Genomic DNA, 144,179 nt, shown 5'->3' on the forward strand with positions numbered 1-144,179 from the left:
TACAACAGATATGAAATGGAACAATAACGGAGCGAGAATACAAGACTGAAATGGTTTCTCATTTTAAAAGCTTTAGACGCACCCAGGATGTTTATAACTTATAAGAACATGTAACAACAATGTATTATCTATTATCTCTACATTTAGGCACTCCGTCATTGTAAGCGATCGTCCATTTCTTCATACCCCTTATTTTAACGCGCTGAAAGCTCTTTCAAGCTGGCAGCATTACCACCAGAGACGAAATATAGGTTTGAGTCCACTTTTTCTTATTTCCGTTTCAGACTTAAATGGTCTGAAATAACGGCAAGTAGCATAAGATACAAGAACCCCCCCCCCCCCCTCCACCATGATGTCACCCCCCTGGAGTGTCCTCAGCAGCATAATGTACTATCCTTGGTACACCCCAAGAGTCCTTAGCGGCCTGTATGTAGCCTAGTGTTCTCTCTCTCTCCTCTGGATGGACGGAGGGTATGTCTCCGGGGATTCTCCGACCCCGGTTTGAACAGTGCTGAGGCCGGAGAGACGGCCGTGGGGTCGTTTGTTTTATTGTGCATGTGTTATTGATCAAAGTATTCGCCACCAAAGAATCCTGTTTATATCGCCATCAAGATGTCGGTTGTTTGGCAGGCATGGGGTTAGCATGTTTGGTCCCACATGTTCATCTGTCTTCTTTTACCTGTGGATATCCATGGGGATTGTACCCCTCTCTTTTTTTTTCTCAGAGAGAAAGGGAGAGTCTCTCTCCCTCACTCTCTCTCTGTCGCTGGAGATCAATAGAATTGTGGGGATTTATAAAGTGGACGTCTCATTCATTACACCGCAGTGCACGCACGTACACACGAACACGTACGTACACGCACACGGACACACACACACACACGGACACACAGACACGTACACACGTACACACAGAAGCACACACGTGCACACACACACACACAGACACGCACACCAGAGTGAGACTCGGATCCCGGCACGGATCCTCGTCTACGAAGCATCTAATTGGTTAAGGAGATGCCTATCACTTTACTGAAATTAGAGCCGTGCTTTCAGATGGTGGGAACCATCTGTCGTGTGTGTGTGAGTGTGTGCGCATACCCGTCTTAATCCTGGTGTGTCGCATTTTAGTGATGAAGCTAATTTTACAGCCTCGATCTCAGCCCTCTCATGTCTCTCCCATTTTCCTCCCCTCTATTTCTCTCTCTGTGTGAGTGTGTCTCTCTCAACCCGCCCCCTCCCATTGCCTCTCAAACCCGTTCCCTCCCTCCCCTTCTAGCTCGCCATCCCGACCCTCCCACTTCCCTCCGTGATGGCGTGGTACTCTAATCAAACAGCAGGCAGGCTTTCCACTTGGTGGCTTAACTCTCTCTCTCTCTCTCTCTCTCGCTCTTTCTCTCTTTCTCTCTCTCTACCCTCTCTCTCTCTCTACCCTCTCTCTCTGCATTAGAGGAAATGTCTTTTTCATGGAAGATTGGCTGCAATTTCCAAGATGGCTGCAGTGGCTAATGGACAACTGTCTGGGTTCTAACAAATGACAACGTGTGGGAGGAGGGCAAGGGGAGGTGGATGGTGCGGAGTAGGGGACGACTGGATGGTGGAGGAGGCCGAAGTACAACGGGGGTTTTGTGGGTGGTGGTTGTGGTGTGAAAACGTTTAGTTTCATTACTGGGGAGGGAAGTGGGGTAGTAGATTATCACGCCTGTCAAGCCCTGGACATTACTCTTCTTTCAATGGGACTGTTTAGGATTCACCGCACAAACTGTGTGTGTGTGTGTGTGTGTGTGTGTGTGTGTGTGTGTGTGTGTGTGTGTGTGTGTGTGTGTGTGTGTGTGTGTGTGTGTGTGTGTGTGTGTGTGTGTGTGTGTGTGTGTGTGTGTGTGTGTGTGCGCGATCAGCAGGGTGCCGTCTCCCGGCCAGTAGGCTGCACAGTTTTCTGGATGAGATGTTAAATGTAAATGATAACAGCGTTATAATGAAGTGTCTATCCTCATTGATTTTCTCCAGACGTAAGAAAGCATGTCAGTTCGGTACAGACTCCAACAAATAACGCATCACAAATGTAATATTTCTTTCAGTGACACATGAAGGTTGCGATTGAAAGATAATTATTCCCAAATAATAGTGACTCGTATCGCAATTGCAAGAACTGTCCAAATGTCAATATTTATTTTATTATCAAATGTCTTAACCCTACAAGCCAGAGGGATTTTGAACCTATTTGAACTTTAAACAATTGTTAGAGGTGTGTGTGTGTGTGTGTGTGTGTGTGTGTGTGTGTGTGTGTGTGTGTGTGTGTGTGTGTGTGTGTGTGTGTGTGTGTGTGTGTGTGTGTGTGTGTGTGTGTGTGTGTGTGTGAATCCAATCAGATGACCTAGTGGTGGTTTACGTGTTGACGAACACCGACCTCCCCCCCCCCCTAAAGCCAGCTCCATCCTTCCCTCATCCGTCCACGACCGCCACGTCTCCATCCTTCTCCTCTTCCCCGTCACATTCCCATGCCCCCCCCCCCCGCCCCCCGTCTTCCCCGCGCACACACACCCAGGCGCACAGCCCCTCTTCACAGCCTATAGCCCCCCGGACCCTCCTCCTCCCCCTAACCCCAGCCCCTCTCCTCCAGTTTAGTCGAGGTTGGTATGGGGGGGGGGGGGGGAGACAGACTCAGGTTTCTGGGGCAGGATTGTGTCGCGCCGGGTTGCGTCGGTGCCCCCCCTTCCCTGACCCCGGCTGGAATGTTTGGGAATGAGAACACAGAGGGAGGGGGGGGGGGGGGGGGGGCATGCTAGGACCTGCTGGATCTTCCAGTGAGCCGTCGCTGCTTACATCCGCCTCAGCCCTGCTTATGCGGCTCGGGGTAATTCCTGGTTAGGGATAATCTTCCAGTGTGGGGGGGGGGGGGGGGGTTGTGAGATTATGCGAAAGCACCTCTTAGCATGATGCATGTTTTCACAGGGATAAGGATGATGATGATATTAATGATGTTTGATAACAATTTAAAAGATATGCAGTAGAATGAGTGGCTGAGTATTAGAAAGGGACACACACGCACAAGCACGCGTAGAATAAATCATATTAATTATCGTTTAGTGCTGCCCCTTTTGCACCTAAGTCCCCTACTGCTAAAGTGTAAACCATCTGAACCCACGACCTCCATCGGAAAAAGGCGCTTATCTCACCCTTAAACGCATGCCAATTAACCGTCAATATTCGCTTAACCCTGATGTAGTTCGGGTCGACTTAGAACGGGTCCGCCCTATTCCAACCAGAAGTGCCTCCTCGCTCAGCCCAGTAAGATGTGTGACCTCGGAGCATACCTCCGCCTGTAAAGGGCGAGGCATCCATCTCCATCTCCATCTCTATCGGTGTTGTGTTCTCGGTAGCTCCGGGCTACTGCTGACAGGTATCCACTGGAGCTACCCCACCAGGTCAGGCCCAGGTCAAGCTGACCCATCTCCAGGCCTTACCTGCCAGATCCTAGGCCAATCGTGTGTGCGCCCCCCCCACCCCCCTCCCCATAGCTTGACGAGGTCTTAGGGCAACACGCATCTAAACAGCTGAACAGATATGATTTTTTTATTACAACGCTTTCCAGAGTAAATTTATATCTAATTGATCCAATCCCTTTCATCAAAACAAATTGGGGTTGGCCTACAACGCTAAAGAAAGCATAATAGCTAGCTGGTACCTTGTTAATGACATGCTATTAGAAATGAAACGTATACAACCCATGTGAGTCTTTCAATTGACGTGGCCAAGCCGAGAATCCAACACGGTTGAGGTGGCTACAACAGCCCCCGGGTGTAGCCTTTGACCCTCCCAGGGTTGACAATAAAACTAAAATAATAATAAGATAATAATTTATCAATTGGATAATGAAGAGGAACGACACCGCGCTGAGCCTCTCCCCCAAGTTCTCCATTTGACCCCCCCCCCCCCCCCCCCCCCCCCCCTAGTGCTGCACTCTGCCTCTCCCCTGGTGCTTTACTAACCCCAGGTATTGATTAGCCATAATCGTCCAATGATCGGCGGTTTCCAGGTATCGACGGAGCAGCGATCCGTCGTCGTTAGCGACGGCTGTGTCCCTGACAGAAGACAAGAGGCGGGAGGGAACGCAGAGTGATGTGTTCCTTAATCATTACACGGCCTCTGCTCCTTCCCCGCCGTCGCTCCCTCGGCCCGGCTCCGCTGCTCGGCTATCAAATGTTGCCGTCCCACCCACACGACACAAATGCGCGCACGCACTCACACATTTATACACACGCACACACCCGTGCACGCATGTGCACCCGTGCGCTTCCAAGCTATTCCTCACGCCGGGGGAAAAACGGCGGTGCGGTAAATCATTAGCAGACATTTCTATGGCTGGTAATGAGTGGTGCTACGCTACAGCGCTGCCGCCAACAGGATTACTCCCTATTGATTAGCTTAGCATTAGCCGGGGCTAGCCAAAAAGCAAGCGGGCTGATTAGCAGGCCTTTCTGTGGTGGTTAATAAGTGGCGCTATGGAATGCGGCGGTGCGCTCGCCATGAGAATGGGATTACAGGCTATTAATCAGACAGGGGGTTAGCGGCTGTCATTAGCGCGGCCCTGGGCAAAGTCAGCGCCGGTTATGGCTGAGTAGCTTCTGCTTTCTGGAGGGAGTCTTTTCTTTCTTTCTTTCTTTCTTTCTTTCTTTCTTTCTTTCTTTCTTTCTTTCTTTCTTTCTTTTTTTTCCTTTCTTTCTTTCTTTCTTTCTTTCTTTCTTTCTTTTCCTTCTTTCCCCCCCCCATTGGCCTTGAGTCTCCTGGCGCCACGACAACCGCCGCCCGCGTCCCAAACCCCGTGGTCGTCATGTCTCCCTCCCGTCCTCCTCCCTTCATCGCGACTCCCTCTTCTTCTGAGATGGAGAAAGAGGGAGTGGGGGGAGGGCTGGGCTAGGCCTCCATTAATCTCTCTTTCTATTTCTCTCCGTCTGTCGTTCAACAGAGAGCAGAAGAGTTGCGACAGGAAGTGACCCCTCCCCTGTGGCAGTGTTCTCATTTAGTTTATTTACAAATAAACACATTCATCCCCCCCCCTCCTCCCAAGTATGCAGGCTCCCTCAATACATAACTTAGTTCATTAATGAATTGTGTGTGTGTGTGTGTGTGTGTGTGTGTGTGTGTGTGTGTGTGTGTGTGTGTGTGTGTGTGACATGATGAGGCATGTGAACGAATGGGAGGAGCTGACAGGCGTGTTAATTGAATTGTGTGAAAAATGCAAATCCCAGACTGCCTCTTTATATAAGTGGGAGGAGTCTACACACACACACACACACACACACACACACACACACACACACACACACACACACACACACACACACACACACACACACACACACACACACACACACACACACACACACACACAGGGCTGTTGTCACGACATTTATTTCCCACCAAGCTTCTCCATGTTAATGTTTGTTTATGACATTTATCTGTCAGGGACCATATACATAAATCATTAATCTCTCATGCGAGGGGAAGGGAGGCATTGTAGCAGAATTATCTCCTGGCTCGTTTCCATGCGGGTCAACACAAACACGAGTACAAGGAATACAAATGAATATTCAAAAACACAATGCTGAAATGCAGCATTACCATTCCATATTCAAATGTACGTTCATCCTCGGCATTCTGAGTATTGCGTCTGCGTGTAGAACACTAAACCAGAGCTGTAGATTATGTGGAGGAGGAGGAGGAGGAGGAGGAAGAGGAGATGAAGAAGCGAGAAAAAAACCTAAACAGCTCTCATATCTCCTTCGGCCTCGGTTGCTTTGCATATTGCGCCCGCGGCCGTGTGTGTGTGTGTGTGTGTCTGCGTGTGTGTGCGTGTGCGTGTATGAAAGCCGGGATCGCTTGTTTCCGTGCGGGTGACCTATGTTTACATGTCCGCCGTGTGTGTGTGTGTGTGTGTGTGTGTGTGTGTGTGTGTGTGTGTGTGTGTGTGTGTGTGTGTGTGTGTGTGTGTGTGTGTGTGTGTGTGTGTGTGTGTGTGTGTGTGTGTGTTGTGTTGCTTCCCGATGGAGCAAGAGAGAAAACGTGTCGCTGTGGGCTACAATTCTACTTAACGTCCTCTCCCGCTCCCCACCGCCAGACCGACACACACGCACGCACGCGCACGCACACACCCGCAGGCTCTACGAGTTCCTCCGTAAAGTGACCTGGTTAAACCCGGGTTAAAGACATACGTCCCCTCGTGTGGAGGGCGGGGGGTTGATGGTGGGGTGTCATATCTTCGGCCTTTCGCCGATAGCAAGCTACGCTAACCCACTACGCTAGCGTGCTGCCTTGCACTCTCTTTAGCCCCGCTGTCGGTTCGAACCGGTTCATACTAATCTTAGCCCTCCCTCCTCATCCCCCACAGTGGATTCGTTATGTCCGTCTGTCCGACGGTCCGTCAGAACCTTCTGCTGATGTGCCCCAACCGCCCCCCCCCGCCCTCCTCACTCCTCACGCTCGACCGCACACACAAACACCCACGCACACGCGCATATTCGGACATGACACTCCGAGTGAGCAGTCAGCTTCCTCCAGAGAGAGGAAGTGGTGCTTCAGGAAGTGCTTTTATCTCGGTGATCTGATCTGATGTGAGGGAAGATGATAATTGCACAGAAGCCTTTCTCCACCCCCCCCCCCCCACCCCCACCCATCACTCTTTCTCCCCAAGTGTTGCCCACTCTCACTCTCTCTCTTCCTATATTTCTTACACTCTCTCTCTCATCTCTCTCTCTGCCGTTGCAGCCCCCCCCCCCCCCACTCGCCCTCTACGGCTGTCTCTCTTTTCCCCCAGATTGCCTGTTCTCCCCCACTGTTTCCCAGATCTCTCCCCCACTTTCAGTCCCTCCCTCTAACTCTCTCTCTCTCTCACTCTCTCACTCTTCCTTCCCCCACACTCTCCTCCTCATTCTCCGGCTCCTACTCTGCTGTTCTATATATATGTTTATATGGTCTGCAGTGTTTCCCACAGACATTTTGGAGACTATGGGGGGGGGGGGGGCATTCAACTGGACTAATAATTTTGCACTGATTAACTAATAGTAAACTAACACTAACAAAGAACTAATTCCTTGGTATTGATTATGGACTTTGTGTTTGTTGAGTTGTGGTGCACTATTGTTGCAGCTCACGTTGCATTCAGATGAAATAATAAATGATGGAATTATCTTTAGCCGTTCTTGGCGTATATTTCTGCAGATATACATTCTATACAACAGATGGCCAATCTCCTTTTTTCAGTGTACGCCTATTTAAACACAATGGCGTGGCCTAAATGTCACCTTCTCAATCGTTTCATAGGCTATACATTTGTATAAACCCCCCGTTTACACAATGGGAAAACACATGTTTTCATACGTTTTGCCCTTTCATTTAGGCTACACGAAAACTGAGTTTTTATCATGGGAAACGATCATTTATAAAAACTCTGAAACTCCGTTTTTATGTTTGCGTGTGCACTAGGTCAAACAGAGTTCTATGTTCTCAAACAGTATGCATCTAAAAATGCATCACCTCTGTGAGCATCGTATGTTTACAGTTAGTTAACTTACTGATCTTGGATGCTGTTAAGGTAGTGCTCATACGTTAATGCAAAATTCCGAATGTCGCGCTCTCTCTATTTTTTAGACAACTCAAGACCCTCTGCAACGTAAGCACACGCACGCTAAACTGATTGGCTTTCATCACGATTCGCCAGACTCTCATTTAAATAAAGTTCAAGGATTGCCAACTTGGATTCGGCTGCAGAAGGCTATTCGGCACAGTCGCAGGCAGACAGCCGAACTTCGTGCTCTCATGCAATCCCAATGAGAGCGACACGAACTTCGTCTGAGCAAAAAAAAAAAAATAATAATAAATAAAAATAAAACTTCATGTGCACGCAGAGACTATGTCGGCCGAAATTAGACTGTGGCGGGGCGCCATAATCTCGTCAATGTGTGGGAAACACTGGTCTGCGTGTGTGTAGCATCTAGTACGGCACCACTCTGCTGCTGGTGGCAGCATTACCTGGGCAGTGCCATTGATGCATTATAAGTTGCTCAAGTTCATTATAATCCGAGGGAAATGGGCTATTGCCCTAGCCTGTGTTCTACATGGTGATGTATAGCTCTGGTATCTTGGGCGTGTACAGACACACCATAACAATTACTATGAGAACTTAAGCCCTGAGCAAATCTTGGGCTCTAGCAGTGTCGATGAATCATCTGCAGAGAGAAGTTTGGAAAACAAAAATGACTCAGTTACACTATTGACTTGCGTACTACATATGGAAGCACCTTAGAGGTGTGTGTGTGTCACACAAACCGGCCTGTGTCTGTGTGTACCACTCCCAAGCAGAGAGGAGGGAAGTAGAATTGAAGCAGTCGTACATTTGTGTATAATCTCTCCATGGTGTTGTTGTGAGGCACAAGGCCTGTGTGTGTGTGTGTGTGTGTGTGTGTCCTGCTGCTTTCTTTGCACATGCTTCTCACTGCCATGCAAACACTCCAAAGCTCAAAGCAGGGGCTGCAAAACATGCACTCTCTCTTACCCGCTCAGTCTGTCTCTTTCTGCCTCTCCCTGCCCCCTCCCCCACCTCCCTCCCCTGGCTCCCCTGTCAGCTTCTGGTGACACGCTGTTGTAAAATGACATTCTTCTTCTTGTGTTTGGAGTGCAACCCTCCCATTCCTCTCCACTCTCGGCCTTCCTTCCTCTCCCTCTCTCTTCCTTCCTCTCTCTATCTCCCTTGCTCTCTCTCTCCCTCTCTCTCTGTCGGCCTGTGTCTCTCCCTCTCTCACTCTGGGAGTCTCTTCTTTCTCTCTCTCGCGCTCTCGCTCTGTGTCTGCCATCTTTTGTTGCGGGTCCGTTCACGCTTGACCGGCCTGCAGTGACTCTTGACTTCAAAGAGCCACTTCATTCATCAGTCACTCATCGGGCAGAGAGGGAGAGGGGGAGAGAGGGAGAGAGAGGGAGGATGCGTATTCAGTGAGGGATGGGAAGGGAGGAGGAGGAGAGTATATCAAAAGAGGCGGATGAGTGTATGAAAGGAGGGGAGCAAGGGGGAGAAAAGGGTCGCTCTTGACCGCAGGAGACCTCGAAGTCACAAAAGCACAACCCCCCCCCTCACCCCGTTCTCCAAAAAAATACTTATTGTGACACAATTTGGACACACACACACATTCCACCACACGCACACATCGGACACGCACATCGTTAACATCACACACACACACCATATGCACACACGCAAACATACCATACCGCACACACACGCGCGCACACACAAAAGCAGTGAGGCCTGTGTGTGTGAGCCGGGGCTCTGTTGTTCGGTCAGCGAGGTGTGAGGATGGGTTGTGGTTCTGATTCGCCGCCGCAGCAGTAGAAGGCAGAACTGGGAGCTGTGGTCGGCCCACGGACGCTTGGATTTCATTGGAGAAGTTGTGTGGTTGTGTAGATCAAATGGTATGTTTGCGTATGTGCACATGGTGTGTGTGTGTGTGTGTGTGATGTTTACGATGTGTGTGTGTGTCAATGTGTGTGCGTTCATGTGTTCCAACCTGGGGACGTCCGGCCCTTCAGCTTTCAGTACGTGCTCACTTTGGGACAACGGGTACAATCCTGTTGTCGTTGCTTAAGGTTTTTATCAGTTTCTTTCGTCGTATTATGTTCAATAACAGCCATATTTGAGCTGCAGTGAGGGGGGTCGGAGGTGTACTTTGTAAAGCATTGCCCATGTATCTCACTCTCTTTAGCTTGTTGTGTGTGTGTCTGCCTGCCTGCCTTCCCTTGTGTTCAGTGACATTCTCTCCCTCTCATTACGTCCCTCTTTGTTTTGGGTGGCCGGCGTGTTTTCAGGTCAGTGGGTGCTGTGGCTCTCAGCAGGGACTCCCACACGCGCACGCGTGCGCACGCACGCACACACACACACGCAACCTTTCCTCAGCCTCCTTAGGGAGGCTGTGGGGGATCAAGTCACCGTGAAGACGGGCACTCTCTTAATGCAAGGACACAAGGACTGTGTGTGTGTGTGCGCACCTGGCCCCTGATCACTAGGCTGTCTGTTCCCTCCTACTCCTCCAGTTGTACCCTACTCTGTGTTCCTCCCGGGAATCTCTCTGCAGTTGTTCGGCTTTACCCAGAATCCCCAGCGGCCAAGGAGCAGTCGTCCAGACCAACAGCTGAGTCATTTAGCAAGATGCCCAGCCCCTAGTTCCTTCCTCTTACTCCGAATCCCGTACTTCATATAGCCCCCTAACCCCTATTATCTCACCTCCTACTTCCTAACATCATACTTCCTAACCCCCTACTCCCTGACTAGCTTACCCCCTACACCCTAACCCCCTACTCCGTATCCTCCTTACCCCCTTACCCCCTAACCCCCTGCTCCCTACTCCCTATCCCCTCACCCCCTAACTCCTTACCCCCATTACTTTCATTAACACTCTCGACATAAGCATTATGAACATCCATGGCCTGATGGTGGAGGTGCCCAGGCTGCTGTGCTCTCAGCTCAGCCTGTCCCAGGCCTCTCTCCGGGGGACGTGTGAGGGCAGGGCGGGGGGCCGGGGCCACCGGTCGCCCCACCTGAAGGGGGGGCTTTGTTCAGGGCCTTCGGTGAAGAGCGACGGCGGGGGCGTTAACGCAGCACCTGGCTGCTGTTGTTCTACCTGGGAAGAAAGACGAGCTCTGCCGTTCCTCGTCTGTGACGGGACACGGATCAATTCTCTCTTTGAGCGGGACGGCTCCACCCTGGGTGTGTGTTTTGTGGAGCTGTGTTTACCTACGAGTCCAACAAACCTCACAGAGATGATGGGCGTCACCCCGCAGTATCAGGAAAAGTCTGAATGCAGTCAATGGAGCGATCTGTCAGCGTGGATCCAGAACACTGGCTTAGCAAATCCAGAGTGCCTACGCAACCGCACACAAACACACTTTCATAATGTGTGTTATGTTTGTGGTCCGTCTTGTCGAGGCCTGTGTGTGTTTGTGTGAAATACGCTATGACTCAGAGGAGTTCAGTGCCGGCCTCAACATGTCTTGACACACGCAACACAATTATGTTTGTCTCAGGAGAGTGGAGGGAAACAGAGACGTGTGTAGAGCAAGGAAACTGAAAGGGTGGGAGGGGGGGAATTGAGCTAAAGTACAACGTACAAGCAACAAAGGGAGATGAGGCCTAAAAAAAAAATTTGTTTGGTTCCGGTTTCCGACCGACCCTGTCAATTTATGTGCGACCCAAATTATTTTATGAGCTTTATAAAAAAAAAATAATAATAATAATAATATTTTTTTTTGATGCAAACTATAATTACGTTTTGGTACAGCACCTCTTCATTCTGTACAAGGATGGGCGAATTTTCTCGTTTTTAAATGAAAACAACCTACCTATCATTCGCTGCCGCTGGAAAAAATAAAATAAAAAAATAAAATAAATTCCCTACCTACCCATAACCTCAACTGACCACCAACAGGAACCAAACTTTTTTTTTTTTTTAGGCCTGAAGGCCAAGCAGTAGGTGATGGATGGATGGATAGAGAGAGAGGAAGGAAGGAAGGGGTTGGGGAAGACGGAGAGAATGACCACTGCACAGTGAACAGTGGTGAAGGGAGACTCTCCCCCCCCCCCCCCCCCCCCCTGCTCTGGAATGTTAATCAGTGCAAAGAGGTCAGCAAACCTTTTGATTGTGTATGCATAGTGTGTGTATGCATAGGGTGTGGGAGTGTGTGTGTGTGTACATTGTGTGTGTGTGTGTGTGTGTGTGTCTGGGGTCGAGAGGTCCTGTCTGCCCTAGAGCGTCTCCTTGAGTCCATTAACACAGTTTAAACATTAAATCCCATTAAGGGGGGGCTACAGAAGCTCTGGGCCAGACAGCCAATGGGGAGAGAGCTCACATTCACCTTCCCCTGGCTCGCTGCTACGCAGCCAATGGGGAGAGAGCTCACCATGACCCTCCCCCGGCCCGCTGAAAAAGTCCTCCTCTTAAGCTGAATCTGAGTGTGTGTTCAGCAGTGACCTCAACATGTTGAGTGTGCGTTCAGCGCTGACCTCAACATGTTGATTCCCTTGGGGAAGGACGTACGGGAAACATCCTGTTGGGGTCGTTTGATTCCTCTTACCGATGACGGTGGAACTTTTATTTCTCATCCGATGGCCGTACATGAGTCGCCTGCAGCTGAGCCCAAAAAACAACGCAAGAAGCGCATTTCATATTGTATGCGTGTATTTATCTGTGTGTGTTTCTTCAGTCTGTTATACTGCATATTACATTTGCGCATAATTGGGCTGAATTTATGACACATTGTAAAAATCTATTATTAAAATAAAGATGGCAATAAGAAGGCGATAACGATTTGTTATTTTAGGAACGGACTAGTTCAGCTCGGTGCCAAAAGGATCTCATGGCTCCTGCCGAAAGACCTGACCCCACTGAGAGGAATAACAAGTCAGACATTCGGTTGGGACGGATCGTAGCCAATGAAAGTCGCAATACAAGAGCAAACATTCTCAACTGAAACCTCAATAAAAAAAAACAACCCATAAAAGCGACGTGGTAGAGGATAGTGTCACCGGACCACATCGACGTCCCCTTGTAAGGCACGGCTGGTTAACACGGCGTTAAACGAGCACTCAGTGGTCCACCCCCCACCCCCCCCCCCCACCCTGCCCCAGGCCGGCAGTCTGAAGGTCATGACCACCGCAGTCCACAAACCACAGTCGTTATCTAGACGCGGTCAGGTCGATTACAGCCTCCACGTGTTACGCCCCCCTAGCCCTGGCTAGTCATTCAGAGGACCGCTGCTGCATAAAGAGCCCAGTCGTTACGCTACACCAGGGGGAGGGGGTTAACGCATGGTGGGTAACGCACACACGGACGCCACGCGCGCACACAGTCTCTATAGCACACACACACACACACAGGCCTCTGAGTGCTGTGTTGGGCCGTCCTGTACGGGGGCTTCAATCAGAACTTGGTTTCATTATGGAAGTCCAACCGCTGACAAAACATGCGAGGTGCCTTGAATACTAAAGAGTGCCGGGGCAAGAGAATACAATGTGGTTTTACACCCTGCTCGTGGACCGAGCAACAGCCTGCTTGTGCATCCTCTGATCTTTCTCTGCCACACGTGTCAGCTGTCCGCCAGATTCATTAGCCTTTTGATTAATTGAAGCTGGGGGCAGGCTCTCGGAGTCTACAGACCGCAGCAGCCAAGAGCACGCACGCACGCACACACACACACACACACACACACACACACACACACACACACACACACACACACACACACACACACACACACACACACACACACACACACACACACACACACACACACACACACACACACACACACACACCCAGAGTTTGGGATGTGGTCCCTGCAGAATGAGAGATGTTATCTCTTCTCGTTTATCTCCCTCTCTCTCCCCCTCTCTATCGACCAGCCTATATCGTTCTGTGCCCCCCCCCCTCTTGATCTCGCTCTTTATAATGTCCTCGCCCGTCCCCTCCTCATTCAATCTGTCGATATCAACACGTCTCTCCCTTTCTCCTCTTTCTGCCGCGACCTTGTGTGTGTGTGTGTGTGTGTGTGTGTGTGTGTGTGTGCGTGTCAGCTTCCATCAGGCCTGTTTCTGACACACACACACACACACACACACACACACACACACACACACACACACACACACACACACACACACACACACACACACACACACACACACACACACACACACACACACACACACACACACACACACACAGGGTACATTCACCGGCGAGACAAGCAAGCGAGAAAAAAACTGCAGCTGGAGATGGAGAAAGTGACGTGTGTGTGCCGGTGCTGGCGTGTGTTCTGATGCCTGCGTTTCATCGGGGGGGGGGGTGATGTGATGGCGGTGGATTGCCCTGGATTTCCCCCAGCATGTCCCCCGGTGGTTTCACCTGTCTGTCATCTTGTCTGTACGCCTTCTATCCATATTCTGTATTTTTTCATCTCTGTCTGTATGTCTGTCCTTCTCCGGCCAGTGTTGTAGCTGTGATGTCGGGACATGCAGTGCCAATGTAACTCATTATTGACCCTGTCTCTTTCTCTCTTTCTCATCCATGACCTTCCTGTCTCCTGTGCCGTGCTGAAACAGGTAAGACCTTGGTTTGGTTGTCTGAGAGCCTTGACTATGCCTCAAAGGCAAGAGCAAATTGTTTGATTAACGAACCTCAACCACTTTACTCACTCACTCACTCACTCACTCACTCACTCACTCACTCACTGCTGTGTGTTGTGTTACTGTTGTCACGTGCAATGTGTGATGCTGGATGACATCACAGTCGCCAGGTGAACATTAACTCCCAGCGGCTTTCCTCCCTCTTTAAGTGTGTGTGTGTGTGTGTGTGTTTCTTCTGGTCTCCCTGATGGGATTGGTTGGTTCTTCCCTCTTTCCCCACTTAACTCTTACAGGGTGTGTGTGTGTGTGTGTGTGTGTGTGTGTGTGTGTGTGTGTGTGTGTGTGTGTGTGTGTGTGTGTGTGTGTGTGTGTGTGTGTGTGTGTGTGTGTGTGTGTGTGTGTGTGTGCTTTCACCTGCAGGATGTTGTTTTCTCTAAGTTGTCTCCTGTGATCTACCCTCCAATTTTCCATCCGTCTCTGTTCGTTCCCTCCCTCCTCCCTCCCTTCCTTCCTTCCTTCCTCCCTCCCTCACCTTCTCCTGACTCTGTATCTGCCCTTTGAAAGTGGAGTTGCACCAAGAACGTGTGTGAGAGCTCCAGTCTGCAAAGGTCTCCCCTTACACTGCTCACTGCCCACTCGCTCGGTCCTCATATTCATTTAGAATACATACGTACGTGCTAGAGCCCTCAGTGTTCTGTGGCCCCTCTCGCTCTCTCTGTCTCACTTTTGCTCTATCTCCTGTGTGTGTGTGTGTGTGTGTGTGTGTGTGTGTTGTGTGTTGTGTGTTGTGTGTTTTAAAGTGCTGTTCCATCTCCCAGCTCAGAGCCTCTCAATCTTCTCAGAGTGTTTGCAGGTGCACCGGGATGTACCCTCCCTTACATACAGGACTACAAGCTAAAGCGTGCCTGTGAGCGTGCACACGTACAGGCACACACACACCATCTCTCTTCTCCGCCGTCTCCTCCTCCCCTCCAGGGCTTCCATCAGCATAGCAACGCGTTGTCTTTTCAATACACTGACTGGTTAAGACACACACACACACACACACACACAAACACACACACACACACACACACACACACACACACACACACACACACACACACGCACAGACACGCACACAGACACGCACACAGACACATTCAGGAAGGCTGTCTAGTCTTGGTATTAACTCCCCTTCCTATGGTTCTGTTTATTTGAGTTTGCTCTTGTGCTGGTGGCCCTATGCTGTGTTGGTTCTCCCCGCTCTCTCTGGTGCAGCATAACCCCCCCCCTCTTAGCTACAGACGCAGAGTGCAGCTTCCTGTATTCACCCCCAAAGCGCCGCTCGGCTGTTCTGCCCTTCAAACCGTGCACAAAAAAAACGCAGATTGCTCTGCGTTTGTGTACATTTCCGTGTAGGTTTTCGTGTGTGTGTGTGTGTGTGTGTGTGTGTGTGTGTGTACACTAGTGGGCAAAATTACCGTCGGCCAATGGCCAGCCTCTCAGCCTTAGTTTGATACATAGATGTAGATATTATCCACTTGGAGTTCTCATCCCAGCTCTCTGACCTCTGAAACACGGCTTTAGTCCACTCTCTGAGTCTGGAGGGGCCTGTGCTGTTGTGGAGCCGGATGTCTGTGTGTTGTGGTCGGTGTAGGGGAGGGTGTCTGCCTATTGTTCCACACTCAGTTTCAGAACACTTTAAGAACCACACAGTGGTTCCGATAATATGATTGATCACATGAGGCATTCCCCTTCAAACACTCTTGTCTGACCACACCCGAACCGAACCAGAAGATTGCGCGCACACAAGCAAACGTTATGGAGATGGCCTGTGGGACACCTATGACAACAGAAACACACACGTACACACACACGTACACACACACGCACACACACGTACACACACGTACACACACGTACACACACAGAAACACGTACACACACAGAAACACGTACACACACATAAACAGAAACACACATAAACAGAAACAAACACACAGAACCAAAAACCCACGCACCGAAACAAACACACACAAACACACCGAAACAAACACATGCATGCAAATACATACATAAATACACACACAAACACAGAAACACGTACACACACAGAAACACGTACACACACACACCACACCACACCACACCACACACACACACACACACACACAGAATTCCTTGCAATGCACGACCTCCTTTGTGTAATCAAAAGCCATCAGTGATTCATGCCCAAACATTGGATCACTCGGCACATGTTTTACCCATAACACCAAATAAACGATGAAGTGGAGAGAATCAAAAGCAGATTACAGTTCCCGTTGTGGACAAAAGGCATTCAATAACATCTGGTACGACAGACTCGAGCAATAACCAACGTAGTATATGACGTTATTGGTGTTGTATTTCAATAAAGCACAATGCTGTAAAATCATTGTGTCGCAACCCACAGATTTACCAACACATTAAAAACGTCAGCAAGCAAAGGCTTCCAAGGAAGTTGAGAGAGGATTGTAAGAGAACAGTTCGTTTTAGTATTCGTTTTATGAGTACAGCCAACATCGACGAGTCACTGCAGGACACAGATGTTAGAGATCTGCTGAAGGCCAGCAACTGGCCCCCTGTCTCAAAGCATTCACACATCTTCTGTCGATGCAGTGAAACAGGGCAGTCACAAGTAGGGCTGTGCGATTAATCAAATTTGATCGCACTTTCAGTTTTTGCGTCAATCAAAAAACTAATATAATCGAGTTTAAACTTTTTTTTTTTTTTTAACATCTTTTTTATTTATTAAATATGTTATAGACATGCAGAACAGCTGGATGCCAATTTTTATTTTACATTATTTTCGATCACAATATTTTCTATTTTGAACATTCTGTTAAATAGGACGAGTTCTAAGTTGCAAAGTGTAGAAAAATGCTAAAAAAATTGCAACCTGTTTTCAAACTCAAAAGTAATCGTTTGAATAATCGTGATTTCAGTATTTACCAAAATCATTGTGATTATAATTTTTCTTTCCATAATCGAGCAGGCCTAGTCACAAGGTTTACCTGTTTAAAACAGAGGCATACAAAAGACTGAGGATGGTAGGGGGAACCCACCTGCAACTCTTCAGGGAAGGTGTACGATGAAACCTGTGTTAGCTCGTTAGCGCTGCGCTGCATTCATAGATTAGCACTACAGACGGAGATGGCTCCCTACTACATCAAAAGGAGAAGTCCTATTGACCGCGATCCAGATTCTAAATCCAGTAACGCACACTTTACTACTCGGCAGTATCAAACAGGGACTTTCAAGCTGTGTGGAAAGAAAATAGAGTAAAATGGCCTATCTGAAGTCAGAACTGCAGCTGTTTTCCACTGATGCATAAAATTACTAACCTCTTAAAATGCAAAACGAGGATATAAAATACCCGAATATTCCCACCCCCCAAACCCATGCACCGCAGTTTCACACGCCAAGAGATGAACAAACACCACCGACCGTTCACCAACGAGCTAACACAATGACACACAGGAAAACTAAACCAAAGGGAAACGAGGACATAAAACGGCTTCCAAATCAGAACCTCCAAGAACGCTACCAGGGCTCTGAACATACGGACGACGGGACCATGCGGCCGACGGGACCACCCGACCGCCGCTCAGGGGGGGGAGAGGGGCGTATTGTTTATTGTGTATTGATCATCCTGCACCCCGCTAGCAGGGAGATCTCCTAGGGACCGGGGACAAAGAACAGACGAGGGAGGGAACGTAAAGAGAAAACATTTGAAGGAGGAAAGGCGGAGAAAGAGAGAAGTGTGCTCTGATTCCAATTTATCTTCTCCTTCTCCCCCTCAGCCACAATCTCTTCCTTTTTAACATTTCTATATATTTTTTTTTCTTCCTCATGGTCTCCTCTCTCCTGTTGCCTTTTAATGTAACCAGAGGCGTGAAGGAGAAAGACTCAGGCAGGAAGATGTCATGCAGGGAGGGAGGTGTGTGTGTGTGTGTGTGTGTGTGTGTGTGTGTGTGTGTGTGTGTGTGTGTGTGTGTGTGTGTGTGTGTGTGTGTGTGTGTGTGTGTGTGTGTGTGTGTGTGTGTGTGTGTGTGTGTGTGTCCTCTGTCTGACGGTGCATGTTCAAAGAGGGAAGCTCATGTGCTGTTATTAACTCATCTGGGCACACACACACACGCACGCACGCACACACACGCACACACGTGTTGACAGCTCCCCAGGCTCCCATCACGGTAAGGGTAGACAGGAGAGCAGCAATGCATGCTGGGAGAGTTGAAGTCCTGGGCACTTTTCTCTGCGTCCCCCAGCTCAGTTAATTCTTAATGTACGAACACACACACACACACACACACACACACACACACACACACACACACACACACACACACACACACACACACACACACACACACACACACACACACACACACACACACCATATCACACACACACACACACACACACACACCATGGAACACACCATGGAACACACACACACACACACACACACCATGGAGCACACACACACACACCATGGAGCACACACACACACACCATGGAGCACACACACACACCATGGAACACACACACAGAGAGACCATGAAACACACACATTACCGGACATTCACGCATACTCAGTGGCAGTATGTGCACACAAACAGACACTCTTATATATTTATATTTGCACAAAGAGCACATACATCTCACATGATGTGACAAGGGATACATTCAGAAAGGGGGGAGGGGGCACACACACACACACACACACGCCCTTGATATTAAAGATTCACGAGTCCTTGAAATAAAGATGAACATTGATGGAATAATACCTGTTAATGAAATGAAGTCTTCGTTGGTAGAGCAACAGACACCAAGGCACACACAAACACTGCATCAATACTGGTTAGGAAGGACACACACACACACACACACGCACAACCTGTGCTCATGCTGATCAGTTTGTGTGTGCCCTGGGGTTCAAGGGCCCCTGTTTCTTTATTCACTGACGACTCCCAGAGGACGTCTCTGCACACGTGCACAAAACACACACATCCATACGGCCGCCAGACGTATGTTGAATGGACTCTGGAACCGGACAGCTGGACCTGGTGTTTACACACACACACACACACACACACACACACACACACACACACACACACACACCGCTGTATACGCTCCCTGTAAAACCCTAGCAACAATCCCGGGATGCCGGAATCAACCAATTCAATCTGTAAAACTTTTTTCCTTGGAATCTCTTGAATTATTTTCGATACCCATTATCAAACATTCTACTTTGTTTAATAATTTTTTTCTGAATGGTCAGAAAACAGGGGTAGAGGATGAAGGGGGGAGATAAGTGTGTGGGGGAGGGGGGAGGGAGAGCGGTTCAAAATGAGGTCTTGATGAAAGCTGCCCGAGTGAAAAGGGCAGTTTTGTGTGTGTGTGTGTGTGTGTGTGTGTGTGTGTGTGTGTGTACCGGTGTGTGCCCTTGGGGAAGTGTTGATACATACGGTCGACATGAGCTGTGTCGGGCCGTGACAACCCCACAATCTGCAAGTGGCCAAAAGTGCACATTGTGCACAATTTATTTCCACTAGAGTCAGCACTCTGACGCGGAAATGAAATTGTTCCATTTTAAAAGGCGTCCTCCCTGTAATAATAATTGCCATCAGTTTGCTTCTATCTTGGCGCAACTAAAGTCTCACTTGGCTCCATTAGCCGAACCGTTTTCAGCGATTCACGGCGCAGATTGGACAATTAATAAATAATAACAATGATAATGAGAGCAACACGCTGCTGAACTCAGTCACTTTTCATATCAATATGCATCTCAATGATTAATTTATTACACATCTCCATGGAATGACGTCCGCTGGAAATGTGATTGGCGAAGTTGAATTGTTTTTCCCGATTGTGAAAGACGACGGGGAGAGAAGTAACCGTGTAACCATAGTGGGCTTATATCAGGCAACATACTCAAGTCAGTACAGCCATGGGTGCTGAGGTAGTGATTTAAAAGATGACACCAATTTTGGCAGCGTAAGCTTCTCGGGGACAGTGTCCAAAAATCCAGAAACTTAAAAGCAAATCCTTAGACACTTAATTTTTTCAGGGGTCTTTTACTTTGAAATATGGGTTTAAAAAGCATTTCTTAAATCTGGTTGGGCTTGAGTTAACGTTGGAATAGACCCACGCTGTGACGGCCAGTGAAAGGCACACGTACAAAGCAGTATGACTCACTCCCTGTACCCGGCACGCAATCACACAGAGGTGTGTGTGTGTGTGTGTGTGTGTGTGTGTGTGTGTGTGTGTGTGTGTGTGTGTGTGTGTGTGTGTGTGTGTGTGTGTGTGTGTGTGTGTGTGTGTGTGTGTTACCTGCATCTTGGCAGATTGGGGAGTCTGTTCTTCTGTGTGTTGCGCCGTATGCTAATCCCCCCTCCCTCTCGTGTCACAGCTTTAAGCTCCCCCTCCCTGGAGCCTTGCTGTCAGCCAGGGGTTCCACCTAGGATGTTCCTCCTCCCCTCCCCCATACTGTCAGGGCCTCGTCAGGTCCCCACCATGTTCTGCTTGTCTGGGTGCTTGGCCTGAACGGAAAAATATTGCAATTATTCTGACGGATATTGCAAAATGCGATATGACTCACTATGAGAGGGAATGATGATTTTTGCATCAAAATGTTCACTCTCTTCCCCCCCCCCCCCCCCCCCCACACACTCACCTCCCCCCTCTAAAAATAACTTTTAGAATCCTGATATGACATTTGAAGGCCAAGGCGTTTCTCCAGAACTCGGTGCTTGATTTTTAATGGGGTTCTAAATCTAAATTTCAAATCTTACCCTTATCAAAAAATGTGCCGCTCCCGCGGTTTGGATATTGCTCTCGGCCATATTGGCATTTCGATGATGTTTCGATGAACTGTTCAGCCCCATCGGGGGCAACCTGCAATCGGCCCTGTGGACATCACAGATACGTTTGATATATTTAGACGGAGTTCCCTTATTCACAAAACACTGCATGCTCCCTAGCTAGCAGTGCTAATTAGCGTGCTACTTAGAGTGCTATTTCGTGTTGCACTTTAAGGGTGAGTTGTAAGTTGTTTAGTGGTTCTGATAACTAGCATTGAGCTAGTCAAGGTGAAGCCAGAGATGTAACCTGAGCGGTCCGCCGACGTGGTCGAGCGACCCGTCGCAACGCTTTGTCCCGGGGACAGACGAAACCGCCAAACCGGAACAGGGGAGAATGGCGCGGCTGTAATCGGCTCCTCCTTCGACCAGCACAGCTGAATAGAGGAAAACATTCACTTTGATATCTAAATACTCCCAGATGTGTGCGAGTGCGTGTTGTTGTCGTGTTCTTTTGGAAAAAGTCTGCCGAGTCACTTTAACTCACTTTATTTGGTAAAGTTTTGGACTAGTCTCTATTAAGCAGAAGGAGGGGAATTGTGTAGGCACGCGTGGAGATACACTTGGTAGGGCATCTGAAGGATGCGTTACCTGGAGCGTTCTAGCCCCCTGGGCTATGTGTTGTGACTTTAATACGGGGCAGGCGTGGACTCAGTTATGTGCTCTGATTGGCTAAGCATGGTGCTGAACTCCCGCCCCCATGATACCCGTATGTGTCTTGATGCTGTCCATTTGTGGCTATGTGTTGGCATTGCAACTTTGTTTGTGGCTACGTGCGGGAATTACACTTGTTCTTGTGGCCTTGAGCCTCTGGGTCTCTCGAACATCTTGACCGCTCGTATCTCTAGAATTGACACATGATGAATGGCCTCCTTTATGAGCTGACTGCCTCCCTAGGCTCCGGATCCCTCCCTAGCGTGAGAAAGAAGCCTCTTTAATTGGCAAGGGCATATGTGGCCGGTTGGTCTTTTTTATTTAAAACCTCTCGCCAAAGGTTTACAGCGACACCGGCACAACGCCAACCCCGCCGCAGTGCCTTTGAGCAACCGACAGGAAAGACGATGAGAAGGACAACGCAGACCTCAGTGGTCTGACCGTAGGCGGCCTGATGGGACTGGTGTGACTGGTTAGCTGCTGTTAATGGGGTGACTGGTTAGCTGCTATTGCTGGGGTGACTGGTTGCTTACTGTTACTGATGTGACTGGTTAGCTGCTGTTACTGGTGTGACTGGTTAGCTGCTGTTACTGGTGTGACTGGTTGCCTGCTGTTACTGGTGTGACCGTTGCCTACTGCTACTGATGTGACTGGTTGCCTATTGTTACTGGTGTGACTGGTTGGCTACTGTCACTGATGTGACTGGTTGCCTGCTGCTACTGATGTAACCGGTTGCCTACTGTTACTGATGTGACTGGTGAGCCGCGATTGTGTGTTTGGTGCAATATCATTGCGCGTGTCATAGTGCGATAGATACACTGGCTGGTCAATATAACATATTACTACTGTAGAGGCAAACGGACACACTCACACGGATATGCAAGGTTACGGTCGTTACCCCACCACTACCCCCCCCCTCCCCCCTCTCCCCCCCCCCCCCCCCCCCCCCCCCCCCCCCCTGTTCCCGGGCAGCCGCCAGCACTTCCTTCAACAGTAATCCCTAATCATTATCTTCATCCTCCTCATCATCACCGGGGGGCGGGGGGGGGGGGGCCTCTGGTCCCTTGTCCCAGACGCTTTTTGCTGCAGGCCTTTTCCAGTCTGCCAGCTATGGATTGGTGGCTGCGGTGGTCAATAGTGTGAATACGTCCCCCCCGAGCTCTCTCGCTCTGACCCCTGTGGTTGCATCGTCCGACAGCCCGTGTCTCTGGGCCGGCCCGAGGCTGCGCCAAAGGGTGGGGGGGGGGGGGGGGGGATCGATCCAATCACGGCACTTTTGTCCTGCTGATTGTTGTTTAGCTTTGTTTTTGCATCGCAAAGGTGTGTGTGTGTGTGTGTGTGTGTGTGTGTGTGTGTGTGTGTGTGTGTGTGTGTGTGTGTGTGTGTGTGTGTGTGTGTGTGTGTGTGTGTGTGTGTGTGTGTGTGTCAGCATAAGTGCTTGTGTGAGGGTGCGTCCTGGGATAGGAATTAGGATTCTGATCGTTGCGTTGTTGCTGTAGAACAGCGGTGACTCCGTACGTACACTGGAGAGGGACTGACCCGGGATAGGGGACCAAGGGGAACGGGACCCCGGGTGTTGGACCTGGGACTGGGATGAATGCGTCGGGATGAGGAGGAGGTGGAGGGGGAGGTGGGGGATTGGGGGGTAAGCAGGGGGGTGCTACAATAAAGCCTTTTGTGTCTCCGCTGCGATCGAGCGGCTCTCTGCAAAGCCCCCATTATTCTGGCTTTGATTCGGCCGTCTCTGAGGCGGGCGGGTTATTGTCTTTCCCGTCAGCAAGGGAGATATCGGCAGAGTGCCTTTCCTTCCTCCCACCTCATCAGGCCAGAAAATCCCACCCAACCCCTCCCTGTACTGTCGCCCCCCGTGTGTGTGTGTGTGTGTGTGTGTGTGTGTGTGTGTGTGTGTTTGAGAGAAGTGGTGTCCCGGAGAGAGTTTGTCAAGATGGACTCTGCCGGAGTGTTCCGAGAATGTGGTTGGAATGTCTTCGGAGGGGGAGAAGGGGTGGGGGGGGGGGTCTTTCTCGGTGGGAGAAGGTCCGCTAAACCAAGACAGATGTTCCTCCGAGGGGGAAAACCACTGGATGGCCCCCTCAACCCCTCCACGCCCCCCCCCAAGGTAGCTGTTAAATAGGAATGCTGTTTGTATTCTTTTATTGTGTGTGTGTGTGTGGAGTTGCGTACGTGATGAATATGAACAGATCACTCAACATAATACGGGAGAAGGGTGTGTGTAACGTTTGGGCGGGTGTTAGGACATCGTGAACCAGAATCCAAACAAAAGACGGCCGCTTAAAATTAAAGAGGAAAAAAAAAAGAAGCTAAACAAAGCAAAAACAGGTTTGTTTTCCAGGATTCAGTCAGACCATTAGCCACGCCCCTGTTCTGTCACATGACTAACGACAATCCACCGCCACCAGTGCAGAAGGAAGCTGTGGGCGCCTTTTGGGATCACTTCACGTTGGGTTTCACTCCCCGCGAGTGTGTGTTTGTGTTGGGCAGGGTGTGTGTGTGTGTGTGTGTGTGTGTGTTGGACAGGGTGCGTGTGTGCGTGTGTGTTGGACAGGGTGTGTGTTGAAAGTCGTTTTTATTTAAATATTGAATGGGTACTGGTTTTAACAGGCGTGGGCGGATGCTTTAAAAATGGGCAGCTGAAACACGCACACACACACACACACTAACACACACACACACACACACACACACACACACACACACACACACACACACACACACACACACACACACACAGCACTGTGGCCTGGTGTTGGCCGGCATGCTAACTGTAGCTGGAGGTTCAGTCCGCTCCTATTCTGTCCTGATCAGGAGAGTGCTCTTCTCCTCTGCTTCTCTCCACTGCTAATCGCCTCTGCTCTGCTCCTCTCCACTCTCTGCTCCTATCCCTCTCTCCGCCTCTCCTCCTCCGCTAAGGTGTGGAGGTATTGAAGGACAGTTGATTTCAGGGCTTTGTGGATTTTGCATAAAAAAGAGAAGAAAAATTCCCGGACTGGCCAACCTTTGCTTTTCTTGATTTGCATGGACAATGTTTCCTCCCCGCCCCCTGGGAGTCTATCTCTTTATTCTACGCACGCACACACGCACGCACGCGCCCACACTCCAACCGTTGCGTCTGATCTCATTATTTGAATATGAATCTTTGGTATTCATTGTCAATACATATCATGCATAGACACCTTTTCTTGCTGACTTGTTTCTATATCATTCTATTAAATACATCAGGGCTAAAAGCAATATTATTAACACTTTTTTCATTTAAAACTGGATTTGTATTTAAAGTTTGTATTTGTTTTTATTTTAAATTATTTTTACTTCATGTATTTCACCTTTTCTTGTTTCATTTTCTTTGATTGTTCTGGATTTTTTGATGTTAATCCTTCCTTCGTAAAGCACTATCGATGGCCTTATGTATGTTGCTTACCCTTGCAACAAGAAGTGGCCCTAGAGCTCATGGGAAATGTAGTCCATGGCCTGTTCTCAGGCCAATCTATCAAAGCCGTGGTTATTATTGGTCAGTTCTTCTAAATCAAGGAACCACATGGCAATGCTTTCTGGACCACGGCTCTTGTTGAAAGTGACTTCAATCAGATGTAAATATGGCGGCTTGGCTACAGGCTATACCTGTGTGTGTGTGTGTGTGTGTGTGTGTGTGTGTGTGTGTGTGCGTGTGCGCTGCTATATACGTTTCCACCCTGGCCTGGTTGTCGAGGAGCGTTGCCAGGCCGACAGCTGCTAGGGCCCGACATTCCAGAGCATGTGATCCTGAATTGTAGGCACAGTAACCGCCTGGGACACACACACACACACACACAGACACACACAGACACACACAGACACACACACAGAGAGACAGAGGCATCCATGCATACATGCATCTCACGCAGATTAAAGACACACTCACAAACGGGGCCGCCTACACAAGTGTCACTCTGTATTACACACACACAAAGTGAGCGAGGTTTTGCTCGGGAGATAGACGTCGGGTGGCGGGGTGAGGACGGGGGAGTGGAAGGGTGAAGATGGGGAAGAAGGGGTGCGGGCGGGCGGGCCCCACAATGGAGGGATGCCCTCTTAAGCACCCTCAACATGACGTGCAGAAAATCCAACTGTCATATCAATGACCTGAACTCTCTCTTTCTCGCTCGCTCTCCCTCGAACATCCCTCTGCGCTCTCTGTGCTTCTCCAAAAGCCAGACCTCTGTTCCCCCCTCCTCCTCCTCTTCCTCCTCCTCCTCCTCCTCGCACACTTGAAGAAGAAGGAAGCTTTATTTATTAAGTTTTTGTTCAAGCCTCTCCGATTCTTTCCGGTGTCATTCCGAGGTCTGTGACGATAAGGCGGAGAAGACAAGGGCCTCGGAGGGAGAGGAGGAGCACACAGAGCGAGAGACAGAAGCTTAGGATGGGTAACCATGGCGATGTCAGGGATGGGCTGAAATTCAGGGTAGCCATTCAAGTAGAGCTGTACCTCCTTTGTCTTGTGTTTCTGTACCCTGTTTGTGACTTGACTCGGTCTTCTTCTCCCTGCGAGCGGCTTCATCTCCAGCAGGTGCCTCTCCAGACCCTCCTCTCTGTTCCTCGCCGTTCTTCTCTGTTCCTCTATGTTCATCTGTTCCTCTCCGTTCATCTGTTCGTCTCTGTTCATCTGTTCATCTCTGTTCCCCTCCTTAACGTTCTCCCTCGTGTTCTCGTGACGCCAGACGCAGGCCGCCTCACTCTCCCTCGCATCTCGTTCTCCGTTGTTGTGGAGAAGGTTCACCTTGTCACTCTGATAGCACCCCCCCCCCCCCCCCCCCCTTACTGGGCTCCATCCCCTCAGCCCCCATGCTGATGGTCTCCAGCGTGGCCGTACAGGCCGCTCTGAAGCGCTGACTGCATCGTCAAGATGGCCATAGCAGATGGCCTGAGCCGCCGCTGCGCTTTTACTCTCTCTCTCTCCCTCCTCTTCCTCCAGCGCGGCTCCACGCCTGGACTCTTCCTCTCCGGCAGCCAATCGCGTGCTGCTCATTGTACCAACGCTGCCTGCGTTGTGGGTTCTACTGGCTTTGCTCTCTCTCTCTCTCTCTCTCTCTCTCTCTCTCTCTAAGCCGTGCTCTCTCTCTCTCTGTCCCTCTCTTTCTGTCTCTCGCTCTCACTCTCGCTCTCTATCAGTCTCTTTCTCTGTCGCTGTCTGTCTCTCGCTCTCTCTCTCTCTCTGTCTCTGTCTCTGTCTCTCGCTCTCACTCAGTCTCTCTCTGTCTTTCTCTGTCGCTGTCTGTCTCTCGCTCTCTCTTTCTCTCTGGCTCTGGCTCTCGCTCTCTAACTCATGCTCTCTAACTCTCGCTCTGTCACAGATGTAGCTTGAAATCTCGTCTGTCACACTGGCCTTAATCTCAGGGTTAGCAGCTGCCAGTGGTGTGCGTGCGTGCATGCCTTTGTGTGTGTGTGCGCGCGTGTGTGTTTGTTGCAGGGATAAATGGCGAGTTTGAAAAAGAGAGAGATAGACACATTGTAAGTGAGAAAGAGAGAGAGTTTGGGGTGAGTTTGAGTCAAACAGAGAGACAGACAGACAGACATGTTAACCTGAGTGTGTAAATGTTGATTGAGGGAGGTTTTTAAGACACGGGTGTCAAACTAAAGGACCTGGGACCATGACCAGGCCCTCGACCAGACTATAATCTCCCCACTCATTCATTTGACTGTGGGCTGAATGTCAACTCACTCACGGCAGAGGGGACCAGCGGTCTGAGGCGTGTTCAGCCACTCAGGTTTGTTTTCGCCAATCAACTGATAAAAAGAAAAAAAAAGCCTGTTCGAGAAGAAACTGAGCCAGAGTCCCAATGTTGAATCAGTGTTACACGCACGCTAACTGCATTCCGGGAACTGTTCCTTTACCTCAACCTTTTTCATAGCACATAGTGTGTGTGTGTGTGTGTGTGTGTGTGTGTGTGTGTGTGTGTGTGTGTGTGTGTGTGTGTGTGTGTGTGTGTGTGTGTGTGTGTGTGTGTGTGTGTGTGTGTGTGTTTGTCTGGCCCGTGACATATATGATTGCAGACGACAACAGCGGTTGATTAGGTCTGTGAAATCGCTCTGGAGACATTTGATCTCCCCTAGGAGGGAGAGGGGGAGAAAGGGAGAGAGCGTGAATGAGACAACTGAGATTGAGGAATCGTTGGATTTCCCGGAATTTGCTCGTCCTGGACTCCCAACTCTGTCCCTCCCTTGCGCTCGCTTTCGCTCATTCTTTTTGCCTCGCTCTCTCTCTTTGTATCTCTCTCTCGCTCTCTCGATCTTTCGCTCTCTCTCTCTCATACTGCCTCTCTCTTTTTGTCTCATTAATACTGCCTCTCTCTTTTCTTTCTGTCTCATTAATACTGCCTCTCTCTCTCTCTCCCCCACTCTCGATCGTGCTCTCTCTGTTTTTGTCTATCCTTTGTTTATACAACTCTCTTTGTGTGTGTGTGTTTGTCTTCATCATCATCATCATCATCATATAGTGAATGCCCCCCAGGCGCTGCTCATTAGCCCTCTTGGTCTCTCCTGGCAGGTGGGGCATGTTTGTCACACCCTCCCCGACACACGCACTGTTGGGCTTAATTGGGCTTACAGGACCCCACACACACACACACACGCATGTCAATCACACAGGCCCAGTTCCGCACCCTTTTCCACCCTCACCCTCCCTATTCCTGAAAGGGTGGTGGTCCCCCTCCCTCTCTCCAGGGAGCGGTTACGGCTTCTGGGCCAGAGAATGTAAATCCAGCACCAGGCCTGTCTTTAGGTCTTGAGGGTTTTGTCTCTTTTTCCATCCACTGTCGCCCCCACACACATGCATACACAAAGACATACACGCACACGCACAGACATCTTTTCCAAATGTTGTACGATGCTTCTGGGACCGCGTTCTTTCCCTCTCAGTCTCTGTCTCACTCTGTGTTCTGCGAGACGGTGTCTCACTCTGTGTTGGGTGAGGTCTGTGTCTCACTCTGGGCAGGGTGAGGTGTGTGTCTCACTCTGTGTTGGGTGAGGTGTGTGTCCCACTCTGTGTTGGCTGAGGCGGTGTCTCACTCTTTTTTGGGTGAGGCGTGTCTAGGTGGCTCATTCAGACACGTTGTTCTACATTCAGCCTTGACGGAAAAAAATAAAATAAAAAGAGACACTTAACCTCGGCTGACTGATTACCACACGCACGCACGCATGCACGCACGCACGCACACGCAGAGAGCAGGTCCGGGAAGGCTGAGATGGTTGAATATTAACCACCTCATCACTCCAATTTCACACCATCATCTCCAGGAGGACACGCGCACGCTCAGACGCACGCTCTCTCTCACACACACACACACTCGCACACCATGCACTTTCTTGCTTGGAGTCTAACGTCTGAATCTAATCTTAGCCAAAGGGGAGTGATTTTGTGTGTGTGTGTGTGTCTCTACTCGTGTGTGTGTGTGTGTCTCTACTCGTGTGTGTGTGTGACACTCCTACAGTATGGGGGTGCCATCTGTCTCGTTAGTCTCGTTAACCAGCCTTTTAATTAGCTCCAAATTGTCCTTCTCCTCCTCCTATTCTGCTGAGCCCATGTCAACTTCAGGGACTGCCGATGAGGACGTCTGTGTGTGTGTGTGTGTGTGTGTGTGTGTGTGTGTGTGTGTGTGTCGATTAGGTGTGGTTCCATGAGGCCAGCGTGGCCATATGTCAGTGTGTTAGTCAAATGATTGCTTTGACCCCCAACTATCGGGGGGCACATTAACGCAAACAGTCCAGAAAGTAATCTCGCACACACACATACGGACACACTCTCAATCACCCACTTAGGCGACGGCGACCATGACTGGCGTGGCTGTTAGGGTGTATTCGTCTGCAAGCTGTTCCCTGGTCCAAACTGCTTCGTCAACTCACCTCCATCTCCCCTCCACCATCCTCCCTCAGTTTATTTTCTCTACCTGCTTCGCCCTTTCGCTCTTTTCGACTCTTTATCCTCTACTGCTGCCCTTAGACAATGACACTGTCTGTCTGTATGCCTCTCTTTCTGACACAGTGTGTCTCTTTCTCTGTCTGTGTCTCGGTTTTCGGTCTCTGTCTCTCTGTCTCTGTCTGTGTGTCTCTCTGTCTTTGTGTGTGTGTGTGTCTCTCTCTCTGTGTGTCTGTCTCTCACTCTCTCACTCTCACTTTGTGTGTGTTTTGTAGTCAGGGTTAGTACCAGCTAGGGTGGATGTGGGCTTGCCGGTTCACAAGAGTGAACCTCACTCTGACGAGTCTGCCTAAAATCCCCCTGTAACCTCCTCACACACTCGCACTCTGGCTTCCTCTTTGCTCTTCCTCTCTCTCTCTGTGTCTCTCCCCCCTTCGTCCGCTCCGGCAGCTGATTCTCCGTAATGTTTGCTGATCGCAAAACGATGCAGTTTCAGGGGAGGGGGGGGGGGGGTTGAGAGAAAAACAGCAAGCAATTTTTTTTTTGGTATTTTTAGCAACTTGATTATGGTAACAGAAAAAATGCTTGTCGGCGGCACTTCTGTCCTTCAAAGAGTCCTTCGGCGAGACCGGCCCGCTGGCCACGTCACCGAGCCCGCCACTTCCTGAGTCCCATTAAAAACCATTCAAAGAGAAAGGGACGGTACGGGCTGCTGAGTCCGGAATGTTTCCCCGGCTGTGACCAACGGGAGGATGGCATGGACGGGACCTCCACTCATGCCATCGCTGGAGCCCCGCGTTTGGGTTCAACTGGGGTGTGGGCGGTCCTCCCGGGAGCCCCGCTGTCCAGGTTCGTCGCACGCAGCCATCCGGGCTAGGGTTAGGTTAGTGTTAGGTTAGGGCTAACCCTAACCCTAACCCTTACCTTAACCCTAGCCTACAGAGAGGGTTAGCCTCAGGTTAGGGCTAACCCTAACCCAATATAGAGGCTTAGCGTTGGGTTGGGGCTAACCCTAGGGTTAGGGTTAACCCCAACCCTACATAGCCCTCGCCATAGCCCTTAGCTTAGTGTTAGCACTAACTCTCCAGTGAGGCTCGTTGCGGTTAGCCTTGGCCCTACAGAGACTGCAGGAGAAGGAGAGTCACGGCACTTCCCCCAACTTTCACTCCTTCTCTTCCTCTGTGCTGTGAGGAGAACAATGAACCCCCTACCAGTAGATGAACCCCCTACCAGTAGATGAACCCCCTACAAGTAGATGAACCCCCACAGTCCCCCCGGACCCCTCGGGGTGTCTTCGGGCTGGAGCCAGACAAAGAGAAACGCTCGCTCGCTCACACACACGCACCCGCACGCACACACCCCCACACACATGCACACTCGCACGCACACATGCGCGCAGGCACAGTCAACAGCTGTCGTGATCCCTGTCTCTCTCTGGATCCCTACTCCGCTATCTGTGTATCTATAGATATAGATATGTCTGTGTCTATGTGTGCACTCTGTTGCACTAACCTTCTCTGTGGTGTTTAAAGTCTAGAGCACTGATGCAGTCTGTCTCCTCAGGGCTGGTATTGATTGAGATGGAGAGAGCGATGGGGGGTGAGAGAGAGGGGGAGGGGGAGGGAGATGGAGGGTGGGGGGCCTCGGTTAGCGAAAGGGCGTGCAAGTGAAGATGCCTGTAAAGCACGTCTGAAGCGAAGGGGGTCTATATTTACCGTCTTGCTGGCGGCACACACACACACGCACGCACACGCACAGGGTGAAGACGGGGTTTCCCGGGCATGTGAGGTTTGGTTAAGGGGCTTGGTGGCCATTGGACCAATCAAAGCACTAAGATGTTTGAGAAGGGGGTCGACACAAATGGAACAATCGCAGTTTGTTTTGTCACGGCAACACTAGTGTCTATTGTTTTAGGCTGGGTTTGGGGTTTTGTGTGTGTGTGTGTGTGTGTGTGTGTATCTGTCTTTACGTGTGTGTGTAGACAACAGGAAAGCCTCTGTGGAACAGGATTATTGAACTTCCAAATCCTGCGTACATGTTTCACCTCAGGCTCAACACACACACACACACAGTTAATCCCCTCCCACCCAAAGCAAAGTACGCCACACAAGAAAAACACAAAGGCTTACTTAACGTGTGTGTGTGTGTGTGTGTGTGTGTGTGTGTGTGTGTGTGTGTGTGTGTGTGTGTGTGTGTGTGTGTGTGTGTGTGTGTGTGTGTGTGTGTGTGTGTGTGTGTGTGTGTGTGTGCTCCACCATCACTCCAACACATGGCTCTATCTTTTTAACTTGTTTTTAAGTAGGCATTAATATTCTCAATCTGAAGCTCATCGTTCCTCTGCTGTCCTTTCGCTCCTCGCTGCACACGCTTCTCTACAAGACTGTCACTTCTTCACTGCCTCACTCTGTCAAACTCAATTAAAACAAGAACCCGACGTCTCTCGCTGTCCCAAAATGCTGTGTCGTTTGGTAAAGGTAAAAAGTAATTGCAATAAATTATGTTTTAGGATGTGCGGGGATTGGGTTGTCGGGATTGGGTGTTGCCGTTGAGACCGTCTTTTTTATTAGACCTCTTGCTCTTCTTGGCGTGTGTGCGTCTCTCGCGGCATGCCGGAAATATGTGTGATACAACAGACCTCTAATCACACACACCACTGTTAATTTCTGTTCAATTTGACACAAAGCTCTTTGTGGGGTGATTCTTTTAACAATACAATAACGACATTGCATTGTATTGACATACATAACTGCAATGTCAGTGACAAGAATAGCAGTAACAATGCTGTCAAACTACAATTGTGCGTACTACACACAAACACCCCTCCCCCTCTGATTGCTCGGTCCAGGGCCATGTTAGTACAAGCAGATATGAGATAGGAGGAAGATGAGATTAGAGAGCAGTGATTGGGTCTGGAGTGGCCTGTCCATCTGAATCCATCCCTATTTCATTCAATATAAAGGGACTCTACTGGAAGAAATACTTATATCAGAGATATATATGTCATAACATTTAAGATGGATTAAATTAAATGTGTTAACAGAACTGTGTAACATGAACGTTGATACCAAATATATAAGAGTATGTAAAATGTACTTGAAAGCAGAAAAACATTTTTGTTTTTGTAAAGAATAAATAGAACCATTTGGAAATCTCTCCGTCAATGTCTCTGTCTCTCTCTGTTTCTCTGTCTCTCTCTGTTTCTCTGTCTGTGTCTCTCTGTCTGTGTCTCTGTGTCTCTCTCTCCTTCGTCCTTTCTGCACAACATTTTATCCTTCGTTCACAGCCAGCCCTCTTAAACCCCCTTACTGTGACAGCTACAGGAAGGAAGGAGTCGAGAGAGAGAGAGAGAGGCAGACACACAGTCCTCCGTTCCGTCTGAAGTGCAGACAATAGTTAGTGGAGCTCTCTCCGCCCAGCTTCCCTTTGCATCTCCTTCGTCTCCCTCGTGTTCTTTTTCACGTTTCGATCCGCGTCCCGTAAACATCAGCCATTTGGATGAATATATCAGACCCCCCCCCCCCCACATACACACACCCCCTGATCAGTACAGCCGTTGGGGGTGCGCCTGATAAATTGAGGTTTCTAGGGTCTGTCTGTTAGAGATAGCTGTGTGTGTGTGTGTGTGTGTGTGTGTGTGTGTGTGTGTGTGTGTGTGTGTGTGTGTGTGTGTGTGTGTGTGTGTGTGTGTGTGTGTGTGTGTGTGTGTGTGTGTGTGTGTGTGTGTGTGTGTGTGTGGGACTAATCACAAATCGCTCTGCACATAAACACAGTGTCTGCAGGAAGGTCAGCTCAGACCGCGCTGCGCTAGGTGGTCCAGGCTTGGGGCTTGGGCAGGGTGGGTCAGGGCTTGGGGTTTTGGCAGGGTGGGGGACACACAATGAGCGACTGATCCTAGAATGCGGTTTTCTCCTACAGCCTTAATGTTGGCCCTGCCATCCACCCTGAACTGTAGGAAATTATGTTTACTTAATCTGCTAAACGCTGTGGTCCTCTTTGTCTGTGTTGTGGTCTTCATCCGACCACAGTAGTGGGTACACTTGCGTATGTGTAATGTGGTCTGGCAGTGTCTGTGTGTGTGTGTGTGTGTGCGCGCAGACACACACACAAAGCCATGGTGTGTATTTGTGTTTGCAGGACCGCCTCTGTGTGGGTAATAATGTATGTGTGTTTGTTTGTGTGTGTGCGTGTTATTTATCTTGCTGCTAATACACCGAAGCCTTCATTATGAGCAGTCATAACTTTGATATATCACTCAGGCTGCCCTGACTGCTTTCACAGCATTAGAAAACTAATTGAAAATTCCCCTCCGTCTCCCTCTCCCTCTCCCTCTCTCTCTCTCCTCACTTCTCTCTCTCTCTCCTCTCTCTCCTCTCTCTCTCTCTCTCTCCTCTCTCTCTCTCTCTCTCTCTCCTCTCTCTCCCTTCTCTCTCTCACTGTGCGTCAGCCAGTGTAGGCCAGTGTGTTTTCGCTGGGGATGCAAGCCAAGAGGGGGAAATGTCACCACTGATTTAATGCACACACATTTTGACGGGCACATATATACACATCAACTTCAAACTATATATTGACACACAGACATACAGACAAACAAACACACACGGACAAACTCGTAAACACACATACACAAACACACACACGCACACACACACACAGATAGCCATGTAAACACACGCACATAACATGCACAAACACACGCGGTCGGCATTGTAAAAGTTGTTTCTGGTGTCCCTCTTCCCCGGAGGTGTGTTTGTTTTGTAGGCTGGGACGCCCCCTTCAGAGAGAAGGGGTCCGGGCGGTGGGGGTTGGGGGGGGGGGGGCAGGAATGTTGTTTGGATTACACTGCGTTCCCCAGTGGACCCTCTGTGTCGCTGCCGCTGGGCTGTTTGTTGGTTTTGACCAGGGTGCGCTTGTTTTCCCCGTTGCCGCGCCTCCCGCTCCTCCGACGCCGCTGTGTTCAGGGGGTTAGACCCTTTGGTTTAAGGTTTCCCAAACACAGCTACTGTCTGTGGCACCGGAAGATTTTCACCGGGGTCTGGTGTCTACCTGAGCACACCTCCTCTCTCTCACACTGTCAACCCCTACTTCTCTTCCCTCTCACTCCTCCCTCCCTCTCGCTCTCTCTCTCTTCGCTCACTCTCACTCCTCTCCCCTCCCTCCCTCCCTCCCTCCCTCCCTCCCTCCCTCCCCTCCCTCCCTCACTCTCACTCCCCTCTCCTCTCTCCCCCTCTCCCTTTTTTTTCCAGCTGCATGGGAGCTTTGTACTGGACCGCCACAACTTGAGGTGTGTGTTTGGCCGGCCTATCTGCAGAGGGCTGTCAGCACACACATTTCTCTGAAAACATTCCTGTGATATGATGCAAGCCCCTTGTGTGTCTGTGTGGGTCTTTGTGTGTGTGTGTGTGGTTGGTTGGTTGGTTGGTTGGTTGGTTGGTTGGTTGGTTGGTTGGTTGGTTGGTTGGTTGGTTGGTTGGTTGGTTGGTTGGTTGGTTGGTTGGTTGGTTGGTTGGTTGGTTGGTTGGTTGGTTGGTTGGTTGGTTGGTTGGTTGGTTGGTTGGTTGGTTGGTTGGTTGGTTGGTTGGTTGGTTGGTTGGTTGGTTGGTTGGTTGGTTGGTTGGTTGGTTGGTTGGTTGGTTGGTTGGTTGGTTGGTTGGTTGGTTGGTTGGTTGGTTGGTTGGTTGGTTGGTTGGTTGGTTGGTTGGTTGGTTGGTTGGTTGGTTGGTTGGTTGGTTGGTTGGTTGGTTGGTTGGTTGGTTGGTTGGTTGGTTGGTTGGTTGGTTGGTTGTGTGAATAGTGTACGATTTTGTACTTGGATCTGAAGCATGTAAAATGCATTCATTTCTTTAAATGTTTTACTTGCTTCCTCGACACACGCGCGAGTGTCGCTGGCTCACACTGCTAGGGGTCCGCCCTCACAGGTGGGGTGCGTGTGGGGAGGCGGTTGGGCTGGGGGGGTCATTAGCTGGGGGGGGTCATTAGCTGGGGGGGTCATTAGCTGGGGGGGTCATTAGCTGGGGGTCTCTCGCTCGTAGCCATGTGTCGTCCCTCTGGGGAGTCACTCAGCATTACATCACACACGCACTCATGCAAACACACACGCACATATACGCACGCACACAAATGCACATCTAGGTCTCATCTGAATCTCACATGCAGCATGACTCATCTCTCTCTCTCTGTGTGTGTGTGTGTGTGTGTGTGTGTGTGTGTGTGTGTGTGTGTGTGTGTGTGTGTGTGTGTGTGTGTGTGTGTGTGTGTGTGTGTGTGTGTGTGTGTGTGGGGGGGGGGGGGGGGATGTGTGTGTGGGAATGTTTGTGCCAGCAGTTTTCTTCTCTGCACTTTGGCCCGAGTATTGACCCTCAACCTCCCTCTCTCAAATCTCTCTCTCTCTATCTCTCTGTCTCTGTCTGTCTCTCTGTCTCTGTTATGACAGTCTCCGGGCTATCTCTTCTTAATCCTGGCATATTAGCAGCCTGACTCTATTTCATGTAAATATTGCAATAAGCCCCACCACAGCCACTCAGGGCTGTTTCCATTAGTCCAGTGCAGAGCCACACTCGATCCCTTCAACGGCAAAGGAGAAACAGAGCCACCCCCTGGTCAAGTGCAGTGCTACACCTTCACTCCTCTCCGCGAGGCTCCTGTAAAACTCCAACCTGCTCCTCTCGTTTGTCCTCTTCGCTCTTTATTATCATTCAGACCTCCAATCCATTACACGGTTCTCATTTTCCCTTCCCCCTCCTGACCCTATAAGCCTCTCCTTTCTCCTATTGTTTCCATGGCGTCTCTCTCCCCTCCCCCAGCCACCACCACCTCTCAGACCTCCACCCGCCACCACCTCTCAGACCTCCACCTCCTTTCTCCATAAGGCCTCCGTTAATCCATAACGCGCTTCCTCGTCCTCCACCTACAGGGTCCCCAATGAATTGCGTCCTCCCTGACTATTTACGTACTTTATTGTAACACAGAGTGCTGTTCATATTTTATATCCAAATGGTCAAATAAAATCAATCAATCAAAACGCAACCCCTGGGCCCGCCTCTGACGTCCACCTCACTTCCTGTTCCCCAACAGGAAGTTCTACTACATCACGCTGCTGCGGGACCCGGTGTCGCGCTACCTCAGCGAGTGGCGGCACGTCCAGCGCGGCGCCACCTGGAAGACGTCTCTGCACATGTGCGACGGCCGCACGCCCACGCCGGAGGAGCTGCCCACCTGCTACGACGGCTCTGATTGGTCGGGGTGCACGCTGCAGCAGTTCATGGACTGTCCCTACAACCTGGCCAACAACAGACAGGTGTGTGCACGGCGCGCACAAACATACACACAGGGCAGACCCTAGCTCTCACACACACACGCACACACACACACACACACACACACACACACACACACACACACACACACACACACACACAGGCGCATACATATATGGATAGCTATTGCTGCTTGTTAAGGAACACACGCGCACACACGCTTAAACAAACACATATTTGAAAAATGAAAGGAATGCACACACCTAGCAGATGTAGCTCACAGACAGATACATAGCACACACACACACACACACACACACACACACACACACACACACACACACACACTTGTGTCGATGTGAGTCCTTGCTCAGAGAGGCGGGGCCTGCGTGTCCTGCTGCCGGTCCTCATTCACACCTTCCCCGTCTATCGCCTGGCTCCCAGCGTCTCTTCAACCAGCAGGGTGCTGTGAGCCAGGGTGTTGGGACTTATCGCTGTTGAACATTCACTCCCTCACGCACGCACAAACTCACAGGCACGCACTATCCACATGCAAATGAGTTTATTATGCTTTAGAACAGAACAGAAAAACGGAACTCGGAATTTCTTTCTCGTGAACAGGACGTTCAGAGGTTGGTCGCATCCACCATTTATTTAGTATAAAGCTCCAATGTCTGACTTCCTCTTTCTGCTTGTTCCCTTCGTCATCTTCCTGATACTCGCCCCCCCCCCCCCCCCCCTCCTCCTCCTAACCCTCCTCTACATCATATCACCCTCCTCTTCCTCCTCCTCTTCCCTCAATCCTCCCCCTCTACTCACCTCCTCTTCCTCCTTCTCCTCCCCCCACTTCATCCCCCACTCCTCCTCATCTCCCTCTAACCTCCCCCACTCCCTCCCTTCCTCCTCCTCCTCCTCCTCCCTCTCATCTCCCCCCCTACTTTTCCTCACCTTCCTCCCTCTCTCACTGGCACTCTCCTCCTCTTCCTCTTCCTCCTCCTCCTCCTCCTCCTCCTCCTCCTTGCTCCATGGCGGTCTCCTCTTCCCCTCCTCCTCCTCCTCCTCCCCCTCCTCCTCCCCCTCCTGCTTTAGGTGCGCATGCTGGCCGACCTGAGTCTGGTGGGCTGCTACAACATGTCCACGGTGCCGGAGAAGAAGCGGGCTCAGCTGCTGCTGGACTCGGCCAAAAAGAACCTGCGCGACATGGCCTTCTTCGGCCTGACGGAGTACCAGAGAAAGACCCAGTTCCTGTTCGAGAGAACCTTCCGGCTGCGCTTCATCCACCCCTTCATGCAGTACAACAGCACGCGGGCCGCCGGCGTGGACCTGGACAACACCACGGTACGAGGCCCCGCCCCCTCGAGCTGTGTAAAGGCCTGATTATGGTTCCCCGTCGACGCAGCACAATGACCACGCAGTCGTGACCCTGTTTAGGTCCTGCGTCGGGTTTAAGGGAGCGGACCAATCACAGCCCTTGCTTCTGCGTCGCCTCGACGCAAGGGAAACATTTTTGGGAGGCAGGGCCTTGTGGTGGATGTGAGCAGGGTCCGCAAGGACGTGATTGGTCCGTAAACCCCCTTGCATTGTGTCGATGTGGAACTATAACTAAGCCTTCAAGTGAGCAACCTTAGTGAGGGGTCAATGAGATGCTGTCCCTTTTAAGAGCTCTCATTTGAGTTTAATTTGATGGAAGCAACAAAGCTATCTGCGAGCCTGAGAGTGAGACTACACATCTCAACCCAATCGTCCCCTCTGTCTCTGCTCCCTCTCTCGCTACATTTCTCCACCATTGAGAATTGTAGCATTTTATGCACCTATGATTGTCGGTCGAGATGGATTCGGCGAACCAGAGCAGACGGAGTTTCTCTCCCTAAAAGCTGTCTTGTTTCTGACAAATTAAAGCTATTAAAGCTATTGATTTAGGAGGTAATATCTCTTAAACCTTGCCTCCAGCCCGTTTTGAAGGACAGACCCACGTTAACAACTCAACCGACCCCACCCCCCACCCCCCATGGTGCTTTTTCGTTTCACTTTAGTCTCTCCTTCGTCAAAGAAAAAACGCAGACAAAGGCGAGGCCCCCTGCTGCAGTTTAATACGAACACGGCCCGAATCTGTCCCGACCTGCGTAGGAAACCAGCTCCCACTTGATGACACCCTGGCAAGTCCTCCGGCTGTTTCCCTCTCCAGGCAGAGTGGTTTAGAGACACCGAGGGAGAGATGAGAGTGAGAGGGATCCCATGTAAGGGATATTCCACCTGGAACAAGGAACAGAGAGGGGGGGGGGGGGGGCTTGGTGTTCCTCACACGGCTCTGACATGAGTTGAGTTTGTGATGTGCTGTCCTATCACTGTCACTACAAACCGCCGCTTCAATGGCGCCGTCTAAACAGCTGTTAGGACGTATCCACAACAAAGAAAGGAGGGGGCGGAAACAAGAAGTGGTCGGCTATACAGTACGCTGTACCTGCAAACCATCAAAGCAGCAGTCAGAGAATTAAATGCTTTGGGATGTAGCAGCCCCTGTCACTCATAAAGACCCCTGTCACTATTACCGTTAAGAGGAATGTCTGTCATCGGGGAGAGGACCTGCCCTCTGATTGAGCTGCGTTGGGGAGTAACCAAACGCTTTAATAAAGTCACTTTAACCATCAGTAGCCCCCAAGCAAACGCAAGACGGAGGTGACAATGCCTCCATCATCAAACGGCGTTTATACAAAGACTTCCCCGTATCTCGCGCTTAACGAGTCTTAAATCTTTCTAGCTGTGGTTGGAGCCTGCAAACTGCTGTGGGTTGTCATTCACCCATTCGTCTTCAGGAAGCGGACGTGTGCGTGTCAAACACGTTGTCATGCCACGGCTCACACGCCGCTGACGCATTGCGGCGGACAATTAAAAGATCCAGAAGCAGAGAGACGGGCTTCTTGGTCATCGCCTCGCGCACACTAATGACATCCATCGCCACGTCACTATTTTCAAAGGCTTAATTAAAACCCTCCCCCTCGTTAAACACATCCCCGCCGCGCTGCAGCTTGCGCTAGCGCGCCACGGCGCGCTAGCCAGACATCAGAAAGATGTCGCTTATCTCGGTGGGCATATTGTGCGCTACCTCCTTCGTCTGCTTTGGGTTTCTTCGCCTGTGCCAAACAACAACTTATCCGGCTCGCTTTCAGACCACATGGTCCGGGCTTGTTCTTGTTTGCACTCCTTTGTAGCTCTTCTTCTTTTCTCTTCTCTGCCTCCCACACTGCCAGGTGGGCATTTCAACCTTCAACTCTTGAACACGCATTCCCAAACAAGCGATCTCGTCTCTCTCTCTCTCTCTCTCTCTCTCTCTCTCTCTCTCTCTCTCTCTCTCTCTCTCTCTCTCTCTCTCTCTCTCTCTCTCTCTCTCTCTCTCTCTCTCTCTCTCTCTCTCTCTCTCTCTCTCTCTCTCTCTCTCTCTCTCTTTTTTCCTTCCCACCCTCACCATCTCCCTCTCCCCCCTCAGATCCAGCGCATCGAGGAGCTGAACGAGCTGGACATGGAGCTGTATGACTACGCCCGGGACCTCTTCCAGCAGCGCTACCAGTTCACCCGGCAGCGCGAGCGCCGCCAGCAGCGGCTGAAGACGCGCCTGCAGCCGGGGCACCGCGGCCTGGGGCTGGGGGTCGGCCTCTGGCCCTCCCGGGGCCGGCCGGGGGGCCAGCTCTTGCCGGGGCCCGACGCGGACAGGGACGGAGACGGCGACGAGGAGGGAGCTGGAGGCGTGAGCGTGGGAGGCGGAGCAGGGGGAAGGACGGAGGAGGTGGGGGGGAACCGACCCCCCACCGAGGACTACATCAACCAGATCAACCGCTGGTAGCGGGGGGGTGGGGGGTGGGCGGAGGTCCGGCCCACACACACACACACACCGCTGCCATGCTCACACTCTCATGCAGTCAAACATGCATATGCAAGCACTGAGCGACGCACACACTGACACACACACTGACACACACACACTGACAGACCAACTGACACACACACACACTAACATACACTGACACAAACTGAAACACACACTGAGACACACTGGTACACACACACACACACACACACACACACACACACACACACACACACACACACACACACACACACTGACAGACCAACTGACACACACACACTAACATACACTGACACAAACTGAAACACACACTGAGACACACTGGTACACACACACACACACACCCTGACACACACACATACCAGTGGTATAGTGGGGGAGTGGGTGGTGAGTCAGTGGGTGGGGGGGGGGGGCGCTACATCAAGGTGTTGTCGTGGCGACGGAGGGACGGACAACCTGGCATTAAAGGAACACTAAGGTCCGGGCAGCCGGGCGGTTGCTATGGCGACCCAGGGCTCGCCGGCGACCGCGTAACATAAGAGTTTACCGGGTCTAGTTTTTTTTTTTTGCGTTTTTTCTTTCTGCTTTGCCCAGTAATCAGCATTCCCTCGATCACCTGACCTCACGATACTCCCCCACTATACTCCCCCTCGCCCCCCCCCCCCCCCCCCCCCCCCCAGCACTACTTCTACACCGTCATCATCGTCACCTGAAGAGGAGGAGGAGGAGGAGAAGAGTAGAGAGGATTTAAACTGTTTCTGACAAACAGTTTTCTAAGACTCATTTTATTGAGCTCTGGTTCTTCACAGTCACACACACAGTCACACAGACACACACACACACACACACACAGGCACACAGACACACGCAGACACACAAACACTCACATACACACACACACAGTCTCTCTTCTCTATGACCTTGTGGAGGAGAACTGATGACAAGTCTGTGAATTCCTTTACCTGTCCTTGAGGACCGGTGTACTTCCTGGATGTGAACTTTTCTAAGTAAAAGCGCAGAGGGGGTGAGAGCGTTTCCTCCACCCTTTCTGGAAGGCTTCCGATCAGCTGAGTGGAACAAACGCAAAAGGATTGCGACTGTACAGAAAAAAGACTGTGAAAAAAAATCAAAGAGCCAGACATAGTTATGTTATAAAAAAGAAAAAAGCTTTTGCTTTGAAAAAAATAATCTGCCTCCATTTTAAACCATGAACATGATTCTGTCATATACAGTTAGGATGTTGTTTGCATTTTAGGATCAATGAAACTGTTGTTTTTTTTAATGCTTCCTTTTATTTGTTTTAAGCTACATTGTAATGACACTGAGACCAATATTGCTGCCTACAGAAAAAAAGTGATTCCTTTATTTTAGATTTGTATTTTGTTTTATAAAATCAAAGGTAATGGATTGGACAGATGTACAATGGACCATAGCCATTACTAAAGCCTTGTGTGTGAGTGTGATTGTATGTGTGTGGTGTGAACATTCGTTCACATATTTGTGTGTGTGTGTGTGTGTGTGTGTGTGTGTGTGTGTGTGTGTCCATGCCTTCACAAGTGTATGTTTGTCTGTACATGCCTCCGCATGTGTATGTGGTCTAGGATGGTAACATGTCTGTTTAAGATGTCCCAATGCATTTTTATTTCTCCTTCAGCTTCAGTCAAACAAACAAAAATGTCTGACCGTTCCACCCACACAAATATGTAGACCGACCCAGAGAGGCAGACGTATAAAAGGCAGCTTCTTCTATTGGTTTGAGAGGTGAGCATTGAGAGCTGCAAAATACAAAGGTTGCCATTAAAGCTGGTTCTGTAACTGTCCATCACCATGGCGATGTGAACCACTTAAAGTGACGGTTGGCATTTTGGCTTCCTCTCTCCGGGAAAAGGAGAAGGCCCGCCCACCTCTGTGGCTCCATGGCGACCTCTAGGCTATCCAGTGGGTGTTGGCCAGAGATGGATTCAAGGCGGTGGTTGTTAGTCCCAATTTCGGTGTAACCTGTTTTGCTCATTATAACTATTAACGGTTAACATGTCAGCATTATATTAGTGATTTATCTGACGTGTGTGTGTGTGTGTGTGTGTGTGTGTGTGTGTGTGTGTGTGTGTAAATACAATGTACAGTATACCTTTTTGTTTGGCTTGTGTGTATGCGGCTGTAAATAGTGTGGCCGCGAGAGAGAATGCCTCGTGTGCTTATGAGTGCGTGACCAGTTTCATGACCAAGACCTTGCCGTTTTTATTTTAATTTTCGGATCGGTTTATGAACCCCCCACCCCCCCCCCCGCCAATGCCGTTTGACTATTCAAGCGTTCCAAACCAACATCTGACCCTTCCTCCTTCCTTCTCTCCTTTGTCTTCTACTCCGTTATACCAAGGGAAATGTTTCCTCCGAAAACATCTGCGCGCAGATATAAAAAAAATAGGCAAGAATGTGTTTCTGGAGATCCCACTGGGGGAGAGTGGCTGATGGAGGTTTTGTCCCTTTTCATGATAGAAAAAGCTTTCTTTTGAAGAAAAGAAAACAATTTAGCAATTTGAATCCTCCACGCGTCACCTGAGTGCCGCCCGTGTCAGGTGAGACGTGATGAATGGGACTGAGGCGAGAGAAAGAGGGAGCGAGGGGACAATGATAAGTGTTGGGACGCATCCCCTGGCTGCGTCCCAACACTTCTCATTGTCCCCCTCTCATTGGCCCCTTTTGTGTCGTCTTCAAGATAAGCGCAAAAGGGGATGGTGAAAGAGGACACCAAACGCTAAGCTCTTTTGTTGCTCTCCTCGGCTATCGTGTTCGAGACGTCGAAGAAGCCATGAGGGAGAGAGGGAAAAGGAACCCGGGCCAAAACATTCTGGTTCCAGACTCCGATAAAACCTTCACCAAACCATAATGGGGGCTGGTTTGTAGACATTTCCCATTCAGTGTTCACCTTGCTATCCAACCCTACCGTCCAGAACGCCTACCATCATGTAGGAGCTGTGTTTTGTTCCTTGTCGTGTTTCCAGGGCATGAGATCTAGGAGCGGTGATTATGCGTAAAGTGGGCCCCGTCGACCTCTCCAAATGGTCCCATCTGACTGTAACATAGCCTATAGCCCACCTGAAGCTCTTGTGGAGAAAGGGCCCCCCGTTTGTGAAGCAGATATCCGTCAAGGTCTCTGCCAATGCCGCTTCTCAGCCTGACGCCACAGTACATCTGAACTAAGCAACCAATCCCTTTTTATTTTTTTGTTTTCTTGTTTTTTTATTTCTTTTTGACTCGAATGATTCCAGAATTTGAAGCGTCGACACTATGATGGAAACCAGGCAGTTGTTGTTTTTTTGGTTTGGGTTTTTGCGTCGCCACACTATGTATCTAATGTCTTAATACCGCCTCGTCAACATGGACTGCAGAGGTGATGTAGGTGAGGAGTGAATGTAATAGGCTCATGTTAGACCGCTGAGGGCGGCTCTGTCCTCTGTATGCAACCTTCTCCTGTTCCTTTTATTCTTATCGCAAGGTTGAATCATCAAGCCACCGATTAAAAATGATTTCATTTTTATAGCCCCTGACTGCGTTGTGGTTTGTCTTATTTGGAGAATGTCTGCTTTTATTTGCTCCGTCTTCCACTTATATTATTAGTGGTATTATGCACACACTTATTTCTAGCATCCTAATAGATAACAACAAAAAACTCCAAAGCCTTAATCAGAGGTTGAGATCTTCTTGTTTTGGTCTTTCCTGGTTCTCCTGAAACGAGGCCTGCTTAGGAACACATTCGGGGTGCGCCCCGGTACCCCACCGGGTAGAGCGTGGACCATATAAGCTCAGTCCTGAACGCAGCAACCCAGGTTTAAGTGCTGCCCGTGGTCATTTGCTGAATGTCCTCCCCTCTATCTCCCATACCTTCCACTCTACTTCACTCTATAATAAAGCATAACATTTCGAAAAAATACATCTTTAAAGGAACACTTTAAAGTCATTCCCTCCGTTAACGCACATCAAGACGGCTCAGAGTCGGGCCACCTCCACCGCAGTAAGGCTGCTGCTAATGGTCGTCTCCACCACTCACACACACCCCGGCCACAGGACCATGACCCCATAAAGCATCCCCCCCCCCCTCCTCCCTCCCAACAACAGCCTCAGTCCTGTCAGACGTGATCTACAACCTAATTCAATTTGCAGACACTAAAGCTACGGTTAAGGTACACACACACACACACACACACACACACACACACAAACTTACTTCCTCCTATACTTTGGTTGGTCGGGTTGAACTTCAGGAATAAATAACATTCCATGCCCTTGGCGGGGGGTTGGGGGGGTTGCTGCAGAGCATTGACCTTTGCCCTCCCATCTCATCGCCGGCCCGGTAAGCTCTCAACTCCGGCCTCTCCTGTGACGAGGGGCAGTGAAATAATTTCCCCGGACGACGGGAAGGACGAAAGCAATCTGGCCGGAGGAAACATGGAGCAACGGAACACAAGGACAGAGAGAGAGACACCCCTGGGGCCTTGGAGGAGAGTGAGACAGGAGGAGAGGTAGAGAGCAGTGAGACAGGAGGAGAGGTAGAGAGAGACACTGCACCCCAGGGGCCTGGGAGGAGAGTGAGACAGGAGGAGAGGTAGAGAGCAGTGAGACAGGAGGAGAGGTAGAGAGAGACACTGCACCCCAGGGGCCTGGGAGGAGAGTGAGACAGGAGGAGAGGTAGAGAGCAGTGAGATAGGAGGAGAGGTAGAGAGTGAGACAGGGAAGAGGTAGAGAGCAGTGAGACAGGAGGAGAGCTAGAGAGTGAGACATTAGAGGTAGAGAGTGAGACAGGAGAGGTAGAGAGTGAGTCTGGAGGAGAGCAGTGAGACAGGCGGAGAGGTAGAGCGTGAGACAGGAGAGGAAGGGAGTGAGACTGGAGGAGAGGTAGAGAGCAGTGAGACAGGAGGAGAGGTAGAGCCTAGAGTCGGGGACCTGGAAGAGGAGAGGAGCTGTCTGTGGGGGGGGGGGAGAGGAGGAGGAGGAGATGTGCTGTCTGTGTGGGGGGGGGGGGGGGGGGACAGGCATCGCTGGGCTCTCTCCACCAGCTGGTCTGCGTCGCTCTGCAGCGCTGTAATCCTCCTCACCGCTCGGGTCAGCGTCCGTCGAAGAGAAAACAAACAGGACCGGCCTGGCTACTGCAGGGAGCTGTGTGTGTCTGAGCGTGAACGTGTGTGTGTGTGTGTGTGTGTGTGTGTGTGTGTGTGTGTGTGTGTGTGTGTGTGTGTGTGTGTGTGTGTGTGTGTGTGTGTGTGTGTGTGTGTGTGTGTGTGTGTGTGTGTGTACGTTTGCATGTGACGGTGTCTGTGTGTGTATGAGTGTCTGAGCCTGTGTGTGTCTGAGCGTACGTGTGTGTGTGTGTGTGTGTGTGTGCATGTGTGTGTGGAGCTCCCTCTCCAGGCCGCGAGCCATGCACAGTGTTGAGTGATTGTACTCCTCTGGCTGCAGTCCATTAATAGACGCTCACTCCGGCCAGAGCTCCTCATCCTGAGCTTCCATTCCATCCCCCCCCTCCCTTCCTCTCTCTTTCCAAGCAAACAAAGAGGCTTTGGCCTTAATATCACTACTTCTCTGCTTCTCTTCTGGGCAGATGGGTTCATACACTCTGCATCCCTTCCCGTCACCCCGGACTATTGCAAAGTTGGAGGAGTGGTCTGTAGGTGGGACCGGGGGCCTGTTGACGGGACTGTGCGCGCGTGTGTGCGTGCGTGCGTGCGTGTAAACTATCGGAACTCTAAAGGCTGGTCCAGGGGAGCGGCCGACACACACCCCACAACACTCGGACCGGCTGCGCGCCAGATCTGGTGTTTACAGTTTTACTAAAGCCAGCCGGCGCGATACAATAAGGACGTAAGCACCAACACATGGCATTGAACCAAACAAACAAAGGAACGGAGAGATTTACATGCTAATACTAATAGCACTGCACCTATCAGGTTGAATAAATACGGGCTGATGGCTGGAGGCCCAGACTGTTGATGTACTTGGGGCCAGCGATTTGTTTGGCGGCGGCCATGTTGTGAATTAGCTTTATGTCGGTGACCCCAACTGACCCCCATTATACCGCCAGGGACACATTTAATTAGCGGGAACTCACGTGAAACGCCAAAGTGTATTAATATTAATGGAGGTTTAATTGAGGTCGTTTTGGTTCCCCTGCCGAGGCGTCTAACCTCCAAAATGGCTGACGTGTGACAGTCCGGGGGGAGGGGGAGGGGCCAACACCTGAGGTTAGCTATTTTGTTTTTGACCCCGTGGAGGAAGACATTCACCTGCCATAACTCATCTCAAGATGTCCCTTCTTGACAGACAAACAGGCCCAGTGTGTGTGTGTGTGTGTGTGTGTGTGTGTGTGTGTGTGCATGCATGAGAGAAAACGTGTGTACGTGCATGCGTGTGCACGTACACATCCTGTGTGTTTGCGTGTCTGTGTGTGCCAGCGTGTGTGTGTGTGCTTTAGTGAGTGATTGAGTGCGTGTCTGTGTGATTGAGTGCGTGTGCGTGTGTGTGTGTGTGTGTGTGTGTGTAGGCTTGTGTGCGTTTACATGTAGGCCTACAAACCAGACGGTCCATGCTTTATCGTGAAGGTCAGATCAAACAGGATAATTACTAGCATGGGTTTTTTATATCGCCTGTATATAATATATATATATATATATATAATGTTAAATCAAACCATGAAACTGCTCTCAGGAGGATCCTCTGACCACCAATTTAATTTAGGCTGCAGAGCGAGTCAATGAAAAGCCAAGAGCCATATCCTTCGGCCCTGGGAATAGGGGTCCCTTCGTCCTCAACCCAACCACAGGTAGGCAGCCTCACCAGTCTGCAACCTCACAACACTTCATCTACTGCAGAGGTTGTGAAAGTATACCATATCTAACTCAATTAAAAGATCATTCATGTGTTAACTGTCGATAATGTTTAGGCTGCATTTTGTTTCTTATTATTTAACTACATTCCGAATATATATATATATATATATATATATATATATATATATATATATATATATATATATATATATATATATACACACATGTATAATGCTTGTTTATAAGATAAACAAAGCGATCCCATTTAATTTTAACTACATTCCAGTGTATGTATATATATATTTATAATGATGAATATATTTATTCATCATTAGCTTATGTTTATAAGGTAACCAAAACGATCCCAGTCTATTTTAATGATAGTTTGGCATCAACTAACAGCAGACTGTAGGGGATATGTTTTGCATAACTTGAATCAAACGACACAACTGCGGAAATATCGTTTTTGGTCAAGCCTATTTTTGTTGAGCTATTTCGTTTATATATTTCATTTCCAGCCAATTCCCATCCATTCTCACGAGTATCTAGCCTATTCAAAATGAACCTGTTCAAAATGCACCATCTAGTGACGAAAGATGGTGCATTTTGAGCAGGCAACGTGACGCATACCCTAACCCAGCGAGAGGACCCTCCCACTCGGCTTGGATCATGGCTGCAGCAGGACTCCGCCAAGCCGGCTTTGGTAAGCTTTTATGTTCGCTTCCTTACCAATGTGTTGCACTTTGAGGAATCAGTCGCCTTTCGTCTAAATTAATATATTGGTGTGCGTGATGTTGCGTTTACCAAAGACAGAACCCGAGCCAAATGATTAGCGTGTGTGCAGCTAGCTGCAGTGTTTCATTGCCTAACATGAGCACCTCATCGCTCGATTTCAGCCTCCGAGTTAATTATGTCGTATGTGGTGACCGCCACCGATCCGTAAGAAGAGTGACCTATTAAACTCCTTACGAATGACATTGACAGTGTGTATAACAGTCTTTATGACTAGCATGACAGCTCTGTGTGAATTGTACCCGGAACTATCTGTACTGAAAGCTGACTGGACGGTGGAGCCACGCTGAAAGCTCCCATTGGACGGAGCTTATGCTGCTTTCTTTTTAATAACAAGACCCGCCTAGACAAACCACTTGCAACCAAAACGAGTCTCTAAACGTACAACGAAGCTGTCATATGACTTGTGCCTTTCGTTAAAGATCATATGTCCCATTTTTTATTTTCTACATTATGGTAAACAGCCATACAATATTAGCTTTGTTACCCATCTAAAAGGGTATCCACTCGTTTGCCATTCGTTCATTATTCTTTTGGGCCCTTTAGAGATTGTAACTGCGATTAACAGTCATCCACTTGACTTGACTCCTTCGCGCACAGGTACACGTCTAAGAATGTGGTTGCTGTGGGTGTCCCTGCTGTCCATGCTGTCATTGGTGTCTGGCAGTGCAGATTCAAAGGCTGTGACCACCACCCTCACCACTAAGTGGACAGCCACTCCGCTGCTTATGGAAGCCAGGTACCCCCATGCACCCCCAGGCAGACCCTGCACCCTGTCCTCTCCTCTCTGTCCTCACTGGGCACATCCCCATGATGACATAACTTATGACATAACCTAGGGTCAGCATAGTCTAGGGGTCAGGGTGTAAGACTCCCAATTTAGTTCACTTCAACACTTTTGTCTAATGGTGAATTTGGTTCATAATGTATAGTTTAAAGTATGTGTCAAATACTTGCAATAACGTCGACCTCAACTGTCTTTGTCTAAATCAAATCGTTATTTATTTTTTCATGAATGGTTTATTTATATATTGTGTTCCGTCTTGTGCACTGTCTTGTACTTTATACTGTTGGACCCTAATTTCCGGTGTACTCAATGAAATATGCCTTATCTTATCTTTGATCTTTAGATCAGGTCATTTAATATTCTTAACAAACCAACTAACATGGTCGGACCTGAAGCATTGTTATTCGTGTTCAACACATCACAAACCTCAGTATCTGATGGCTGCTCTTCTTCGTCCTCCTCTTCCTCAGTGAGTTCCTGGCTGAAGAAAGCCAGGAGAAGTTCTGGGACTTTGTGGAGGCCAATCAGAACACAGAAGGAGAACATGATGGTAAAACCTCCCTATGACACGCTGAACTCTGTTGTCTCACTTTCCACTGGTTCCAGGGTTGCTGTGATCAGCTGTGATTCTGCTGATTCCGATGTTCCTGGCCCAGAGAACACTAGAGACACTAAAACATATGGTTAGCCTAGGGATCTCTATCTTTTCGCTCTGTTTCTGACCCCAGCTATTTCCATCTTGCTGCATCTGCTTCTACACACAAATCGTTTTAACCTGATCAACATTTGCTCGTAATAGTAGTTATAGCAGTGTCCCAGTGTCCATATGTGTTTTTTGTTAAGTAATTAGCGTTCATTTGCTTGTGACAACCGATCATTTGAGTCTTTGTATGTTTTTAAAGAAACACTTTTTCAGATGGAATTGAAAAAAAAACAAAAAAACATTTTGGCCGGTTGTTATCCCTGAGGTCACGACCCACGCCAATCTTTGATACCTTTTTAGTACCGTCGATGTCTAACCGTTTATAAGTATTATAATAAGCGCTGTGTTCTGTATGAAATGCACCACACACCGTAGCGTATTTCTGAAGGTGTCCCGAGAAGCTTAACCCTCAGTCGGACGCGGATATTAAATAAAACGCTGCTCAGACGGCGCTTCACCATCCACACACGCGTGTCTGAAATGCCCCATTTTCTCGCACACACCCTAGTCCACTGCTGTCCAGACAGAGCTCCACACAAACCACGCCGCCACTGCCCCTTGGTCGTGGCGTCAGACCACCCCGGTAAAGCTAGTCCGACGTCACCGAAAGAACACAAACCTGCAGTCGCAGCAGTGTGTGTCGTTCGCATCGTGCTCTGGGTCTAAGCTCATCTCCCAGTCATGCTGTGTGTGGGACCTCCTTCCAGACACAGAGCAGGCCTACTATCAGATGATCCTGAAGAGGGCGGGTGCCCTCCTGAGCTCCGTCCACCTCAACATGCTGAAGTTCGCCCTCTCTCTCCGGGCCTACTCGGCTACTGTGCACTCCTTCCAGCAGGTAGGTGTGTGTGTGTGTGTGTGTGTGTGTGTACGCGTGTGTGTTCGCGTGCGGCGTTTCTGAACTCGTATATCATGTCTGCATGTCTTTATAGACGGGTATAATAATGTCTGTGTGTATGTCGATTTATGGCCTTTAGCAGACGCTTTTCACAATAAGTACATTTGTCAGCAAAAGGAGAAGCAACATATCGCCCTAACAATCTCTAGGTTAAGCCATTCCCCTTATACAACAAAGGCAGCTACGATAGTATGCTACACAATGCTAAGTAAAACATAACTAAGTGCAAGGATGTACAACTTACAATAAGTGCGTACATAAATACAATACATCTATGTGTTACTATGTTTCGCATTATGTGTGTGTGTGTGTGTGTGTGTGTGTGTGTGTGAACTACTGCTCTTTTGGCCCCCCCCTCCAGATCGCATCCAACGAGCCCCCGCCTCCCGGCTGCGCGGCGTTCTTCAGCGTTCACGGGCTCAAGGCGTGCGACGCCCAAGACCTGGAGGGGCTCTTGGAAACAGCCCCCACCAGGTGAGACACGGGGGGACACCGAGGTCACCCCCATCAAGCACCTCAGGGCCTGGGGGGCGGGGGGGGTCCAGAGATGTAGAGAGAGACCAAGAACTTAACTTAATCAACCAGATAGAGTCTCCTATCCTTATCCTAACCAGATAAGGACCGCTGAGATGGATTCCCTGAGCCAATCAGAGGAGAGATGCCCTTATTGGTCAGAAAGGAGGCGGAACTGTTGTAGAATATAAAGGGCTCATACAGAGAACATGTCACTCAATTAGTGCTGGAAGATGGTTAAGACGTTTATTACTAATAGCACTCAATACAAAAAATGTAATATATATATAACGTGTTATATTATTAATAATATAATAATAATAGCTCTTAATTTCAACCCCTTTTTAACTATATTGGTGCAATTAAAATATATTATGTCTACATTTAATAGTTTATTATATTATAAATGGCTCTTAAATCTTAACTCCAGCCCTGTTTAACAACATCAGTGCAATAAAAGCCCGTCTGGTTGATTGACTGAGGTCTCCACTTCCTCCTGTCCCTTCCAGGCCGAAGCCGTTCCTCTTCAAGGGCGACCACAGGTTCCCCGGGTCCAACCCGGACGCCCCAGTGGTCATCCTGTACGCCGAGGTCGGCTCGCCAGCGTTCAGCAGCCTCCACCGGGCGGCCCAGGCCCAGGCCCAGGACGGACGGGCGCTGTACGTCCTCCGCCATTACCTGGCTGTAAGTGACCCTGACCCTAACCCATGACCTGGCTGTGAGTGACCCTGACCCTAACCCATTACCTGGCTGTGAGTGACCCTGACCCTAACCCATGACCTGGCTGTGAGTGACCCTGACCCTAACCCATGACCTGGCTGTAAGTGACCCTGACCCTAACCCATTACCTGGCTGTAAGTGACCCTGACCCTAACCCATTACCTGGCTGTAAGTGACCCTGACCCTAACCCATTACCTGGCTGTAAGTGACCCTGACCCTAACCCATTACCTGGCTGTGAGTGACCCTGACCCTAACCCATGACCTGGCTGTGAGTGACCCTGACCCTAACCCATTACCTGGCTGTGAGTGACCCTGACCCTAACCCATGACCTGGCTGTGAGTGACCCTGACCCTAACCCATTACCTGGCTGTGAGTGACCCTGACCCTAACCCATGACCTGGCTGTGAGTGATCCTGACCCTAACCCATTACCTGGCTGTGAGTGACCCTGACCCTAACCCATTACCTGGCTGTAAGTGACCCTGACCCTAACCCATGACCTGGCTGTAAGTGACCCTGACCCTAACCCATTACCTGGCTGTGAGTGACCCTGACCCTAACCCATGACCTGGCTGTGAGTGACCCTGACCCTAACCCATGACCTGGCTGTGAGTGACCCTGACCCTAACCCATGACCTGGCTGTGAGTGACCCTGACCCTAACCCATGACCTGGCTGTAAGTGACACTGACCCTAACCCATTACCTGGCTGTGAGTGACCCTGACCCTAACCCATGACCTGGCTGTGAGTGACCCTGACCCTAACCCATTACCTGGCTCGGATGAACCTAACCCATGACCTGACTGTGAGTGATCCTAACCCATTACCAGGCTGTGAGTGACCCTGCATCCTAGAGGACTTCAGCTGTAGTCCAACATGGCTGACAACATCTTATTCTGAATTTCATTACTGATGCAGAAGTGCAGTTCATTATTTATTGGTTAGCGATGTGAAGAAAAAATTAAATCAATTTCATTCTCTGATTTTTCTTCATATTCCAAAGGAGGCTCAACTCTCCAGCAACAAAAAAAATTGGCATCGGTATTTAAAAAGAAATCTGTATTATTACGAATAACATTTATCTGAACGAGGGTTAAACGAAATGAAGCAATTTGTCACGGTGAGGAATAAAAATGGATAATGTAGACGACAAAAGGTTTATAGAGGGGCCACCTTTTCAAAACCTGACCCCAACAGGAATATCTGCCCCTCTCGTAATTCATAGACGCCGTTATCCAAAGTGACAGTAAGTGAGTAAAACCTGCTATTGTTAAGTAAGTGGTGGTTAGGCTCACGGGGGCTGGAGGCCGCAGACACCGTGGTGCAGAGACCCTGTTCTTCTTCTCTGGAAGCCCAACACAGCCCGCCGCTCCCGCAACGACATCCAAGCTCACGCACGATCAGTTCCTCATTTAATTATGATAAATATTCCTCCCCATCTGTCTGGTTTCCCGGGCAGGCCATGGGTGACACCCTGTCCCCCCCGCCCTCCGTCCACACGGGGGGGGGGGGGGGGGGAGTCATTAGGCTCCATTAGCGTTCTTTTCCATTAGCCTGCAACAGCTGGTCCTCCCTGACTTGTAACCTGTAGGATAGGTGCTCTCTGTTTAGGCATCTAACATCCTTGCACTTCAAAATAGCACTTGGCATTGTGTAGAATCCTATGCTAGGTGTCTTCGTTGTATACGGGGAAGGGGTTAACCTAGCGGTTGTTAGTGCTTGGCAATAGGTTCTATGAACAACCTGACTACCGACAGTGATATAGTCTTACTCCTTCTTTTGACAAATGTACTCATTGCCAGTCGCTTTGGATAAAAGCGTCTGCTCAATACCCTAAATGTTAATGTGAAAGTAGGACTGGCTGTCGAGAGAGGAGAACAGCGTATCAAATGTCAAGCTACTGGACTCAGCTGTTGTTGTCAGGGTGGCGTCCACATGGGTCTGATGGGCAACCTTGAGCGAGACGCCATGACTCACGCCTGCTGCCTCATGGCGTTTACCTATTCACGCTTCAAGTCGTTTTGGATGTGAGCGTCTGCTGAAGACTAAATATCATCAATTTATGATGAAAGAGAACACATCTCTTTCTCAATCAATATATATTTCAAAAAAAGTGCAATACCTGTACATTTTCAATGCCTAATACAGCCTTAACTGAAATGAGGGTTTTTGGTTAAAATAATGTGTAGGATGGATGTAATCCTTTCAGAAACTGATCCATCTAGCTGAGTGGACTCCAGCTGGGACTTTCCTTTTTTCTGGCTGCTGGTTGTTAAGTAGTGATGTTGGCCCCCCTCCCACAGAAACCCAGCCCTAACAAGGTGTTCCTCTCTGGGTACGGCGTGGAGCTGGCCATCAAGAGCCAGGAGTACAAGGCAAAGGACGACACCCAGGTCCAAGGTACATGCACGTAGAGTTGTTCCGATGCCGATACCAGTATCGGAAATTCCTCCTATACAGCCTAAAATGCAGTATTGGATATTGGCGATTGCGCAAGTCCGTACAGCGATCCGATACCATCACAGGACTAGCTCCTTTACTTCCCAGGCAGAGAACGTCTGAAACACGGCGGTGTAATGCTGCGTTCGTCAGCGGTCGCCGGAGGTTGAAAGTTGGAATGGGAAGCGTGTAATCTCCGACCGACGTGCGTTCGAGCTACCTAGTCGGAAAAAACATGGATGCTCACGCTAAACTACAAGAATGCAAATGTATTCTTCTAATTCCAGATTATAAATGTAAATGTTCTAGCTCTGAAAAAAATATTTTCTCGACAGGAAGTGAACCGACTTGTGCATTTGGTAGTAACAATGCTAGAAGCTGTATCGGCATATTCTCGGGATCGCCTTACTGGTGGTATCGGAACATCTCTCGCACGCACAGAGAGGGGGACGGTGTGTTCTGGGGTTTGCCTCGGGGTGTGTTTCAAATTGATCTGTGGTCTCCAGGGGCGGAGGTGAACGCCACCATGATCGAGAACGACCCAGTGGACGAGGTCCAGGGGTTCCTCTTTGGAAAGCTCAAGTGAGTTGTGAACCCCCCACCCCCCCCCCCCACCCAGTCACCATGAATAATCAGCAGCTGAACCCCTTCCAACTAACTGCACTCGTCCTGTGTGGGCGGTAGTCTCCGTCTGTCTGTCTCTCTTTGTCTGTCTGTCCCTCTTTCTCATAACATCATGCAGTCATTTTCGTCCTTATTTGCTCTTTCTCTCTCTCTCACTTTGTCTCCGTCTCGATCACATTCAGTCTTTTTCCCCCCCTTATTCGCTCTCACTCTCTAAGTCTCTCTCTCTCTGTCACTCTCTCTAGCTTTATCTGTTTCTGTCACTCTCCGGCTCGCTCTGTCTGTCACCCTCTGTCTGACTCTGTCTCTCTCTATCTGTGTCTGTCAGTCTCTCTCTCTCGCTCACTCTCCGTCTGTCTGTAATCACATCATGTAGCCGTTTCCTCCCCCTGTTCTGCCCTCTGTGGGTTAGGGTTGGGTTGGGGTTAGGCTAACCCTTCCGGCAGCAACTGTTTCCTTATCTGTTTAGGAATTGATATCCAGTCATTTATTCTAGTTACAGTGATCCATCAATCTGAGGCAACAATGTCTCCTGCTGTTTTTATTACCAATGTTTCTTTAGTGTTTGTCTGTCTCTCCGTTTCTCCATCATGCTTTGTCCTTCTTAATTTCCTTACTGCCCGTCCCATCTTTTAAACCTCTTTATTCTGTCTCTTCTGTCTCTCTCGCCTCTCGTCTGTCTGGTCCTATTTCCTTATTCATTTGTCTCCTCTGTCTCCATCTTCCCCTCTCTCTACCTCTCCCTCTCCCTGCTCCTCCTTTCTTTCGCCCTTCCCTTTGGTTTCATCCTTACACTCACGCCTATCTCTTTTTCTCTTTTTGTTTTCCGCTTACATCCATGTATCTCTCTCGCTGTCATTGTGGCCATGGCCTTCTCCCTCTCTCGCTCTCTGTCTCTGTCTCATCCGTTTCCCGCTGTGTCTCTCTGTCTCCAGGACGCTGTATCCAGAGATCAAGGAGCAGCTGAAGGAGCTGAGGAAACACCTGGTGGAGAGCACCAATGAGATGGCTCCCCTCAAAGTCTGGCAGATGCAAGGTTGGCCTTTCGTCCATCTTCTGTCTCCGCTTCTTTTTTGATACTCTTCTTTTCCCATCTTCTCCTTTCATCTGTTTCTTATTGCGTCTCCCTCATCAGTGAGGTGGAGGGGGGGGGGTATATTTCCTCTAAAAGAAGAACAAGTAACTTCACTTAAAGCACCTGTAATAAGAAAGATGTGTTTGCCTTGCCTCCCGAATATAACTTCAGCTTACTGTCACACGATTTATTGCTATGATTGGTTGTAGGTCCCATTGCTGTGATTGGTTGTAGGTATTATCGCTGTGATTGGCTGTAGGTCTCAATGCTGTGATTGACTGTAGGTCTTATTGCTGTGATTGGCTGTAGGTCTCAATGCTGTGATTGACTGTAGGTCTTATTGCTGTGATTGGCTGTAGGTCTCAATGCTGTGATTGGCGGCAGGTATTATCGTTGTGTTTCGCTGTAGGTCTCATTGCTGTGATTGGCTTTAGGTCTTATGGTTGTGATTGGCTGTAGGTCTCATTGCTGTGATTGGCTGTAGGTCTCATTGCTGTGATAGGCTGTAGGTCTCATTGGCTGTAGGTCTCTTATAAGAGGCCCTTGTTTCTATGGACCTTTCCTATCTAACTGCTTGTCTCGGTCCACCAAAGTGCCACACAAACGTTTTTCTGCAAAATATGAAATACCTCATAATTTTCAGACTCTGGTTGACACCGCTAGCCAACTTGTTCAGTGTATAGTGTTGTGCATCAAACGCTGAAGGAGCGATGACTCTTTGGTTCGTCTTGTCAAAGACAAACAGAAATTCCAATCACAATCCATTTGACGAGACAAAATCGAAGATTAAAAAAAATTATACATTTGATTTCCTACATCAATAATGCAGGATTACAGACATTTAACCATTGTTTTTCCTTCATAAAACATTTTTAAAAAATCTATGTTTTAAATAAATACAGTTTAGCACATAATCAATAAATATAAAAATATCTATATACATATCTCTGTAGACGGTGATAGATGTTGGTTGAATCAAGTCACATAAGCATTGTAGAAGTGGTAGGCCTCTAAACAGAAGAGATAGAGATAGAATAGTTTAATCCAGTTGCTGACCATTGCACCAGTGTTTGGCCTCTAAACAGAAGAGATAAGCGGTAGACGTTTGGTGGGGGGAAGGAAGCCCACTGTCATGGCTGCCGTCGTTATCTCCAAACCCACTGGGTCTCATTAGCTCAGGCTGTTTACAGAGACGCTGGAGCCAGTGCCTGGCCCCCAGGGGCCAGCCATCACTGCCGCTACAGCACTGCTTAGATAGTCCTGCTGCATAGTCCTGAATACAACTTCTGCTCCTCTCTCCTCTCTCCTCTGTTCGCATCCTCCTCTCCTTGCCTACTTCTCAACTCGCATCCTCTTCTCCTACACTCTCTTCCTCTTCTCGTCTTTACCTCCTTAACCCTCCTCCTCCTCCCCCTCCTCTCCTCCTAACCCCAACTCCTCTTAGGGCTGAACGATTTCGAAATAATACAACTTAACCCTATTTTTTACCAATATTGGGATTGCGATTTAATATGCAGTTTTTATTTTAATTTATTAAGTTCCTTATGTTCTGTGTTATTCACTAAACAAGCAATAAATCATGCTTTAGTAGGACCAACACTACATGGGAAGCAGTCGACATATGAACTGCTCTTTCCTTTAGCTCAGGCCGATGTGCTGACATGAATTGATATTATAACTTCTTTATTTATTTAAAATGAAGCCTTTGCGATTTGCATATCGTGTTCCATTAGATTGTGATTTCGATTTGAATCCGATCAATCGTTCAGCCCCACCTCCTCTCCTCCTCCTCCTCCTCCGTCACCTCCTTGCCTCCTCTCCTCCTCCTCCTCCGTCACCTCCTTGCCTCCCCTTCTCTCCTCCTCTGTTCCTCCTTGCTGCAAATAATAACACATGTGAACAGCTCCTTCCCCCCAAGCTCCTCTGGATTGTTTTTTGATTATATTTCCCCCCCCTGTGCCCCGACCAGCCTTTCTCATATGTTCTGTGAACTTTACGAGGGGATGATGTGTTCCTCGCGGCAGAGTTTCATCCTTTTTTAAGGGTTCTTTTTATATTCCCCACATTGCCGCCTACGCCTACTGCCGATATTGCACTCTGCACTTTGCAATAACCTTTTCTTTCCTCTTCTCGTCTAGCCATGGTGCTACTGTTTTTCCCTGAAAAGCTTCCTCTTTGAAGCCCCGAGTTGACTAACGTACTCCTTCTCTCGTCCCTCTCTGTCTGTCTCTCTGTCTGTCTGTCTGCCTGTCTGTCTGTCTGTCTCTCCCTCTCCCTCCCCCTCTCTCCCCCTCTCTCCCAGATCTGAGTTTCCAGACGGCTGCTCGTATCCTCTCAGCCCCGGCTGCAGAAGCCCTGAATGTGATGAGAGACCTGAGTCAGAACTTCCCCACCAAGGCGAGGTACACATATTAAACTACGCTTCACTTTGTGTGCTCTGCTTCACAGTCAAAAGATGTATTAGGTAGTTGTAGCGGAGTCAAATGAACAATTACTACTGCTTGGCCATCACATCAATAAAGTCACGATTTGCACTTCTATCGGTGGCTAGCATTTACTCAGCAGAATGTAAAAAAACTTTAACGCTCCCTCTTGAGGCGGTTGCCAACATCAATCCTTAACAACCAACAGACAAAGGAAAACGTTCTGGAGTGCTCACTCAGCTGGGACTATCCACCAATAGGAATCCTAGTACCTGTTCCCCTCTTTAGTCCACACTCAGCTGGGACTATCCACCAATAGGAATCCTAGTACCTGTGCCCCTCTTTAGTCATAGCATGCTAGCATGTAGCTAGCATCAGCAGAGCATGTGGCTTAGCACAGCCACAGCATGTAGCTAGCAGCGCCAGAGCGTGTAGCTTAGCATCGCCAGCGCATGAGGCTAGCAGTGCCAGAGCATGTAGCTAGCACCGCCAGAGTGGTACTAGCTAAAATATAATATGAGGTTTAGGAGGGAAATTTATGTTGCGTTTTGTTGCTAGCTAGATAATTGTACAAAAACTTGTCTATTTATATAAATATGCAAATGTTCAAACAGCACCTCAAAATTCCTTTTCACCAAGACCCTTTTTGTAAAGCAACCTTGGGTGCTATGAAAGGCGCTATATAAATCCAAGTAATTATTATATATTTCAGCAAGTCGTACACGTTGTCACTTTAACCTCAGCCATTTATCCGATCATACCGTGACTCGTTGTATTCACTTTACCACCGCCGCCACCACCCTCTCATGTGGTGACTTCCCTTGGCGCCCGTCTTCCTGGTGGATGCTAACGGTTCTGGCGCCTCTCCTCAGGTCCATCACCAAGACGGTGGTCAGCGCCGAGGTCCGCAAAGAGATCGAGGAGAACCAGAAGGTAACTCTTGGCCGCCTCCTCCCACACAACGTTCACTGCATTGTTGCCTCCACCCTCCTTCTGTCTCTCCTCCACCCATCCTCTGCGTCTCTTCTCCCCCTACCACTTCCATCTCTTCATCCATCTCTACCTCCCCCATCTGTCCCTCCCTCCCTCCCTCCCTCCCTCCCTCCCTCCCTCCGTCTTCCATCCAACACTCCCTCTATCCCGCAGCGGTCTCTTCATCTCCCCCCCCGTCCCTCTCTATCCATCAGTCTCTCGCTCTCCATCAGCCCACTCACTCCATCCATTATCTCTCCCTTCATCCACCCACTCCACCCATTAATCCTTCCCTGGCTCAGTGTCCGCTACTGTCCAGAGAAGTGCCCGCTGTGGGTGTGTCTCCCGATCATCTAGATGGATCTCTCTCTCTCTCTCTGTCTCTCTCTGCGTCTCTCTCTCTCTCTCTCTCTCTCTCTCTCTGTCTCTCTGTCTCTCTCTCTCTGTCTCTCTGCGTCTCTCTCTGCGTCTTTCCTCTCTCTCTCTCTCTCTCTGCGTCTCTCTCTCTCTGCGTCTCTCTCTCTCTCTCTCTGCGTCTCTCTCTCTCTCTCTGCGTCTGTCTCTCTCTCGTCTTTCTCTCAGTGTGCCTGTCTCTCTCTCTGTGTGTGCGTCTTTCTCTCTCTGCCTGTCTCTCTCTCCCAATGCTCTGGATGGACCTCTCTGTCTCTGTTTGTGTGTTTAAATGGCTGCCCTCCTTTCTGGCTCCTTGCTCTTGTTCCAACTCTTTATTGAGCGTTCCGGCAGCTTTCCCCGGCTGCTGACGGGGCTGTCTTTAATTGTAGGTTACAATAAAGGATTAAGGAGGCGCGCTCCCTAATATAATCCACTGGTGGAGCAGGGAGGGGGGATGGATGGTGTAATTATACCCCGACGCCGCTGTGTCCCCGTTAGCCGTTGGCCCGCCATCAGCACAAAGCAATATCGGTAGGAGAGAGCTCGCTCTCCTTTTGGGGGCCATTTAGTTTTTATTTGTTTTTAACTTTACCTCTGTTCATCAACGGGCCGCAGAACTTCACCTCTCGCTTTGTTCGTTTAACTTCGTTTGCTTTCGGTTTTGTGCGACTCCGACGGTGTGAAGAATTGCAACACAACACCTTCGATGAAAATGAGTTTAGGTTGCCAACACTTGATGTGCCTAACCCACCCCTTCTCTCTCTCTCTCGGCCTCTCTCTCTGTGTCTCTCTCTCTCTGTGTCTCTCTCTCTCTGTGTCTCTCTCTCTCTCTCTCTCTCTCTGTCTCTCCGCCTCTCTGTCTCTCCGTCTCGGCCTCTCTCTCGGTCTCTCTGTGTCTCTCTCGTGGTTTCTCCCTTGGCCTCTCCCTCTCTCTCGGCCTCTCTATCTCTCTCACTCTCTCTCCCGCTCACTCTCTCTGCCTCCATCTCTCTCGGCTTCTCTCCCCCTCTCCCCTCCGTCTCTCTCTCTCTCTCTCTGTGTTCCTCTCAATCTCAGTGTTTATTTCTCACCTCTCGTCCCTTCCTCCCCCTCGGGTTGCAAACAACAGCAGCAGTGTGGTAATTAGAGGGAGCCTTTGTGCGTTCCACAGGAAGCCATTATTACATCAGTTTTTTTTATATTGTTGTTTTCTCTTTCGCTAGTTTGGCTGTGCAGCCGACACACAAACCCAGACGCACGCTTGCTCCAGATAGAATTGCGCCTTAGAATCCTCATGTTTTTTTTGTTCCCCTCCCTTTCCCATACTCTCACTCTCAATCTTACCTGCCTCTAATTCCCCCCTCATTCCCTCCCTCTCTCTCCGAGCCTCCTGCAGTGTTTCAACAGGATGAATGATATTTGTGATAACCATGTCTGGTTGTGATTGTGGCGTCGGCAGAAATGATTAATCGGACGTCTTTGTTTCTCTGTAATGGGATTTGACTGTGCCAAATGACTCTGAGCTTTCCTGTCCGTGTACGCAGGCACACACACACACACACGCACACGCACACGCACACACACGCACACTGAAGGCTTCCCAAAGGCACTTTCTCTCACTTCATAGACACACGTTTCTCTGATAATTAGACTGGTGTAAACCGTGAGTCTGATTGCTCTATACAGAGCTGTCAGTGTCAGCGGCCCTGACTGCGTGCTGCTCTCCCTGACCTCCAGGAGACACCGTCTGTCAGGGGGCCAAGCCCCGCCTGGCAACAGCCTCTCACGGCTCTGTCGCTCGTGGCTCGTCCAGGTCCAACCCGGACACGGCAGCAGAACATGACCTGGAGGCTGTCGGAATGCCTTGACTAATACATATTCCTCTATCTCTCCCTCCCTCCCTCCCTCCCCCCTCCATAGTTATTTAAGGGCTCTCTGGGTCTGCAGCCGGGGGACTCGGCCCTGTTCATCAACGGGCTGCACATCGACCTGGACACACAAGACATCTTCAGGTAGAACCCGACTGCAGTCCAGTCAACACCGCGGCCCATCTATGCCATCCTGCTAAATACACAGGCCGCACTACCTACCGCCGCGGCCGGGGGGTGGGGGAGAACTCACGCACTACGCTTCGCGCTACATCTTTTGACGTCTCCCTCCCCCAGTGTGTTCGAGGTGCTCCGCAGCGAGACCACCGTGATGGAGGGCCTGCGCTCGCTGCACGTGGACACGCCCCACATCCACGACGTCCTGAAGCTCAACGTGCAGCCGTCGGACTCGGACTACGCCGTCGACATCCGCCACCCCGCCATCAACGTGAGGACCCCGGGTTGTTCTTCGTACTCATCATAGCCCTGATACTCGTTCTACCCCCTGATAATCATCCTACCCCCTGATACTCATCATGCTCTTCATACCTCCTGATAGGTGATTATACTGAAACACCTTCTCTTTTGCATTTCTGTCTGTCTGTCTCTCCAATCCGTCTGTCTGTCTTTCTGTCCTGTCTCCCTATCTGTCTGTCTCCCTCCCTCTCTGTCTGTCTGTCTTTGTCTGTCTGTCTGTCTGTCTCTCCGTCTGTCTGTCTCTCTGTCTGTCTGTCTGTCTGTCTCTCCATCTGTCTGTCTTTCTTTCTGTCCTGTCTCCCTATCTGTCTATCTGTCTGTCCGTCCATCCGTCTGTCTGTCCATCTGTCTGTCTGTGCGCCGCCCTGGTCAGTGGATCAACAACCTGGAGACGGACCACCGCTACAGCTCCTGGCCTTACAACGTCCAGGAGCTGCTGAGGCCCACCTTCCCCGGGGTCATCCGACAGATCCGCAAGAACTTCCACAACCTGGTGAGGCGTCGTCACCCCCCCCCCCCCCCCCCCCCACCCTCCTGTCACCCAGGAGGGTGGGGGGTCCCAGGTCACCCCTCAGCAAGCGTGTTGTGCTGTCATGTGGTGACAAACAGGAAGCAAAGGTTTCAGTGATGTCAGAAGAGAAAAACGTGTGTGTGTGTGTGTGTCAGGTTATATGCAACGCTGGAAGCCTTTCCTGTAACTTTTTTCTGTGTGTGTGCGTTCTTGTGTGTGTTCCAGGTTATTGTTCTGGACCCAACTCAGGAAAACGCTGCAGAACTTCTTAATGTCGCTGAGATGTTCTACACAAACAACATCCCACTGAGGTACGTGTGTGCGTGTCTGTGTCTTTGTGCTCATGCTGTGCGTGTGCATGTTTGCTTTTTCAAAAATGTGTTGGTTTTGTGGTTGGGATGGTAATCACCCGGAATTAGGAATCGCACTAATACCGTTCTTGTTTACATCTTGTTTACCTTCTTGTTTACCTTCGCTTGAGCACGGGTACGCGTCCTTGTGAGCCTTTCAGAAACGTTGCAGTGTTTTAATTAAGATCCATTTGTGAAACACAAAATACTCCCTCACGTTTTCCAAATGAAAGTCTGAAGGCAGGAAGCTGCGATAATCTGCCGTGTGAACGCTCTGTCATTCAGGGATCTCTCTGCCTCCTTTGTGACGCAATGCATCTTGGGAGGTTTGTTTGCACACTGATTATGCGCCGCTCAGATTCTGAACCGTCGCGTCTCACCCCACGAGCAATCCTCAAAGTGAGAACAAATGAAAACATTTTTAGAGTTATATTTTTGCATTGACTGTGGTGCCTTCATGGATGAACAGAGAAAGGTCAAAGTTCGCCATCGAACCTGGGTCGCTGCACGGCGTAGCCCCGGCCTACATGGTTGATCGAGTTGATCTGCCTTTATGCAACACATTTCATCCAGTTGATCCGTATTTGTGTTTAGGTGTCCCTGAGCACCTCACCCTTACTGCTTCCGACGAGCCGGCTGTCGCCTTGCGTGGTTGTCACCGCCGTCGGTGTGTGAATGTGTGCATGAATAAGAAAATGTTAGGCAACATTGTCGAGAGCTTTGAGTGGCCACTGCCACGAGAAGCGCGGTATCAATACATTCCATTTAGCATTTACTATTTTACAATCTCAGATTTCCTTCCGCTGAAACAGGGCGTTTGCGGTCCCTTTCAAAGTATTTTATAGTTCACACGGGAAGCCGCCCCTCCCGACAGCCTGATGTCCCCAGGCCTGGGGTTGGTGGTGTCAACCCCAGGATAGGCCTGGTGTCAGACAGACAGCCTGTGGTCCTGTGTGTGTGTGTGTGTGTGTGTGTGTGTGTGTGTGTGTGTGTGTGTGTGTGTGTGTGTGTGTGTACCTCAGACCAACTGCCTGTGGTCCTGTGTGTGTGTGTGTGTGTTTTTGTGTCCCTCAGACCAACAGCCTGTGTGTGTGTGTGTGTGTGTGTGTGTGTGTGTGTGTGTGTGTGTACGTGTGTACGTGTGTCCCTCAGACCAACAGCCTGTGGTCCTGTGTGTGTGTGTGTGTGTGTGTCCCTCAGACCAACAGCCTGTGGTCCTGTGTATGTGTGTCCCCAGGATAGGCCTGGTGTTCGTGGTGTCGGACGAGGACGACGTGGACGGGATGGAGGACGCGGGTGTGGCGCTGGTCCGGGCCTACCACTACATGTGCCACGAGGTGGACAGCCAGAGCGCCTTCGAGGCCGTCATATCCGTGAGTTCAGAGAGTGTGTGTGTGTGAGGAGGATAGTGTTGTGGTTGGGGTTGTTGCTAACGGGTTGAATGTATTTGGATACAGTCGCCCATACAGTTAAAAGGCTATAAAACTGTTGTACATGTGTAGAATTTCCTCGTTTTTCCTCATATGATCACCTCATCCGTCTCTTTGATGTCTCCTGCTCTGTATTGCTACAAATCTATCTTTTTACTCGTTCAGTTCATCACCGACCATCTTGTCGTCAGTGTTCATGCCTTTCCCCCAGTCTTTCTGCGTCTTTCTCCTCTTCCTCTCTCTTTCTCTTCCTCCTCGCTCGCACCCATCTGGTCCTGTCTTACTTAGTTTTGTTTCTTTTGCATCTAAGGATCTCTCTCGCGCGCGCTCACTCGCTCTCGTTCTGTCTCAACTGTGACCCAAATGTCGAGCCCTAACCCCCCTCTGTCCCTCCCTCCCTCCCTCCCTCCCTCCCTCCATCCCCACCAGATGTTCAACCAGGTGGTGCCGGGGGGGCGGCTGAGCGTGGGTGACGTGGTGAAGGTGCTGGAGAAGAGGTACCCCTACGTAGAGGTCAGCAGCATCCTGGGAGCCGACTCCAGCTACGAGGCCAACAGGAAGGTGAGTCTCTCTCTCTCTCTCTCTCTCTCTCTCTCTCTCTCTCTCTCTCTCTCTCTCTCTCTCTCTCTCTCTCTCTCTCTCTCTCTCTCTCTCTCTCTCTCTCTCTCTCTTTCTCGCTCTCGCTCTCGCTCTCTGTCTCTCGGAGCCCACGCCGGGAATTCGGTGCAATGCGTTGTAACATGAAGAAGATACAAAATGAAGAACATAAAGTATCCATAAATGATGTTGATGGGCACAGTCAGAGTAAAAATGTAGATGCATTTTGTGGACAGTAAGTGAACCCACTTTACATCACCGTCATTGCAAGAGAACCTTTACAAGGCTAGAGGCTGTATCGCTATATACTCCAGATCGGGCGATAGGTATAAGTTCAGGTGTCGGGAAGGAAAGAATGGTATCGGAACATCTCTCGTTTTGAAACGTAGCATTGAATATTAGCTACGTAAAGCATGTTGGCCGAAAGCTAACCCAACGCCGCTGTGTCCGGCCGCGGTCCCCCAGGAGGGGCGGGGCTACTACTCGCAGACGGGGCTGGGGCCGCTGCCCGTGGTGATGTACAACGGGATGCCCTTCCAGCGCGAGCAGCTGGACCCCGACGAGCTGGAGACCGTCACCATGCACAAGATCCTCGAGACCACCACCTTCTTCCAGAGGGCCGTCTACCTGGTACGCACGCGCGCACACACGTACACGTGCGCACACATGTATGCACGCATGTTCGTACACACACGTGTACACGCGCGTACACACACGTGTACACACGTGCATACACGTGCACATACACACACACGCACGCGCACACACACACACACACGCGGTGGACTTGCAAGTGCACGCACACACTGTTACAAAGGAATACATTTTCAGGAAAACACAAGCTCACTCTGCTTGTAGCTCATTTGTTGTCGAAAAATCGAATTCATGTTCAATGCGGTCAAGGGTGCACGCACCCTTCTGTGTTCTTCATGAGTGGTTCAGCACTGCCTGGCCCGCAGTAGAGCCGCCTTGCTAATCCCTGCTGTTCCCTGGCTGGCCTGTAGGGGGAGCTGGCCACCGACCACGACGTGGTGGACTTCATGATGAACCAGCCCAACGTGGTGCCGCGCATCAACCCCCGAGTCCTGGACACCAGCAGGACCTACCTGGACCTGTCCGACACCAGTGAGGATACACGCACGCACGTGCACGCACACACGCGCACAAAGACACACACCTGCACAAAAACACACGCACACCCACAAAAACACACACACATGCACGAAAACACACTCACATGCACGAAAACACACACATGCACAAAAACACACGTACAAAAACCCACACACACGCACAAAAACACACGCACACGCCCCTTTCTTCTGCTTGATTCCAGTCAATCCATTTCTCGGTGTGCCTCCCTCTCTCTCGTAGACAACTTCTTCGTGGACGACTATGCCCGCTTCTCGACCCTGGATACCAAACAAAGGAGTACGGCCGTGGCCAACAGCATGAACTACATGACCAAGAAAGGTACCGCTGCTCGTGTTCCAAGGGTTTCCTTCAGTGAGAGGAAAGGGGGTTTGGACGGGGCGAGTCAAACGGGGATAATGTCTTTGTTCTATCTATTCTCTCCACCTTCTCTCCGTCTTATGATCCGTCTGCCTCCCCCCTCCTCCCTCCTCCCTCCTGCCCCCTCCTCTCTGAATCAGGGATGACTGCCAACAGTAAGCAAACTTTCCCTTTCTTCTCCCTTTTCCTGCTATTTCTTCTTTAAACCTTAAACCTGCACTATGAACGTTATCCAAACAGCAGCCTCTAGTGGCTCAAGTTTGAGCTGCGGTTATAGCTTCATCATTTCCAGACTACCAGGGGGGAAAAGTGGACTGGAATCAAAGGATTCAAAGAAAGAACGTCGACAACAACGAGGGGGAAAAGTACGGACCAGAATAAATGGATTCAGAGAAAAGGATGTCCCCGATGGGACTGATGCTCGGATGAGGGTGTTTATTCTCGGAAATCATTCTACTTCAGAGATCTTGCACTGGAGTAGAAATGTGAGGCAGAGTGCAGGTTTAATCTTTTTGAACTGCTCGTGCCTGCGTCAACGTCTAACTTCTACCTTCCAACCCCTTTGTGCTTCAGTGTCTTTCTGTCCCACATCCCTCCTTCACCTGCGTTTGCCCTCTGAAGTCCCCCCTGTGTAACCCACTTGCATCGCTCCCTAACCCCACTCTTCACATTCTTATGAAGCCTATATATATATATATATATATAGGCAGTTCGCGCGGCCCTCATTTAACTTCCAGCTTCTTTTTAGTTTTGGTTTGTTCCACCTGCACGAGCGTAGCATTGTTACGGGGCGTGGGCGTGAGGTCTGATTCGTTGTGTGGGTGAGAGGAGGCAGCGCTGTACCACGGCTGTAAGACTCCTCACCCGGCACACGCCTCCATCCTCCGCACCCCAGTATGGGCCTCTGGTCCTCCGCCTCAGTCCTCTGTAGACCCGCCCTTTCCCCCATGGAGGCCCTCCCCCATGCCCCGCCTCTCCTCATGCCCCGCCCTCCCCCCTCATGCCCCGCCCTCCACCCTCATGCCCCGCCCTCTCCCCTCATGCCCCGCCCTCTCCCCTCATGCCCCACCCGCTCCCCTCATGCCACTCCCTCTCCCCTCATGCCCCGCCTCTGATTGGTCCCGTTGTGGCCATGACTTCATCCACTGTCTTCCTTTCTTGTTTTTGTTGTTGTTGTTGTTGACAGATGACGGCTTCGTCCGTCCCGTCACCTTCTGGGTGGTGGGAGACTTCGACCAGCCGTCCGGACGCCAGCTGCTCTACGACGCCATCAAACACATGGTGACACGCCCACACATACGCACGCACACACATGTGTGCACGCAAGCAAGCACGCACACACATACACAAGCAAGCAAGCAAGCACGCACATACTTACATACGCACCCACACTCGCACAGATGCACATACACACACACATAATGACACGCATGTACGCACACACACCAGCAAAGGTATTTCAGAAAGTGAGGAAAAACAAGATTCTCTAAAATCAAATCCATTGAGCCCTAGATAAAATAGCAGGCCACTGTCCGCCAGGAAGATGGAATATTAAAACGCATGTAACACAGCCAAGCTGCTACTAGGGGGACGAGCAGGCAGAGTGCTGTGCTGCTGTTTATATTCCCCCGTGTTGGTGGTAATGGTATCACAACACAGAGCACACCTAGCTTCACGGCGTCGGCCTATCGATCAACGGCGACTAGAACCTCGGCCTGGGCAGGTTCATGGCACTACGAAAGCCGTCCGCGCTGTGAACATGCGCCCTCCTCCTCCCCCCCCCCGACAGAAAAGCAGCAACAACGTGCGTCTGGGGATGATCAACAACCCGTCGGCGGCGGTCACGCCCGAGGGCAGCCGCGTGGCGCGCGCCGTCTGGGCGGCCATGCAGACGCAGACCGCCAACAACGCCAAGAACTTCATCACCAAGATGGCCAAGGAGGACACGGCCAGGGCGCTGGAGGCCGGCGCAGACATACGCAGCTTCGCCGTCGGGGTGAGGGGGTGGGGGCCGTGTGACTGTGTGAGTGTGTGTGTGTGTGTGTGTGGGTGGGTATGTGTTCGCAGGAGTGCGTTTGTGTGGGCATGTGTTCCCAGGAGTGTGTATCCGTGCTTGCTTGTGCGTGTGTGTGTGGGCATGTGTTCGCAGGAGTGGTGTGTGTGTGTGTGTGTGTGTGTGTGTGCGTGAATCTTTGCGGGTGCATGCATTTGTGTGTCACAATTGAAAACGTCACACACATAGAACCCGCATTGTCCGTGTGTCCAGGCTCTAACCCCGGCCTCCATGTTTTCTTCACCCCCCCCCCCCCCCCCCCCCCCCCAGGGGATGGACATGGACCTGTTCCAGAGCGCGTACGACGGGCCCAAGCTGGACTTCCTGCTGTCACACAGCGTCTACTGCAGCCACGCCCTGAAGCTGAGGAGAGGCCAGAGGGCCGTGGTCAGCAACGGAAGAGTACGCACGCACACACACGCACGCATGCACACTTGCATGCACGCACGCACACACCTTCACACACTTGCAATCACACAATTACACACAACCGCATGCACACACTATCACACACTTACACACACTTACAAACGCACACTCTTACACAAACACACTTGTACACGCACTCGTACAACCACATGCAAACTTCTTACTCTTAACTACATGCTAATCTACACAGTCGCTCACTCGCCCCCCCTCGCTCACTCGCACCAACGTTAACTCTTGCCGCCTCTCTCCGTACCTGCAGGTCATTGGTCCGCTGGGAGAGGAGGAGGTCTTTAACCAGGATGACTTCCTGCTATTGGAGAGCATCATCCTCAAGACCTCCGGAGAGCCAATCAAAACCAAGGTCTTGCAGTTTGGAATCGAGGAGGACCGGTAAGCACCTCTCCTCTCTCACACCACCACCACCACCACTCTACAGCACCTCCACCCATCATCACCACAAGCACCACCAACACCATAACCACCATAGCCACCACCCCCACCAACACCCTAACCACCACCACCTCAACCCCCAACCCTCTCTTCCACGTCACCACCATCGCTTCCCCCATTAACTTTTTCACACACACGTTGGGGAGTTGGTGTGTGTTGCTGCGATGACCTTCTCACCGGGCGGTGAGAAGGGAGGCCCTTGGTTAATTCGGCCCTTGGGGGGGGGGGGCCCGCTGAGTCAGCAGTCCCCCAGCCTCGAGGTCACCTCGGTCACGGTGAAGCGCGGGTCGAGGTAAAGTCGCTGACTCGCGCTATAGCTATTTGATGACGGCCTCAGTTTCGATCAAACTGAAAAATGTGAGCAGACTTGTGGCTAATGATCTGTGGCCACGAGCAAACGACTGCTACTGCGGTTCCCTGACTGTCGTTCAGACATTACCTTCCCTGGGTAGTGGACATCGCTTCACTGGGTAGTGGACATCGCTTCACTGGGTAGTGGACATCACTTCACTGGGTAGTGGACATCACTTCACTGGGTAGTGGACATCACTTCACTGGGTAGTGGACATCAGCTCACTGGGTAGTGGACATCACTTCACTGGGTAGTGGACATCACTTCACTGGGTAGTGGACATCACTTCACTGGGTAGTGGACATCACTTCACTGGATAGTGGACATCACTTCACTGGGTAGTGGACATCAGCTCACTGGGTAGTGGACATCAGCTCACTGGGTAGTGGACATCACTTCACTGGGTAGTGGACATCGCTTCACTGGGTAGTGGACATCACTTCACTGGGTAGTGGACATCAGCTCACTGGGTCTGGAGTCTCATTTTGTGTGTGTGTGTGTGTGTGTGTGTGTGTGTGTGTGTGTGTGTGTGTGTGTGTGTGTGTGTGTGTGTGTGTGTGTGTGTGTGTGTGTGTGTGTGGAGTAGGGCCAGTGACTTGGTGATGAAGGTGGACGCTCTGCTCTCCGCTCAGCCCAAGGGAGAAGCCCGGGTGGAGTACGGCTTCGCTGACGACCGCTTCAGGTAAGCTAAACCCGGGTGTGTACAAATATATATACTGTATATATTTATACATGCCTATGTTGTTTCTTTCTTTTTCATATTTTTGGTACTTGGAACTTTTCTCATGCATCCTCCTTTGACTGACTTTGGGTGTAAAATAATCACATATCAAACTGAAGTTTTCCTTCGACACAATTAAACCTTTTTTCAGAGCGTATCAAAGCGAACGTCTAACTCAATATTCTCCGCACACCAAATGCACCCAGCCTCCATCTGGCTGCCCTGCTAATTGGCTGTTGTTGATGATGTTGTCGTCGTTGTTGTTGTTGTTGTGGTGTTCTCAGTGCTGTGAAGATCCGGCCCAGAGAGGGAGAGGTCTACTTTGATGTGGTTGCCGTGGTGGATCCTGTAACCAGGGACGCCCAGAAAGTAGCTCCACTGCTGCTGGTACGTTCACACGCGGTCCAGTCCCGTCCTGACCGGTCCTGACCGGTCCGGTCGTGGCAAGAGTTTTAGTTTTTAAAGATCTTCTCTGATCAATCAAGGCAAAGTTTGACCCTCATTTTGACCATGCAGGAAGCCCTTGGCTTGTAAAATATCCTTGCCTGAATCAACATTAATAGATGTATTTATGTATTTTTATTTTTTTTTATATCTGTGCTGCTTAATCCTCTCAAAACTACTTGAGAGGAGTTGTTGCCAACGGCCAGTGATGAAGATGAAGCAACAGGCTAGGTCGCTGTGAGTGATCCAAACCTAACTAGGCCCTCTTTCTTTCCTTCCTCCTCCCGGCCCGGTCGACCTTTGACCCCTAGGTTCTGAAGCAGCTGGTGAACATCAATCTGAGGGTCTTCATGAACTGTCAATCCAAACTGTCTGACCTGCCTCTCAAGAGGTGAGCTCACCTCCACCTGTTTATAAAGTCACCTCCACCTCCAGATTCTAACATCACCTCCACCTCCCGTTTACAAAGTCACCTCCACCTCAAGATTACAAAGTCACCTCCACCTGTTGTAACATAATTCACACATTCATACCAACAGGCCACATATGTCCTCGGTGACTAGAGAGGCTTCTTTCCCATCCTAGGGAGGCGTCCGGCCCCTACAAGCAGCCATTCATTCATGTACCAATTCTAGAGATACGAGCGCCCAGGTGTTCGAGAGACCCAGAAGCTCAAGGCCACAAGAACAAGTGTAATTCCCGCACATAGCCACAAAACAAGCTGCAATGCCAACACATAGCCGCAAGGGACAGCATCAAGACACATACGGGTATCCAGGGGGCGGGAGTTCAGCACCATGCTTAGCCAATCAGTAAGTCCACGCCTGCCCCGTATTAAAGTCACAACACATAGCCCAGGGGGCTAGAACGCTCCAGGTAACGCATCCTTCAGATGCCCTACTAAGTGTATCTCCACGCGTGCCTACACAATTCCCCTCCTTTTGCTTCATAGAGACTAGACTAAACCTTTACCAAACAAAGTGAGTTAAAAGCGATCCTGATTCAAGTACCTTTCCAAAGACCACGACACTGTTTATAATGTCACCTCCACCACCACCTCATGCTGATGAAGCCACCATCATTAAGGTGCACTTCTCTCTGTGCGAGCTGTGTCATTCTCACCTCTGGTACACCCCTTAGGATGTCAGGAAGTGTTTATCTGTTTACCTCAACGCCAAGCCCAGAGGAGAACGCGTGCCCTTGTAAAACACTCTGATGAGCCCATTTCCAATATATTCACAGTTATTGATTTCATAATCTCAAAGATTAACGTCACCCACAATACCAAACCGACAGCAGCGTTGGCATTTTAAAGACGTTCTGAGTTGTGGGCTACATAATTGAAAATATAAAATATGATAACGTATCATTTCAATAATGTAGCACACGGCGTCGATACAGTCGACCTCCACTGCAGGTCCTTTGTCACAGTCGATCGTCTGTCATCGATCTGCCCTCGTTTTCAGTCTACTCTTTGGAGTCCACTTCTCACTTTTTCTGGCGTTTGGACCACCGTCCCGTACTCTCCCTGGAACCCCCCTCCCTCATCCCCGTCCTGTACCCCCTCTTCCCCGTCCTGGGGCCCCTCCCCCCCCCCCACTCCTGGTACCCCCTCTTCCCCTCTCCCTCTCTCCTCCTCTCCTCCCGTCCTGCGTCTCTGAACCCCCCTCCTCTCGGCCCCCCCTGCGTCTCCTAGCTTCTACCGCTACGTGCTGGAGCCGGAGGTGGGGTTCCAGGCGGACGGCAGTGTCTCGGCGGGGCCCCTAGCCCGCTTCCTGGACATGCCCCAGACGCCCCTCTTCACCCTGAACCTCAACACGCCCGAGAGCTGGATGGTGGAGTCGGTGGGCACGCGCTACGACCTGGACAACATCTACCTGGAGGAGGTACGGGGCTGCGGTCGGGCTTCAGGGGCTCCCTCTAGGGGTGAACACGAGCTATTGTTGCAGAGGGCTCCCTCTAGGGGTGAACACATGCTATTGTTGCAGAGGGCTCCCTCTAGGGGTGAACACGAGCTATTGTTGCAGAGGGCTCCCTCTAGGGGTGAACACGAGCTATTGTTGCAGAGGGCTCCCTCTAGGGGTGAACACATGCTATTGTTGCAGAGGGCTCCCTCTAGGGGTGAACACGTGCTATTGTTGCAGAGGGCTCCCTCTAGGGGTGAACACATGCTATTGTTGCAGAGGGCTCCCTCTAGGGGTGAACACATGCTATTGTTGCAGAGGGCTCCCTCTAGGGGTGAACACGAGCTATTGTTGCAGAGGGCTCCCTCTAGGGGTGAACACATGCTATTGTTGCAGAGGGCTCCCTCTAGGGGTGAACACATGCTATTGTTGCAGAGGGCTCCCTCTAAGGGTGAACACGAGCTATTGTTGCAGAGTGCTCCCTCTAGGGGTGAACACGAGCTATTGTTGCAGAGGGCTCCCTCTAAGGGTGAACACGTGCTGTTGCACGCACAGCCAGGCCTTAACTCTCTTTATAGCACTAAGTATGCCTATAAAACCATTTAGTTTATCCTATCACCAGTATCTTAAAACATATCTGATACTCTTTTAAAGTCTCCAATTTACATTTGTAAACACATTTGTGGTCTTTTCTTTCTAGTACTCCTCCCTCCCCTCGCTTACTGCCGTTGACATGCAGTCCTCTTTCTGTTTGAGTGTGAGTCAGGAGAGCAGGCGTGCACCTAACACTGTGTCGTCGTCCCCCCCCCAGGTGGACAGCATCGTGGCGGCCCAGTACGAGCTGGAGCACCTCCTCCTGGAGGGCCACTGCTTCGACGTGAGCACGGGACAGCCCCCCCGCGGGCTGCAGTTCACCCTGGGGACCGCCTCCGAGCCCGTCATCGTGGACACCATCGTCATGGCGAACCTGGTGAGTGACGGCCCCCCCCCCCCCCTACTAAAATAACATTTAAAGGAGGAGTAGAAGTAGGTGTGTTTTGTGCGCCCTCTCAGTGCTCCGATGTTACCGGTGTGTACTGTGAGAGGCATATTGTGTGGGGTTCTGATTGGGTGTGGAGGTGAGAGGCGGGTCGTAAGGGGTTCTGATTGGGTGTGGAGGTGCGAGGCGGGTCGCAAGGGTTTCTGATTGGGTGGGGAGGTGAGAGGCGGGTCGTAAGGGGTTCTGATTGGGTGGGGAGGTGAGAGGCGCGTCATAAGGGGTTCTGATTGGCTCTCTGCAGGGATACTTCCAGCTGAAGGCCAACCCCGGAGCCTGGACCCTGAAGCTGAGGAAAGGACGCTCAGACGACATCTACAAGATCTACAGGTGAGCGGGGAGGGGGGAGAGGTGAGGATGGGACAGGTGAGGGGGGAGGGGGTGAGGGTGAGGGAGCGTACGGGTGAGAAGGGGGGGGGAAGACAGGTGAGGGCCCCAGCATTGTCGACCGTCGAGATGGTCCACAACACGGGTTCGGCTGCGGGCCTTGCACCTTTGTACCTTTTTTGTGCTCGATCTAACTTGTAGTATTTCTATGTTTCTTCATTGAAGCCATGACGGTACAGACTCCCCGGCAGACTCCGATGACATCACCGTGGTGTTGAACAACTTCAAGACCAGGGTCATCAAAGTCAAGGTCGGTTGGCCAGCAGTCCGCAAAGTATTGTGTGTGTGTGTGGAGAGAGAGAGAGAGAGAGTGTGTCTGTGTGTGTGTGTGTGTGTGTGTGTGTGTGTGTGTGTGTGTGTGTGTGGGGAGAGTGAGAGGGAGAGTGTGTGTGTGTGTGTGTGTGTGTGTGTGTGTGTGTGTGTGTGTGTGTGTGTGTGTGTGTGTGTGTGTGTGTGTGTGTGTGTGTGTGTGTGTGTGTGTGTGTGTGTGTGTGTGTGTGTACTGTCGACATGACATGTCATGGTTCTGGTCTCAGGTGCAAAAGAAGGCGGACAAGATGAGCGAGGAGCTGCTGAGCGACGGCACCCCGGAGAACGACTCGGGCTTCTGGGAGTCGCTGACCAGGTACGGCCCCCCCTCACCACTCACCCTCACCCCGTCTACACTGGGACCCCCGGGTACGGCCCCCCGCACCACTCACCCTCACCCAGTCTACACTGGGACCCCCGGGTACCCGGTCTGCATTTAGGAGACTCTTTTATCCAAAGCGACTTACAATCTACATTTGTCAGAAGAAGAGAAACAACAATATATTGCTGTCGGTACAGTCAGGATGTTCATAGAACCATGTGACAAGCACTCACAACCGCTAGGTTAACCCCTTCCCCGTATACAACAAAGAGAGCTAGGATCAATCGCTACAAAATGCTAATAACGATTTTTAAGTGCCAGGACGTACAAACATACAACAAATCTTCTCCGACCAGGTATAATGTCACTGGAGATCTCGTGTTCACTGGAGATCTGTGTTCACTGGAGATCTGTGTTCACTGGAGATCTGTGTTCACTGGAGATCTCGTGTTCACTGGAGATCTCGTGTTCACTGGAGATCTGTGTTCACTGGAGATCTGTGTACACTGGAGATCTGTGTTAACTTGCCATCTGAGATCCGTGTTGACCTGAGATCTGTGTTGACCTGAGATCTGTGTTGACCTGAGATCTGTGTTTAGGGAACAGATTCAAACGTCCTTGCTCTTGTTTTTAATATCTCCCTCCTTCCTTCCTCCAGAGGGTTCACAGGCGGGGTGAAGACAGAGGAGCCCAAGCAGGAGAAGGACGACGTCATCAACATCTTCTCTGTGGCATCGGGTCACCTGTACGAAAGATTCCTCAGGTGAGTGATGGGTCACCTGTATAGGGGATCCTCAGGTGAGTGATGGGTCACCTGTATAGAGGATCCTCAGGTGAGTGATGGGTCACCTGTATAGATGATAGTCAGGTTCCTTTTTCAATAATTATAGTATTTCTTTCTGGTTGCTATTCTCATTCAAAAACAAGTCGATATTTTCTTATCGTATTTACTCTTTATTGTAAATGCAGATGTACAGTATTTTCTATATAGATTATTCTTGATTCAGATTGTATTCATTTTAAAAAGATGTTTAGAAGAATTTCCTCATCTTAAACTCTCTGTCTGAGTCTCTGTTCTCTGGTTCCCCTCTCAGGATCATGATGCTGTCGGTTCTGAAGAACACTCAGACTCCCGTCAAGTTCTGGTTCCTCAAGAACTTCCTGTCACCGGCCTTCAAGGTCTGCCCGCTCCCTCTCCAAACCACATTAGAACGTTACACTTACCTTTTTTACAGCTAGATTCACACATTGCTCCACATTTGTTTGGATTCCACAAACATTGTCTCGTGCAAAAATAATGAAACTTTCTCAAAGTAAAGAAATTAAAATTCTCGACACATCCAGTTAAAACACTCTCATTTTGTAATTGTATATGAAATATATATATATATATTATATTTAATAATATCATTTATTTTATATTTAATAATGTCATTTATTTTATATTTAATAGTATGTTTCTGTGAATATTGTAATATGTCTATACATTTTATATCAAAACGTATTTAGTCATGTTTATTTCAATATTTTCATATTCCTATTTTACATGGATATTGTATTTTTTTAATATATTCCAGGTAGTCATGCATATTTATGTTTTTTTTTAAATATTTTTCTGCACATCCTAACATTGTGTGTGCGTGCGTGTGTGTGTGTGTGTGCAGGAGTCCATCCCCCACATGGCGCTGGAGTACGGGTTCCAATACGAGCTGGTCCAGTACAAGTGGCCCCGCTGGCTGCACCAGCAGAGGGAGAAGCAGCGGATCATCTGGGGCTACAAGATCCTCTTCCTGGACGTGCTCTTCCCGCTGGCCGTCGACAAGTTCCTGTTTGTGGACGCCGACCAGGTCAGCGCCCCACAGGTCACAGGGGCCTTATGGCCCGGCGGCCATTCTGGTTCTAAACGTTAGCTAACGTTGGTTAAGGTTTTAGAACACGTATTAGAGCAGGTGAGCAGCCTATCCTAAGTAGCTGCTGCCCCCCGGATACCACCATAAACATACCAATATACTGTATCTATATATCGATGTATATATATATATATATATTAGTGCTGTCAAGCGATTAAAATATTTACTCACGATTAATCGCGAGCAATTGCGATTAATCGAGAATTCTTTTTTCTATGCTAAATATCCCTTGATTTCTTTGTCCCATTAATTTTTCTAATTTTAATGCTCTTATCAACATGGAGAAGTGCATCGGCTTGCCTTGTGCAAATGTTTTTTATCGATAACAACATTGGCATATACTGATCAAAACAGGACTATACAAAAATAAAAGCCTATAGTGCAATTAAACGATGAACATACAAAGATACTGCCTTGAACATAGCAGTCAGGCTACTGCTTCTTTGTTTTGAGTCAAAGAAAAAAAATAAAAGAATTGCGTTAATCGCTCGATAAAAAAATGAACGCCGTTAAAATTGGTTTGCTTTAACGCCGTTAATAACGCGTTTAACTGACAGCACTAATATATATATATATATATGTATACATATATACGCCTTACCCTAATCGTTAGGGTTAGGCGTATATCTATATATTGATGGGTTAGGGTTTTTATCTATATATGTTGCTATAGAGATGGTGAAATTGATTGATAAGAAATTGGTGTGTTTTTTTTATTGTGCGTTATGTTTACATATTTCTATGAGCGTCAGGGCATCTTTTTGTTCAAAATTATAAAGTTGAGTCAATTCTTGTATTATTAATATTCATTGTATTATTAATATTCAGACAAAGTGCATTTGCAGCACAATATTCAACAAGCTCGCATTCCAACGCTTTCTTATGCTTTCTCTCATCTATCGTTCGAGATTTGTCTTCTTCAGTTATTCAAAACAATCGTTAGTGTCGGGAGAGAAGAGGAGTAAGTAAACGTGACTCCTGGGTCTTCCAAGGTCGCCCCCATCCTCTCTCTGAGGCCGGGCGATTTGTTTCTTATTCTTTGCCGTTAATCCTTTTGGTCGACTTTGTAAACGTGGTGATTAATGAGGACCTGGCGGCCATATATCCCCGTGGCGGCGAAGACGATCGCTTTGACCAACTCTGGGCTCTGTGGAACAAAATGTCACTTCAAAGTTGCTCCCCAATCCATGCAATAAATCACTCGGCTCCTCTCGCACTGTCCTGACCGAAACCTCCTTATTCTCCCCTTCTCATCCATTCATCATTCTCCTCTTCCTCCTGACCTCCTCTTCCTCTCCCCCCTCCTCCTCGCCTTCCCCACTCCTGATCCTGATCCTGATCCTCCTCCCCCCTTCCTCCTCGCCCCTCCTCCTCCTCCCCCTCCTCCTCCTCCTCCTCCTCCTCAGATCGTACGTACGGACCTGAAGGAGTTGCGTGACTTTGACCTGGAGGGCGCCCCCTATGGCTACACGCCGTTCTGCGAGAGCCGGCGGGAGATGGACGGATATCGCTTCTGGAAGTCTGGCTACTGGGCCAGTCACCTGGCGGGCCGGAAGTACCACATCAGGTAGAAGACGCTCTTTAAACTGGGCCGTTTATTGGTCTCTAAAGGGTTACCTCAATGTAAAATATCTGAATTGATTGGACGATTCCAGCGCGTATGTGTACTTGCTTGTGCATCTCAATGCTCTCCCAATTATTTTCACGGCGTGTTCTGAATCGCGGGGAGTTTAACAAAATGCTTCGAGTCGTATTCTTGTAATTCTTGATTTTTGTCGGCATCTTCCAAAGTTGCTCCTTCAGTGCGTCTAACAAGCGTGTGTGTGTGTGTGTGTCTGTCTGTCTGTCTGTCTGTCTGTCTGTCTGTCTGTCTGTCTGTCTGTCTGTCTGTCTGTCTGTCTGTCTGTCTGTCTGTCTGTCTGTCTGTCTCAGTGCTCTCTACGTGGTGGACCTGAAGAAGTTCCGTAAGATCGCTGCCGGAGACCGACTCAGGGGGCAGTACCAGGGCCTCAGCCAGGACCCCAACAGCCTCTCCAACCTCGACCAGGTCTGTCTCTCTGACCTCGACCAGGTCTGTCTCTCTGACCTCGACCAGGTCTGTCTCTCTGACCTGGACCAGGTCTGTCTCTCTGACCTCGACCAGGTCTGTCTCTCTGACCTGGACCAGGTCTGTCTCTCTGACCTGGACCAGGTCTGTCTCTCTGACCTCGAAAAGGTCTGTCTCTCTACCCTTGACCAGGTCTGTCTCTCTACCCTGGACCAGGTCTGTCTTTCTGCTTGCCTGTCTGTCTCTCTGCCTGCCTGTCTGTCTCCCTAGCCTGGACCAGGGATGTCTCTCTACCTCACCAGGACGTGATGTGTGTATTGATGCTGTAACCCCCCCCCCCAGGACCTTCCCAACAACATGATCCACCAGGTGCCCATCAAGTCCCTCCCTCAGGAGTGGCTGTGGTGCGAGACCTGGTGCGACGACAGCTCCAAGAAGAAGGCCAAGACCATCGACCTGGTAGGACCACCGAGCTCTCTACCTCACCTGACCTCGTCTACCCTCACCTGACCTCGTCTACCCTCACCTGGCCTAGTGTACCCTTACCTGAACCAGTCTACCCTAACCTGACCTAGTCTACCCTCACCTGACCTAGTCTACCTCTCACCTGAACTAGTCTACCTCTCAAAAACAAGTCTGACCCGGGTTGACGGGGTCAAGATAAAAACAGACCTTTTTCGTGTTAAAGTTTAGAGGCCGTCACCTGCTCCCTACCCTACCCTCACCTGACCTGAGAGGTCATCACCTGCTCCCTACTTCCTACACCTGGCTTAGTTCACATCCATTTAGAACGAAAAACCAAGCTCTGCAATACTGGTGTTTCCCAGGAGATGGTGCTGTTTCCGCCAAAGTGATCAGTGTTTAGTTTTGTTGTCTCCTACATTGTTTTTATGCTATCATGCGTAATAATACAAATTATATTTATCCTATTGTCGTTATTCACTAAAGGTCGTTATGATATTAATATAACGTTGTTGTACACATTTTACACCACTACCACTATACTACTGTTGAACCATAGAAATTGCTACGCTAAGCTAAACTAAGCTAAAATCCGCTAAATTAAACTAAGCTGAACTAAGCTAAACTTAAATAAGCTAAGCTAAGTTAGCTCCCTGTGCGTCCCGCCCGCTCCAGTGCAACAACCCTCGGACCAAGGAGCCCAAGTTGCACGCGGCGGTCCGCATCGTCCCGGAGTGGGCCGACTACGACCAGGAGGTCAAACGGCTCCTCAGCAGGGTCCAGGAGAGACAGCACACAGACCCCCAGACCCCCACCGGGACACAGCCCAGCGGCACAGGTAACGCACACAGAAACACACGCACACGCACGGAGACACACACACATACACAGATGGGGAGATGCATACATATTATCTCTGCATGAAGTAATCAAACGCTCTCTCTCCCCCCTCTCCTTTTTTGCTTCTTCCTTCCTCAGATCCCCACATAGAGTTGTAGTGTCCTGGGACGGCCAGGGCAGAGGTGGTGGGTTGGACTCTGTTTAAAGAGTCCCCTACTCTCTCCTCCTCCTCCACCCCCTCTCTGCTCCTCTTCTCCTCCTTGGGAGCAGCCTGCTGATAGACAGGCCGCAAGCCGCTCCTAAATGATGGACCCCTTGTTCTGATGATTAATTTCGCCCTTTTTTTATACAGTGTAGTCTGGAACTATTTGTGTGTTTGTGCCTGTGTTTGAGCGTGTGTGCGGGTGCGTGACCGGGTGTATGTGTGTATGTGCGTGGGTAAGTGTGTGCCCATGGGGGTTATCGAGAGTGTAGCGCATCACGTAGCACGGTGGCTGACGTGTTGCTGTGCGTTCGGTCGTGAGGAACGCTGCTCTGTTTCTTGGTGTTTGTTTTGTTTGTTTGTTTCCGGCTGTATGGGGAAAAAGTTGTACCGTTCCCTAGCCGGTGAAATATTTTGAAATATCGAAGATAGAAATGCTAAACTAGATAACAGATCACCATCCAATAGCGCAAACACTCTGGACCAGACTCATGTTTTGATGTTCCTTAGTCTTCGGTGAGTCTTAAGGGGATTTCTCTTTTTTTTTTTTATAATGGCTGTTTCTTAGATGGTGGTACGATGATTACCGTACGACGAAGCCTCGACCAGAAGTACTTGAGAAAGTTGCAATACATTGCGACAGTACATTTTATATAAACTTTCCCAAAGCCGTAGAGAATGGCCGTCCAGAATCGAATAGCATTCTCATAAGTTATCTTTAACCAAGACATCTAGTACCCATCATCTCTTACTGTAATTTGAGTCCATCTCTCTCCCGTGAACAGGGACACCTGATGTGCTCCTGTAAGTCCTGTGGTCCTAAACGACCCACCCCCAGACAATAAAGACTCAGCCAACATCATCTGGGGTCTTGTGCTTTGTGTCTGGAGCGAAATGCACTGGGGCGTTGTGAACTGAAGCAGAGTTTGACACTCTTTCGTAACACAAGTTCAGATATTATTAATAGCACAACTTAATATTTCCCCTAGCTTAAAATGTCTTGTATAAATGTTTTGTCGATTTACATCATGAAAGTGATATAAATGATTTGCTCAATAAAATCACATCCTTTAACTGATAGGTGTAAATAAAAAAGTGCTGTCCCTCACGTTTACAAGAAACCATGACCCGACTGAAGGTATCAGACTTTTTATTGTGATCCATTTGAAAAAAGGTTTTACAAAAAAAGTAACATTCGAATTTTACACAAGTTCTTAAAAAAAATCACTTAAAATAAAAGATTGATACAACAGATTTAGTTGACCAAATAATGGCTTCTATAAACAATGTGACGTAAGAATATACATGTAAATGAACGCTACAAATGTGGACAGAGAAAAAAAAAAAAGATTACATTGATATAAAAAGAAAACGAAAATCTTGAATATAATGGCATGGCTGCTTCATTATCGACTGGGCATCGTCCGGACAGAATCGCTAGCGGATTGGCTGTTGGAAGAGAAATGTTATAACTTGTTTAATCCGGTACCCAATTGGAATGTGAAAAAAAATAAGTATGCTAAAGAAATAAATTCAAAAACACGAGTTTGGTGGTTTGTTGCATACAGTTCTTGGTGTTGGCATGGCAACAACAATGCACCCCCCCCCCCTCCCCAGACACATAAGGCTTGATCTTTGACCAAAAAAAATCAAATAAGTAATGGCAAGAAACATAGAAAGAGGAAAAAAAATATAACTCAATGAGTACAATTAAATTAATTTGCCGCCAAACAATCTTTCATAACGGGAGGGGAGGTGGGGGTGATGGTGAAAGAGGAGGGGGGGGGGAGGGGGAGGGGGTACAGGTATGACTCGGGCCAGTGGACGGGGGTCTGTGTTCAGGTCAGAGGTCACAGATGCTCAGTTCACACTGGACCTTGAAGAGGCAGATGGAGGCGTGTCGTCAGCCGATCTCTCAAATCGGGAAAAAAAAAACACGAAACAACAGGGCGGAGCTTCAGGTGAGAAGTACAAACCCAGGAGGACCGCCTTCCTGGAGGAAGCGTCAGAATCAAACACACCCTAATCTGCCGCCCGTCAAACCGGACCGCTGTCCCTTTCAGTCAAGATATTTAGTATTCATTGTGATTTCAAATTCAGAAACCACCAACGGCTGTATTACATTATTTGTTACTAAAATCAACACAATGAAATTCACATTCATTTCCTTCCCGGGTTTGGGGAACTCTTGAGCCTTTTGGGGGTCTACCATCACTGTACTGAATGGGGTATCGGAGCCTTAGGGTGTACCCCCTCGGAGCGCGGCCCAGCTGAGAGACCGTTCAGGTGGGGGTGCGGGACGCTGCCTCCAAGAACCGCCGTCCCGGACATAAGAGACACTCCTTGAGTCCTCTAGACGGGATGATTAAAAACATTTCTCCTTCGGCGCATTCATTGATCTTTGTCCAAAGACCGCCCCCCCCCCCACAGGTCATTAAACAAACATTTATTCCCAGAACATTAACATCAAAGCTTAAAAAACACATGCATCTCCAGCATTTTATACAAGAGTATGATACAAAATAAGGCATTTCACTGTGTTGAGTATTCAGGTTGAGTGTCTATGCATGGTTTCCTTTGTGTGTGTGTGTGTGTGTGTGTGTGTGTGTGTGTGTGTGCGACAATGTGTGTGCATGTCTGTATTTGCGCGTGTGTACATTGCAACCACATATTTTATGTATATCTTGCCCGCCTATAAAAAGACTGCAAAAGAATCACGGTCATAACTCTTAAAATATATATATTTTTCATATATATTTACGTATATATTCATATGTAAAAAAAGACAAAAAATAAAGTAAGGAAAAAAACAATAAAAAGAGGTCCCTGTAATTGGCCAGTTCGCAAAAATAAACCCCGCCCCCAACCGCCCCAACCCCTCCCTCATTCCATGACCTCGCCGGGCGCCACAGCGACCAGATGCAGCGGGATCTCCTGGTTGCCGACCAGCTCGTGGTGGCCGGTGGTCTGGACGATGAGGGTGGTCCCGCCCGCCGTGATGATGGTGTCGTTGGAGACGGAGGGCGAGGCGCCGGCCGAGGCGGCGCCCTTCTTGTTCAGGTGAGTCTTTATGTGCTTGGCCAGGTGGTCGCTGCGCATGAACCGCTTGGAGCACTCCATGCACACAAACTTCTTCTCTCCTGCGGCGGGACGGGCGCACACACACGCACACACACACACACACACACACACACACACACACACACACACACACACACACACACACACACACACACACACACACACACACACACACACACACACACACACACACACACACACGAGAAAGAAAGAGAAAGAGAGATCAGATTGTGGATCCTGTTCTAAAGAACGAATTCTGCATTCCCTTGGTTTGATCTCCAGCGTCCCCCTCCTGCCTTGTTTCAGTTACTGCTCTACTCTAGAGTGGACAATATTCAACTAATGTGCAGACAAGAAAAGGAAAAAATATGGGTCTTCGGCTGTGTGCTTGTGTGTCCGTCCTGTGTGTGTCCGTGTCGCACATTTGTTTGTATCTTTCCTGTGTGCTTGTGCGTGTCTGTCCTGTGTGCGTACGTGTACATATGCGTGTTTCACCTGCGTGCGCGTATGTTTCCAGTGTGCCTGTGTCACCCGTACGCACGCGTCACCCGTACGCACGCGTCACCCGTACGCACGCGTCACCCGTACGCACGCGTCACCTGTGTGTGTCATCAGTGTGTCTCAAACTGTGTGTGTCAGTGTGCGTGTGTCCCACCTGTGTGTGTCATCAGTGTGCGTGTGTCCCACCTGTGTGTGTCATCAGTGTGTCCCCCGTGTGCGTCATCAGTGTGTCTCACCTGTGTGTGTCACCAGTGTGCGCGTGTCTCACCTGTGTGTGTCATCAGTGTGCGTGTGTCCCACCTGTGTGTGTCATCAGTGTGCGTGTGTCCCACCTGTGTGTGTCACCAGTGTGCGCGTGTCTCACCTGTGTGTGTCATCAGTGTGCGTGTGTCCCACCTGTGTGTGTCATCAGTGTGTGTCCCCCGTGTGCGTCATCAGTGTGTCTCACCTGTGTGTGTCACCAGTGTGCGCGTGTCTCACCTGTGTGTGTCATCAGTGTGTCCCCCGTCCCCCGTGTGCGTCCCCAGTGTGCGCGTGTCTCACCTGTGTGCGTCCGCCGGTGTCTCTGCAGCTCGTCGCTCCGTGTGAACCTCTTGCCGCAGAACATCCAGTTGCAGACGAAGGGCCGCTCCCCGCTGTGCCAGCGCAGGTGCGCCCGCAGGTGGGACGTCTTGCCGTACACCTTGCCGCAGCCCGGGATGTGGCAGATGTGCTGCTTCTTCTTGCCCGTACCCGAGCCCCTGCAGCCCAGGGAGGGGGGGGGGGGGAGAGAGAGACGGTGTTAGAATAAAACGAAGGCAGACTCCACCAGAGCTGGGCTGTGAGCTGGAGCTGATATCCGGGGTCTTCTGGACCAAAGCATGTTTATTACTATCATCGACACGACTTGTGTTTATCTTTAATTCAATATCCAATTCATATTCAAAGCTAAATTGTGAGTGAGTGAGTGCCTGTGTTGGCCGTTTGTTTATATATATATATGTGTGTGTGTGTGTGTGTCACTGTGTCTGTCTGTGTGTTGGCCACGTGTGTGTGTGTGTGTGTGTGTGTGTGTGTGTGTGTGTGTGTGTGTGTGTGTGTGTGTGTGTGTGTGTGTGTGTGTGTGTGTGTGTGTGTGTGTGTGTGTGTGTGTGTGTGTGTGTGTGTACGTGTGTCTTTCTATGTGCTGGTGAATGTGTGTGCGTGTCTGTGTGCGCGCGTCTGTCTTTCTATGTGTGCTGGTTTCCCGTGTGCCATCCCCCCCCCCCCCCCCCCCCTCCTCCTGGACCCACCTCCCCCCGGACTCCTTGCAGTTGGGGCAGGTGCACGCCACGCGCCGCAGCCGCTTGCCCTCGCCGCCGGCGCCGTCCATGTCGTCGTCCGTCATCTGCACCCGCAGGTGGCTGAGGTCGCTGGTGTTCAGCGTGGAGTCGCCGCTCAGCTGCCACTCCTCCGAGTCCGGCTCCTCCTTGATCTGGATGTCTGGGGGGGGGGGGGGGGGGGCGGGCATCACAGCGTTACCGTGGGGACTAGACCGCGTAGCCGGGACCGGTCACAGAGCGGGTGAGGGGCGGGGTTGTACCGGGGGTCTGCCTGTAGGCCCGTCGGAGCAGGGCAGACCCCCGGACCTCTCCCCTACCCCGACTGTGTCTGGACTCACTGGGAGGCGCTATGGATAAAAGTCTGTAATAACGTGATAGTAAATGACTAATGAATACAATAAGGAGAACAGGGGGGGTACACAGTACAGTTTAGCGTCAGCCATGTTAGCCTATTTGAAACGCAGTAAACATTAGCGTCAGCCATGTTAGCCAGTGTTATTATGGTAAACATTAGCGTCAGCCATGTTAGCCAGTGTTAATATGGTAAACATTAGCGTCAGCCATGATAGCCACGGTCTTATTATGGTAAACATTAGCTTCAGCCATGATAGCCACGGTCTTATTATGGTAAACATTAGCTTCAGCCATGTTAGCCAGTGTTAATATGGTAAACATTAGCTTCAGCCATGATAGCCACGGTCTTATTATGGTAAACATTAGCTTCAGCCATGTTAGGCCCGATTCAGACCAAATCAGGCGTTGCGGTGTCAACGTGTCATTTAACAGGAGTCGTGTGTTTAGGCTGTGGCGGGGGGGAGGGGGGGGGTTTCTCCAAAAGTCAAAACAGAGTCAACTTTTGGAGAAACAGAACCCCACAGCACCCTCGTGACGGTGGTCCGTCACGAGGGTGAAAGGGGAACTTTTCCTTGCAGCCATATGGCCAGTGTGCAGGAGAACGGAGTGGAGGTCACCGTACCAGCGGGGCTGCTGGCGTCCTCTCCCTGCGAGTACTGCACCCCCACGTGCGCTACCGAGTTGACGGTGACGGTCTGGAGGTTGGGCAGGGTGACCTGGCCCCCCTGGCCCAGGGGCAGGGTCTGCACCGGGGCCAGGGTCAGCTGCTGGGTCTGGCTCTGGCCCTGGGGCAGCTGGAGGCCTTGCAGGGACTGGACCCCCTGCACCTGAATGAGGAGCAGAGAGGGGGAGGGAGGAGTGAGCCCATCGTCCACCTCCTCTTGTGGTCTAGCGGTGTCCTACGGTAACCTTAAAGAAACGATATGCTCCACGTGCGACGCAGCCACAATAACAGGCATGTAGAGAGATGGAGCCGGCACGCAGCCCGTTGGGTCAAAAGGAGAAACACGATCATGGCACAGAGTCGGTGTGAGTGGATAACAACCCAGCAATACCAGTCCAAACCGTCCCTCCTTCCTTCACTCAAACATCCGTTACCAATATCATCCGTCATAACGGCTTCCCTTTGCAGATTCTGCCACGAATGTCAACAACAGCAGTAAGGCCGTTTTGTAAATGCCCCTCAGCAGGTTTGCTCCAAGTGGGGTAACTTTGAAAAAAATGATATTGGTAACAAAGTTTTAAGTGAAGCCAAAAGAGACGGGGATGACGACGACGATGTGGATGACGGCTCCAGTACCCGGACATGACTAGACGAAGGCGTTACCTGGAAGGTCTGCCACTGGATCTGCCCCGTGGCCGACACCGTCTGGGCCTGGATGAGGAAGGTGCCGGGGTTGACCAGCTGGACGCTCTGCATCGTCTGGCCCCCGGGCCCCAGGTCCCCCTGGGCCTGGCCGTCCCCCGCCAGCTGCAGGATGGGCTGGGAGTTGGAGGAGGACACCTGCAGCGAGACGGCTCTGGTTGGTCAGGGCAGGGTCACATTGAGCCGATCCCTCGGCGGCCACTGTTCCCCTCGGTCGAATCCCGCTCCGTTTGGCTCTCTTAAGGGCCGGTTATGGACCACGCACACGCTTCCGACGCGGCCCTGAACCCGCTGTGGTTCTGCGTCGGGTTTAAGTGAGCGGACCAATCACAGCCCTTGCTGCTGCCTCGCCTCGACGCAAGGTTACAATTTTAGTGAGACGCACGTCAGGCGCTTGCGGTGGACGCGGTTGGCGCAAGGACGTAATGGATGTGGTGGAACCATAATCAGCCCATCAGAGTTGCTGAAAGGGGGCTCCCTCGGCACGTGTTCGGACTACGGCCCATTTCAGGTTTTTCTACTATGCTGGCGCTCAACCGAGAGTCATGTCTTGGTTTTTGGCAGCCAGGGAAGGCCTCCTGCTACGGTACCCTTTAAGATAGAGCGTACCATATTAGGCTCAGTCCTGAACGCAGCGACCCGGGTTCGAATCCTGCCCGTGGTCGTTTTATGCATGTCCCCCCCCCCTCTATCTCTCATACCTTCCTCTCTATTTATTTTTTTTGAATAAGATGGCCCTTTCAATTTCAGAGCCAACATGATAAGGACGATGACTATATGATCACGTCATGGTTAGTAGAGTTGTTCCGACACCAGTAAGAAAAATTCCTCAAATAGAGTCCAAAATCAGTAGTGGGTATCTGCGAGTATGCAAGTCTATGCGCTATCCGACACCATCACGCGATCATTCACTACACATGTAAATAACATCTCAAAACACGTGCTGTGGTGGGAAGTCGGAATGGGAAACGCGTGGAAAAACATGCTCCAGCTAAACTACAAGAATACAAATGTCTTATTCAAAATCTAGATTATACATGGAAATGATTTAGTTCTGAAAAGTAAATTGTCGACAGTAAATGAAACTAATATACATTGCCGTCATCATAAGGGAAACCGTCACTAAGAACCAGTGCGATTAGTAGTTACAATGCTAGATGATGTAGCAGTATATACTCTGTTTTGGCTCTGCCCGGCCTTGTAGAAGACTCACTTCACGTGCAATAGGTGGACTTTTATAACTGTGTTATATATTGTAGTCTGTGAAGGAGAGTGTGTGCGTGTGCGTGTCATAATCGTATAGTCGTCAACATGCCACACAGCTTCATTGGTGACTGGGATCCATCCATCAATGCCGGTCGCACCGAGGGCCGCCGAGGAACCGGCGGGTCACGTAGGGTGAGGTCCTTAGTAAGAACGTCGTCATGGCGACTCTGGTAAATGTAAACTAAACTATCGTAAATTATCTTTCTTCCACGCAATCAGATTCTGCTTGTTTCAAAACAGAATCCTGTTTGTTTCAAAACAAACAGAAAAGGATTTCGACTTTGTTGTTTAAAAGACTACATCTCCCACACGGACAGACTTGTACCATCACAGCTGCTGACCTGGATTTGCTGCAGGTGGTTGTGGGAGTTGAAGTTCCCGGACGAGGAGGGGTCGGCGAGGCCCGCGGAAACTGCGGTGGCCTGGGTCAGCACGCCGGTGCCGTCGATGGTCTCGGGGAGCGAGGAGGCCGAGTTGGACGCCGAGGACGTGGGCACGTACAGCTCCTGGTGACCCCCGCCGCCGCCCACCGTCACCAGCGACTGCTTGCCGTCGCCGCCGTCCAGCGCCTGGCTGCTCATGATCAGCTGCCCGTCCGCCGTCACCCCCGTCGCTATGGGAACCGTCTGGGCGCCCGTCAGCCCCAGCGACTCCAGGTCGAGGTTCAGTGGGACGAAGGTGATGTTGCCGGGCAACCCCATGTGCCCCGCGCTGGCGTAAGCCGAGCCCCCGCCCAGAGACACGCCCTGGATGGACTGCACCTGCCCGGCCTGCGATAAAAGGTCTGTCGTGTTCGTGGAGGCCAGGCTGACGCCCAGACCGCCGTGGCTGCCGTCCGAGATCAGCTGGATCTGCCCTGAGCCGTCGTCCAATCCCTGCGCCGAGAACCCCGACAACGTCCCGTCTGCGTTTTGGATCTGTGGGGTGATGACCATTACACCCTCCATTCAACTGAAGCGCCGCAAGGTAAGAATATGTGCGTGTGCATATAAACTAAGTATTTTACCTGATACTGAATGCCTGACACACCATTGGCCGAGACCTCGTTCCCAGACGCCGTGACGTAGATGGGTTGGTTGGCCATACTACCGATCACATACTGTCCATTGGACGTGACTATTCCAGAGTTGGGAATGTGAACGATGCCCTGGTCTTCCTTTCCCGAGGAGACCGGCGTCAACAGCTCCCAGCGGTCCGAGCCCGTCAGCTGAATGGCTGACATGTCTGTCGTCTGGGGATACATTCAAACCAAAACACACGTCGTGACTTTGTGATGCCACACATGCATAGTAAAACTCGTGAGGTAATTTTAGTGTGCGGTGAAATGAGGAAGTCAATGGCCACACATTGCATCGTTATAAATAGTAGAATTGAATATATATATATATACACCTTTTGTATTGTTTATTGGTTTTGAAAGACTTTGTTACAAAAGGTTTAGGAAACAGTGGCGAAAGAGACGCCTAAACAAGCATGAGTGGAGTCACAGCACCAAACTCACAACCTGGAAAATGGACGAACACAGAGAGGTGGGGGATGGGCGGCAATCACCGCAGACGGGAACTGTTATGATCGGTACCACACAATAATGCATTCATCACCACACATGCATGAGAAGAACCAGAAAGGTACACTACGGGCTATCTTTGACGAGCAGACCCAAGTGACTGACTCCGGTGTCCTACCCACTATGGGCGGGTTTTAAAGGGGTAAAAGTGGGTGGCCGTTATTGAGGGGAACACAGGAAGTGTGCGGCTTTCACCCCATGCATCAAATCGTTTATAACGTGTGAACTTCATGCTCTCATAAACCATCATCCAGCAGTCGTCGGGTAGGAGAAAAAGGGGGGAAAGACGAGCCCCAAAATGTCGGATACCTGCGTGTCCGCTCCGCCGCCGTGCTGCAGAAACTCGCTCTGACTGCTGTCCACGTCCGCGGACGCCATTTCTCCTTGTTTCAGAGAGAGCGGGGGGAACCGAGCGAAACTAGGCGATCTGAGACTCTTCTGGCCCGTGGAAGCTCGCAAAGCATCCCCACTCTGGAGTCCGAAGGGGTTAGGGATAGACCGCAACAACGAAAAGGCGGCGGACGGAGGTTTTTGCGGACGCTTCGGGCTCGGATCGGGTGTTTACTTTGTGAACTACTCCGAGGCTAGCCTAGCCTAGCTAGTGGGCTAACCATAGCAGCTACCGCTAGCGCCAGGACTCAGCGGAAGATTAAAAAGACGCAGATTGCTCCGCTGTCGCTTGCGCAAAACTCACCGAATAGTTGTACGCCTCGATGCGCTAAGTGTTGCGTACCGTTCTCATAGTGTAAAATGTAGTACGCGGGAGATTATCCGATCCACTAAACTCCGAACATGATTATTTTATCAAAGGCGGGCTAGTGTGTTGATCGGCGAATTCGGGTCGATTTTTTTTTCTATTTTTGATTGACGGTGCGGGAAACACAAAAAGGCGGGACTAACGAGTTTGACGGTCACATTTGCATCAGATTACAGGAAGTCCCGCCGTTCTCCTCTAACGGGATTGGTTGTCTGAGGGAAGTCGTGAAAAGTCTATGGCCAACTGAGACGTCAATCGTTTTTAACAGAAAGCGTATTTCCTGTTTGTTGTTAAAACGAGGACCTAGAAGGAATGTAGTGGAAATCCATGGAGTATAACCAACTCACAACGCAGCTGGTAGTGAGATGTTTCTAAACTTTATATATATCGGAACTTTTGAATATACTATGCTTTTTAAAGCGACTTGTTATGAAATGTGCGATGTAACTAACTTTTGACTGTGCGCCTCCCAGACTATAATTGTACATTTGTAGATTTAAATAAGTCCTTTGTTTGGTACGTTTTAAAATCACTTTTGTGGACCGATACTTCTCATCCAATATTAAATAATCAGAACGCCGTGAGACTTGCATTTTTATTGAGTGCGGACAGATTTGTGAAGGCTTATAATAGCACAGATGTGCTCATCGGATTCTGGCCGGGTAGTCGTTGCATCTCCCCTCCCCCCCCCCCCCCCCTCCAGCCCAAAACCCAATCTCTAGTTCATATTGCTGCTGTCAATCGTTGCATACCAAAATGAAAAAAAAAAAAAAAAAAACTATTTGGTTAAATGTTTAGAAAAAAACATTTAACCAAACATTGAAAAATAAAGTATTGACGCATTTCCTTTCCGATTCATATCCCATTTACCTCAACCCCCCACAAAAGTTTATATAGATATAACGTTGCTAAGCTCCTCACCAGAATGCATCCTACCTCTACGTCCTCCATAAACATCTTCTTAAATGTTAGCCAACAAAGCGCCAATTGGTCAGACAAATGTTTAGCATGTTCTCCGGGAGACCGGTCAGAACCAGTGTTCAGCGTGGCTCCGAGCCGGCGCTATGCTGCCGTGGTACCGCCGCGTCCCCGGGGTCTTCTTGTGCCGCACAGGGGCCCTACTTCTTCGCCTTGGGTGCGTTGGGCGTGTTGAATTTGAAGAAGATGATGTCTCCGTCTTCCACGGTGTAAGTGCGGCCCAGCTGTCTGTATTTGCCCACACTCTGTTGGAAAAGAATGATACCAATGTAAAACAAATGTTCTAAAATATTCCACAGTGAACTATTGTTACTTTCATGGGGGAAATCAAATACAATGTACCGGTATGTAGTACATTTGATCTCCACGTGGTGGGCATTTCAACATGGCATTTCAAAGTGTCCTGGTATCCCAGAACTTAACCCAGGGCTGCTGCTAACTGAGCACACAATACACAATCTCTAGTTCATATGGCTGCGGCCAATCGTTGCATACCAGAGCAAGGTTAGCTAACCCTGGGTTAATAGACCAAACCCTGGGTTAATAGACCAAACCCTGGGTTAATAGAGGGATAGTAGAGCTAACCCTAAGCAACTTCAACAAACAACGCATGAACTTCCACAACTTCTATTGAGATGGATTTGGATTCAAATCACAACGTCATTTTTTTCTGATATTAGGAAGGTCAGACAGACGAACATATTTAAAAATTTGGAATTGGTTTCCTATAATAGACATAAGGGGGGAGTCGCAATTTCCTATAATAATATATATATGTATGTATACTAGAGCCCAACCAATTTATCGGCAGGGGCGTGTCTCAAACAGTGGACCCGTGCAGGACTCTGGCCTAGGCTATTGGAAATAAACAAAATATTGGAAAGCAGAGCCGGTTGGGCCACACGAGAAAGTATCTCTAAAGGAATTGTAGCCCAAACAGTCGCATGGTATATCCATAGATCTGGTAGGTCAGATGGTTTTCCACGTCAGCTGAGCTACGAGGCGGTCCATGATGCTGACAATGTCCAGCACCAGGTCCGCCCTGTCACCCGTGATAATATCAAAATGAAACCTGCACCCGCCGATACCCGTTAATATTTAGCCCGTTACCTGACCCGTGCCTGGGATAAATCATACACAAGCAAAAATCATTCAAATTAATGTGCTTTATTTTTATCTCGCACTATATGGGCCCACTTTCTCTTGCTCATGAGAAACGTTAAAAAAAAAAAGAACGGGTTCCCTTATTTTCTGTTGTGGCAATAAAACAATAAAATAAAGTTTATTTTTAAACTGACTTACCTTATTATTATAGTGAGGACTCACAAATAACTACAAATAACCAATGTTAGGGAAATCTGTTTATGTTATGTAACGTGTTTCTGGAATTTATTTTTTAAATATATATCGGCCGATAACGGAATATCAGATTTTTAAACCACCAAATATTTGTATCGTCGGGCTCTATAGTGAGGACTCACAAATAACTACAAATAACCAATGTTAGGGAAATCTGTTTATGTTATGTAACGTGTTTCTGGAATTTATTTTTTAAATATATATCGGCCGATAACGGAATATCGGATTTTTAAACCACCAAATATTTGTATCGTCGGGCTCTAATGTATACACATATATATTTTTTATTTTATATGGGGTGGGGGGTACATCCTGAAGAGGTTGAGAACCTGTGTGGTGTGGAAGCCCTGTACCTTCACGGCGTTCTCGCTGCCCTCTTCCTTGAAGTCGTCAAACTTCATGACCTCAGCCATGATGAAGCCCTTCTCGAAGTCAGTGTGGATCTTCCCGGCGGCTTGGGGCGCCTTGGTGCCTTTCTGTGGAGCACGACGGAGAGGGGAATCAGGGACATTGTCGATCAGCTTTCCTTCGCCGGGATCTAATAAGGCAAACCGTTGGGCGCACACGCCAATCTCTGCACTGATTCTACAACCCGTTTCATCCAATTGCTTCCCACCCAAACCTGCATGATTTTGCAACATAAAGTTAGTCTTAGTCAAGATATATACTCCCTCTCTCAGTCTAATGTAAACAGTTTAGGTGGTGTTCAGCTAACTTACCATGGTTCAATTTAAAAAGTTCAAAAGTACATAATATTAGTTCAGGAAAACATCCACAGGCTGGAAGGATAGAGGAATATGTAGTACACCATCCATCAGGGGGGAAAACCATGCCCAGAAAGGGTTAGCCATTTTGGATACCAAAACTGGCGATTAATACAAATAACTTTGTAAACCACTTTGTAAACCACTTTGTTAGCAATACTGTGATAACACCAGTGTACTCACTCTGACAGTCCAGGCTCTCACTTCATCCGGCCCGGCTGTGAAGAAGTACTCCAGCTGTAGTGTGGCGTAGCCGGTCTTTATGATTTTGGTCAGCACACTGGAAACACAAGGGCAGGGAAATGTCTTACAGTGGGACCGGATTAAGGAAATCATACCATCCAGTATTTTTCAATAAACAGCTTTTTGATCAAGGAACGATCGATCACACCACATCAATGTCGCCTTGACAACAAACGTAAAATGTGGATAACGTGGATTACATTTGGTATAAACCTAATTAAAATCAGCAGCAATGACAACGAGTCCCACGGCCTGCGAACGTACGATCCGGGATGCCGATCAGACTCTACTGCTCCCCGTCCCGAAACCGAGTGACGCGCGCCCTACCTCTGGGTCTTCTTCTCCTCGCAGTACTTGGCCCGCTCCTCGTCAGACATGTCCTGCAGCTTGAACTCCAGCGCTCCGCTCACGGGGATCATCAGGGAGCCGGGGTCGTGGGCGTCCACCCACTCCTTGATCTTGATCAGCCTGAGGGACAGCGGCATGGGGAAGGGGTGAGGGAGGGTGGATGACCTCGTTCTACACGGGTTGATGAAACATTCCCATTCGGCGGTCAGTTTTGATTGGACAAAGGGCGGGACGGGGGGGGGGGGGGGTCTAGTGGTTAGGGTGTTGGCCTCCCTGACAGGTTGAAACCCTAAATTCTTCCCCTCCCATGGCAACGCATAGAAATGTAACGGTAAACTACTAAAGGAAAAATTTAAGAAAAAGAGTTCATCGTTAATTTTGCCTTCTTTGATCATTGATTATGCTATTACATTACTGTATGCTCACACATATTCGCACAGGTATACAGGTCGGACGTGCTATGTACACATTGTGACAGCAGATGAATACATCTTCAAAGGACGCAATGTAGAAGTGGTGGGTAGGTTATATTACACACAGCTAACCATCAGAATAACCCTGCGTCCATGGGCCATATTCACTGAGTGGTCATCTTGGGTTTTACCGTTAGCTGGGAGGGGAACTGAATGTAGAAACCCCTAAGCCAGCTGGTGTTAAGAACCAAGATGGCCACAATGTTAATAAGACCCATTGGACGGAGCCAGGTTTCTTTCTTATACTAACATACATACCACTTGTTCTTTTTTCTGATGTAGTCTTTCTCAGAGAGATTCACCAAGTAGATCATCGGTTTGGATGTCAAAAGCAGGTATTTGTTCAGTACCTCAATCTATAAAAGACAACAAATATTTAAAAAAGGAACCAATACTGGTAATACAATCCTCAGGACATGGCACAAGTATATTGCACAAAGTCTCTGAACAAATTCACCATAAAGTTGTCCAACTGTCGCTAGCAGTTGTCAATCACTCGCTACATGAGCGAGTGAATGGCAGACCGATTGTTGCAATGTCATCAACTAAGCATATGGAAACAACTTCAAACAAGCCGATTCTACTGACTAAAGTACAAAACATACCACATTCTGTGGATACTGATTAAATCACTTTATTTCATTTGCTATTCCTGTGGGGGCCCAGCTCCACACTTCCGGGGTCATTTCCCACGCTAAGGATGTACGCACTGAGGGGATTGTAAGACACTTGATAATTGGCATGCATTTATTCATTCATCACATGGGTAGTGGATGTGAAAACAACCTAGTGGCTTTTTGATTCTCTCCTTAAAGGTTTCTGTGTTCATTTTACCGACAGGCTCCCTTGGGCAACACGCATACCTCTTTGTCATTCCATTCATGGTAGAATCGGATATGTTTCTTTTCCTCCGACACCCAGTTCCTAACTTTTATCATGACGTCCTGGATTGAGAGAAGACGGATGAGTTTCATAGGGCATATATCCACTGGAGATGTGCGCTCTAAACGAGTCATGCATTGTATCCAATATCCAGTATCCATAATATCTGCAGAAAGGATGCATTTCAAATCAACTATCAAACATTGGTTACAGCACAATGAGCATTTCACGCTTTGGTCGTATGTGGGATGTGCGCTCACAGTACAACACTCTGCTTACGTAGTCTGGCTTGAGCTTCTTGTCTCCGCCCCTGATGGCCAGCTTCTCCAGCTTGTCGATGATGGGCGCGATCAGCTCCTCGTCCTTCAGCCTGAGCTCCTCGTGGATGATCTCCATGTCCCTCACGGGGTCCACGTTCCCCTCCACGTGGATGATGTCCTCATCGTCAAACGCGCCTGACACACACACGTTAGAGAGACACACACACACACACACACACAAGGTAAAGACACACATACCAACACAAGGTAAAGACACACACACGGTCAAGATACACACATAAACACACACACATGGTAAAGACACATACACACAAAGGGTTAAGACACATACACACACAAAAAAGGTCAATCATAGCATAGAAGTGGGGTCAGTAGAACGGGTAGCTTGTGAGTCCCAGGTTCAGATTTGACCAGGTACACACCCCACATTCAGTCGGGTCCCTGGTATACAAAGTGAGGTTGATAACAGCCCCCAGCAACAAGGCAAGGAGGAATTGACATTGCCGCAGATTGGTGACCACTGATGGACTTCAGAGGAGAAACTAGAAGGACTCACGCGTCATGTGAAAGAGGCCATCACAAGCACTGATGTGGGAGAGGAAAGCGTTTCCCAGGCCCTGGCCAGCATGAGCACCCTTCACCAGGCCAGCGATATCCACTACACTAAGAAACGCTGGCACCTTGCTATAGAAAAAATAAATAAAAACAAGGCAGAAGTGGCCTGTTATGTTGTGATACAATACAATACAACTTTATTAATCCCACTAGGGGCAATTAGTTTGAGCAGCTTGTATACAGACACAGTAACATACAAACAACAAATACACATACACAACTACAGAGCATTTAGTAGTCGAATTGCAGATGAGATGGTTCTGCTGAAGTTGTGCACTGGCGTCAACACAGGAGCGTCGCTTGCGTACCTCAGTGGTTTATGGTACGTGCACAGATATTCGTAGCGTTCGTCTGGGATGGGCACTCTGCTCTCGTTCGGGTCGATGGTGCAGAACGGGAAGTTCTCCGCCGCCGCTTGACTTTTAGTGAGCACGTTAAAAAAGGTGGATTTTCTGTGGTGGGCAAAATGAGGGGGGGGTCACAATTATCAGAGGCTATCCACCGTTTTTGGAAGACTGTCTTAGTTATTTTTAGATTACACTTACCCCACGTTTGGTAGTCCCACGATACCTATTTTCAGAGCGGTTCCGAACCGTCCGATGATAGCAGGCTCTTTAGGGGCATCTGTCTTCTTTGGAGGCATCTGAAGATAGGTATTGTTGACGTTATAGCACCGTGGCTAAATGGATTCCCTTCCACCTTCCCTGAGGCCTAGAAACCTACGTATGGGAAACTCTAAATCCATCGCCATGGTTGTCGTAACGAATGGTTTGTAAATGACACTCCATATCCCCAATAATCCACTAGAGCTCATGGCAACAGAATACGGAGCTAAAATATTGACAGTCGACCCTGCCTTGAGTTGAACAGTATTAACGATACCTGGTCGACCCTGCCTTGTGTTCAACAGAATAGAATAGAAAGCTTTATTGTCATTGTACAAAGTACAACGAAATGCAATGAGCAGCTCCATAAAAGTAAAATAGTAGAATAGAGAGCTGATCGACCATGCCTTGTGCAGAAGAGTATACAGATAGCTGGTCGCAGCGAGCCTCCATTCATCGGGTTGACAGACGGCATGCTAGTTAGCTTCACAGTCGCTAGGTATTGTCGGTTCTAATAAACTGGCTAGAAACCTGATGCACTAGACACGATTATTGTTGACCAGGCTCTCCCTTTTCTCGATAGATTCCGCGCAAACCGATCAGAGCGAACTGGTTTACCTTTAAACGTGTTGTTAGGCTCCGGTCTACGTGTTGAACCGTCTAGTCCTCAGCGGAGCTCCGGGGGAAAGGAGAGCTTCACCCGGAAGTGTTCTGTAGTGGTCGCACGAGAAGCGTGTGTTTGTTTCTGTGTGTATGCGTGTGCAGGCGCAGCGTGTGTGTGTTTGTGTTTGTGTGTGCGTGAAAGAGAGGTGGTGCAAGGGCTGGAGATGAGAAGGTAGGATTTGAGGACAATCGTAGAATGTGTTTAAAAACTCTGCCAATACGTACAATGAAAAAAGAAACGGGAACCGCTTGCATTATGCAAAGTCCAACTTTACTGACTATTATTATTATTATTATTATTATTATTATTATTATTACACTATTATTACTCCCAAACAACTTTCTCCCTTTCTAAGGTCAAGAAGCGCCGCATGAGGTGGGCGTGACTTCACTCGATCCTATTTTAGGCCTCTTGAAGGCGCTGCTGTCGATAGACCACGACATTTACCGACCCCTAACCCAACCCTACCCTACCCTAACTCGCCTGCAGCCGACCATACTTTCACAGATTAAGCGCTGCTGTCCAATTCATCTGATAATCAGCTTCTGACCGAGAAATAATCCAATTTCAGGGCTGTTTGTTTGTCATTGTCTGCCTCAAGACAGGTTTCTGGTCCTGTCTTGTTTGGAATGCACGTGTCATTTGAGACCTTGTCCATGCAATTTGTATCATTGTCCATGAGTTCTTTCTGAGGCACTTTCAGAAGGTGTCTTCTGTTCCGCCTCATTGATGTCCCATGCTCTGTGAGGACTTCATATGATCTAGGTGCGTCTCCTTGACCACCTTAGCTAGAGATCCCCACTGCCCATCTCATCTTACCCGGACAATGTCCTCCTGTATGAGTGGACCTAGAGGCTTGGTCGTTCTGTTGTACAGTTCCATCCGTCTCACATCTGGATGGGTTGAAACACACTTTTCCCTCTGGTGTGTGGCTGATGGGAGTCTGGTCCCAAGCTTTCGGTTCATGAGCATTTCCGCTGGTGAAAGTCCATTCTCCAGGGGTGATGCTCTGCAGTTCAGGATAGCTAGCTGGGGATCTTCTGCATTTTCTTCAGCTTTCTTCAGAACATGTTTCACAATTTGTACTCCCTTCTCTGCTAGCCTATTCGACTGCGATAGAGAGGGCTGGAGGTTACATGATCGAAGCCATAATTTTCCGAATAGCCCTTAAAGCAATGGCTTGAAAATTGTCGTCCACTGTCTCTTATCACAGTAACAGGAATTTGATGACGTGCAAATATAGTTTTTGTATGTGCAACAACCCTTTCGGCAGTTGTTGCGAATTCTGGGTAGTTGGAGTGATAGTCCATGACTAACAAGTAGTCATTGCCTTTGAGTTGAAAAAGGTCCATTCCAACTTTCCTCCATGGTTCTTGAGGTTTTTCATGTGGCCTTTTTGGCTGGTGGTATCGATGTCGCAAGTCTCCAGCCCTGTATGTATGTCTAAATGTCTCTATGCATGTCTCGTGCACGCCTCTTGCATTTTTCTATTCCTAAGTGTCCTTCGTGCACTAATCTCACCATCTGCTGTCTCATTGAGGTAGGTATGACAATCTTGGTGCCTTTTTAAAAGAACAGCGTCCAAAACCGATAGTTCCCCTTTAAAGTGCTGGTATGGCTTGTCCAACTTAATCAGTCCTGGTAAGTGTATCTGTTCCATTAACCTTTTTAGCTTGTCATCACTGTCCATTTTACATTTGACACAGGCATATACTGTATGTGCTCTAATAGAGTCGACATGGATCTGCACTACCCTTTTCTGTAGTGCTTTTTGTATTGCGTAGGCTGGCCCTACTCAATGCATCGGCCACCACTAGGTGTTTGCGGGGCTTAAACTTGAATTTAAGATCATATTTCTGAACTCTTAGGATTAAGTGCTCTATGTGGGGCGTCGCGTCAGCCAGTGGCTTCTGGGAGATAGGGATAGCTATCAGTGGCGTGTGACTGGTTTCTAATATTACTGACCTTCCATAAACATATTCATGGCACTTTTCGCAGCCATAAACAGCTCCTGATGTCTCTTTCTCTATCTGCGTGTTGTCTCTGCACTACATAGTCATAGTGCTAGATGCAAACGCAACTGGATACCACGCAGCAACATGCTTTTGAAGCAACACGGCTCTTAGACCGGCTTTGGATGCGTCAGTGGACACTTTTAACAGCTTGTCCTGATCGTATAATTGTAAGACTGGGTCCTTAATTAGACTGTTCTTTAGCCACTCCCATTCTTTTGAATGCTCAGCCATCCACTGCCACATGGAGTTATTCTCTAGCAGGCTTCTCAGTGTTTTAGTATTTGTTGACAAATTCGGGACAAAGTAGTTAACTAGTCCTATAAGGCTCTCTGTAGCTAATTTTGGTCCTGTGGTACAGGCACTTCTGCAATTGCCCGAACTTTCTCTGGATCATGCTGCAACACTGCCTCTGACAATTTCTCTCCTAGGTAGGTTATTTCTCTAACCGCGAATTGGCACTTAGATTTATCAAGTTTAAAGGTCCCATGGCATGCTACTCTATGGATGCTTTAATATAGATATTAGTAGGCCCCTAACATAGTATTTTAAGCCGTTCCCTAAATTCACGCGTGGTGCAGAATTACAGCCACTACGAGCCAGTTGCACATTGAGCTTTCTCCAAATGCGCCGTTTCGGTGTCTGTAGCTTTAATGCAAATTAGGAGGAGAGTGGCGGGTCAAGGAGGAGGGTGGGGGTGTGGCCCTGAGCAGCTTGTGGCCACGGTACCATGCGCTCTGTTTACAGTGGATGTATCGCAATGGCGAGGCCCACACAGCCTTTGGCCGTGTTCTGTAAATATTCTAGAACACTCCGGGTGCTCCGGTGGGAGTCCTGGAGCTCTATATCTAAATAATGTCATATTATATATATATATCTATATCATATAATATATATTGTCACGGCCAAAAGCTGTGTGCGCCACAGTATTATGAATCTAAAACGACTGCGTCGGGTTCTCCGACGTCTCTGGTTCTTCCACGTCCTGTGGGCGCCTGGTCTGTGATGCTGAACAGTGGGATAACCAATCGGAACAGAAACAGGGTTTGCGGTGAAATCAAAAGTATGACATTTATTTCATAAAGGTGGGTGGAAAAGGGAGGGGGGAAAAAGGCAACTCAAATCTTCTCCGGGTCGGCGGTTGATATCAGGGTGCTCTGTCTGGCTCTTCCTGATATGGGGAGCAGAGAGAGAGAGACAGGCCAAGGTTAGTGGGGTCTGTGGTCCCTGCCACTGACCTCTTCGCCCTGGCTCGGCTCTTGGTTCCTCTGGGGAGTTTTGGGGGTTCCTCTCCAGCTGTAGGCCTTCTTTCTCGTATCAGCACAACACAATTTACACAGATCAAAGAAACAGTCTTCCGTCCACTTGGATGTAATTTCATTATAAGGGTTCAGTTGGGTCAAGAGGGTTGGCCACAGGCCTCTTACCATGAGACTTGCCTAGTGTGTGTCTGGACTCCACACGCTCCTCCAGCCAGTCTGTCTTCAGTTGGTTCTGGTGGGGTTAAAAGGCCTCCTGATTGCAGGGCTAACTCAGCACACTTGTGAGTGGTAAGCTGAGACACCTGAGTGGGGCGGGGTCTCTATGATACAGCTTTCAGAGTAGTACCTCCCAATCAAAACACCATGACCTTTGCCTGCCTTAGTGGCCGCCATGTGGCCCTGTCGGGCGCTGCTCAGTGGCTGGGCCACCACAGTCCACATCAATCTGAAGTAGACTGAACCACGACATGGAGGAGAAGGGGATTGTTCCCCGCGATTGTTGACTGCGAATGTCTCCCGCCGGAGCCTCGCTGCCGAGGGACCACCGGCGCCTCGGCAGCGGGTAGCTGGCAGCACTTAGGCACCTCCGCCTCCTGCAGTGGGCTGTGGTCCCTCGGCAGCGGGCAGCTGGTAGCGGAAAGCGGGAGACCATCGTGAGCAACAATCCCTTTCTCCTCCATGTCGCGGTTCATGTTCTTCAGGGAGTCAAAGCCAAAGTTCCTTTCCCCCCAATTCCTTCACAACCGTGGCTTACGAGTCTCTGAGTTTCTGAGTTACGAGTCTCGTTGTGGAAATACCAGAGACGAGAGTCCGACGTGTTATGCGCCATAACACCAACCGCAGAACGGTTATCCAAATAACAAAGAAGTGTGCAACACTTGCGTTACAGTCCTGGAGCTGTATATCTAAATAATATCCTATAATACATAGATATCTATATCCACTTCCACATAGATCTGAAGTAGACTAAACCGCACGCTGCCCGCTGCCTCGTGGTGGTGGTGCTTCGTGGTGGTGGTGCCTCGCGGCAGCGGGCGGCAGACACCATGCCGCAGTTCATGTACTTCAGGGAGTCAAAGACAAAATTCCTTTCCCCCAATTCCTTCTCAACCATGGCTTAGATAACACAGACTACGAGTCTCATTTTGGAAATACCAGAGAGTCCGACGTGTTATGCGCCATACCACCAACAGCAGAACGGTAATACAAATAACAAAGAAGTGTACAACACTTACAGTAAGTTACAGTCCTGGAGCTCTATATCTAAATAATATCATATAATACACTGATATCTATATCAAATAATATGATATGATACATTTTATCACAGCCAAAAGCTGTGTGCTCCACCAGACGATATTATGAATCACAAACGACTGCGTCGGCTTCTCCGACGTCTCTGGTTCTTCCACTTCCACATCAATCTGAAGTAGACTGAACCACGCGCTGCCTGCTGTCCACTGCCGGCTTCCGGCTGCCCGCTGCCGGCTGCCCGAGGCAACACTTGCGTTACAGTGGGTATAATCACACATACACTCACACACACGTTGCGCTCGCACGGTCGTAGCTCATTGTCTCATTGGCGGGCCAAATTCCCTGGGCGGGCAAGGCAGAGAAAGGGGAGGTCACTTGGCCCCTTATGACGACATAGGTTGCCACATTCCAAATCAGCGCGCCTGAGCTTCCATTTTTTCTAAGGCAAACAGGATACCTAGTGCTTGTTTTACACCGAACGCAAGTTTTAGCCACTGGGGGACGATTGGCAGGCCAGGGGAACTAATATTAATGTTAGAAAACCTTGTAAAGTGAAATATTCATGTCATGGGACCTTGAAGACCTGATCTTTGTGCCTGACAGAGAACCAATCAATGAAAACGAATGAAAACACCCACCCCTACCTTTCCATCAAGAGTTGTTGGACAGTTCTAGGAAAAACTTCGGGAGGTGGAGGTTATTCCAAATGGAAGTCTTAAAGGGGATATATTAAGAAAACAGCACTTTTCCTGGGATTTGGGGTGTTGTTGTGGGTAGATAGTGCACCCACACACATACAAACTTTTAAATAAGTCCGTACATGATTTGCTGAGTGAGATATGCATTTCTGGAAGCAGCCCGCCTCCAGCTACTAAACGAGCAAGTCAGTTTTGGCGCCCCCTCCTACGTAGGAAGGGGTTACATTTGAATATTACCTCCCACTTCCCCACTCCCCTCCAATCAGAGCATCGCTAAGATTATGTGGAGCAGCGGACGAGCAGCTCCGGCGGGGGGAACTCGGCGCTAGCCCTGCAGCTAAGCTCCGGGAGTACAATCCCTTTCTCTGGCGCCGAGCTCACCCCGCCGGAGCTGCCGCCGAAGAGAAGTCGAGAGGAGGAGACATGGAGTAGAAAGGGATTGTACTCCCGGAGCTGAGCTGCCGGACTGCCGCCGAGCTACCCCAGCCAGAGCTGCTCGTCCGCCGGAGCTGCTAGTCCGCTGGAGCTACAACCTAGCTTCGGCGCCAGTTCAGCTCCCGGAGTACACCGCCCGAGCTGCCGGACTGCGGCCGGACGGCTTCGACGGCGGCCGGCAGCCGGATAAACGCATTTCCCAATCCCAGGAGTCTTTGCTCCATTCTACGTTAATTCAAGAACAAACAAATTAAAGTAAACTGTAGTTCGTATTATTTATTTATGGCTATGAAAGTTCTGTAACGCCTGAATAATGAAGTAAAAAAAAAATAATATAAAAAAAAAAACATGAATGAGACATAGAGAGTAAGCAAGTGGTATAAATATTGGTTGGATGTTCTCGAGACAAATATTGTTTATTTCGGGGATTTTCACGGCGTCTTGACAGGGAATAAATTATGCTCAGGGCCGGCTTGCAGACGCTTCGCAGGCCGCTACACAATTGCGGGCCGGTCCACCTGACCTCGCTGGCCGACCGGGAAATCTCCCGATCGTCCCGACGGCCACTCCGCCTCTGATGTTATATTATATAATATAGATATAGAGCTTCAGGAGTCAGCAAACGGCAACAACCCCTTCTCCTCCTTGCTGTGGTTCAGTCTGACAGCTCATTGGTCAATGGGCAGCAGCTCATTTGCATCAATGCTACAGACACCAGAAACAGCGCATTCTGAAGGGACTGAAACAGAGGGAAATAGCGGTAGACGATTTCTTTTTTCCTAAAAGCTATTTCCAGAAAACAGCTTCAAAAACATGATTCTGGAACTCAAATACTATGTTTACTTGTTGGGAAAACACCATAAAATGTCTCCTTTAAGAAACAATGTCTTCCAAAAGGAGTGTGAAATGTGCAAAGTTTAGAACTTTATTCATCTAGCCCTATTTTGTAAAATCCAGAGGAAGCATCTCATTTAGAGAAATAGCATGATCCACTCATTGCACTTTTTATGTCTGATTTATTTGGTAGCCTGTAGTGTTCACGTTGAATTGCTTTATTTAAATCTTTGGGATCTATGCAGAGTCTTAGATCTCCATTAGGTTTCTCTACGATAACCAGGGAGTTGACCCATTCGGTGGGTTCTTCCATTCTCCTAATGACTCCTTCCCCAAGCAGAAAGTCTAATTTCTCCCTGAGTCTTGTTTTAAGCGCTACTGGCACTTTTCTCGCTGGATGTATGGATGGTTCTGCAACATCTTTAAGCCTTATTTTGTGTATTCCTGGTAGGCGGCCTATGCCTTTAAACACCTCTGAGTATTCCATCTCCCAGTCAGAGTGTGTTTGTTCCACTTTGTCTGCATCTATGACATTTATAGATGCCATTCACATCCAGATACGCTATCCATTTGTCCTTTGAAACTGTCTTTACTTCCTCAATTGCATCCACGAAGAACGACACCTCCTCGTCCTCGTCACTGTCGCTCTGCTTTTCCACGAGCTGAACCTTCTTCCTAGATAAACAGCATTTTGCGATGTGATTCTTTTTGTCATTCCCGAAGGCTGGTGACTGTTTTGGCGTGTGCCTGAACCCGCAACTCTCGCAGTTCCCGCTCTGAAAACTTTGTTTGAAAACATTCCAGTTTTTGTTGACGTCGCCAGTAAACTTTAACTCTACATTTCTTTGGTATTTATCCTGGTTCCATGTATAGATAAGATTCACACCAAGCTAGTTCATCGGCATGCTTTACTCCGCCCCCTCATTGTAATACAACTTCCTGTTAACAGATGCAGGATAAAATCAAAGTGCAAACTTCTAAAGGCATTAATAATCACGGCTCAATACACAACCTACAGGACCTTCAATATGAATAGAACAAATTCAAAATGTCTTAGGCCCAAACGTCAAAGCTGATCAATAAAAAGCATGATACTGAATCTGTATGTTACCATGAAAGATGGAAGTGAACTGAGTGGAGTTCATGGAATCACTGTTTATTGTAATGGAGTTTGTTTGAAACAAGGGGGTATCATTGAGCTGGTATGGAGACAGCAAGCATGCTGCTTTCCCTGGAGTCTCCAGAGACTCTTCTGAAAGTCTCAGCCCTACATTTCCACTGACTTCAGTCAAGAGACACAGGTGCACATATGCTAAAACTGGACATCATTTGAATAGCTACAGTTCACTACTGCTCACAGATTACGTTAAAAGAAACACATATTTAAGCAATGTCTGTTTGGTCTTTGACTCATAGACAGACATTATGAATATGTCATTTAGGGTTCCAATGTCTTGGTGGGAGGTACTGAATTTCTTTTGAGGCATTCATTTACATATTTCTAAGTTGGTATCTTGAGGAACCTGAATATCTCTCTGAACTTCTATTATATGAAGTGACAGAAAGTCAGTCTGACACACATTTCGGCAACAGTGGCTCTATGACTGACACTGGTCCACTGGATACAGAGAACACACTTTCCAAGGAAATCCCCACAACCAACACTTTAATCATTCAGAGATACACACCGATAACAGTTGTTATATATACTCAATAGAAGCCAAATTCATTCGAAAACAAAGACGATAAACGATAGTAAATGATGACAAGAAAGAATGAATATCTTTACATGTGACCAACACGAGCAAGGGACAAACGTCAGAAAGCATAATGTTGATGAATAAAAGACATGTTCATGTGTTCATGTGTTTCCTTTGTGACGGTAACCAATCCTGTTGTTCTGCAGCCTCTGTTCCTGGAGATGGCCAAGCCTCGGTCCCCCCTCACAGCCCTCATCCTCCAGCTCAGGAAGCCATGAGGAACAACCGCTAAACACCAGCCTCCGTCTGCTACCAGGCCAACCCAACGACATGCTAACTACTACTGAGGCTCTAAGCTACTATTAAAGATGGAGGTGAACAGAGATGAGTTCATAGAATCACTCTTTGTTGAAACGGCGTTGGTTGGACACAAGAGGGCGCCATTGAGCTGGTATAGAGACAGGCACACATGCTGCTTTCACTGGAGTCTCCGGAGACTCTTCTGAAAACCTCAGCCCTACATTTCCACTGACTTTCTGTCACTCAAGAGACACAGCTGCACATCAGCTAAAACTGGACATCATTTGAATAGCTACAGTTCACTGCTCAGTGCTTACAGAAAACATTGAATGAAACACATCTTTTAGTGATGTCGGTTTGGTCTTTTACTCATAGACAGACATTATGAATATGTTACTGTTTCCACCACTCACTGCTAGGGTTCCTATGCCTTGGTGGGAGATACTGAATGTCTTTTGAGATGTACTTTTACATGTTTCTAAGTTGGTATCTGCAGAACCCTGGATGAAGTGACATAAAGTCAGTCTGACACACATGGGTCATTTCAGCAGCAGTTGCTCTATGACTGACACTGGTCCAATGGATACAGTGAACACACTTTCCAACAACATCCCCACAACCAACCCTTTGCTCATTCAGAGATACACACCATAGATTTAAGCCTTCATTCACAATGGTGATGAAACTTGTGTAATAAAGATTACATATGTTTGATATACTCATTGGTAGAAAGAGAATCAGATTTGACATGATTGGAAAATATAACAAGAAATATGGTATTTTTTGCATTTTTATTTGATTCAACATGTGACAAAGCTAGGGGGAAAAACCAGCGAGCATAATGTCAATGAATCAAACACGAGTTATATTAATCTAAATCATCAAAAGCTGCAGAGTCACCTCACACAGAGAGACATAAAGCAGACGTGTCAGAGGAGATCTGTATCCTCCAGTACTTCCATGCTGGAGCCTCTCTACTGTGAACACTCTCCAGGATTCAGGGTTTGAGTGACAGGCTGCGTCTGGCAATTCTTACTGGCCTCACAGCTCACTGAGCCCGCCTTCCTCCACTGGTCTGCAGGGAGGGTCAAGGTGCTGCTCCAGCTGTAGTGACCATCTTTCCCCAGGACCCCCAGGCTATCGGACACCCCCCCAGACCTGCTGCTGCCCCCCACCTTCCAGCCAAGCTTCCAGTCTGAGGGGAAGCCCCCACTGGCCACACACACTAGTGTAGCACTGCCCTGCTCCAGCTCCACTCTGGAGGGAGGGAGGACGCTCAGCGTGGGCTGCACCACTCCCACTGTAAGAGAGAGAGAGGAGTGGACAACAGGCTCAGTTAACATCAGCCTCATAGGAGCACAGAGGGAAGGGAACAACAGCATTCATCAAGAAATGTTGTTTATTGTAAAGTGGAAATGTATACAACCTTATTCATGACACATGTCAACTCCCACGTTGCCATCTTAATAAATATTTCTTTCACTTCTTTTTTTTTATATTTCATTTCGGATTTTGCAAGAAAACTCTTTACAGGATATTATAAGCACATAATACGGATATAATATTATATTCATTAAATTATGACTGCATTTTTTGCTTTTAAAACAGAACCTGATTGAAACTTGATTTTCAATATAATGTAGTTAAAAGTAAATCAATAATGTTTTCAATAAATTATGAATTCTCATAAGAAAGACATGATTTGGAAAAAATGTCAACAATAAAATTTAACGACTGAACTCCATTAAATTATGTTTAAACTTTCATTAGCCTATCCTATGAAAAATTAATTTAGTTAAAAACAAAGAAAATCTGAATCTATCTTTCCATGTAAGTTAATCAAAAGGTAGTTTTCTAAGTTTGTACGATACAAAAAAGTGTCCTTGTACTTACAGTCAACGATGAGTTTGGTGCCTCCACCAAAAGTGTACCACAGTGATACAAACTCGTTAAGAGGCTGTACAAAAACCTCCCGCATATTAAAGGCTCATCTTACTGTCAGACAATCACTCGCTTTTTGACAAAAATCTCTGAATCATTCAATATTTGATTCGCTCAAACAATTATTATACATTTTTATCTATTGTCTGAATGTACATGGATTAAACAAATGTATTTACTCAACATATATTTTCATATAATTGTTGAAGGATCACTAACAAACAGTGGATTGCTTTAACATTAGTCCAATCATTTGACTCATTAAAAAACCTCAAGACAATGTTATAATCATGCATTTATTAAAAACTGAACAATAAATTATTATCTATTATTCTAGTTTTAGTAAATAATGTTATGAGAATACATTTCATCAAAATAATAAAATTAAAGGATTTCATTCAAACCCAGATCAATTTAACCAGAGAAATATAACACATTTTAAATTCCAATAGTTTCCAGAAAAACTGAATTTGTATTCCAAAAGTGTGAATGCAGAAGACATACAGCGGTCCTCCCAGAATGTCTGCAGTCACTCTCACCCCTAGGTCTGATGAGTGGAAACAGGTCATTTCCATATAGAGGAAGCTTTGCATGCTCAGCTGAAACTGGGGTTCTGAGAGGGTTTAAAGTCCTCTGAGTTCAACACTGCAGGACTCGGAGCTGTCACTCAACACCCCAGAAACCGTGGCAACCATGAATCACCTCACCCTCCTTTTCTGGACAGTGGTCTGTGGATCCTTAACAGGTTGGTTCATTCCACTCAGTCAAAATGTGGACCACACTCCTCTGTTTGCTCGTGTTTTCTATTGGATAACTCAATGTTTGGTTTGTTTGTTTCCTACAGGAACCAGCAGTCAGGTGACTGTGACTCAGACACCAGTAGTGTCCGTTAATCCAGGATCCACGGTCACTCTGACCTGTAAAACAAACACAGCGGTGTTAGGCAATACCTATTTATTCTGGTACCAACAGAAACCTGGAGAAGCCCCCAAGCTCTTCATAAAATATGTAAACCAACTTGTATCACCAACACCAGCTCGGTTTAGTGGCAGTGGAAGCAGCACTGACTTCTCTCTGACCATAAACGGCGCCCAGCGTGAAGATGCAGCAGTTTATCACTGTCAGAGTCGCCATAGTGGCAATGTGTTCACACAGTGATTGAGAGCCGTACAAAAACCTCCCTCAGTCACACTGCGTAGACACTGAGCTGTTACAGCAGGAACCTGCTGCAGCTGCTGAGGGTGAAGAGACTCTGACACAGAGCGCTGAGCACAGAGCTGGCTCTAACCAGGGGCCTCAACCAAGAGCCAGCATTAGATTCCTCAGCATTATTCAACACACAACTACTACCTCAACTACCACGTATTACATACAGCTAATACCTGAACTACAAGATGTTACACACTACTACCTCAACTACCACGTATTACATACAACTACTACCTTACCTATCACGTGTTACACACTATTACTTCATCTGCCACGTATGACTTACAACTACTATCTCAACTACTAAATAGAACAACTACCTCAACTACCACGTATATCATACAACTACTACCTCAACTACAAGACAACTACCACCTCAACGACAAGATATTACTCACTACTACCTCAACTACAAGATATTACTCACTACTACCTCAACTACAAGATATTACATACAACTGCTAATTGAACTACCACATATTATGTACAACTAAAACTTCAACATATTGAATACATCTACAACCTCAACTTAGACATATTACATTGCCTTATTTATTTGTTTATTTATTGTTTTGATGTTTTAAAATATAATATTTCATATTTTTTGTTCTGTTTCACCCACACGTAAAGCAGCTTGGGTCCTAATGAAAGGAACACATTTTTCAATATTACTATGAATAGAATCATGCCTGCTATATATTAAATAAAACCTGTAGATGGTGGAGTTCAGGGAATCAGTCTTTACTGTAATGGCCTTGGTTTGGAACAAGATGAAGCCATTGAGCTGGTATGGAGACATGTATACATGCTGCTTTCGCTGGATTCTCCAGAGACTCTTCTGAAAGTCTCAGCCCTACATTTCCACTGACTCTCTGTCACTCAAGAGACACAGATGCACATCAGCTAAAACTGGACATCATTTGAATAGCTACAGCTCACTGCTCACAGAATACGTTGAAAGAAACACATTTTTTAGCGTTGTCGGTTTGGTCTGTAATTCATAGACAAACATCATTAATATGTTACTGTTTCTACCACCCAGTATTCTAGGGTTCTTATGTCCTGTTGAGAGATACTAAATGTCTTTTGAGACGTAATTTTACAAGTTTTTGAGTTTGTATCTGCAAAAACCAGAACATCTCTCTGAACTACTATTATATGAAGTGACAGAAAGTCAGTCTGACACACATGGGTCATTTCAGCAGCAGTGGCTCTATGACTGACACTGGTCCACTGGATACAGTGAACACACTTTCCAAGGAAATCCCCACAACCAACACTTTGCTCCTTCAGAGATACACACCATAGCCTTAACCCTTCTTTCAAAATGGTGGGGAAATATGTTTGATAAAGATGGCAGAGGTTTTATATGCTTATTAGAATCCACATTCATTTGGAAATACAAAATATAAATGATAGCAAATGATGACAACAAAGGATTGATTCTTTACATTTTTATTAAATGTTCAACAGGTGACCAACACAAGCAAGGGGTAAAATCCAGAGAGCATCATGTTATTGATTAGAAGACATGTTATATTAATGTAATTCATCAAAAGCTGCAGGGCCACCTGAGACTGAGGGTCATTGAGCAGACGTGTCAGAAGAGATCTGTATTCTACAATTCTTCCATGCTGGAGCCTCTCTACTCTGAACACTGGTCATGATTCAGGGTTTGAGTGACAGGCTGCGTCTGGCCATTCTTACTGGCCTCACAGCTCACTGAGCCCGCCTTCCTCCACTGGTCTGCAGGGAGGGTCAAGGTGCTGGTCCAGCTGTAGTGGCCATCTTTCCCCAGGACCCCCAAGCTATCGGTCACCCCTCCAGATCTGCTGCTGCACCCCACCTTCCAGCCAAGCTTCCAGTCTGAGGGGAAGCCCCCACTGGCCGTACACACTAGTGTAGCACTGCCCTGCTCCAGCTCCACTCTGGAGGGAGGGAGGACGCTCAGCGTGGGCTGCACCACTCCCACTGGAAGAGAGAGAGAGGAGTGGACAACAGGCTCAGTTAACATCAGCCTCATAGGAGCACAGAGGGAAGGGACAGCTTCCTGTTCACCAGCAGTTGGTGATATTAAAGAGGAAGGGAACCATTGTGTTTAAAATCTCTTCATTAAAACGGTAAAAACATGTTTGCATTTAAAATGATTGAACTTCAAAATGTAGCATTTTATTGGGTTAACATTAATCGACAAGTGTGAATTTCTTCAAACTTAAATGTGACTTATTTGCCAATTCAATAAATGAATAATGTCACAGCAATAATGAGGTCTTTCATGAAATACATTAAATTGTAGAACATATGTAACATATGTGTAATTTAAAAGACAGAACTCTGTACCACAATATATTGACACTTTGTCCTCAGCTTATCTTTAAAAAAAACTACAAGAAACAAAAAATATAGAAAAATCCAAAAGATAAGATTATCACGCTTAATTATATTTAGAGAAGGTTAAATATGCCAGGCAAAGAAAAGTGTCCTTGTACTTACAGTCAACGATGAGTTTGGTGCCTCCACCAAAAGTCCACCACAGTGATACAAACTCATTAAGAGGCTGTACAAAAACCTCCCACACATTAAAGACTCATCTCATTGACATACAAACACTGGCTTCTCACTGGAATGTATGAATTAGTCGATATTTGTTTCACTGGAAGTATTATAATCAATATAAATTAATTGTTCGAATAGATTTGATGAAATACATTTAGTTATATTTATTTTCATAACATTTTTAAACGCAAAAATTACAAAAGGTTGATTGTTTTAACACAAGCCTAATTATTTGACCAAATAAAAAACCTTCAAGCCGATGTTATAATCATGGATTTAATATAAACAGAACAATACGTTTTAATCTATTATTCTGGTTTTAGGTAATAATATCTCTCAATATGAAAGTCAAAGGATTTCATACAAACCAAGATCGACCTCAACCAGACACAATTTTATACATTATAAATTCCAATAGTTTCCAGTAAATTTGAATTTGAATTCCAAAAGTGTGAATGTAGAAGAGATACAGCGGTCCTCCAAGAATGTCTGCAGTCACTCTCTCCCCCCGTCTGATGAGTGGAAACAGGTCATTTCCATATAGAGGAAGCTTTGCATGCACAGATGAAACTGGGGTTCTGAGAGGGTTTAAAGTCCCCTGAGTTCAACACTGCAGGACTCGGAGCTGTCACTCAACACCCCAGAAACCGTGGCAACCATGAATCACCTCACCCTCCTTTTCTGGACAGTGGTCTGTGGATCCTTAACAGGTTGGTTCATTCCACTCAGTCAAAATGTGGACCACCCTTCTCTGTTTGCTTGTGTTTTCTATTGGATAACTCAATGTTTGGTTTGTTTGTTTTCTACAGGAACCAGCAGTCAGGTGACTGTGACTCAGACACCAGTAGTGTCCGTTAATCCAGGATCCACAGTCACTCTCACCTGTAAAACAAACCCAGCGGTTTACACATATAGAAATGGAGATGAGGGTATGTTCTGGTACCAACAGAAACCTGGAGAAGCCCCCAAGCTCTTCATAAAATATGCAAACCAACTTGTATCACCAACACCAGCTCGGTTTAGTGGCAGTGGAAGCAGCACTGACTTCTCTCTGACCATCAACGGCGCCCAGCGTGAAGATGCAGCAGTTTATCACTGTCAGAGTGCCCACTATCCTAACAGTGTCGATGTGTTCACACAGTGATTGAGAGCCGTACAAAAACCTCCCTCAGTCACACTGCGTAGACACTGAGCTGTTACAGCAGGAACCTGCTGCAGCTGCTGAGGGGGAAGAGACTCTGACACAGAGCGCTGAGCACAGAGCTGGCTCTAACCAGGGGCCTCAACCAAGAGCCAGCATTATAATCCTCAGCATTATTAAACACACAACTACTACCTCAACCACAATATATAACATACAAGTACTACATCAACTACAATACTTTGCATACAACTCAAACGTCAACATATTGAATACAACTACAACCTCAACGTCCATACATTACATCACCCCCCCCCCCCCCCCCCCCCAGTCACACCTCAGCAGTAAGAAGACAGAGTTCTGGTTGGGGCCCCCCAGGCCCCAGAAGGTCGGGGATCTGGTCCTGTCCATGGACGGCTGCTCCGTCTGCCCCTTCTCTCCAGTCCCCAACCTGGGGGGGTCCCAGACTCATCCCTATCACTGGTTCCCCACATGGAGTCCATCAACAGATAGGCATTGGACCCCCTCAGAAACATGTTCAGACTGGGGCCGTCCCTCACTGCCCCCGTGGTAGAGACCCTCATCCACGCCTTCATCACCTCCCCTCTGGACGGGGGTCAAGGAGTCCCACTGGGGGGTCCCCACAGAGCCCTGTATCAGCTCCAGTGTACCACTCTGCTGCCAGGGTCCTCACCCGCACCGAACCCTGGCAGCATCCCCCCCCCCCCCCCCTCATCCACCTCTACCCGCTCTCAGTCAGGTCCTGTAGCACTTCCTCCTCCTCCTCCTCCTCCTCCTCCCCCTCCTCCTCCTCCTCCTCCTCCTCCTCCTCCTCCTCCTCCTCCTCCTCCTCACCCCCCAGTCCCTCTAGCCCCCTCTCCTCTCACAGCTCCTCAGACCCTACTCCCCCTCCCAGAATCTCTGTCCCTCAGACCACGGACTGCTTTACCCCCCCACCCCCCCACCCCGGGTTAGTGACTTCAGCTATGGACAGAGCCTTTAGGGTGGCTGCCCCCACTCTGTGGAACTCGCTCCCCGGGAGATCTTTACGTTTTCACAAGCTGCCTAAAGACCCACTTACTGGGCCTGGACTTTGGAACATGATCTATTCTTATTTATTTGTTTATTTATTGTTTTGATTGTTTCAAAATATAATATTTAACGTTGTTTTATTCTTTATCACCCACATTCAAAGCAGCTTGCGTCCTGATGAAAGGAAAGACTTTCTTATTATTAGTATTATGAATGGATTGAAGCCAGCTATTTATTAAATAAAACCTGAAGATAGTGGAGTTCATGGAACCACACTCAAAAAAATGAACTAGGGCATGTGTTTGATTAGCAAGCTAGAATTATGTTAACATGAAATGATTGAAACATGTTTTTCGTCATTACATGATTCATTCTTGTTCATAATAGCTGATTTTAAGAAAATGCAGATCAATTAGAAACATATATATCAATCCAATGTGAAGTGGATTAATCAAGACAATGACTGTTGTGCTGTGAGCTATTGCGCATGCTCGTTCCCGCCCTTGACCGACCGGATGACACGGACGACTAGCACTTGCTCCATATTTATCGTATAGCATCCTTCAATTTACGAGGTAAGTAATTCATATCTATAATCACGAATGTATATTATTTAACCGTGTGAGTGTTAAATTGTACTTATTAGCCCGTATGATACATTTCCCAAGTTTTCTCTGTCACTCGTTTCCTAGTTAGCGGTAAGTAGCTCAACTCCGCCTTGCTAGGTTTCTATAATTTACACCCATGGACCACCCGAGTATTCTCAAAGTTGATTTTCGTGCTTCGTATTGAAAGAAATGGCAATGTATGTGTATACAACCACCACCGTGTGCATTGGTAGCGGGGAGTGCCACCACATAGTCATAGCCATGTTGCTAGCGCACGTGTGCATGGGTAGTGGGGGAGTGCTAGCACATGGTCATAGCCATGGTGTTAGTGCACGTGTGCATCAGTGTTAATTTCGTTGTGTTAATGACACGTTGGATCTTAGCTACAGAGGCGGGCCGTCAGGGCTAGCAAAGCCTTCTCTGCTGGACTAGAACCTTTCAGAACAATACATTATTTTTATTTGACATATAATTGATACCTTTGAATATATATTTTTTTTTTCATTCTATCTATTTTGCGACGAAGCGGCCGCGCGAACCCGACAAGCATGATTGGCCGGCCCACGGGAGGCCGCGGCCCCTATGGCATCTGCCCGAATGCCAGACCGTCCAGTCCGTCGCTGGCGCTAATATATATATTATCGTGCTGGAGGCAACGCAACTGAAGGAAAAATAAATAAATACGTATTTAGACTTATGTGAACAAACTTATTAAAATAGAATGAAAAAAAAAAAAATATATATATATATATATATATTAAAAGGTATCAATTATATATTTAATAAAAATAATGTATTGTTCTGAAAGGTTCTAGTCCAGCAGAGAAGGCTTTGCTGGCCCTGACGGCCCGCCTCTGTAGCTAAGGTCCGTCCTATTTACTGGAGGAGTGAACGTTGTTTCATGTTTCCGTTGCATAAGAACCTTACGGGAGGGTAATGATTGGAAAATATGCATTTTGAATGTCCAAATAGCACCACCAACATTTTAGTCGCGTCTCATCTCTCATCTTCAGTTGCGTTGCCTCCAGCGCGATAATATATATATATATTAGAGCCAGCGACGGTCTGGCATTCGGGCAGATGCCATGTTTATAACATTTTAAAACTGTTCATCTTTCTTTTTTTTTCACCAGAAATACATCAGAAAAGTAGCTGTCCCCCTGCTCAGATTTTTGTCTGCTGATACCTTTAGCCTCACATGGTAAGTTAATATTTGTATCAGATTGTTTATCCATTTGTACAAACATAAATAAACATAACATTAAGCTGATATCAGTGTTAAATAATTTTTGCAAACTGAATTTACTCATTCCTGAGGTTGCCTTATGAGTATTTGCTCACATTTTTTTATAAGGCCTTGCTGTTAACAGAGTTCCTTCAGTTTTATCTGTTCAACATTTGATACTACATTGTGCTGTTAATACAAACTCATCACCTGCATCAATATATAAGCTAAAATAAAAAGTCCACTTGCAAAATTCCTAGATTCTTCGCTCAGAAGATGTGTTAAAGTGCTGACCTGTAGCTTGCTATTTCATGTGAGGAAATGTAGTTTGCATGTTGTCTATGATCATATCTTAAATGTTTTAATGATGCTTGAAATAACAATATTGAGTCTCACTTATTTAGCAAAAAACAACAACAATAAAACCGCCATTAACGTGTTTTGTGGCATGCATGTGTGGGGGAGATGCAAAGTACTGTCCTTTTTCATCATAATAAATATCCTGCTTATTTATTTATTTATTTATCAAGATCACATTCCCTTGACATGTTGCATATGAATTATTTGCTAATCTTTATTTTTATTTTTTTTGTTACAGTGACCTGACCTCTATGTGGCAGTGCAGACATTGTGTAACCAGAGAGATTAGCAGGTACAAATTACTGAAACATTATAAACTACATCATCATTATGGGAGAGGCCAACAATATCAATGCATATATGTAAATTGTCCTTGCACATTCAGGACGTGGACTGGACTCCGAACCCATGTCTATAAAGCTCATTCATTCCAACCTACACAGACTGCGTTGAATTCAGTAACATTTAAATGTGAGGTATGCGGACGTAGTGACCTCTCTACTGAGAGGGACTTTTTTGTTCACATTGGGACACATCTGCGAAGTTGTGAGACGGTTGGTTGTGTATTTCTTGGATGCTCTTTCCAAACCAATATTAATAGTACATTTAACACTCACAAAAAGAGAAAGCATCATCCACACACACTGCAAGATTTTAAAACCAGTGTGATTAAGTTTGTGAACCCCGTTGAAGGACCGGTTGCCTCTGACGGTGTTGGGACTGGCTATCCAGCTGATGTGTCATTTGATGAAGTTGAGGCTGAGACAGTGACAGTAAAGGAAATTGGAGCTGTGGAAAATCTGCCAGAAGTTATTGAGCGGAAAATAGCAGCAATATTGTTAAAATTAGAACATATATTTCATATTCCTGCAAAAGGTGTGGATGAGTTACTGGAAGAGTTGCATTTTCTAAGTTCAGCTAGTGTACCTGTCACAAAGCATACAATTACAGAAATCTTCAAGAGCCATAACCTCAATATTGGTCCGGCAGTTGTCGAAGAACTTGCTAATTCTGTATTCGTCTCTAACCCTGTCTCTAAAAGTTTTGAAAGGTCTGGCCCTCTTGCCACATCCTATAAAAGAAAAAAATATTACAAGGTTCATTTTAGAGTTGTTGAAGCGACCGAGTATATTTTATCTGTGGAACAAAGGAGGTCATTTCAATATGTCCCATTATTACAGTTATTGCAGGAAGTACTGAGTCACAATAAAATAGTGAATAAAGTGATTGAAGAACACACAGCTCAAATAAATAGAGAAGCTTTGCATGGTGATCAACGAGTTTACAGGTCTTTTCGAGATGGTGAAAATTACAAAACAAATAGCTTTCTAGCTGTTGATGAGTTGAGATTTTCCATAAAACTTTACATCGACGAATTTGAGGTTTGTAATCCTCTTGGGACCTCTCGCAAAAAGCACAAGCTTTGTGGGGTGTATTGGGTTTTGGACAATTTGCCGCCTGGCTCTCATTCTGCTCTCTCATCAATTTATTTAGCTGTTCTTTGTAAAAGTGACGATTTGAGGAAATTCGGTTTCAAAGAAGTGTTGGATCCACTTTTGAAAGATCTGGTAATTCTGGAGGAGCATGGTTTGTTCATCAGTCAATTGAATAAGTGTATCAAAGGCACTGTGAGTTGCGTAATAGCTGATAACCTAGGTGCCCATGGCCTGGCAGGTTTTGTAGAAAGTTTCTCTGGTGAATACATCTGTAGATTCTGTACAGCTAAGAAAACAGAAATTTGGTTGAAGGTTGATGTGAAAGTGGAAGAACCAGAGTATCATCATTATATCGTCTGGAGGCGCACACAATATGTTATATGATATAGATATCTATGTATTATATTATTTAGATATAGAGCTCCAGGACTGTAACGCAAGTGTTGTACACTTCCTTGTTATTTGGATAACCGTTCTGCTGTTGGTGTGATGGCGCATAACACGTCGGACTCTCGTCTCTGGTATTTCTACAACGAGACTCGTATTGGGGGTTATCTCAGCCAAGGTTGAGAATGAATTGGGGGGGGAAGGAACTTTGGCTTTGACTCTCTCAAGAACATGAACCACGACAAGGAGGAGAAAGGGATCTTTGCCGGGCAGCGCTTATGCACCTCCGCCTCCGGCGGTGGTCCCTCAGCGGGGCTCAAGCGGGAGACATTCGCCGCCAACAATCCCTTTCTCCTCCATGTCGTGGTTCAAGTTTGGGGTTAGCAGGGGAGCGTTGACTTCTATATCATTACGACTAGATGTGCCAAAATACATGTTCTAACGCACTACATCTTTTAAGTGGCAAAACATACATTTGAAACTAATACAAATAGAAATTGTTTGTTTTATGACAGACATAACGTAGTTTTAGTTTTAATACAATATTGATAATTTTTATCTATTTTGTGCAGAGCTGGTTTGAACTCATAAATTCAAGCACAAATAAAACGATGTACATATTATATCCCACAGAACACAGACACCGAGGTCAGCGCCTGCAAGGCACAAACTGTGCTGGGAGTCTACGCAATGAAAAGGGAAGGCGCGGAGCCTGGAGACGAACTAGAGGACGTTGGCATCCTCATCGAGGGAGAGGAGGTGATCAGCGATCTTGGCAACATCGGGATGGCCTTCGTGCTTTTATTTGGACTGATTTACTGCCTTAACTTAACCTACCCAGCAGACCTCAAGTGTACATTCGAAGTGGTACAGAAAATTCTTCTCAATCTGGATGGGCAGAGGCTGTCCTCAAAGGCACAGTTCCTAAAAAAATAAGCTGATGGAGTGAATTCCCTCCAGATAGACAGTCTGTGGAGATTTTTTTTTATTTTTATAAGTTTAAAACTAGTTCAGAGGGTCTTGCATGTTTGTTGAGCAGAGAATCTTTTTTTGATGGTGTGTGTGTGTGCGTGCGTGCCTGCGTGTGTGTACCTGCGGTTTTTTTGTGTGTGCGTCTGCATGCCTGCGTATGCGTGCCTGCGTCTGCGTGCGTGCCTGCGTGTGCGTACCTGCGTGTGTGTGTACCTGCGTTTTTTTTTGTGTGTGCGTCTGCGTGCCTGCGCCTGCGTGTGTGCGTGCCTGCGTGTGTGTACCTGCGTTTTTTTTGTTTGTGCGTCTGCGTGCCTGTGCCTGCGTGCGTGTGCGTACCTGCGTGTGCGTACCTGCGGTTTTTTTTGTGTGTGTGCGTCTGCGTGCCTGCGTATGCGTGCCTGCGTCTGCGTGCGTGCCTGCGTGTGCGTACCTGCGTGTGTGTACCTGCGTGTGTGTACCTGCGGGTTTTTTTGTGTGTGCGTCTGCGTGCCTGCGTATGCGTGCCTGCGTCTGCGTGCGTGCCTGCGTGTGCGTACCTGCGCGTGTGTACCTGCGTGTGTGTACCTGCGTTTTTTTTGTGCGTGTGCGTACCTGCGTGTGCGTAGCTGCGTGTGTGTACCTGCGGTTTTTTTTGTGTGCGTCTGCGTGCCTGCGTCTGCGTGTGTGCGTACCTGCGTGTGTGTACCTGCGTGTACATGCATTTGGGTAAAAAAAATTGCGAGTGTGTGTGTGCACCTGCATTACATCGGTTTTTCAGACCAAATGTTGAATAAAATTGTAAAATTTGAATTTGTATGCTATCTATTATGCACATTTGTTCGTATACAATACATTCTTGTACTAGGAATGAAAGAAACACTTGCAAGATCAACATTAGTTAAACTGACAAACCCCACATGAATTACTACAACAAGGTGAAATTATGTTGAACTAAGTTGTTTGACCAATAATATAATACATTTAAATTGATTTGATAAAAAAAACCTGCAAATTAGTTTAATTTAAATATTAAAATTATGTTCAAATAACATGATTAAGGTTCGCTGAGATAACATGATTTGTTTAGGTGGCATGATAAAATCATGTTGGTTCAATGAAGTACAAACAAATAAATTCAACAAGATGCAAATTAGTTGAATGAAAATATTAACATGTTCAACCTACACATGTACAATGTGTTCAAATAACATGATTAAGGTTCGCTGACATAACATGATTTGTTTAGGTGGCATGAAAAAACATGTTGGTTCAATGAAGTACAAACAAATAAATTCAACAAGATGCAAATTAGTTGAATGAAAATATTAACATTATGTTCAACCTACACATGTACAATGTGTTCAAATAACATGATTAAGATTCGCTGACATAACATGATTTGTTTACGTGGAATTTAGGTGGCATGATAAAATCACGTTGATCCAATGATTTTTTTTTTTGAGTGCAGTCTTTATCGTAATGGCGTTGTTCGGACACTAGAGTACGAAATTGAGCTGGTATGGAGAAATGCGCACATACTGCTTTCACTGGAATCTCCAGAGACTCCTTGAAAACCTCAGCCCTACATTTCCACTGACTTTCTGCCACTCAAGAGACACAGGTGCAGATCAGCTAAAAATGGACATCATTTGAATAGCTACAGTTCACTGCTCACAGAATACGTTTAATGATACACATTTTCTTGCGACGTCGGTTTGGTCTGACTCATAGACGGACATTATGAATGTGTTACTGTTTCCCCCACTCATCCTGCTAGGGTTCTTATGTCTGGGTGGGAGAAGAGGAGAACCTGAATGTCTTTTGAGACTTACTTTTACATGTTTCTGAGTTTGTATCTGCAGAAACGTGGACATCTCTCTGAACTATTATTATATGAAGTGACAGAAGTCAGTCTGACAGTGAGCAGCAGTGGCTCTATGACTGACACTGGTCCACTGAATACAGGGAACACACTTTACAACGACATCCCGAAACCAACACTTTGCTCATTCAAAGATACACACCGACTTCTTTCAAAATGGTGGGTCAATTTGTTTGATGAAGATGGCAGAGGTTGTATTTGCTCATTAGAAGCCACATTAATTCGAAAATGCAGAAGATAAACGATAGTTAATGATGACAAGAAAGAATTTATTCTTTAAATCTTTATTAAATGTTCAACAAGTGACCAACACAAGCAACGGGTAAAATCCAGAGAGCATCATGTTAATGAATCAAAGACGTGTTATATTAATGTAAATCATCAAAAGCTGCTGGGCCACCTGAGACAGAGAGTCTTAGAGCAGACGTGTCAGAGGAGATCTGTAGCCTCCAGTACCTCCATGCTGGAGCCTCTCTACTCTGAACATTCTCCAGGATTCAGGGTTTGAGTGACAGGCTGCGTCTGGCCATTCTTACTGGCCTCACAGCTCACTGAGCCCGCCTTCCTCCACTGGTCTGCAGGGAGGGTCAAGGTGCTGCTCCAGCTGTAGTGGCCATCTTTCCCCGGGACCCCCAGGCTATCTGACACCCCCCCAGACCTGCTGCTGCCCCCCACCTTCCAGCCAAGCTTCCAGTCTGAGGGGAAGCCCCCACTGGCCACACACACTAGTGTAGCACTGCCCTGCTCCAGCTCCACTCTGGAGGGAGGGAGGACGCTCAGCGTGGGCTGCACCACTCCCACTGGAAGAGAGAGAGAGGAGTGGACAACAGGCTCAGTTAACATCAGCCTCATAGGAGCACAGAGGGAAGGGACAGCTTCCTGTTCACCAGCAGTTGGTGACATTAAAGAGGAAGGGAACCATTTTTCTTAAAAGTTCTTCATTAAACCAGTAATTACATGTTCCTATTTAACTTCAAAATTCAACAATTTATTGGGTTAACATTTATCGACTTTGCACAAGTTTAAATTTCTTCTAACTTAAATGTGACAATTAAATAATGCCACAGCAATAATTAAGTCTGTCATGAAATGCATTATATTGTAGAACACATGCAACATATTCAGTGTAATTTAAAAGACAGAACTCTGTACCACAATATATTTACACTTTGTCCTCAGCTTTTTTTCTGAAAAAACTACAAGAAATTAAAACAATAGCAAAGTGAAAAATATAAAGATTATCAAGCTTAAATAAATGGAAAGAAAGTTAAATATTCCAAGCAAAGAAAAGTGTCCTTGTACTTACAATCAACGATGAGTTGGGTGCCTCCACCAAAAGTCAACCACAGTGATACAAACGCATCAAGAGGCTGTACAAAAACCTCCAGCCCATTAAAGACTCATCTCACTGACACACTAACACTTGCTTTTCACAGAAATCTTTTAATTATTCAACATTTTACTCTCTACAGCTATTGTTTTTTCGACTTTAGATCGAATTAGTAGAATAAAAAAAATATATAACATTTTAAAACAATCTTTGGAGTCTCACAATCAAACAGAACAAATAAACGAGCCAAACCAGTCCACAAATTGAACTTGTGAGAGCTTTCAAAATGAAAGAATGGAAGTAATAAACATGCATTTGATTCCAAAAAATTATATGTTTTTATTTATTACAACATTTTAGGTTCCGCTGTAATGAGTAACTTTTTTATGCACAATTTTGAAAATTAATGAATTTCATACAAACCAAAATCGAATTAACAAGAAAAAATGTTATAGATTCCAATTCCAATTGTCTACACCAAATCAAATTTTATTCCAATGGTGTGAATGTAGAAGAGATACAGCGGTCCTCCAAGAATGTCTGCAGTCACACTCACCCCCCGTCTGATGAGTGGAAACAGGTCATTTCCATATAGAGGAAGCTTTGCATGCTCAGCTGAAACTGGGGTTCTGAGAGGGTTTAAAGTCCCCTGAGTTCAACACTGAAGGACTCTGAGCTGTCATTCAACTTCCCAGAAACCGTGGCAACCATGAATCACCTCACCCTCCTTTTCTGGACAGTGGTCTGTGGATCTTTAACAGGTTGGTTCATTCCACTCAGTCAAAATGTGGACCATCCTTCTCTGTTTGCTTGTATTTTCTATTGGATAACTCAATGATTGGTTTGTTTGTTTTCTACAGGAACCAGCAGTCAGGTGACTGTGACTCAGACACCAGTAGTGTCCTTTACTCCAGGATCCACAGTCACTCTGACCTGTAAAACAAACCCAGCGGTGTTGGTCAATACCTATATATTCTGGTACCAACAGAAACCTGGAGAAGTCCCCAAGCTCATCATAAAATTGGTAAACCAACTTGTATCACCAACACCAGCTCGGTTTGGTGGCAGTGGAAGCAGCACTGACTTCTCTCTGACCATCACCGGCGCCCAGCGTGAAGATGCAGCAGTTTATCACTGTCAGAGTTACCATAGTGGCGATGTGTTCACACAGTGATTGAGAGCCGTACAAAAACCTCCCTCAGTCACACTGCGTAGACTCTGAGCTGTTACAGCAGGAACCTGCTGCAGCTGCTGAGGGGGAAGAGACTCTGACACAGAGCGCTGAACACAGAGCTGGCTCTAACCAGGGGTCTCCACCAAGAGCCAGCATTAGATTCCTCAGCATTATTAAACAACTACTACCTCGACTATCACTTATCACATATAACTACCTCAACTACCACGTATCACACACAAGTACCACATGAACTACAATATATTACATTCAACTTCTACCTCAACTGCACGCGTTGCATACAACTACTACCTCAACTACAATATATAACGTACAAATACTACCTCAACTACTGCATATAATATATAACTTCTACCTCAACAACAAGATATAACATACAAGTACTACATGTACTACATTGTTTTTCATCCAACTAAAACTTTGACATATTGAATATAACTACAACCTCAACTACAACCCCCCCCCCCCCCCCCCCCTGGTTGGGGCCCCCAAGGCCCCAGAAGGTCGGGGATCTGGTCCTTCCTTGGACGGCTGCTCCGTCTGCCCCTTCTCTCCAGTCCCCAACCTGGGGGGGTCCCAGACTCATCCCTATCACTGGTTCCCCACATGGAGTCCATCAACAGATAGGCATTGGACCCCCTCAGAAACATGTCCAGACTGGGGCGTCCCTCACTGGGGGGTCCCCACAGAGCCCTGGATCGGCTCCAGTGTACCAATCCCCCCCCCCCCCCCCCCCCCCTCATCCACCTCCACAGGCCCCCAGTCCCTCTAGCCCCCGCTCCTCTCACAGCTCCTCAGACCCTACTCCCCCTCCCAGAATCTCCGTCCCTCAGACCACGGACTGCTTTACCCCCCCACCCCCCCCACCCCGGGTTAGGGACTTCAGCTATGGACAGAGCGTTTAGGGTGGCTGCCCCCACTCTGTGGAACTCGCTCCCCGGGAGATCCTCAACGCTGGATCCATCTGCGTTTTCACAAGCTGCCTGAAGACCCACTTACTGGGCCTGGACTTTGGAACATGATCTATTCTTATTTATTTGTTTATTTATTGTTTTGATTGTTTCAAAATATAATATTTAACGTTGTTTTATTCTTTGTCACCCACATTTAAAGCAGCTTGCGTCCTGATGAAAGGAAAGACTTTCTTATTATTAGTATTATGAATGGATTGAAGCCAGCTATTTATTAAATAAAACCTGAAGATAGTGGAGTTCATGGAACCAGTCTTTATCGTAATGGCGTTGTTTGGACACTAGAGGGCGCCATTGAGCTGATATGGAAAAATGCGCACATACTGCTTTCACTGGAATCTCCAGAGACTCCTTGAAAACCTCAGCCCTATATTTCCACTGACTTTCTGCCGCTCAAGAGACACAGGTGCAGATCAGCTAAAAATGGACATCATTTGAATGGCTACAGTTCACTGCTCACAGAATACGTTTAATGATACACATTTTCTTGCGACGTCGGTTTGGTCTGACTCATAGACGGACATTATGAATGTGTTACTGTTTCCCCCACTCATCCTGCTAGGGTTCTTATGTCTGGGTGGGAGAACCTGAATGTCTTTTGAGACTTACTTTTACATGTTTCTGAGTTTGTATCTGCAGAAACGTGGACATCTCTCTGAACTATTATTAATTGAAGTGACAGAAGTCAGTCTGACGGTGAGCAGCAGTGGCTCTATGACTGACACTGGTCCACTGAATACAGTGAACACACTTTACAACGACATCCCGAAACCAACACTTTTATCAATCAGAGATACACACCGACTTCTTTCAAAATGGTGGGTCAATTTGTTTGATGAAGATGGCAGAGGTTTTATTTGCTCATTAGAAGCCACATTAATTCGAAAATGCAGAAGATGAACAATATTAATGATGACAAGAAAGAATTTATTCTTTAAATCTTTATTAAATGTTCAACAAGTGACCAACACAAGCAACGGGTAAATTCCAGAGAGCATCATGTTAATGAATCAAAGACGTGTTATATTAATGTAAATCATCAAAAGATGCAGTGTCACCTCAGACAGAGAGACATAAAGCAGACGTGTAAGAGGAGATCTGTGTTCTCCAGTACCTCCATGCTGGAGCCTCTCTACTCTGAACACTGGTCAGGATTCAGGGTTTGAGTGACAGGCTGCGTCTGGCCATTCTTACTGGCCTCACAGCTCACTGAGCCCGCCTTCCTCCACTGGTCTGCAGGGAGGGTCAAGGTGCTGCTCCAGCTGTAGTGGCCATCTTTCCCCTGGACCCCCAGGCTATCGGTCACTCCTCCAGACCTGCTGCTGCCCCCCACCTTCCAGCCAAGCTTCCAGTCTGAGGGGAAGCCCCCACTGGCCGCACACACTAGTGTAGCACTGCCCTGCTCCAGCTCCACTCTGGAGGGAGGGAGGACGCTCAGCGTGGGCTGCACCACTCCCACTGGAAGAGAGAGAGAGGAGTGGACAACAGGCTCAGTTAACATCAGCCTCATAGGAGCACAGAGGGAAGGGACAGCTTCCTGTTCACCAGAAGTTGGTGATATTAAAGAGGAAGGAAACCATTGTGTTTAAAATCTCTCCATTAAAACGGTAACATGATTATATTTTAAATGATTGAACTTCAAAATTTAGCATTTTATTGGGTTAACATTAATCGAAAAAAAGTTTGAATTTCTTCAAACTTAAATGTGACTGATGAATGAATAATGTCACAGCAATAATGAGGTCTTTCATGAAATACATTATATTGTACAACATATGTAACATATGCAGTGTAATTTAAAAGACAGAACTCTGTACCACAATATATTTACACTTTGTCCTCAGCTTATCATTAAAAAAAAACGACCAGAAATTAAAAATATAGAAAGTTCCAAAAGATAAGATCATCACGCTTAATTATATTTAGAGAAAGTTAAATATGCCAGGCAAAGAAAAGTGTCCTTGTACTTACAGTTAACGATGAGTTTGGTGCCTCCACCAAAAGTCCCCCACAGTGATACAAACGCATTAAGAGGCTGTACAAAAACCTCCCGCACATTAAACACTCATTTCACTGACACACAAACACTGGCTTCTCACAAAAATCGATGAATTATTCATTATTTGACGGGCTACACTGCAGCTAATGTTTTCTGCTTTAGATTGAATTAATATAAGGAAACGATTTTACATTTATTTTGAAACAATCTTTGGAGCCTCACAAAAAACAATTAAACAAGCCAAACCAGTCCACAAAAAACTTTTAAAATGAAAGAATGGATGTAATAAACATGCATTTAATAAAAATAAAGAATATGTTACGATTAATTAAAGCATTTTTGGTTGCGATGTAATGAGTAACTTTTTTTATACACAATTTAGAAAATTAATGAATTTCATACAAACCAAGATCAAATTAACCAGAAAAAATGCTATAGATTGCAATTCCAATTATTTACACCAAATCAAATTTCGTATTCCAAAAGTGTGGACGTTAAAGACACACAGCGGTCCTCCCAGAATGTCTGCAGTCACTCTCACCCCCAGTCTGATGAGTGGAAACAGGTCATTTCCATATAGAGGAAGCTTTGCATGCTCAGCTGAAACTGGGGTTCTGAGAGGGTTTAAAGTCCTCTGAGTTCAACACTGCAGGACTCAGAGCTGTCACTCAACATCCCAGAAACCGTGGCAACCATGAATCCTCTCACCCTCCTTTTCTGGACAGTGGTCTGTGGATCCTTAACAGGTTGGTTCATTCCACTCAGTCTAAATGTGGACCACCCTTCTCTGTTTGCTTGTGTTTTCTATTGGATAACTCAATGTTTGGTTTGTTTGTTTTCTACAGGAACCAGCAGTCAGGTTACTGTGGCTCAGACACCAGTAGTGTCCTTTACTCCAGGATCCACAGTCACTCTGACCTGTAAAACAAACCCAGCGGTTCACAGCAATAGTAATGGTCAGTATCTACACTGGTACCAACAGAAACCTGGAGAAGCCCCCAAGCTCATCATGAAATTAGCAAACCAACTTGTATCACCAACACCAGCTCGGTTTAGTGGCAGTGGAAGCAGCACTGACTTCTCTCTGACCATCACCGGCGCCCAGCGTGAAGATGCAGCAGTTTATCACTGTCAGAGTTACCATAGCAGTGGCAGTGTGTTCACACAGTGATTGAGAGCCGTACAAAAACCTCCCTCAGTCACACTGCGTAGACACTGAGCTGTTACAGCAGGAACCTGCTGCAGCTGCTGAGGGGGAAGAGACTCTGACACAGAGCGCTGAGCACAGAGCTGGCTCTAACCAGGGGTCTCCACCAAGAGCCAGCATTAGATTCCTCAGCATTATTAAACAACTACTACCTCAACTACTACGTATTACATACAACCACTAACTCGACTACCACTTATCACATATAACTACCTCAACTACCACGTATCACACACAAGACCCACATGAACTACAATATATTACATTCAACTTCTACCTCAACTGCACGCGTTGCATACAACTACTACCTCAACTACAATATATAACGTACAAATACTACCTCAACTACTGCATATAATATATAACTTCTACCTCAACAACAAGATATAACATACAAGTACTACATGTGCTACATTGTTTTGCATCCAACTAAAACTATATTGAATATTGAATATATTGACATATTGAATATAACTACAACCTCAACTACAACCCCCCCCCCCCCCCCCCCCCCCTGGTTGGGGCCCCCAAGGCCCCAGAAGGTCGGGGATCTGGTCCTTCCTTGGACGGCTGCTCCGTCTGCCCCTTCTCTCCAGTCCCCAACCTGGGGGGTCCCAGACTCATCCCTATCACTGGTTCCCCACATGGAGTCCATCAACAGAGAGGCATTGGACCCCCTCAGAAACATGTTCAGACTGGGGCCGTCCCTCACTGCCCCCGTGGTAGAGACCCTCATCCACGCCTTCATCACCTCCCCTCTGGACGGAGGTCATGGAGTCCCACTGGGGGGTCCCCACAGAGCCCTGGATCGGCTCCAGTGTACCAATCCCCCCCCCCCCCCCCCCCTCATCCACCTCCACCGGCTCCCATTAAGGTCCTGCAGCACCTCCTCCTCCTCCTCCTCCTCCTCCTCCTCACCCCCAGTCCCTCTAGCCCCCGCTCCTCTCACTGCTCCTCAGACCCTACTCCCCCTCCCAGAATCTCCGTCCCTCAGACCACGGACTGCTTTACCCCCCCACCCCCCCACCCCGGGTTAGGGACTTCAGCTAAGGACAGAGCCTTTAGGGTGGCTGCCCCCACTCTGTGGAACTCGCTCCCCGGGAGATCCTCAACGCTGGATCCATCTGAGTTTTCACAAGCTGCCTGAAGACCCACTTACTGGGCCTGGACTTTGGAACATGATGTTTTCTCATTTATTTGTTTATTTATTTTTTGATTATTTTACAATATGATATTTCATATTTTTTTGGTTGTTGTCAACCACATTTAAAGCAGCTTACGTCCTGATGAAAGGAATGACTTTCTTATTAATATTAGGAATAGAATAAAGCCTGCTCTATATTTAATCAAACCTGTCGATGGTGGAGTCTATGGAATCAGTCTTTATTGTAATGGTGTTAGTTCGACAGTAGAGGACGCCATTGAGCTGGTATGGAGACATGCACACATACTGCTTTCACTGGAATCTCCAGAGACTCTTGTAAAACCTCAGCCCTACATTTCCACTGACTTTCTGTCACTCAAGAGACGCAGGTGCACATCTGCTAGACTAAACTGGACATCATTTGAATTGCTGCGGTTCACTGCTCACAGAATACGTTTAAAGAAACACATCTTTTAGCGATGCCGGTTTGTTCTTTGACTCATAAACCGACATTATGAATATGTTACTGTTTCCACCACTCAGCATGCTAGGGGTTCTAAGGTCTGTGTGGGATTTACTGATTGTCTCGAGAGACATACTTTAACATGTTTACAAGTTGGTATCTGCAGAAACCTGGACATTCCTCTGAACTTCTATTCTATGAAGTGACATAAAGTCCGTCTGACACATGGGCCTTGCAGCAGCAGTGGCTCTATCACTGACACTGCTCCACTGAATACACTGAACACACTTTACAACAACATCCACACAACCAACACTTTGCTCATTCAGAGATACACACCATAGCTTTAAGCCTTCATTCAAAATGGTGATGAAGTTTGTCTAATAAAGATAACCTTTATTCAATATACTCTTTGGTGTAAGGATTAATCGACAGACACAGCAGTTACACGATTGGAAAATATCACAAGAAATATTGTATTTTTTGCGTTTTTATTAAATGTTCAACATGTGACAAATCCAAGCAAGGGGTAAAAACCAGAGAGAATAATGTTAATGAATCAAACACATGTTATTTTAATGTAATTCAACAAAAGCTACAGTGCCAGCTTGGACAGAGAGAGATAAAGCAGACGTGTCAGAGGAGATCTGTGTTCTCCAGTACTTCCATGCTGGAGCCTCTCTACTCTGAACACTCTCCAGGATTCAGGGCTTGAGTGACAGGCTGCGTCTGGCCATTCTTACTGGCCTGACAGCTCACTGAGCCCGCCTTCCTCCACTGGTCTGCAGGGAGGGTCAAGGTGCTGCTCCAGCTGTAGTGGCCATCTTTCCCCAGGACCCCCAGGCTATCTGACACCCCCCCAGACCTGCTGCTGCCCCCCACCTTCCAGCCAAGCTTCCAGTCTGAGGGGAAGCCCCCACTGGCCACACACACTAGTGTAGCACTGCCCTGCTCCAGCTCCACTCTGGACGGAGGGAGGACGCTCAGCGTGGGCTGCACCACTCCCACTGGAAGAGAGAGAGAGGAGTGGACAACAGGCTCAGTTAACATCAGCCTCATAGGAGCACAGAGGGAAGGGACAGCTTCCTGTTCACCAGCAGTTGGTGACATTAAAGAGGAAGGGAACCAATTTTCTTAAAAGTTCTTCATTAAACCAGTAATTACATGTTCCTATTTAACTTCAAAATTCAGCAATTTATTGCGTTAACATTTATCGACTTTGCACAAGTTTAAATTTCTTCTAACTTAAATGTGACAATTAAATAATGCCACAGCAATAATTAAGTCTCTCATGAAATGCATTATATTGTAGAACACATGCAACATATTCAGTGTAATTTAAAAGACAGAACTCTGTACCACAATATATTCACACTTTGTCCCCAGCTTTCTTTCTGAAAAAACTACAAGAAATTAAAACTATAGCAAAGTGAAAAATATAAAGATTATCAAGCTTAAATAAATGGAAAGAAAGTTAAATATTCCAAGCAAAGAAAAGTGTCCTTGTACTTACAATCAACGATGAGTTGGGTGCCTCCACCAAAAGTCCACCACAGTGATACAAACGCATTAAGAGGCTGTACAATAACCTCCAGCCCATTAAAGTCTCATCTCACTGACACACTAACACTCGCTTTTCACAGAAATCTTTTAATTATTCAATATTTTACTCTCTACAGCTATTGTTTTTTCTACTTTAGATCGAATTAGTAGAATAAAAAAAATATATAACATTTTAAAACAATCTTTGGAGTCTCACAATCAAACGTAACAAATAAACGAGCCAAACCAGTCCACAAACTGAACTTGTAAGAGCTTTCAAAATTAAAGAATGGATGTAATAAACATGCATTTGATTCCAAAAAATAATATGTTTTCATTTATTCTAACATTTTAGGTTCCGCTGTAATGAATAACTTTTTTAGGCACAATTTTGAAAATTAATGAATTTCATACAAACCAAGATCGAATTAACAAGAAAAAATGATATAGAATCCAATTCCAATTGTTTACACCAAATCAAATTTTATTCCAATGGTGTGAATGTAGAAGAGATACAGCGGTCCTCCAAGAATGTCTGCAGTCACTCTCACCCCCCGTCTGATGAGTGGAAACAGGTCATTTCCATATAGAGGAAGCTTTGCATGCTCAGCTGAAACTGGGGTTCTGAGAGGGTTTAAAGTCCTCTGAGTTCAACACTGCAGGACTCAGAGCTGTCACTCAACACCCCAGAAACCGTGGCAACCATGAATCACCTCACCCTCCTTTTCTGGACAGTGGTCTGTGGATCCTTAACAGGTTGGTTCATTCCACTCAGTCAAAATGTGGACCACCCTTCTCTGTTTGCTTGTGTTTTCTATTGGATAACTCAATGTTTGGTTGGTTTGTTTTCTACAGGAACCAGCAGTCAGGTGACTGTGACTCAGACACCAGTAGTGTCCTTTACTCCAGGATCCATAGTCACTCTGACCTGTAAAACAAACCCAGCGATTTACAGCGATGGTAATGGTCATCATCTATACTGGTACCAACAGAAACCTGGAGAAGCCCCCAAGCTCTTCATAAAAGTAGTAAACCAACTTGTATCACCAACACCGGCTCGGTTTAGTGGCAGTGGTAGCAGCACTGACTTCTCTCTGACCATCAACGGCGCCCAGCGTGAAGATGCAGCAGTTTATCACTGTCAGAGTTTCCACTACCTAAACAGTGTCCTTGTGTTCACACAGTGATTGAGAGCCGTACAAAAACCTCCCTCAGTCACACTGCGTAGACACTGAGCTGTTACAGCAGGAACCTGCTGCAGCTGCTGAGGGGGAAGAGACTCTGACACAGAGAGCTGAGCACAGAGCTGGCTCTAACCAGGGGCCTCAACCAAGAGCCAGCATTAGATTCCTCAGCATTATTAAACACACAACTACTACCTCAACTACTACGTATTACATACAACTACTATCTCAACTACCACATATTACATACAACTTCTACCTCAACTACCATATACAACTACTACATGAACTGCCACGTATTACATACAATTAATACTGCAACATGTCGAATACAACTACAACCTCAACTTCATCATATTACATTACTCCCCCCCCCCCCCCCCAGTCACACCTCAGCAGTAAGAAGACAGAGTCCTGGTTGGGGCCCCCCAGGCCCCAGAAGGTCGGGGATCTGGTCCTGTCCATGGACGGCTGCTCCGTCTGCCCCTTCTCTCCAGTCCCCAACCTGGGGGGGTCCCAGACTCATCCCTATCACTGGTTCCCCACATGGAGTCCATCAACAGATAGGCATTGGACCCCCTCAGAAACATGTCCAGACTGGGGCCGTCCCTCACTGCCCCCGTGGTAGAGACCCTCATCCACGCCTTCATCACCTCCCCTCTCGACGGGGGTCTTGGAGTCCCACTGGGGGGTCCCCACAGAGCCCTGGATCAGCTCCAGTGTACCAATCCCCCCCCCCCCCCTCATCCACCTCCATCGGGCTCCCATAAAGGTCCTGTAGCACCTCCTCCTCCTCCTCCTCCTCCTCCTCCTCACCCCCCAGTCCCTCTAGCCCCCGCTCCTCTCACAGCTCCTCAGCCCCTACTCCCCGTTCCTCAGACCACGGACTGCTTTACCCCCCCAACCCCCCACCCCGGGTTAGAGCCTTTAGGGTGGCTGCCCCCACTCTGTGGAACTCGCTCCCCGGGAGATCCTCAACGCTGGATCCATCTGCGTTTTTTAGAGCTGCCTGAACCTCCCGCACATTAAAGACTCATCTCACTGACACACAAACACTGGCTTTTCACTAGAATGGATGAATAAGTCGATATTTGTTTCACTGGAAATATTATAATCAATATACATTATTTGTTTGAAAAGATTTAATGAAATAAATGTAATTATTTATTTTCATAACATTATTAAACGCAAAATTACAAAAGGTTCATTGTTTTAACACAAGTCTAAATATTTGACCGAATAAAAAACCTTCAAGCCAATGTTATAATCATGCATTTATTATAAACAGAACAATATGTTTTTATCTATTATTCTGGTTTTAGGTAATAATATCCCTCAATTAGAAAGCCAAAGGATTTCATACAAACCAAGATCGACCTCAACCAGATAAAATGTTATACATTATAAATTCCAATAGTTTCCAGTAAATCTGAATTTGTATTCCAAAAGTGTGAATGTAGAAGAGATACAGCGGTCCTCCCAGAATGTCTGCAGTCACTCTCACCCCCAGTCTGATGAGTGGAAACAGCTCATTTCCATATAGAGGAAGCTTTGCATGCTCAGCTGAAACTGGGGTTCTGCGAGGGTTTAAAGTCCTCTGAGTTCAACACTGCAGGACTCGGAGCTGTCACTCAACACCCCAGAAACCGTGGCAACCATGAATCACCTCAACCTCCTTTTCTGGACAGTGGTCTGTGGATCCTTAACAGGTTGGTTCATTCCACTCAGTCAAAATTTGGACCACCCTTCTCTGTTTGCTTGTGTTTTCTATTGGGTAACTCAATGTTTGGTTTGTTTGTTTTCTACAGGAACCAGCAGTCAGGTGACTGTGACTCAGACACCAGTAGTGTCCGTTACTCCAGGATCCACAGTCACTCTGTCCTGTAAAACAAACCCAGCGGTTTACAGCGATAGTCATAGTCAGCGTCTAAACTGGTACCAACAGAAACCTGGAGAAGCCCCCAAGCTCATCATAAAATTCATAACCCAACGTGTATCACCAACACCAGCTCGGTTTAGTGGCAGTGGAAGCAGCACTGACTTCTCTCTGACCATCAACGGCGCCCAGCGTGAAGATGCAGCAGTTTATCACTGTCAGAGTTTCCACTTTCCTAACAGTGTCTGGGTGTTCACACAGTGATTGAGAGCCGTACAAAAACCTCCCTCAGTCACACTGCGTAGACACTGAGCTGTTACAGCAGGAACCTGCTGCAGCTGCTGAGGGGGAAGAGACTCTGACACAGAGCGCTGAGCACAGAGCTGGCTCTAACCAGGGGCCTCAACCAAGAGCCAGAATTATAATCCTCAGCATTATCAAACATACAACGACTACCTCAACTACGACGTGTTACATACAACTACTACTTCAACTACAAGCTATCACACAAACTACAAATTGTACCACCACATATTACATATGACTAACACTTAAACATTCTGAACACAACTACAACCTCAACTTCAACATATTACATGAGCCCCCCCCGCCCCCCCCCCAGTCACACCTCAGCAGTAATAAGACAGAGTCCTGGTTGGGGCCCCCCAGGCCCCAGAAGGTCGGGGATCTGGTCCTTCCTTGGACGGCTGCTCTGTCTGCCCCTTCCCTCCAGTCCCCAACCTGGGGGGGTCCTAGACTCATCCCTATCACTGGTTCCCCACATGGAGTCCATCAACAGATAGGCATTGGACCCCCTCAGAAACATGTCCAGACTGGGGCCGTCCCTCACTGCCCCCGTGGTAGAGACCCTCATCCACGCCTTCATCACCTCCCCTCTGGACGGGGGTCATGGAGTCCCACTGGGGGGTCCCCACAGAGCCCTGGATCGGCTCCAGTGTACCACTCTGCTGCTGGGGTCCTCACCCGCACCAAAGCCTGGCAGCATCCCCCCCCCCCCCCCCCCCCCCCCCCCCCCTCATCCACCTCTACCCGCTCCCAGTCAGGTCCTGTAGCACCTCCTCCTCCTCCTCCTCCTCCTCCTCCTCCTCCACCTCCTCCTCCTCCTCCTCCTCCTCTTCCTCACCCCCCAGTCCCTCTAGCCCCCGCTCCTCTCACAGCTCCTCAGACCCTACTCCCCCTCCCAGAATCTCCGTCCATCAGACCACGGACTGCTTTACCCCCCACCCACCCCCCCACCCCGGGTTAGGGACTTCAGCTATGGACAGAGCCTTTAGGGTGGCTGCCCCCACTCTGTGGAACTCGAGATCCTCAACGCTGGATCCATCTGCGTTTTTTAGAGCTGCCTGAAGACCCACTTACCGGGCCTGGAAGTTGGAACATGATCTTTTCTTATTTATTTGTTTATTTATTGTTTAGATTGTTTCAAAATATAATATTTGACGTTGTTTTGTTCTTTGTCACCCACATTTAAAGCAGCTTGCGTCCTGATGAAAGGAACAACTTTCTTATCATTAGTATTATGAATGGATTGAAGCCAGCTATTTATTAAATAAAACCTGAAGATAGTGGAGTTCATGGAACCAGTCCTAATCGTAATCGCATTGTTCGGACCCTAAAAGGCGCCATTGAGCTAGTATGGAGAAATGCGCACATACTGCTTTCACTGGAATCTCCAGAGACTCCTTTGAAAACCTCAGCCCTATATTTCCACTGACTTTCTGCCGCTCAAGAGACACAGGTGCAGATCAGCTAAAAATGGACATCATTTGAATAGCTAGTTCACTGCTCACAGAATACGTTTAATGATACACGTTTTCATGCGACGTCGGTTTGGTTTGACTCATAGACGGACATTATGAATATGTTACTGTTTCCCCCAATCATCCTGCTAGGGTTCTTATGTCTGCGTGTGAGAACCTGAATGTCTTTTGAGACGTACTTTTACATGTTTCTAAGATGGTATCTGAAGAATCCTGGACATCTCTCTGAAGTATTATTATATGAAGTGACAGAAGTCAGTCTGACAGTGAGCAGCAGTGGCTCTATGACTGACACTGGTCCACTGAATACAGTGAACACACTTTACCACATCCCCACAACCAACACTTCTATCATTCAGAGATACACACCGACTTCTTTCAAAATGGTGGGTCAATTTGTTTAATGAAGATGGCAGAGGTTTTATTTGCTCATTAGAAGCCACATTAATTCGAAAATGCAGAAGATAAACAATAGTTAATGATGACAAGAAAGAATTTATTCTTTAAATCTTTATTAAATGTTCAACAAGTGACCAACACAAGCATGGGGTAAAATCCAGAGAGCATCATGTTAATGAATCAAAGACGTGTTATATTAATGTAAATCATCAAAAGCTGCTGGGCCACCTGAGACAGAGAGTCTTAGAGCAGACGTGTCAGAGGAGATCTGTGTTCTCCAGTACCTCCATGCTGGAGCCTCTCTACTCAGAACACTGGTCAGGATTCAGGGTTTGAGTGACAGGCTGCGTCTGGCCATTCTTACTGTACGTCCACACCAGGAGCGACCATAGCGTCAAAGACGCTTTGGTCGCTCACAAAGTTTCGCTGCGAATTTTTCTGTTCGCTTTGGTCGCTCAAGTCGCTCATGACGTACAATTCAATTACTGTACGTCCACACCAGGAGCGACCATAGCGTCAAAGACGCTTTGGTCGCTCACAAAGTTTCGCTGCGAATTTTTCTGTTCGCTTTGGTCGCTCAAATCGCTCATGACGTACAATTCAATTATGCAGACGCATTTAAAGGAGCCGTATGCGTTTAGTAGGCCCTACAGACAGCCATATCAAATAGTGAACCCTCCCATACACGACCTTGGCCATATTGCCGAGACGGTTTTGCTTGTTCGATAAAGTGCTTCGACAACAAGTAGGACAGTGATTCCCCCCAATATACAAAAAATCCTAAAATGTAGGCTAATTACAACCGAGAACAAAAAACCCTGCGTGCTGTAGTAGTTAAAATATGTTTCACTGATCTGGATCTGCAAATCATGATCTGCACTCATTCGTCGCATTCAAAACAAATAGACATTAGCGCACATGGCTAATTTGCATACGTGCACAGGACTGGTTGGCTCCGCAAGGCAAATAATGGAATATATCGATCTATCTAGGCCTTTCTGTCTATCTATCTATCAACGCGTGTCTAGTTTTAATGTGATGTATTGTGTGTATGTCCAGTCAGACTTGTTCTGTGAGGTCTTGTAGGCTATGTCCTGTGTGGGACGAACCACCTAAATGGATTCCCGACGATTTGTGTCGTTTGGTATTAATAAAGACTTGACTATCTATCTAGACTATTTAATTAAAAATTATTCACCTCAGGCTCCGTGAATAGTGGGGGATAGAGGGATAAATGACAAGGGATATATCTCTTGTCTTTTATCCCTCTATTCCCCACTATTCACGGAGCCTGAGGTGTGAGCCTCGTCTTGTCGATTAGTTTGTTTATGTGACGATTTCAAAAACTTTTTTGGTTTTGTTTAAAGCATGCTACACGCGATTGGTTGGTTAGATTCGTGGCATGGAGAGCAAATTATAATGATTCCCGCTTAAATACGAACGTTCTAGATGTAGCCTATAAATACTCCCGCTTATCATCACTTGATATCCAAACCACTATGGCGTTTCGATCTCTGAACTGAAAAAGGGTTGGGTCGTACAACACCGGGTGCCCAGTTACAGCCGCGATTAATACTTCAGCCGACATTTTGTTCAGTGAGTGAATAAAGGTAGGTAGGAACCAAAGTGCCTGCCGATGTTCCCTGGGATCCACGCAAGCGAAGAGCGTCTACATTCCGATTGGCTGTCAGTGTTTGGTCGCTGAAGCGAATAATAGTCATTTGCATAAAGTTAAAAAGTTTTCAACTTCTTTTTGACGCTCTGGTCGCTCAACTTTGGCCGCTGGTAGCGTTGGTCGCTTTGGTCGCTTTGGTCGCTCTTGCCCATAGAAAGTGAATGACTTCCGGCGATTTGGTCGCTCAATTCGCTTCTGGTGTGGACGGACAGTTACTGGCCTCACAGCTCACTGAGCCCGCCTTCCTCCACTGGTCTGCAGGGAGGGTCAAGGTGCTGCTCCAGCTGTAGTGGCCATCTTTCCCCTGGACCCCCAGGCTATCTGACACCCCCCCCAGACCTGCTGCTGCCCCCCACCTTCCAGCCAAGCTTCCAGTCTGAGGGGAAGCCCCCACTGGCCACACACAATAGTGTAGCACTGCCCTGCTCCAGCTCCACTCTGGAGGGAGGGAGGACGCTCAGCGTGGGCTGCACCACTCCCACTGGAAGAGAGAGAGAGGAGTGGACAACAGGCTCAGTTAACATCAGCCCTCATAGGAGCACAGAGGGAAGGGACAGCTTCCTGTTCACCAGAATGAGGTCTTTCATGAAATACATTATATTGTACAAAATATGTAACATATGCAGTGTAATTTAAAAGACAGAACTCTGTACCACAATATATTTACACTTTGTCCTCAGCTTATCTTTAAAAAAAAACGACCAGAAATTAAAAATATAGAAAGTTCCAAAAGATAAGATCATCACGCTTAATTATATTTAGAGAAAGTTAAATATGCCAGGCAAAGAAAAGTGTCCTTGTACTTACAGTTAACGATGAGTTTGGTGCCTCCACCAAAAGTCCACCACAGTGATACAAACGCATTAAGAGGCTGTACAAAAACCTCCCGCACATTAAACACTCATTTCACTGACACACAAACACTGGCTTCTCACAAAAATCGATGAATTATTCATTATTTGACGGGCTACACTGCAGCTAAGGTTTTCTGCTTTAGATTGAATTAATATAAGGAAACGATTTTACATTTATTTTAAAACAATCTTTGGAGCCTCACAAAAAACGATTAAACAAGCCAAACCAGTCCACAAAAAACTTTTAAAATGAAAGAACGGATGTAATAAACATGCATTTAATAAAAATAAAGAATATGTTACGATTAATTAAAGCATTTTTGGTTGCGATGTATTGAGTAACTTTTTTTATACACAATTTAGAAAATTAATGAATTTCATACAAACCAAGATCAAATTAACCAGAAAAAATGCTATAGATTGCAATTCCAATTATTTACACCAAATCAAATTTCGTATTCCAAAAGTGTGGACGTTAAAGAGATACAGCGGTCCTCCCAGAATGTCTGCAGTCACTCTCACCCCCAGTCTGATGAGTGGAAACAGGTCATTTCCATATAGAGGAAGCTTTGCATGCTCAGCTGAAACTGGGGTTCTGAGAGGGTTTAAAGTCCTCTGAGTTCAACACTGCAGGACTCAGAGCTGTCACTCAACACCCCAGAAACCATGGCAACCATGAATCACCTCACCCTCCTTTTCTGGACAGTGGTCTGTGGATCCTTAACAGGTTGGTTCATTCCACTCAGTCAAAATGTGGACCACCCTTCTCTGTTTGCTTGTGTTTTCTATTGGATAATTCAATGTTTGGTTTGTTTGTTTTCTACAGGAACCAGCAGTCAGGTGACTGTGACTCAGACACCAGTAGTGTCCGTTAATCCAGGATCCACAGTCACTCTCACCTGTAAAACAAACCCAGCGGTTTACACATATAGTGATGGAGATGAGGGTATGTTCTGGTACCAACAGAAACCTGGAGAAGCCCCCAAGCCCATCATAAAATATGCAAACCAACTTGTATCACCAACACCAGCTCGGTTTAGTGGCAGTGGAAGCAGCACTGACTTCTCTCTGACCATCACCGGCGCCCAGCGTGAAGATGCAGCAGTTTATCACTGTCAGAGTCTCCACTATCCTAACAGTGTCTGGGTGTTCACACAGTGATTGAGAGCCGTACAAAAACCTCCCTCAGTCACACTGCGTAGACACTGAGCTGTTACAGCAGGAACCTGCTGCAGCTGCTGAGGGGGAAGAGACTCTGACACAGAGCGCTGAGCACAGAGCTGGCTCTAACCAGGGGGCTCCACCAAGAGCCAGCATTATATCCCTCAGCATTATTAAACATACAAGTACTACCTCAACTACAAGATTTTACATACAACTACCACTTCAACTACCACGCATTGCATACAACTACTACCTCAACTACAAGATATTAGAAAAAACGACTACCTCAACTACCACGTATTACGTACAACTACTACCTTAACTACAACATATTAGATAAAACTACTACCACAACTACAACATATTATTTACAACTACTGCGTTGCTGGTCTCCTCCGACACCAACACACAGCTAGATGTTGTAAAGCCCTTCATTTGAGAGTTGTCACGACGATACAAGTTGAGCGGGAGGTGAATACAGACGTGACAGAGCTCTGCCCAGAGTGTGTGTGTGTGTGTGTGTGTGTGTGTGTGTGGTCGGCTAGTTTAACCTGTGTGCCTTAATTACTGGTTCACCACAGGTGTGCAGCCGTCTCAGCCCCAGTGTCCAATCAGCCTGACTCAGGCCAGGTGAGGCTGCTTCAACCAGCCATCGGCCACACACACTCCCCCCCCCCCCCCCAACTCCAGAGAGAGGGGGGGAGGATCCCAAGCCGAAGCCTTCTCCCCCCACGAGACATGAACCAATATATGAATAATAAACCTGACTCCAACCAGGGTTAGCATAGGGTTAGCATACCCAACAGTAAACTGGACTCTGACCAGGGTTAGCATAGGGTTAGCATACCCAACAGTAAACTGGACTCTGACCAGGGTTACAAACCATACGTAGAACCATTATAAATACGATCCAAACCCATTTGTCCCCATAGCTTCCCAGTGTCATTTTGCTGTCCAGTCAGAGAGCACACATTAAATAAGGAGATTTAAAATGAGATTTACGTGATTTTTCTATGAACCAAGGGTAAATCCTGATGAAACAAAAGTATACTACCCAGGAATATTTTAATTATTGTTAAAGAGGTGAACAGAGTGGAGTTTATTGAATCAGTATTTATTGCAATGGCGTTGGTTATACACTAGAGGGGGTCATTGAGCAGGTATGGCGACGTGCACACTTGCTGCTTTCACTGGAGTCTCCAGAGACTGTTCTGAAAACCTCAGCCCTACATTTACTCTGACTTTCTGTGACTCAAGAGACACAGGTGCACATCTGCTGAACTAAACTGGATATCATTTGAATAGCTACAGCTCACTGCTGAAAGAATACGTTTAAAGAAACACATCTTTTAGCATTGTCGGTTTGGTCTTTGACTCATTAGGCAGACAATATTAATATGTTACTATTTCCAACACTCAGCATGCTAGGGTTCTTATGTCTTGGTGAGGGATACTGAATGTCTTTTGAGACGTAATTTACATGTTTCTGAGTTTGTATCTGCAGACACCTTGAAATCCCTCTGAAATTATATGAAGTGACAGAAAGGCAGACATGGGTCATTTCAGCAGCAGTGGCTCTATGACTGACACTGGTCCACTGAATACAGTGAACACACTTTCCAAGGTAATCCCCACAACCAACACTTTGCTTATTCAGAGATACACACCATAGCCTTAATCCTTTTTTCAAAATGGTGGGGAAATAAGTGATGAAGATGGCAGCGGCTCATTAGAATTAATTCGAAAATATAGAAGATATACGAAAGTAAAGGATGACAAGAAAGAATTTATTATTTACGTCTTTATTACATGTTCAACATGTGACAAAGCAAGGGGATAAAACCAGAGAGCATAATATTAATGAATCAAACACAAGTTATATTAATGTAATTCATCCAAAAGCTGCAGTGCCACCTCAGACAGAGAGACATAAAGCAGACGTGTCAGAGGAGATCTGTGTTCTCCAGTACTTCAATGCTGGAGCCTCTCTACTGTGAACACTCTCCAGGATTCAGAGTTTGGGTGACAGGCTGCGTCTGGCCATTCTTACTGGCCTCACAGCTCACTGAGCCCGCCTTCCTCCACTGGTCTGCAGGGAGGGTCAAGGTGCTGCTCCAGCTGTAGTGGCCATCTTTCCCCAGGACCCCCAGGCTATCGGACACCCCCCCAGACCTGCTGCTGCCCCCCACCTTCCAGCCAAGCTTCCAGTCTGAGGGGAAGCCCCCACTGGCCACACACACTAGTGTAGCACTGCCCTGCTCCAGCTCCACTCTGGAGGGAGGGAGGACGCTCAGCGTGGGCTGCACCACTCCCACTGGAAGAGAGAGAGAGGAGTGGACAACAGGCTCAGTTAACATCAGCCCTCATAGGAGCACAGAGGGAAGGGACAGCTTCCTGTTCACCAGCAGTTGGTGACATAAAAGAGGAAGGGAACCATTTTTTTAAAAAAATCTTCATTAAACCAGTAATTACATGTTTATATTTCAAATGATTGAAATCCAAAATGTAGCATTTTATTAGATTAACATTCATCAACGTTACAAAAGTTTGAATTTCTTTAAACTTAAATGTGACTCATTTGCCAATTCAATAAATGAATAAGGCCACAGCAATACTGAAGTCTTCAATAAAATGCATTATATTGTAGAACATATGTAACGTATTCAGTGTAATTTAAAATACAGAACTCTGTACAACAATGTATTTACACTTTTTCCTCAACGTATCTTTCGAAAAAACTACAAGAAAATAAAACAATGGAAAAGTTAAATTATGAAGATTATCTTGCTTAATTAAATGGAAAGAAAGTAGAATCTTCCTGTCAAAGAAAAGTGTCCTTGTACTTACTGTCAACGATGAGTTTGGTGCCTCCACCAAAAGTCCTCCACAGTGATGCAAACGCATTAAGAGGCTGTACAAAAACCTCCCTCACTTTAAAGACTCATATCACTGCCACAAAAACACTGGCTTTTCTCAAAAATCGATGAATTATTCATTATTTGACGGGCTACACTGCAGCTAATGTTTTCTGCTTTAGATTGAATTAATATAAGGAAACGATTTTACATTTATTTTAAAACAATCTTTGGAGCCTCACAAAAAACGATTAAACAAGCCAAACCAGTCCACAAAAAACTTTTAAAATGAAAGAATGGATGTAATAAACATGCATTTAATAAAAATAAAGAATATGTTACGATTAATTAAAGCATTTTTGGTTGCGATGTAATGAGTAACTTTTTTTATACACAATTTAGAAAATTAATGAATTTCATACAAACCAAGATCAAATTAACCAGAAAAAATGCTATAGATTGCAATTCCAATTATTTACACCAAATCAAATTTCGTATTCCAAAAGTGTGGACGTTAAAGAGATACAGCGGTCCTCCCAGAAGGTCTGCAGTCACTCTCACCCCCCGTCTGATGAGTGGAAACAGGTCATTTCCATATAGAGGAAGCTTTGCATCTCTGGCCATCAACGGTGCCCAGCGTGAAGATGCAGCAGTTTATCACTGTCAGAGTCGCCATAGTGGCAGTGTGTTCACACAGTGTTTGAGAGCCGTACAAAAACCTCCCTCAGTCACACTGCGTAGACTGAGCTGTTACAGCAGGAACCTGCTGCAGCTGCTGAGGGGGAAGAGACTCTGACACAGAGCGCTGAGCACAGAGCTGGCTCTAACCAGGGGCCTCCACCAAGAGCCAGCATTAGATTCCTCAGCATTATTAAACATACAAGTACAACCTCAACTACCAAATATTAAATACAACCACTACCTCAACTACCATATACAACTAGTACCTCAACTACCACGTATTACATACAACTAATACTTCAACATGTTGAATACAACTACAACCTCAACTTCATCATATTACATCAGCCCCCCCCCCCCCCCCCCCCCCCCCCCTGTCACTCTTCATGTCTGCCAACCTCCTCCAACTCAACAGTAAGAAGACAGAGTCCTGGTTGGGGCCCCCCAGGCCCCAGAAGGTCGGGGATCTGGTCCTTCCATGGACGGCTGCTCCGTCTGCCCCTTCTCTCCAGTCCCCAACCTGGGGGGGTCCCAGACTCATCCCTATCACTGGTTCCCCACATGGAGTCCTTCAACAGATAGGCATTGGACCCCCTCAGAAACATGTCCAGACTGGGGCCGTCCCTCACTGCCCCCGTGGTAGAGACCCTCATCCACGCCTTCATCCACGGAGTCACACTGGGGGGTCCCCACAGAGCCCTGGATCAGCTCCAGTGTACCAATCCCCCCCCCCTCATCCACCTCC

At 47.8% G+C, this 144,179-nt stretch overlaps 4 protein-coding genes and 3 long non-coding RNA genes across 8 annotated transcripts in view; 3 read left to right on the forward strand and 4 right to left on the reverse strand.

Annotated features, from left to right (window-relative positions):
* hs6st1a (heparan sulfate 6-O-sulfotransferase 1a) overlaps positions 1-40,876 on the forward strand; it is a gene marked incomplete at its 5' end in the record, with an annotated part of 43,459 nt that extends 2,583 nt beyond the window's left edge. Inside the window, 3 exon segments of the mRNA XM_030356956.1 lie at positions 36,689-36,911; positions 37,960-38,208; positions 40,355-40,876. Of these exon segments, the coding sequence (XP_030212816.1) occupies positions 36,689-36,911; positions 37,960-38,208; positions 40,355-40,708 (826 nt within the window).
* A 7,283-nt stretch (positions 40,877-48,159) lies between these two features.
* On the forward strand, positions 48,160-81,348 carry uggt1 (UDP-glucose glycoprotein glucosyltransferase 1). Its single transcript, XM_030356940.1, has 40 exons — positions 48,160-48,256; positions 48,946-49,084; positions 49,603-49,682; positions 50,543-50,673; positions 51,095-51,207; positions 51,756-51,930; positions 54,272-54,368; positions 54,914-54,989; positions 55,967-56,067; positions 58,409-58,508; positions 59,402-59,462; positions 61,794-61,885; positions 62,039-62,189; positions 62,592-62,711; positions 62,955-63,040; positions 64,317-64,452; positions 64,939-65,070; positions 65,572-65,736; positions 66,111-66,231; positions 66,481-66,579; positions 67,805-67,899; positions 68,408-68,614; positions 68,942-69,073; positions 69,360-69,490; positions 70,489-70,584; positions 70,908-71,010; positions 71,379-71,458; positions 72,764-72,953; positions 73,783-73,941; positions 74,252-74,337; positions 74,560-74,644; positions 74,931-75,019; positions 75,684-75,788; positions 76,120-76,204; positions 76,690-76,872; positions 78,342-78,502; positions 78,868-78,982; positions 79,325-79,441; positions 80,120-80,282; positions 80,423-81,348. The coding sequence occupies exons 1-40, from the start codon at positions 48,223-48,225 to the stop codon at positions 80,440-80,442; spliced, it is 4,611 nt and encodes a 1,536-aa protein (XP_030212800.1). The 5' UTR covers positions 48,160-48,222; the 3' UTR covers positions 80,443-81,348.
* Positions 81,349-81,619: 271 nt separating this feature from the next.
* sp3b (Sp3b transcription factor) lies at positions 81,620-91,288 on the reverse strand. Of its 2 annotated transcripts, none has more exons than XM_030356951.1 (8): positions 90,617-91,288; positions 89,362-89,586; positions 88,697-89,272; positions 87,051-87,227; positions 86,346-86,550; positions 85,340-85,529; positions 84,612-84,808; positions 81,620-83,626 (listed from the first exon to the last, which is right to left on the reverse strand). In XM_030356951.1, exons 2-8 carry the CDS (start codon positions 89,575-89,577, stop codon positions 83,370-83,372), a joined length of 1,818 nt encoding a protein of 605 aa, XP_030212811.1. In that variant the 5' UTR covers positions 89,578-89,586; positions 90,617-91,288; the 3' UTR covers positions 81,620-83,369. The 2 variants fall into 2 exon arrangements, with proteins under 2 accessions (XP_030212811.1, XP_030212810.1); XM_030356950.1 differs by having other exon boundaries at positions 90,232-91,288.
* A 193-nt stretch (positions 91,289-91,481) lies between these two features.
* ola1 (Obg-like ATPase 1) lies at positions 91,482-98,036 on the reverse strand. The gene is made up of 11 exons (XM_030356959.1): positions 97,846-98,036; positions 97,168-97,265; positions 96,931-97,074; positions 96,564-96,691; positions 96,006-96,181; positions 95,708-95,788; positions 95,103-95,200; positions 94,351-94,491; positions 93,964-94,060; positions 93,370-93,492; positions 91,482-91,902 (listed from the first exon to the last, which is right to left on the reverse strand). The coding sequence occupies exons 2-11, from the start codon at positions 97,263-97,265 to the stop codon at positions 91,798-91,800; spliced, it is 1,191 nt and encodes a 396-aa protein (XP_030212819.1). The 5' UTR covers positions 97,846-98,036; the 3' UTR covers positions 91,482-91,797.
* Positions 97,940-107,104, forward strand: LOC115544153 (uncharacterized). The gene is made up of 2 exons (XR_003976814.1): positions 97,940-98,062; positions 106,293-107,104. It is a non-coding gene; the product is annotated as an uncharacterized LOC115544153 (long non-coding RNA).
* An 18,432-nt stretch (positions 107,105-125,536) lies between these two features.
* Positions 125,537-133,673, reverse strand: LOC115544149 (uncharacterized). The gene is made up of 2 exons (XR_003976810.1): positions 133,165-133,673; positions 125,537-126,657 (listed from the first exon to the last, which is right to left on the reverse strand). It is a non-coding gene; the product is annotated as an uncharacterized LOC115544149 (long non-coding RNA).
* Positions 133,674-141,682: 8,009 nt separating this feature from the next.
* LOC115544147 (uncharacterized) lies at positions 141,683-143,776 on the reverse strand. The gene is made up of 2 exons (XR_003976808.1): positions 142,746-143,776; positions 141,683-142,212 (listed from the first exon to the last, which is right to left on the reverse strand). It is a non-coding gene; the product is annotated as an uncharacterized LOC115544147 (long non-coding RNA).
* Positions 143,777-144,179: the final 403 nt, after the last annotated feature.

Source organism: Gadus morhua, chromosome 5, assembly GCF_902167405.1.
Source record: "Gadus morhua chromosome 5, gadMor3.0, whole genome shotgun sequence".
Classification (NCBI taxonomy): domain Eukaryota; kingdom Metazoa; phylum Chordata; class Actinopteri; order Gadiformes; family Gadidae; genus Gadus; species Gadus morhua.

Bases quoted from the DNA above. Each gene is read 5' to 3' on its own strand.
- uggt1 (XM_030356940.1), top strand. From the start codon at position 48,223: ATGGCTGCAGCAGGACTCCGCCAAGCCGGCTTTG. The intron at 72,954-73,782 runs GTACGGGGCTGC...TCCCCCCCCCAG, and splicing joins ACAACATCTACCTGGAGGAG to GTGGACAGCATCGTGGCGGC. The intron at 80,283-80,422 runs GTAACGCACACA...TTCCTTCCTCAG, and splicing joins GACACAGCCCAGCGGCACAG to ATCCCCACATAGAGTTGTAG.
- sp3b (XM_030356950.1), bottom strand. From the start codon at position 90,300: ATGGCGTCCGCGGACGTGGACAGCAGTCAGAGCGAGTTTCTGCAGCAC. The intron at 84,809-85,339 runs GTGGGTCCAGGA...CCTGGGCTGCAG, and splicing joins TGCAAGGAGTCCGGGGGGAG to GGGCTCGGGTACGGGCAAGA. The intron at 83,627-84,611 runs GTGAGACACGCG...GTCCCGCCGCAG, and splicing joins ACACCGGCGGACGCACACAG to GAGAGAAGAAGTTTGTGTGC.
- ola1 (XM_030356959.1), bottom strand. From the start codon at position 97,265: ATGCCTCCAAAGAAGACAGATGCCCCTAAAGAGCCTGCTATCATCGGA. The intron at 95,201-95,707 runs GTATGCGTGTTG...TGTCTTTTATAG, and splicing joins ATGAATGGAATGACAAAGAG to ATTGAGGTACTGAACAAATA. The intron at 93,493-93,963 runs GTGAGTACACTG...CGTGCTCCACAG, and splicing joins TGAGAGCCTGGACTGTCAGA to AAAGGCACCAAGGCGCCCCA.